The 120,397-nt window shown below is 39.2% G+C and overlaps 3 protein-coding genes across 6 annotated transcripts; all 3 read left to right on the top strand.

Annotated features, from left to right (window-relative positions):
* The first annotated feature begins 2,771 nt into the window (after window positions 1–2,771).
* Window positions 2,772–22,520, top strand: prdm2b (PR domain containing 2, with ZNF domain b). The gene is made up of 9 exons (XM_026306303.1): window positions 2,772–2,913; window positions 3,258–4,252; window positions 10,154–10,271; window positions 11,025–11,128; window positions 11,363–11,515; window positions 13,185–13,311; window positions 15,675–15,779; window positions 15,953–20,508; window positions 20,705–22,520. The coding sequence occupies exons 1-9, from the start codon at window positions 2,844–2,846 to the stop codon at window positions 20,720–20,722; spliced, it is 6,246 nt and encodes a 2,081-aa protein (XP_026162088.1). The 5' UTR covers window positions 2,772–2,843; the 3' UTR covers window positions 20,723–22,520.
* A 3,603-nt stretch (window positions 22,521–26,123) lies between these two features.
* On the top strand, window positions 26,124–115,935 carry kaznb (kazrin, periplakin interacting protein b). 4 transcript variants are annotated; one of them, XM_026306179.2, is made up of 11 exons: window positions 26,124–26,618; window positions 26,749–26,844; window positions 45,897–46,054; window positions 66,386–66,593; window positions 96,323–96,430; window positions 109,123–109,314; window positions 110,581–110,717; window positions 111,377–111,547; window positions 113,103–113,283; window positions 113,448–113,609; window positions 114,365–114,528. In XM_026306179.2, the coding sequence occupies exons 2-11, from the start codon at window positions 26,769–26,771 to the stop codon at window positions 114,394–114,396; spliced, it is 1,425 nt and encodes a 474-aa protein (XP_026161964.1). In that variant the 5' UTR covers window positions 26,124–26,618; window positions 26,749–26,768; the 3' UTR covers window positions 114,397–114,528. The 4 variants fall into 4 exon arrangements, with proteins under 4 accessions (XP_026161964.1, XP_026161965.1, XP_026161963.1 ...); XM_026306178.1 differs by having other exon boundaries at window positions 26,125–26,618; window positions 113,448–113,581; window positions 114,365–115,935; XM_026306180.2 differs by lacking the exon at window positions 113,448–113,609.
* Window positions 115,936–116,314: 379 nt separating this feature from the next.
* On the top strand, window positions 116,315–120,152 carry LOC113130018 (kazrin-A-like). The gene is made up of 8 exons (XM_026306304.1): window positions 116,315–116,345; window positions 116,997–117,187; window positions 117,282–117,400; window positions 117,830–118,061; window positions 118,319–118,420; window positions 118,831–118,997; window positions 119,178–119,274; window positions 119,728–120,152. Exons 1-8 carry the CDS (start codon window positions 116,315–116,317, stop codon window positions 119,887–119,889), a joined length of 1,101 nt encoding a protein of 366 aa, XP_026162089.1. The 3' UTR covers window positions 119,890–120,152.
* Window positions 120,153–120,397: the final 245 nt, after the last annotated feature.

The raw sequence follows: 120,397 nt of genomic DNA on the forward strand, positions 1-120,397 counted from the left end.
GCTGTTCCAGGTGAAGACTGTGAACACACAAGCTACCATTTGAGCACATCAGACCATAGGAAAACAAAAGATTTGATCAAACAGATGTGGCTAAAAGGGAAAAGGTGAAGACAATGACTGGATCGCAATCACAACCTTACATTATGTCTATATGTGTGTGTGTGTGCCTGTGTGTGTGTGTATGCGCGCATGTGCTATGTGTGTGTTGGCTTGTGTGAGTTTAAGTTCTTCAAAAGACATTTTAAGTTTTTAAATACCGCTGGACATGTACCTGCCAGAGAGATTATTATTGGGGAAAAAAGATTAAAAAGCTAAAAAAAGCCTTGTTACAATATGGGAGAGAACTGCCAACAAGTACTGCTGATTGGGGCCTATTTTATTCAGTGCTGGTGTGTTATTGTGCTTGTACATATATGTCTTTTCAAACATCCCTTTTTTCCTCTTGGGGGTGGGGTATTACGGAAGGGGGTGGGTCATGTTCACGAAAGAGAGGAGGGAAAAGAATAGAGTATTTTGTTATTGTCCAATCAGAGGGTGACAGTATGTATATATCTATATTGTATATATGTGACGAAAATGCATTGGCTTTTTGTGTGACACTACCTTTTACCTGTACTATGGTTCTACATTCAGTGTTTCAGTGTTGATAATATATATTTGGTTTGTGTTTTATTTTTGTTTTTTGTTTTTTTTTTTTTTTGAGTTTGTCTTTGTCATTTCTTGTATTTTTCTTTTCTCCTATTTGTTCTTTTTTGTTTATTGCACGGTTTACTCCTTTTGTTGTCCAATGAGGTGACACAGCTACTCTTTGTATTCGTTTAGTGCTGTAAAATAACTCAAGTGTTATTAGAATTGTCAATATCCACCGCCCACCCCACCCCCCTCCTCAATATGCATGAATGGCACTTAAAGTAATAAAATATGGTAACTTCACTGTGGAATAATGCACTGCTTGAGCTTTTTTCCTGAAATTTTTTAGCGGGTGTCCAAAATCATACATTTTTTAAGAATTTCTATGGAAAAGAATGATCATGTAATGACTTTTAAGCGACATGGGTTGAATGCCAAAGATGCTGGCTCCTACATTTGCTCTAATGTAAATCAATAGTCTTTAAGTTGCATGCCACAGGTTTTTTTAAACACACTGTAAAATGAAGCTTTGCCTGCTTGTCATTCTAACGTAGTACATGTCAGCATGACAAAAGATTTCAATTCTTAACAGCACACCCAACTACAGAAAAAAGTGAACTTGAAAATCTATCTTAAGTTACATCTGCAGTGCATGCTAGCTGAGAGGAACCTGGCTACAGAGAAAATGGTGGATTGCGATGGTGGCATCGGCAACATTGACCAGAAGTTGACAACTTTTTCTATTAATAGGGTTAAAGTTAGCATTAATGTTAGCTGTAACCTCTAATCCAAACCGGAACCACAACCAAAACCATAACCTCTAGTCCCAGTCATAGGCCTAACCACAAACCTCTCCAGGTTAACAACTTCCACCTAATGCCAAGGTTGTCAGTTTGCCATCATGTCGCAACGAGCTGCTCTGGACCTCATGTTTGTGTGTCTGGTTTGAGGTGCATTATGGAGGATTGGCGGTAGAGGACAAGCACATGTCTTTCTCTTGATCACCTATTCTCATCTGTTGTATCAGTCCATTTTAAAGGTGAGAAAATTGGTTATAAACATAGTGCAGTTGATTGGTCTATTCAAAGACTCATTCTGTCGATTCCACAGCTCATTTTGATTTGTCGATTAAAAGTCTCATTTTGATTGGTTAAGGCTGGTGACATGCCAGGTTAGTTATGTTGAAGTGTAAGTTTATATTTGAAGGACTATTAAAATCATTTTAATAAATAAACAAATTTTAATCAAAAAACCAAAACCATGGTGTACACAAACTTTTTTAATTTAGCAGAAAAAAATGTAAGTTCAAATAACACAAAAAAATTCAGTTAATTTAAATTTGTTGGAATAAACAAGAACAAGTTTATAGAGCAAACCACATAAAGCTGAACCAGATTTTAAACAACTAGTAGGCTAGTAAGGATAGTTCAATACATTAACAAATACAAATAAACCAAATGAACAGCATTAACACGTGGAAAAATTGAAACAAGATAACGTGCTTGTGTTAGAACAGTTTGTTTTTTCTACTTAAACTATAGATAATGTGTATTATGCAAGATTTCCATTCAGACAAAATGTTTTCATTGACTGTCATAAATGACAGTTTGATTGAAACTTTCATTGAAATGTCATAGATTCCCTCTCTCTCTATATATACATATGAGTGTGTGTGTATATGTATGTATACATTTCCTAACATTTATTCATGAACAATTAATTGATTAAAAATCAATAATACATTTTAATAAATAATAAATAAAAATTGGCATTAGACTTGTACTGGCACAAAACAGTCTGTAGAATACAATGATACAACGTGTAGTTTCAACAACAGTAAAACTACATTTGATCCATTGGGTTTATCTGCTTTTGCAATGTGTCATAGCACCCTTTTTCACCATTTTCAAAAGCTATTTAATGTGGCTGTCGTGAAGGCCACAGAGGACATCTATGATAAAAGAAGGCTGGTTTGTAGTTTTCTGGAAGAAAACCATAGAATCATATTTTGCAGCAGATTTCTATTGTACCCACCCAGCCTTCCAAACACTCTCCAAATATTTCCATAAAATGTGACACTTCACAACACGTGTCCCAACTGACACATTACACTTGTGTGTCGCCCCTGTAGGATACTCATTCACAGCAGGGTCACCCATCTAAACACAGTACCAGCGTTACTGCAAACTGTTTGACTCTGATGAAGCGACATAATGTTCAAAGCTTCCTCTCTGCTGCTGATCCTGGTCCTGAATATTCATCTGTGTTCATCAGCACCGATATGTAAGCCATTCATTTCCTCTGAAGTAATTTGATGGCAAGCTTCAGTTACACTGAAGGATAGATCACACTTAATAGAATGGAGTACCAATTTATTTCTGGATTCACTTATGTTTTGCAAAATTATTTCAAATCTACTTTATTAGATTATTAAAGAATTCACTGTATATGTACAGTATTACATTTAAATACACATATATACATTAGTTTTTTGGCTAGATTTACATACAGTGTGTATAAAATATGCATAGTTCTCAAAATGTTCTGACATTTAGATCAAATTTTATTAATAATTGACTTTCTTAAAAACATTTAAGGCGGTACTAAGTTCCTAATTTCTGTTGCAGCTGCCAGTGTTGTTCCATATTCTGTTGTTGCTGAAGATCCAGGTTCACAAGAAACTGCAAGTACTGTGCAAGAACCAGAAACAGTCGACACTGAGGTATCTCCAGATGACGCTGAAGTAGAAGTTGCCTCAGCAGTTGCTGTGGAAAATGAGTCTCTAGATCAGCATGATGTGGATGATCCAGCTCAAGAAGCACCAAGTCATGTCCAAGTCATCCCTTTAGACAATGGCGCTATAGAGGAAAGTGCACAAGAGGTGGAACCAGATTCCAGAGAACCTCTTAGTAGAACACTAGGAAAGACATCTGCTGTGTCTTCTGAACCAGAGACAGAAGAGGTGGATCAAGATGAATCTACTGCAGAGGAACCAAAATCAAGCCCAGAGGATCCTGTTATTGTCCTGGAAGAAAGCACTGAAGAGGACCCTGCTATCAACGAACAAGCTCCTCCAAGTACAGCAGAAGAAGAAGAGGAATATGTTGTCCTTGTTCCTGCAGAACTTGAGACAGACATGGAAGGTCAAGAGGAAATGCAAAAATCATCCCCAGATAAACCTGTTGTCGTTGTTTTTGTAGAACTGACTAGTGACGAACTCACTCCAGATGACCCAAGCCTTGTAATTCCACCGGATGACCCAGAAGAAGAGCCTCCAGAGGATTTCACAGATGAAGTACAATCGCATACTCTTCCAGAGAAAGCAGCACTTGAAGAGGATGTAGATCCTCAAAAGAATGAACTCCATGACAGTGACCCAGAGATAGTGGATATATTTGTGAGTGAGACTGACCAGTATCTCCGGATCATAAAGACAGTACTGGATCCCACTGAGGAAGTCCCAGAAGCTGCAAGAGAGATCTTAAATGAAGCCTCGGCTGAACCTGTCATAGCTCCTGCACTGGTTATTACTGGTGCAGAGGTAGAAATTGTTCCTGACACCAGCTTAACAACACACAGAGGACACCTTAAAGCTGCAGTTACAGTGGTAGATGATGAACCTGTAGGTAAGAATCTGATGCTGAACTATTTTAAATCATTTATGTTTATTCATATTTTACTACGATGTAAATGTCCCACATTTTAAACATAAACCTCTGTCAGACTTCCTAACCTGAAAAGATTAACTTGAACCTATATTCATTAGACATTCAAGGCTATAATTATCCAATTATGATGAAATCCACTAATGACAGTTTTGGTCTCCCAGCTCTGGTGAACAGGGGGGCTGTACTCGGCGCTGCATTCTTCACACTGATGTCTTTAATCACTATTGGATTTGTTGGGATAACTATATCCAAGGAACTGCGAATACATGTGAGTACAACAGTGTCACTATACATCTAATCAGTTGTTAATCCATTATTAGTTTCTATAGAAATGTATTGCTGCCACCTTTAAAATAAATAAATATCCCTGTTTATTATTATAGATCAGTTCCTATTATGAATCACAATCATTTTTTTTTTCACAGGGGTGGCAAAAATACGCTGAAGCAGTTGTCAGATATTTTAGTTTTTTAGTAAATTTATTTCATTTATTTAAGAGTTGACGACAGCCATTCTACAAGCACAGTGGTAATTTGAGCTAAATGCTAAGTCAGCATGCTAATATGCTGATGATAACCAAATAATTTTTACCAATCTCCTCTTTATTTAGCTTATTAGCATGATAGCCTGTGTTAATCAACACTAAGCAGTTGAGGCTGTTGGGGGAACAATCAGAAAACACAGAAACCTCTTCTGCACTGATGTTCCCAAACAGCAGTGATTAATCTGAACTTCCACTCCTTTCTCCTGCTCTAGGACACAAAGACCATTTGACAAATTATGAAATCTACTGAGTAGGTGAAACACTAAGCTGAGAAGGTTTCATCAGAGCACAGCATGTCACTGGATCTAAAGAGAAGTCCACTGAAGAAGGGTCTAGCATTCAAGTTCAGACAGCCAAAAAGCAACTGTAGCAATGGAGTCCAGCAGTAGAAGAGGTAAACAAACAAAAATAACAGAAATTATGTTCAGTGTGTCTTAACACATTGTGCAAAGCTTTTGTAATTTTTTTTTTTTTTTGTAGATTTGAAAATTCTGTAGTGTTTACGTTTTATTTTCGAACAGGTGCCTTTGCTTTGCATGCATACAGTGTTTGTATTCTTCTTTGTGCATTAGTAATCAGCAGCATACCCTGAAAGTAGCAGCAGTAATATTTATTATATCACCCAGGTCCTGATGCACATGCCTAATACAAACTTAGAAGGGGCCTACTCGTAAAAACATTGCTCCATAGCACTGCTCGTGGTCAAAAACTCAACAGGCCACCTTTAATGCCAATGCATCATGTCGTTACAGGCCGATCATAGGAAATTTGAATTTTTCTAAGTAATTACAGGTGTCAGGTAAATGCAGTGGTGCAAAAACTATAATATTTACCTCTGAGTGGTGGGAACGGGAGGATATCCAAATAAAATACAAGCAGTTACAATTGTACAGTTACCACCCCTGATTTCCATTGGCCTCATGGCCTATACATCCTGTTCAGCACATGCATTAAAAAGCATAAACCTCCTGTATGCTGTTTTAGTGCAGGCAGGCCTATCACTTTTCCTATTCCTGCAGCATGAGACTGAGAGCTCTCCTATCAATCTCACTTTGGCATGTGCAGCACAAGCTATAAGTCTGTGGCTCATCCTGTACACAGAAAATATTTTTAGGATGGTAAGGGGGACATGGTGTTCCAAATGAATGTTTTAAACTCTGTTCTGTACTGAAACTGAACCATCTAGGATAAAGATATCCCACCAAAATTGTTGCTCACTTGTTATTGTACTTCTTTCAAAGAGCCTCAGTGAAATCAGTGCTGATTTTTTGCAAGACTGGGGAATAAAGATTTCTACATGTTTCTTGTTTTATAAAGAAAATTGTACTTTTCACTACATATACTTTTGGAGCTTCTGTAATTCTAATATATATTTTGGTAAAATATTATTTAAATAATATTTTTTCAGGAAGCTTCATTGAGCTGCATTAACAAATGTGATTTCTGAAAACAAATAACAGCCATTCAGATAAAGCAGTCATCCTAGATACAAACATAAACAATTATGAATATCATTTAAACTATCAGAAAGTAAACTTTACATATACTTTGGCCTGGCCTAGCTGATATATCTTCTTATATTAGTCACCGCAGATGTATCAGTGTGTCAGTACCGATAAGAAGAATTTGAAGGTCAGAAATGCCAAACTAGGTTTAAGGTAAATTTAGAAACAGTGTCACCATTACAAAGTTTCTCCGCCACAGGCCACTGGCAAAGGTGCAATTTGCTATGTAAGCATGAAAGGTCAATTTTTTAAAGACTCAAACTTGAGGAATTTGTATCAACATCATTTGTTTATATAATGTGCTTATGTTTTTTTTTTAAAAAAAACATCTGCTTATATTTATTTTAAAATAAATATCAGTATGATCTAGCCCTCATAAATCATATATCGTATCTGTTGGGTTGTTGTATGTGTTGCTGTTTTCAGAATATTGTAGATTTGTTAATATTTATGCAAACTTCAAAGATATCCTCTACTCCTGTTAATGATTTTTGGGAATCTAGCATAAGGACACTAGCAGTTAATCCCGTGGGAGACAGTGAGTTATGGCTGTCCTAAAAACCGGCAGGTCCTGTGACAGCTGTCAGCGGGGTGGAGCATGAGTGGAGGAATTTAGTCTTCCAGTTGTGGTGAAAGGTTGTGAAAAGGTGGAGAGCAATTAACACATAATTGGGATATTTGTGTAATGAATAAACCTGGAGATGCATTTAATATGGAAACCTGAGTGCTCTCAAGCGCAGTAAACCTACCAACTATGCATCTTAAGGTGTCATGAAGTCATGCCTTAAGTAATTGGTAACACCAAACCTTTGATTATCATTAACAGGACAAATGGTGTTATTTCCTGTAGGGTTTATGTAAGAAAACACAACTAAAATAGCCACAGTTTGTTGCCTAATTCCTCCTGTGCACTGGGCATACAGGGTGATAAAACAAACGCTGCACAGATGTGTTATTGTGACAGCATTACATAAATGGACACAAAATTCTGCCTTCAGTCCCAATCTACCTACTCAAAGTTCACAAACCTGCAGACATGACTCATCTGATGAGAACCCGACCTGTTAGTTATGGCACAGCAGCCTCTAGTGGCCGCAGACACTATGATATGTCATCACATTGTTTCGCCTTGAGGGACCAATATGACTTCTGTATGGGGAGGGTTGAGTCAGACCATTGTGGACAATCTTCATGACTTTCCCTACTGGCCTGGATTATTTTTGATTTGGTGTGATGAAGCACTAATTTGTCAGGCAAACAGATATTTCAGTTTAGTTATGTTCCTCATTAACTGACTGATGTTCTACAAGGTGTAGGCATTTTTTAAAACACGGACAGAGTAATTGCCAACTCCTAATACAGGTCTTTTTCCTCTGACACAAAGAAATCTTTTATTTTCTCACTGTTTTTTGCTGACCTTTTGTGACAAAAAAAGGTTTTTGGTACAGAAAAGCACATAATTGCTGATCTGTCCACATCATTTGACCTTTATTTCAAAAATAACAGTTACAATCTTTAAAAAAAAAAAAAAAAAAACTAACTGAAACTCTTCTGTTGAGACTCACCCTGTGAGAACAGCATATTGTGTTGGTTGGCTCCTGAACTTGTAAAAAATGACACTTTTATTGTGAAGTGTACAGAGATTCTGTGCAAAAAAACAAACAGATATTTGTGGTAAAATATATCTTAATTTCAAGCACTTATTCTTGGGACAACAATCTGTTTGTTTTTTTTTAAATTATTTTGAAATCAGGTAGATTGGTAACTTGAAATCATTATCATAATGATCATCCCACTTCATCAGTGTAATGGGATTATGGAAGAGAAAAAAGCACACAAACAGGATGATAAATAGAATAAAGAAGCAACAGATCGCTATGGGCAAACTAGACCCTTTAAGTTTGGGACATTTTACCACCAAATACCACCCTTTTGTCTGCATTTGCCTGCTGTTACTGGGTCTTTCTTAGCAATTCATGCACATACAGATGGCACCAGCCTACAGGCCTATTATGCTCACAGATGAATCTAAGCAAGGTATTTAATTGGCATGGTTTCATGTTAGGCTGCGGTGTGAACAGGACTCGAGCCACTGCCTGCAGCAGAGGAGACCGGGGAGCTTTTTTTTTTTTTTTTCTCGCCGTCTGTACAAGCCTCTTTGCCTACAGCCTGACTTTGAACGTTACTGCCCCATCGGTGCGTGTGCGCGGGTCTGACAGACTGCCTCTCCCAACTACACCACACCACGATCCCAGTTACTGAAGAGGCTTTCGGGCTCAAGCCTCCATCCGCCATTTTCAGCAGATTGAAAGCAGGTAGAGCACAAAAATCACAAGCCCCGGGTCAAACAAAAAAACAAAAAAACAAAAAAAAAACCAGCAGGTAAGTGCGCGCAAGAGTAGCCTAAACCCCAAAACCACTCTACGATAGGCAACATTAGGGGAGGGGGAGAAAAAAAAAACAAAACCAAGAAGCTCCAAGCACCTTACTCCGGCCAGCATCGGGAAGAATAAGGAGAGCTGACGATTTTGCCTACAAGGGTAACGATAAACTACATCCTTCAGTCTGTGCGCCTTACAAATTCGTCTGCTTGATTTGTCTTCGTCAACTTTTTTTTTTTTTGATGAATAGAGGAAAACGCTTTAAAATCTGCTTTACACACACGCATGCACACACACCCACATACAAATGTCCTGCGCCGTTTGTCTCTTGAACTTCAGCTTGAAGGGATTTAAAAATGTCTCTCATCTTCAGTTCCATCGGCTTGTGTTGAAAAATATATATATATATATTTATATATATATATGAGCTGGCTAATAAATGTGCTTTTTTTTTTTAATGTACGTTGAACAGCCTGAGCCTGAGCAGCAGAAACCCAGACAATAAGGTTAGCCTTGGCAAATATCTGCCTCAAGATAGTATAAATATAGTATCATCAGGTTTTTCACGCCAAAATGTGTGATGTTGAACATATTTTTATTATTTTAATTTAAAAAATAGCTGTCAGCTGTGTGAGCTGAGCAGCACAAGGCATGGGTCAGCAGCTCATTGTGCTCACTAACAATTGGCTTTTCTGCCAGCTGGAACAAAAGCAAGTTACTAAAGCCACAGTTAAAGAGCCTGTGGTGGAAACTATTTTGAATACTCCACACTTTCATAAATCCAATAAATCGTTGATAAGTGACTGATAGGAAATGTATTGGCAACCAGGCAAGTATTAACTCCAGCTTCTCAGATTTGCTCCTTTTTTCTGTTTTATATATTTGGAAATTTAAAGTATATTTGGTTTTTGGACTGCTGGTCCAGCAGGCAGACAATTTGAACATGTCGTCTTGGGAAACTGTGATAAAAATGTGAGAACATTTCACTTTTTTCATTTTAAAATGATATTTGGCGGGTTAATTCACAATCAAACCAACCAGCCTCTGAAGCCTAAAAGCTACACTTAACTGTATTTATGAAAGGGGCTCAGAATGAGTAGTAAGAGTGGAAATGGCTACCTATGGCTAAATGGAAATTAACTCAGTTTTTACCTTTCTTCTTTGTAATTAATTCACTTTGAGAGCATCCGTTTAAGTATAGTTCTGCTTTTTAATCACTTTAAATGATATTTACAGTCCATGTAATATCACTGCACTGTGACTTTGTGCCCACTGTCCTGTGGAAACCAACCTAACCAACAGGTGAAATCTGATCCTTAAAACCAAAACTAAATTCATAGATATTTACAGATTTTTCATTTGCTATGTATGCAGGGACTTGGGACTTCTTAATAACATAAGAAATCTGCCCTTCATGTATTAAAGGCCATGGCTATAACTGGAGGGGCTGTGGAAACCCTAGATGAAGTTCCAGCTCATATGTGGAGGGGTTTGCCTGAGTGTTTGAGTCTTGGACCTTCAGCTATAAATCAAAGCCGCATTGGTGAGTAAATAGATGTGTCTGCTCAGTTTAGATAACTGCAACCTACCATGTTTCTTCAGACTTGATTTGTTTTATGATGACTGCACCCAGTGTCCACTTTATTTGGTCAAACTGCACAATCTCAAACAAGCCAAGTTTATAAAGGACATAATATTGAGTTTACTGGGATATTATTGGAAACGTGCAAGTTACCATTATTATTGAAGTCACAATTAAAATTGTGGAGTAATCTTTGAAATACAATGGGCCTTAGATTACTGCTATACTGTCATTTAATTAGGATAAAATATTGTAATGTCTTTGCCATTTCATTGTCCTAACAAAATACAACTAAATGAATACAAGTTCATCTGTGGACAGAGATAGAAACTCAGTCCCAAACAATCAGTATTTATGACATGGTCGCCTGTCCTTAATATCCACATCCTTGTGTCTCAGACAGGGATTATGCTCAAACTAAATTTCTATGTATGAATTTGTATGTTTGTATGAAACTATTAGGTCATCTGTCAAGCAGATCTGTTGAAGCAAATCAGCAGAACTGCCTCCATGATTGAATCATAAATATGATAATCAACATTCATCAGGAATGTTTTAACCCTTTCATTTTGGCTGATATTCGCTGTAGTCAAACTGTTTCTATTTAAAATTAAATGCGGCAGAGGACATTTCTCTTTGGGACCATTTGTACGAAACACATTCAGTGATGATAACATCAGAAGCAGAGATGTTTTTATGTGTTTTTATTTTCAGGTGTCTGGGCCACTCAGGTCATACCTAAAGGCAAGAGGTTTGGTCCATTTGTTGGAGAGAAGAAAAAAAGGTCCCAGGTGACCAGTAATGTTTACATGTGGGAGGTATGTTGCAGGCTGTTCTGTTGGTTCCCTTCACCTAAAACACTCACCTTCACATTCGTGGCAGAGCTAAAACGAACCACGAGTACACCCTCTGTCACACATTGCACCAACAGTTCAAAATAACTTGGGTTCCATTTTGGGTTTGGGTTTCTTCTCAATAGTACTATATACATTTTATATATACTATATATTTTTTTTTCTTTACAGCATTATCTTTGTGTCTATGTCCTGTAGGTTTATTTCCCAACACGGGGCTGGATGTGTGTTGATGCCACAGACCCCATGAAGGGGAACTGGCTGCGATATGTGAACTGGGCACGCTCCAGTGAAGAGCAAAATCTTTTTCCCCTGGAGATCAACAGAGCCATTTACTACAAAGTTTTAAGGGTATGTTAAATGCATATTCATTGCACATAAACAATATGAATAAGTAGATGAATGAAAAGTCTTCTGTGTTGGATTTTGTTGTAAGGGAGGCATGCAGGAACACTTTTATGATTTTAATGATCCAGGTTATGCAGTATGTGAATTACGGTTTAAGTGCAAACATATAACAAAACTATTAGTTAAAAATTATATATTAAAGTTTTGGAAAAGCATTGAAGTTTATTTACAATGATTTTCAATTGAGTGCTGCAGCTACCCTCTGTACCTTTAAAGTTACATTACACAGAAAACAATAACAGTACATAAAAACACTTCATAAACTTTAGTAATTGAGTGTACACTCCATATATTTTGGTATACATCTAAAACGAATGCAGTTTTATATAGCAGCTCTGCAGTAAATCCTCTACCATACAGTTGAATCAACTCCTTTAAAACAGCTTCAACAAAAAACTGAACATTCTGACCTTCATGAAGGGAGACTTTAAACAAACCTCTGGTATTAGATATTTGGTCACTAGGATTAGTTGGTGATAAATGACCAAGAACTGCTCTTTCACCAAAATCATCAATAATAATCAAATGAGTGTGTGTTATATGAATCTGTTTTATTGGTGAATGTTGAGAAGGTTTCTGCCAATTGAATGTCTGTTGGAAAATAAAAATATTGACATATTAATATCAATATCATATCAAAAGTGATGAGGAAACCCCAGTTCTGCACTGCAATGTAATTTACAGCTTCTTTACTTGACTAGTCACATATTTCTACTTCTAGTCATACTTTCTGTAATTTGAGTTATAGTTATTAGTTACTTGAATTTCCCTTCAAAGAAATTAATTATAAAGATTGTCTATCTGTCTGTCTTCTTTGTATGTTATGATTTTAACAGTGTGTCCACCTTAAACTACAATGCAAACACAATGACTGACATGATTGACTGACACTGTCAGCTAATAACCTAACTGTGTTTACTATTGAATCTGTAATTACTGCTAGCGGTTGAGTGGACTGCAAACTACAGTAATAAGCAAAGTAAAGTTATTACCTGTCTGACAGTGTTAATCAAAACTGAACATTGTCTTTGTAAGGAGTGAATTTATGTCTGTGTAGTTGTAGTGGATAGGCAACAGATTTTGCAAGTGTACTTGTATATATATATTGATGATACATTCACCTCTTCAATAATGATATGTTGCTGGTGAAAGAGCAGGCCTTGGTCAATTTTTAACTGTGTGGTCATTTTGGAGGATGCTTACAGATTTATATCAATGAGGATAACAGGATCATATTTTTGTATGATGCAGTATAGTTCAACAGCAGCACGTAGGCGTCTTCAAAAAAAAAACCATGATGCTGAAAAAACATTAACACTGCAGTATGGCTGTGTTTTACAGAGCATACATGTATTTTAAATTACTAACTGTAAAATATCTGAAGATGATGAAAATCTAAGTGACATTAAACTAAAACAAGTAAAAAATGAGCTCGTTTTTCCCAATGCATGCAGTACTTTCAGTATACTACTCAAAATAATGTACTGCAGTAGAGTATGAGGAAAACATAGTAAAAACTGCATACACCCCTAGACAGATTAGATGCACTGTGGCCCAAATATCAGCAAGCCGGGCTGTGATTGGAGGCCGAGCTCATCTCTCTCTGTTGCAGCCTATCGGGCCGGGAGAGGAGCTACTGGTGTGGTACACCGTGGAAGACAACCCGGAGATAACAGCTGCACTGGAGGAAGAAAGAGCCAGCAGTCTGAGCAGGAAAAACTCACCCAGGACGAAGCGAGGTGAGGCCTTACTCTTAACCGTGCTGCCGTTTCTGCTAGGTTTTACCCCCCGGTGTGCCACGTTAGGTTAGCCGAGGATTGGTGTCTGCAGCTCGGGCGAAGTTGTGACTGCTAACTAGCTAGCCAGTGGAAGCTAACGTTAACGGTTGCGATGTGTGGGGCTCCTGTGCACTTTCGTACCCGACCAGAAACTCGTCGTTGCGGACAGATTTAGCTCCAAATAACCACCCGTGAGCCAACCGGGTGCTGTAAAATATCCCTTTTGGCTGACGAACGCGCAGGAGGGGGACTTTTAGCAGCTTTTCCTCCTCCTCCGGGTCTTGACGTTGTCGAGGATGTGACCTTCCTTGAGTTCCCATCCATCGGTGAGCCTCTACTTGATGGTGGCCTAGCTGGTTAGCTAACTAGCTGGCTGCTTATATAAATACAGGCTAACTACAGCGCAGGTATTAGGTACCGACCTGATATATAGATGACTTATCTTGCGGGGAGCGCTGAAAGGTAGATTTTACGTCGATTTGGGTCCAGAATAACCAGTTCATTGAGTTGTCAGACCTGTTAGCATTGAGGCTAAAAGGCTAACACACGGAAATACAAGATCAGATGGCAAACTGGATTGAATTATTATAGATATATTGGAAAGAAATTTATTACAGTGGCGCTAATTTCATCTGGCCGTTAAAACTTAAGTGTTACAGTCTGGTTGGATAGAATTAAAAATTTGAGACGTCAATACAAAACCTAAAAATAACGCCAGACAAAAGTCACTAAGGTAACCTTTAGTACATTTGTTCAATTGGTTTATAAAAACTACAAAACTTAAAACATTACCCCTGTTAAAGTGAAGGATGTACCATCACCTGAGCCCCGAAGTTTGTGTGAAACAGAGCTGGTAGACATTTGTCAGTATGAACTTCGGACATGGTGTTTTTGTAAAAGACAACTGGGTCATGTGGCTTGTTAATGAAGGAGAGGGGGTCTGTAGTTTTTACCAGTTCTGGCTTCACCTATCTGCATTACTTTTGCCATGGGTCATCAGAGGTATTTTGTTGTGTTTTTGTAATGTAATACATTGCAAGGTAATCTAACAGAAACACTACAGAGTAATACCACAAGAATGCAACATCCCTGTGTAATTAATATGGCATTTAGACCATTACAAAGCTCACTTAGAAATTCTAATCCTGTGTTAAGGTATAATTACAGTCACACATAAAGGCAGTATAGAGAATGTCAAATCCATCCCCTGAAATGGCTGTGAAATAAGGTTGAAAACAAAGTTTGAAAGCCTGTAATGTCTAGGACATCATCTCTCTATAATGTAGTGTGCAGCCCTGTACTATACTGCAGTCACACTTGACAGACTTGATGAAGTGGGCATACCAATCCTGTTGGTTTCATTTTAATATCAAACATCCTGCAGGTTACCTAAACAGTGTATGCCAGAGTTGATATGGCTCTACAGTGAGTGCGAGATTAAAACATGAGAGAAAAGGGTGTAGTTAGATTATAAAGATGTTTGGGTAGTTCTGTTGCTCCTTTAGCTGAATGCCTTTGACCATGTTGTCAGGTGACTGACCTACAGCATGTGTTCTCTGGTATGAATTAGGCTTTGTAGGCCAGGTCAGGTGACCTTGTTGACACACTCCTATGATGGGGAGGTGCCAGGGAAGCCTCTTGAGGCTTATAAATTCAAAGTAGTGTCATGTTAGGCTCATGACTCATTTTATTTCATTGATTGTTGTATTAGTGATGCATACAAGGTTGTAATAATTAACAAAATGTAGTAGTTTTTTAAAATTTTCTCCAAAATTAGGATGTACATTTTATTTGAATTTGAAAGCAGTTACTTCTAATGCATATTAATGCCTTTGCAGTTTTCTCGCATGGCAAAAAGAGCAGACAAGTTCAAAAAGTAATATTGGGTTAAAGGTCTTATTTACCTAAGTGTCATGAGTCTTTAAAATGAAAAGGATTTTACAGTTCTGATCTTTTTATAAGACAAAGCCGAACTGGTTTTCAAGATATACTGTCTTGTTTCCAGGCCAAGGGCTGTTTTCTTACTAGAATCAATTTGCAATAAATAACCAAACTGTCGTATTTGGGCAAACATTTATTTGTAGCTGCAGCTCTGTGATTTTGCAGATATAATTGTCAATAAATATCATCATCTACATGTTGAATGGCTGTTTAAATTAAATTCATTATCTGTTCTGTTGGTGTGTTGTGGACATTTCTGCCACCTAAATATTTGTGAGAGACAGCACTGGCAGATAATGTAATACTGATTTCCGAACTTTTTCATTTTTACACCTGTTAGCTCAAGCCTGATACAGAGTACATGTGCATATTTCTGCTTGCAGCCAGAAGAAAGCTGCTGGAGAGGGCCAGACAGGCTGGTTTGGGTGGATTCAAGAAAACAAGTGGAACCAAATCTACTGTCAAGGAGATGTGGGATGGGGAAAAAGGTAAGTTAACTTAATGTCAAGGATAATCACTCACATTTTCATGTACATATATTTTGAAGCTCTGAAAAAACTATTGATATTTAATTTTCAACTATACTACATGTATATGTTGAAATTCCTGCTTGGTGCTATGAAAGAGGCTAACTTTGCTGTTCCTAAAACATTGTTTACAGGTCCGAAGGAGGAGGACACAAGGCCATCAACCTTAGAGACCTCACAGGAGCTCCAGGAAACTCCCATGGCGAGTACTCACCTTAAGGATGTGCAGGACATGTCAGCAGGAATGATGGACAGGGGAAATGGGGGGCAGGAGGATGATGAGGAAGAAGAAGAAGGAGAAGAAGAGGATAATGATGAACATGAGGAGGATGCTGGTGATTTGGTGGATCAAGTTGAAGCACTGCAGCAAAGTGCTCAGCCTTCACCTGTGGCTGAGTCCTTGCAAAATGAGCAGCCTGGCTCATCGTTGACCGATGGTGAAGAAACCCATAAGGATTCACAGGTAAATTTGGAGTCTTCCTCACCTATAGGGCAGGAACCAGACATTGATCCTGATCTTGAGCTTGATCCTGACGGTGACCTTGAAGGTGATCCACATGGAGAGTCATACCCCTGTCAGCACTGTGAACGTTACTTTACCACCAGACAGGGTCTGGAGCGTCACATACACATTCATGCCATCACCAACCAGCAAACACAACTGTTCAAGTGCAGATACTGTAGTAAATCCTTTGGCTCACAGGTGGGCCGGCGGCGGCACGAGAGACGACACGAGAGTGGATCTAAGAAAAGGCCTGGCTCTCTGGCTGGAACTGCTAGTCCCTTCAGTCTGGCTTTGCAGACTGACGGTTCAAGTCCTGACTGCACCAGCCCAACTAGTCACTATATAGCCATAGGGTCCCAGTTTAGTGGAGGATCTGTGCACAACTCTGACATACAGAGAAAGGAGTTGGGGTCCCATGCTGACCGTCCCTATGATGAAAATGGAGAGTCAAAGGAACTCCATCCTTGTAAATACTGCAATAAAGCATTTGGAACACACACCAATATGCGGCGACACCAACGCCGAATACACGAACGACACTTGTTACCAAAGGGAGTTCGTAGGAAAGGCATGCTACTGCAAGAAGTATCAGCACAGCAGCCTGATGAGTCACCTAGCACCAGCCCTCCACCCGTCTATGTGCCTAGTGCAGACACAGAAGATGAGGCAGATGGGGACGATTATGCAGTTGATATATCCAAAAATATCTCTGAGAATTTGACCTTTTACATTGATGGCAAAATTGTGTCCACCAGTGCAGTGAGCAGCTGTGACGTGATAGAGGTGGACTCCAGATCTGCAGCTCTGTTTGGTCTGGACACAGTCATTATTAGTCAGAATCAGATCAGTCAGGCACTAAAGGTGGAGGGAAGAACAACTGCTACAAAGCAAGTCTCCAACCTCGGCCAGCCAGCAGCAAAAAGGAGGACATCTACACCGCCACTTGTTCCCAACCTTAAAGTGGAGACAGACACATCATTCACCACAGCCTCTTCATCATCTTCATCATCATCTACATCTTCATCATCTAACTTGCTAGTGGGGGGACTGTTTCAACAAGCTGCAGATTCATCAGCATTTCAGCGAGAGAAAACAGTTTATCTCTCACCTAAGCTCAAACAGCTCCTTCAGACACATGACATTCAGAAATCAACCACTTCCCTTTTAACAGAAAGCCATAGACTGGTATCCCCACTGTCAGTCATGCCGCTGCAAGTGGCTTCGGGCAGGTTTAAAAGAAGAACAGCTTCTCCCCCATCATCTCCACAGCTCAGCCCTGCATGTAAAACTGAGAGCTGTAAAGCTGACATGGTGAGCACACAGACCCTTAAGGTGCCAAAGGTAGAAAGCCACAGTGTTTCACCTCCTGTGAGCCTATCTGACAAAGATGATGAAGACACCCATAGCCCTTCTGGAAATAATATACACAGCCAAACCTCTTCTGGTAGCGGGGGAAATTCCTGTAATCAGCAGCCTTTGGATTTGTCAAACTCTGTCAGCAGGGGAAGTGACAGCTTGAGCAAGGTGTTGGGGGATTCGGCTCTTGATTTAAGCGTACATCATAAGGGCACCATTGAGCCTGAATTAAAGGGAACTCCAGCACCACACCCATTAATAAAAAAGAAAAAGCCCAACACCAGCATGCTCGAAAAGGTGCTGATGAATGAGTATGTATGTTTAACCTTGCCAGGAGAGGAGGGTCCCTCAGCCTTAGCAAACACTAATTTCCAATCTTGCTCTCCAAATGTTGTATCAGAGTCTGCCCATCCCTCTCCACCCTCTTTGACTCCTGTCACTATGAACCCCTCTTCACCTGGTACCTCTGGTGTGACATCTCCAACACCACCTCCCCCTGTTCTACCTACCATACCATCTCCACCAGCTATGCCTAGCTCTCCTCTGTCTCAACCTTCAGACTCATCTGCACTGCCCCTTCCTGTCCTTTCACCAAAAATGTCTCCAAGATCTGTTGAAATTAAGTCCCTGTCAGACTCAGAGGAAATTTTGTTACCTGAAGAAAACAAAGATGAGGAGAACCACATGTCTGAGTCATTGCACTCCCCAAGCACTCCTCTGGAAGATCCACTTAATCGTTCCGTGACACCAAGCCCTCCTGAGCCTGCATCAGTAGATCTGATCACTGCAAAAGACGTTTCTCTGTCTGTGACTTGCAGCAATCTGGTAAATTGCAAATCAAACCAAGGCCTTGACTTAGTAATGGAAAAATCCTTAAAATCTGACTTGACTACTTTTTCATCCCAGCCAGAATCCTCAGCTTCCTCAGCATCATCTCCTGTATCACATGATCCATCCCCGTCACTAGTTCCACAATCTCTTCCTGAGATTAAAACGGAAGAAGAGCCTCAGCATTGTGTCAACAGTTTGCCGGTGATGAATCGTGCACCTCAGGATAGTGTAGGCTCCTCACCACAGCCAGCTGTCTCTGATGAACCATCTGATAAAATCTGTGAGGCAGAGGAAGTTGACTTGACATACTGCAAGACATTTGTGTGTAATGTCTGTGAGGAGCCTTTTAACTCCATCAAAGAGCTCAGTGGACATATCACTGAACATGCTGAAGACTGGCCCTTCAAGTGTGAATTCTGTGTGCAGCTGTTTGGTGATGCCCCAGCCCTGTTGGCTCACCGGACAGCACTACATGGGGTGGGCAGGATCTTTGTGTGCTCCGTTTGTTCCAAAGAGTTTGCCTTCCTCTGTAACCTCCTGCAGCACCAAAAGGATTTGCATCCAAACGGGACATGTTCACATACCATTGTCGAGAGCGGCAAGCTTAGGCCACAGAACTACACAGATCCAGCCCGAGCCAAAGAAGAAAGCAGTCCCTCAACACCAGCATCAGAGATGACTGATGAACATGCACCACACAGTGACTCTAATTTGGCAAAAGAAGAGGCTGATTTTAATGGTAATCATGCAGAGGATGTTGCAGAGGACCCCACTGAAGAACTGTACACTACAATAAAGATCATGGCCTCAGAAGGAGGGAAGCCTAAAGGCCCAGATGTACGTCTTGGCATAAATCAACACTACCCCAGTTATAAACCACCCCCTTTTCCTTATCATAGCCGTTCCCATGCTGGCTCTGTGGCTTCAGCTACTAACTTCACCACCCACAACATACCACAAACTTTTAGCACTGCCATTCGCTGTACCAAGTGTGGCAACAGCTTTGACAACATGCCTGAACTGCACAAGCACATATTGGCCTGTGCCAATGCTAGTGATAAGAAGCGTTACACTCCCAAGAAAAACCCCATCCCGCTCAAGCAAATAGTGAAGAGCCCAAATGGAGTTATGTCACCCACAGCAGCCCCTGCAGCCCAGAGTGTTTTTCGTAGAAGAGGCCAGCCAAAGAGACTTAACTTTAATCAAGATACAGGTAAAATAAAAATGACTGCTCTTGAGAAGAAGAAAAACCAGCTGGTTCAAAAGGCAATTTCACAGAGAAATAAAGCTGCCACTAATGCAAAGAAAGCTATTGTTAAATCAGAAGAAGGGCAAACGTCTAACATTTGCCCCCACTGCAGTCGAGCGTTTACTTATACTGCAAGTCTCAATAAACATATGTTAGTCAGCTGTCCCATGAAGCCCGTTGTGAAAAGGGGCAAAAGAGCTCTCGCAGAGGTAAAAAAAGAGGCAGTGGGTGTGGTAGATAAAAACATGAATCTTAGAAAGAAAACTTCAGACTGTGAAATACCGCAGACAGAACCAGCACCTAAAGCTCTGGGAAAGACCAGATCTCGTAGCTCTGGTGCGCTAGACCCTGAACCCTCCCAGACAAGCAAAGGAAAAGCTGCTGCTACACTGGGCCAACTAAAGAGGCCTGCTTCATTCCCCACACCCATTTCTCCTAGCAAAAAAACTAAGAAGGGCCAAGTTCAGTCTCTACCTCCCACTCCTACAGCCCCGGACACTCCCAGTGACAATGCACAACAGCGATCAGCCATGAGAATGCAGCGTATGGGCAAGGAAGCAGCACCCAAGAGATTAGCAGAGGCCAAGTCACCACCACTGCAACAACTGAAGAAAGAGGAGCGGTTCTCTCTTCGAACAAGGGAGAGAGTCGGTGGTCCAGTCACCAGGAGCCTACAAATGACCAACATGACTCTGACTGCTGAGGTTAAAACTGAGGAGCCACCAGTTCAAGAGCCAAAAGAGAATCAGGTGAGCATAAACTGTGTTCTTTTGCCTTTATCTGATCTTCATTAACCTAAGATCAATACATCACTCAGGCCAGTAATAGTTTGTGCAGACGTACCGATATTGCTGTGTATGCTGGCTGATAAGAAATTGGAGTACAGCAATAATTAGATACATTTAAGGTCTTCATGACATTTCTCTCCTTATTTATTTCTTACAGGAGGTGCTGATGAAGTGAGCCATGTTGATATCGTTGTGCTCTCCTGGGAGTACAGTGTTCACCTCTCAGGTAACACTCTGGACTAATCACGGCACTGACACCAGTGAAGTTGACCTTTGTCGTGGGATTATTCACTAAAACCAAGTGAACTCTGCTTATCTCAAAAGCCTTTGCTGGATCTGAGGAGGGAACTCTCTTCCATCTGTCTTATGATCTGAACTGAGCCTTGTGTTTAGCCAGCCTTGCAAAAAAGAGAAAAGAAACTGTAAATGACATTGAGTTAATATATACAATTTGTCATTACTTGACCCAAAACATTAATTTTAGGGCTCCGTTATTTTTGGAAAGTTGATATATTGCATATGGCAATCATCTGTCAGCTAGGGTTAGGGAACCTTGTTTATTCTTTCGTTCTGCATCTTCCCCATTTGATTGTCTTTAGGTTTTTGGATGTTTAAGGAGTCTCCTAATGCATGTGCTTAATAGAATATAAAACTAGTTTAAGCCAATTTTCATGTCTCTCCCAATGGGCACCTACTTCAGTTTATACATTATTTGCAAAGTATGTATGTTTGACTTAAATTTCTGTAGTCATTATATTGTAGAATATATCTTATTAGATAGTGTTTTTTTTTGTTTGGGAAACAAAAATGAAAATGGCAGTTGTCTACTGCAATAATTGGTCCTCAGGAACACTGTATATGTGTGTGGTATGTGTATGGTTATGGTTGGATGTGTGGCCTGATAGCTATTCCTTTAGTCTGAATCTCATGTATGTTTTATGTTTTTAATTTGCTTTCATTTTTTTTTTTTTTTTTTTTTTTTTAAATCTGAGTATAGCATAGCCGGTAATTCCACTTGAGAATTGTGTTGTATTCTTAAAATAATCTCCGTCTTGAAAAGATGTCACTCATACAGCCCAGTGTTCTTACAGCACTTTAAAATGCTTTTCAAAATTTTGCAATCTAAAAATTGGTTGTCTGTTCAGCTATTGAACAGGTGAAAATGACACATGAACTAACTTTTATGTGCCAAAATACATTATGAGTCCACCCCTTGAAGAAAAGTTGAATGCAGCATTATTATTTTTTTTGTCCATTGTAATTGGACATGTGAAAAGTTGTTTCATGTGTAGATTTTGTGAGCCATGCCATTAATGTAGCTGAATGATGGGGATAAAGTGATGTTTCAGTGAGTCCATGATGAAAATGTCATTAAGGCCCTACCAAACGCTTCTTACTTTTGGATTATAGCCTCACCCGTACTCAGCCCTTTTTCCCCTCTCGGCCAATTCCAGTTGTAATGCAAAAAAAGCAGACAGGCAGTGCTTAAATGCTTGTAGCATGTTATGGGACAGTAAATTGAAGATCATGATTTGAAGATAATTTAAATTTCCATGATAAAAGGTCATGTTTTTGCGTTTCAGCATCAAGATTAGTCATTGTATTAAAGAACGAACAAAGACAAAATCATCAATGACCTCAAGCAAAACATTGCTGTAATTGACAATAAAAAACTGTTTTTCCAATTTGTGTAAAGCTGTTATTGTTTTTGTTAGTGTTTCCTATTATACCCACATATGCAAGATGCGGTTGTAAACAGGTAGGTTAGATATTTAATGGATGGAAACAGTCTTATAATGATTGTGTGCACTATATAGATCCAGCTCAACATTAGGAGACTGTTTCCATCTTATTAGATTTTGATCCTTCAAACAAATTGTGTTTTCAAGTTCATGATTTAATGTGCAATATATATATTTCTACGTTTTATTGGTTATTAGGTTATGTAAAAATCAAGTATCACTTTGTGGAAGTTGAAGGAATGTGATTAACTGTTCTCATAAGTGGGTCTGACTCCTTGCAGGCTGTTTTACTCTGAGGCCTGTTTTTTCTTTTTCTTTTCTTTTTTTTTTTTGCATAATAGATGTCCCTGCCACTGCAGCTGTAATAAAGTTTTCCAGATTACATTTGCTGATTGCCTTCTCCACTTCCAGCATGTCAGGGACCTGCCTGATTATGAAAAAGAAATGTTTGTTTCCATGTTTGATGGAAGGTCATATTTAACAAAAATCAAATTTTAAGTTGCTGCTTATGCTCCACAGGTCAGGAAGCTGCTACCGGGCAGCCACGGCCATCATCATCTTGCCGTGAGATCTGTATCTATTTTGGGAGCAGTGCACTTGTCAGGTTGCGATGTGAGTCATACAGTAGCTTAAATTTTTTTCTCTGTATTTTATGCAGTTAAACATGGAAAATGTGAACAAACAGCAAGATGGGTTTTTTTTTTTTTTGAGTTGAGAAATTTTTATTATTCATTATTGAATCAGGACTTTGAACAACTTGATGCTAAATGTTGCTGTAGATGCAGTCACATGAGCCTGGCTATTTCCCATCTTTGTATTCGTTGGGTGAGCAAAATGTAGCTAAAATGCCTTACAATTTATATGTTGTTCCTTTATATAACCACTACAATGCACAAGGTTACTCATATATTACCCTCATAAATCACAGCAGGACTGATGTCACAAAGGAAATGAAAACATTAACCTCTTCTGTGTAGTGCACGTAATCATCAATTATTCCTAACAATTCACATGCTACATTTCTACTTTATGGCAGCAACGTATTTAATTCATATTTAATTTGACAGGACATTGGACATGTAAACATACTTGATTTAAGCCAATTATATTTGGAATACAGGAAGTGTATTAGGTGTGTAATAGCTGGACAGAAAGCCAAAGCGTCTTTGTCACTGATGGTACATATGTTGGTTAAAAACAGCTACCTTTTGAGGTCTGATCTCTTTTTTTGTTCAGGCCCCTATCCATCACACTCTCGTATCTTAAAGAACTGTCAGGTCATCTGGGCAGACGGCGTGCAACTGAAACGTGATTCTAGTGTTGGAAGCAAATTCAAACAACAGTTATGTCTCATGATCTAGGTCCTTGCATAGGGCATGGGGTGATGGATGGCATTGGTGAATTAAATCCAATTTGTATGTTGGATTTGATCCACAGGCTGGATTTTTCTTTTTTCAGTGGAATGGGGAGATGTGTTTATTTGCCCCAGTGCCATGATGGCATAGTTTATGGGTGGATATAGTTTATGGGTGTTCAGCTGTGTGTGTGGAAGGGTGGGCACCTGGAAGAGTGCCTCACCATACTCATGCTGTCAGGGTGAAATATCACTGCACTCTCTCTTGATTGCTGTGTATGGCGCTTCAGCCCTATTCATAAAAATGCAATTCCATGCAGCTCTATGCCTGGCAATGTAAACTACTACACCCCAGAGAGGCAGATTTAAGATGTAGAAGAGCACTGAGGCTCTTCTAGGGATTGGTACTCAATTGCACATGCAGAAGGTTCAAGATAAGAACTCAGCTTGATACTCAGATGGTACACACTAACAAAATCATATAAATTCACTATAAACTGAAACTTGTTTTTATTAATGTAATTATATTTTGAGCATGATGGTGCTCTGAGGTAAGCACGTTAATGTGAACAGGTTAAATATGTATCAGTTTTTTCATCTTATTTTAGTGTGATTGCATAGTAATCATTAATAAGTACTAAACACAAGTTGGAGCTAGGGCTGATGGGAATGATAATTATTTTGCAGGTATTGGAATTAAGATATTGGAAAAGTTGTGACCAGATGAGGGCGATAGATGAAAAGTTGATAATCATTCTGGAGAAGCTGCATGCATCATTGTTTTTTATGGAATTTTTGGCTTGAAAATTATTTAAATTATTCAATAATAAAAATGGTTGTCAATAGGTTTTCTATAAATTACTCGTCAGTAATTAATGATATAAACAGTATCGTTTTAATTTGAATATATGACTAGAGGATATTTTGATATTTTCTTACAGCAAAAGACCTTGTTGTATAGTAGGAATCTGGATCAGACTGGATTTCTGGTAATAAACTATAGGATTTTCTGTTATCTGCAGACAGATAGCCGCCAGTGACAGGAAACACAGTGGGAGAGGATGACAGCAGCCTATACATGACAATTTACAGCCTTCTAACAAAGCTTATTATGCCCCTGCTTCCTGTTCAAAGAGAATGGCATTAAAGTTGATGAAGATGGGGAGGAGATTTATTCTGCTGGGCGTTAGTCTGTCAGACTTGAAAGTGTAGTTGGGTCTCGAGTCCTGTCATTGTTTATGAAATGCCAGTGTTCAATTTGACCTTAGCAGTTTGCAGATTTTAGTTGTTTGTTTGCTACCATATGCTGTTTCTTACTGCTTTCAACTATGATTTTGATTGTCTTCCCTTAAGCCGCTGTGCTTAATGTCACAGCTCTTGCTTTCATGCTTTAAATGCTGAGCATAGTTTTGATGGATTGCAATTACCTGCAAGAACCACCTGTGTAAGTCATCCCGCTGGCCAAGCCTTGCTCACAGCTCCGGGTGCAGCCCGTAGTGTCCTGCCATTTCCTTTCAAAACAGGAGGATGTGATGCAAGGATGTGAGCGCTGTGGTCAGGTCCCTGGTGTGCTCACCTTGCAGAGCAGCGCTGTGAGAGATGGCTCCCTGACAATGGGCTCCCTGGCAAACTTTAGTTTTTGCACCGGAGAAAATAGGCTATTTAATGTCAGTTTATAGGCTGTAGAAGGGTTAGATAGTGCAGAGATGCCCTGACTGTGAAAATGTGCTGTTTGAATAATTGTTTAAAAGTCTGGGCTGTGGTGGAGGTCTCCATGCCAACCACTGCACAATGGGCATGATGTAGATAATGGTGCCTCCAAGGCCTGTGAGGGTATTTTAAGACCTTATTATGTGCTGACATGATATCATTGCGTTGTTAATGTTTTATTACAAAACCTTCATGTACCTTTTGCTCCTCTTTTTTGATGAGAAAGATCTTTTCATGAATGTCAGAAACTCATTTTTGCGTCGCTACACTAGAGCTGTTGCACTATATAGCAGGGCAAGTAAGACTTTATAAGAGTTATTTTTCAGTTGAGTATGAGCTAATTTTTATTTTATACTCAGCAGTTTTTTACAAATTCTCTCAAGATGAATCCTCTGGAAACCAGCAGCTGTACCAGCCCTACTTTTCACTTTTTTTACTACCCCTCCACATTCTCATCCTGCTTTTTTTTTTCCTCAGCAGTGAGGGAAAATGAAGCCCTTGAGTTTGCTAGAATCTGTTTCTCAGCAGCGGCACAAGCTTTAAGATGGATCGAGGGGATTTGCATGGGGTGGGGTGGAGAGAGTAAGAGATGCGAGGGAGAACAGGAGAGCATCAGAGGGAGAGAGGCAGAGATATGTTACTGGTAAGGCACAGCAAATGAGGGCTGTAGAGAGAGGAGGAGGGAGAGGGAGGGGAAAAAAACGGGGCATACTGGCTCAGATCAGAAAACAGTCCCGTCCTGTGCCCAGAGGACAGACGCTGCTGTCTATTCACACCCGGGGAGAGGGAAGGAGAAAGGATTGACTTTTACCTGCCACAGACGCCGCACTGCCCCCCTTGCCCTCCCCTCTTCTTTGCTCTTCCTTTCAACCCACCCTGACTGGAGCCGCAGAGGACTGTCAGCCTGTACAAACGAAGCACAAGATCTGTGCTAGCAGAGCAAGTGTGCCTACAGCTCTGCTACCTGCTTTACCATCCTGTATTACTGTCTCTCTCACATGCACACCAAAATGCTCTCACAGGCACACATTCAGAGAACTTTCTTGCACGCACATGCACTTACATCCTGACAAGCAGGCAGGCAGTCAGCTGCACACCCTCCCATTATCTGTGTGGTGAGCAGTGCTCCTCACATTGATGTGAACAGTGAGGGGCTGTATTTCGCTCCTCCTCAGCAGCAGCAACAGCAGCAGCAATAGCAGCAGCAGGACGGGTTCAGAGGAGAGCAGTTATCAGAGATCACACACCAGCTTCTATAACTGAAGGCAAGTCACACTCTCTTCTTTGTCCTCCTTCTTCTTTCTCACTCTTCTCCTCTCTCTTCTTTTCCCCTGCCTTAACGTGTCGCAGTGTTGCTGACCTCCTCTTGTTCCACTCCCCTCTCTTTCTGTTCAGCGTGTGCCAGTGGGACAACCATGGAGGACACCCTCACCTGCAGCCATGCCACCTTCTCCCAGGTATTTGGACGCCAGGGACAGCTCATGCAAGCCAGTGAGTAACCACAATTACACCACCTGCTTTCTGATAAATCAGTAACCAGCTGCATGTTTCCCATGTCAGCGTAACTGAAGGATCTCCTCCCTCAGCATTTCTCCCCGATCCCCTCCTGAATCTTGTTGCTATTTTAATAGACCTGATGTTACGAAGTGAAACAGATCTCTCTTAAAGATACAACAAAAGTATCATAGGTAAGATAATCATGGGCTGTTGCTGTGACAAAGCATGGAGTTTTGGGGGAAACAAGAAAAACTGTATTATTTTTATTCACTAAGTGAAGGATCTCGGGGTTTATGTAAAGAGCACAGAAATAACCATCTTAAGGTTTTCGCTTTTCATCATTTATAGATTGTGTGATTGTGGTTGATGTTTCTGTCAGTGCTGCAAGTTTCTGAGGAGCAGGTTGGAGGCATCAGCTTGTGTACTAAAGAGAGATGAAAAAACATTTTTTCACACAGCATTCTGAATGAACTTGGGGCTGTGGCAAAAAGGATCTTCACAGGGATTTGAATTCATAAAGGAAAATCAGAAGTAGGGTCTTTTGTGGACGTGTCATTTATTAGGAAGGAACCTTTCCATACTGTATGTTTTTGTCATCTAATTGAATTCTAAAGTAGCCGATCTAGATATTTTTTTACTGTCAGGTGTAACACCAATAACAGATTCTAGCTGATATATATTTATAATGCTGGTGCACAGCATCAAGGAGGTTGAGTCTGACAGGCTGAGACACTATCAGAGATGCTCTCAGAGCTCAGACTGATAACTGAATTATTGAAATCTGAATCTATCAAGATTTTCAGGGCTGCAGAAATATTGTACACAACCTTAGAGCACTGCAAATGGAGCATACACCAGTGATATCTCATTATGTAACATACATGGTCAGATTTCATATTTCTCTCCAGAGAAAGAAAAAAGGGGGAGACTGACTTGCCTCCAGAATGAAAGTGTCAGCTGCATCCTCCCTCATCTGGACTGGTATCTCTCCTCATGGATTTGCGCTGCTACAATATAGTCAGTGCCTTTGATGCCTCCACTCAGCCATAAATGCAAAGTGATTCTTCACACTGTTATGATGGATAATGAGGAGAGCCCAGAGCAGATATCAAAATAAAGCAGCCTTTAGAGTTGCATCCCATACACTGACTTTGCTGCATCAGTTTTATGTTCCTGTGTTTCCCTTCATTGCCACCTCGAGAGAGACGTGCCTGAGTGGAGTTTTTAGGCAAGTGCCATTAACAACAAGCCCAGCCAAGACTGCACTTTGTGTGGTTAATAATGGGAACGCATGAATAATTTTCCCAGTCTGTGGAAAATTCATGCTTCTCAATACATGTTTCATAATAAGCTCTGTTTGGAGGATTCCACCTGTTGGGATTTATTTTGTCTGTTTGATTCATGGAGTTAATTGAGGATATAAATATAAAAATACAGCATTCTGGATTGTTGTTGTTTTTGCTGTTGCTCTTCATCCCCTCACTGAACAAGAGCACCCTTTTATAAGTAATGCACTTTGTTTGAATGTGTCTATGGGCATAGCACTGCGTTGATAAGAATATATTACTATTAAAGGGTTGCAGGGCCCTGATTACTATTCTGCTTCAGACCGAGAAATGCTAGAAGGATCTTTACCAAATGAGTGTTTTTGGAAAGATTCTGGTCTGACTTGTGTTTTGCTGGTTTCATGTTTTTGTTGTGAGCAAAAAGGCTTATGTGCAAATAATGTTGAGAAAACACAGGATAACTCAAGGATATATGCAAACTATATTGCAAGTACTGACATGTACGTTGAGGTTTTCACATTAATTCACATTAATCTTTGTTGATGAATTTTTCACAGTGCAGAATGTGCGGCTAAGGCACTTTATCTGGTGGGCAGAGCAGTATAAAGGAACTGTGAAAGAAGAAGAGGGTGTGGCAGTGCTGAGGAGTCATATCACAGTGCATCGATGTTTACCACATCGATGCACTAACCTACAAAATAAAAGCATGAAAGTTTTGGAATAATTAGATTATAGTAGGTATTTAAAAAGCAGCTGTGAAACACTGTGTAGTCTTCATCAGTGGCTTTTTTCCTTATGACACTTTACTTGCCGTTTACTAAAAAACAGTCATGACAGGTTGCAAACGTGTGAACTTGGCACAGGCCAAGCAGAATTTACTTCCTAAGTTTTTTTTATTTTGATATTTTTTTAGAGACCTATTAAGGTAAAAATGTCTAGTATTACACAGCAAGGAAAGAGCAATAAAACACAAAAAATAATTTGTTGAATCAAATTTTTTTATCCTATAATTCTTTCTCATGACCCTGTCAATTGTATCAAACCTCAGGTTGGCTACAGCGTACAGTGTATGGTATGTAATGGTGTAGAAGTACATTCAAGCCAGCTATATTTAATCTACGAGATACACAAATATACAGATGAAGCCCTGCACAGCCTTACTGATTCTTCTGTTCTTCTTAATTCATGTGACTAAGTCATTTGTAAAACTGCAGCATCTGTTTACATTCAGCTCACTGTGTCTGTTTTATCACAGAAAGCCCCATGAAAGTGTGGTGTGATACACTATCTGCCTCATGCAAATTCTGTTTGATTGGGTCACGGTGAATGAGTTAGTTGTCAGAGTGGATGCACAAGCAAAAGGAAATCTAACAAATATGCAAATCACAGTTCCAGTTAGTTCGCTTTTTGTTTTTTGATGCATTGAGTTTAAATAGGGTTCTATGCTTCGTGACTTTGAATATTTTTTTAACAGCTAAAAGGAAAAGAGATAAAACCCCCTCCTTCCTGCATGCAGAGTATAAAGTACTGTCTAATAGTTACATTGACAACATATATTAAGCAAAACTGTGGCAAACATTTTTCCATTGGTGCATCTTGACTACAACTATAAATTTACCCTGAGCAAACGGCAAGTGCTGTTTCTGAGAAGCGCATGCATTATTCACCACATCTTGACTCTTTTGTGTTGCCTCATCATTGCTGGATTTCTCTTCTTTATCTTTGTTTTTAATTTTACCAACATTTTGTCCTTCTTTTTGCCCTCAAACTGCTGGCGGCAACAGACAGTTCACAAGGGTTCAGAGCTGCATGAAAAAAAAAAAAAAAAAAATCTCACCTGCACTATTACTGCGTTTGCACAAATCTTTGCAAGCGCAGCCTCCGTTCCTTCTTTCCCAAATGGCCGTAGAGCAGTTTTAGTCACCTTTCTGCTTCACTGGACCACAGTGATGTGAGGATAGGCACAGTATAAAGTTGTCTGCAGTATAGTCCACAGAGGAAGTCCATAGTGGCCCGTTTGTCTGAATATTTTTATTTTCTGTCTTTTGTAGAACCAGCCTCATGTCTCAGGGAGGTCAATGTGCTGGCTTATGGCCAATGTTCTCATCCCTATTAGAGTCCTGGGCTGCTGGCCATACAACCTAATAGCAATATAATTCAGAGAGAGAAAGGCAAATTTAAGTGCTTCTTTAATTGAGTCATTTTCAATGCAGGTGAACACTGAAATATATCCTCTAATTTTTGACAGATATAAATTTTCCATCTCTTCTTCATGGTAAAGACCCAATCAAATTAATTAAAATCTACAAATCTGTTGTTATGGCTGAATTGGCCTAATATGTCCCTCACACTGGTTTATATTATCTTCCTTACATTATTGATCCTAGTCCCTGGGTACCCCCAGTATCACCGAAAATCACTCCAGTGGAGTTGATAGAGGCTTAATTTAGGTCTCCCTCCCTCTTCTAATACCTATATTGGATTTGAGCACTGTGATGCAGTCAGTACACCCTGATTCCCAGCGACATCCTCAGGTCACTCAGAGCAGCTGTGTAATTCTACATAAGCTGCTGTTCCTAACTGGGGGTTTTATAACACGAAACATCCCCACATGGTGAGGATTGACCAATTAGGTCATTAGGTTATGAAGCTGTAGCTTTTAGTGTTTTTGAATACATACAAATAATATAAAAACAGACAAAAGATGTCACAGGATAGTTCAAGAAACTAGCTGTATATAGTGGTTCTATCCTATAACTATATGGAGAACCTGTACTAATTAAAAAAAAAATACAGATGCACAAAATTAACACAACACTGCTGCACATTTGACAAAGATCTTGGGTCAAGAAACAAGATTAAGAGTCTAAAGGTCTGCTAGCACCTTTGTAATGCTGTAACTAGACACAACATGGTGTTGAGTTAAATATTAACCTCAGTATGTGACAGTGTAATGACTTTAGCAGGTATTATTTTGCCATGTTCATAATCTTAGTTTAATGTGTTAGCATTTAACATCTGCTAATAAAAAAACACAAAGTAGAGTTTATGGCTGATGTGTAATGAGTTTTGCAAGTATTTGGTCATAAACCAAACTATTTGACAACGTACCTGGAGATGAAACAAATTGTATTTTTTCTGGGTTTTTTTTGTGCCCTTGGTAATGCGGCATAGAACCTTAGGGGGAGAGAGGAGAGCAAAGTTATTATAATTCGTCTTGTGAGGGACATGAATGTGTTTACCAAATTTTATGATAATCTATCTAGACTCACTCAAATCCATAAATATGAACCTCATGGTGATCATAGAAGAAAATGTCAGGGGATCAGCGAAGTTATTGGGATTCATCATCTGTACAAATGTGTCTGCTTTTTTTTTTATATCTAAATCATTTTGTAGATGTTAGGATAATTCAGTAGATGTGGAAGTGAAAATGTTCTGTTTGTGCTTGTTAATGGGTTATCTGACAAAGACTCATTAGATTTTCTAAAATAAACATATTGACCATCTCTTTTCAATTTTAACTATAGTGAACTCTTAATAATATGTAAATTGGACTTTCCATGTCTATGCCAAGAACTCTTAGCGAGTTTGTGCTCTTCAGTCCAGGCTTTTGAAATAGTGATGTCAGGGGTGTGCTGCCAAAATCAGCAGTCTCATGTAATCCGACAGATAAAAGACTATCAACAAAGAACAACCAGGACAGCAAAGGCACAAGGTGCCCCGCATGAACTCATCAGCCACCTAGGTGTGGTCACGCAACCTGCATGGAGAACAGAATATTACACTGACAGTTTATTTATATGTGTGCAACACCCATACATCATCGTCTATGAGCTTTAAATTTTTTACATACTCAAGACCAAGTAAAGGACAACATCAAGCTGTTACAGGGAGTGAGGAAAAGGATTAAATATTACGGATTAAGTATTCCATATCTATGCACCATAATACTGCAGGGAGTTTGTGGAAAGTTAGGGATCTACTAAAAAGGATAGATCATATACTTTTTATTTCAGAGTCTTACTAAAAGGTGCATTTAGAAGCTGTTCTGGGACTTTATGTGTGCAATTTTCCTCTGGAGGTGGAACTTGACCAGGTTATTGGAAATTATTTTGTCAACTTCTGCTTCCAAGGTGAAGAATGAAAGCTCAGTCTCTACATACTAAATATGACTTCTGTTGTATATGGTTTATATTTTGGAAGTGGGGGCACAGCACAGTGCTTCATTTTGCAAAACTAATTTCAACCCGATGGTTGCTGCATCTCTCCCTGTAGTTCAGAGGGGAATTTGTTGCTTCAGCACACCACTGAACTCAGTGGATTTTAATGTAACTCCAGGATTTATTGAAGATGAAGTGTCGTTGTGTTGTTTCAAAAGACTCTAGTAATTTCTCGCACTTTCAACTGTGCTTCCTTCTACTCTTTCCCTTAACCTTCTTTTTCTTTCTCACTTCTTTACACACACACACACACACACACACACACACACACACCCTCACACACACACACAGAGTCAGAGTCATAAAAAAATGTGGTTACTGCAAAATTTTAAGTGGATGCACATAAGCTGAATACTGTGCGCTCAGCAAGCACATCTCCCGGATTTAATAGTCACTCATCTCCAGCACTTTAAAACTGTTAAATTCATCACTGCTCAATCTACTGTGTACACAATAAGCTGCCAGGAGAGTGTTTAAGGTATGAACAGCAAATTTGACACTGGGGCTAATCCTGCTCATCTCTATGTGATTATGTTTGTGCTTCTGGGGGTTTTGTGTAATAGTATAAATGTGTGTTGTGTATCCAGCAAGTGTAATGTAAGTTTCCTTTGAGTTCCCAGCAGGAATAAAACACACATTCTTATCTTAATCAGGTGCTGGACCGAAAAACAAAACTCACAAAAAAAATGCCCCGTTGAAAAATACTCTTAATAAATTCATACATCCTGCAGAGAAGCTCCCAGCGTGCCATGCTTTCTGCGTCATTGAACACACTGCTGAGTGTCTGCTGACTCTGCATATCTACCTCATCGTGCCCAGTATTGCTGTCCTCCTTTTCTCTCTCTGTCCTCCATAAACCTGTTAGTTACACTGTTCATCCACAGTCTGCAGACACATGCTGAGCTGCTTTTCAAAACATCAATGTTCATCGCACAACACACGACAGAGCAGACTGGGAGACAGAGGGAGGAGATGAGGGACGCTGGGACAAGAGAACAGTCAACACCTATAGCACAATACAGAAACTGAAAACTTAGAGACAGCTTACATTTCTAAAAAAAAAAAAAAAAAAATTTCAGCGTGTAATCTGCAAAACTGACAACTTACTGCAGTTAACATAAAATATGTGAGCAGTAAAATGTTTGCGCCATGTTATACAGCTCAGTATGACTGTAAATACTCTCCTATTCCATCAGACATCCTACTTTCTCATCAGTCAGTGCACTATAGAACTGTGATGCAGAAAGCAGTCCTAAGGAGAATCTGGCATGCTTTGAGTCTGTAGAAATTTGCATCGAGAGATAGGGCAGGCACTCCTGTGGTGATGAAACCCAGCCTATTCTCTCAGGCGCTTCTCTTTAACATGCAAGGCATGCTGTGAATGGATGGGAATTACAGAGCACAGTGTATGTACGTCAGTGTTACAATGAGAGAGAGCGAGTCTGGGCTGGATGTCACCTCCAGTGTATAGAAACACAGTACGGAAGCATTTTTTTGTTTCAGCAGGAACAGATGTTTCTAATGAAATGTCTGTTTAAATGTATAGATGATGCATATCTGTGTTTCTAAAAAGTTATCTCCCTAAATTGTAAAACTGTACATAAAGTTCAGCCATATTTTGCTTTTAGTGTAAAAGCTAATGACTACAGCTCTCTTTGAAACTATGCGCTGTAAATCACATAAGCTTGAAAAATGAGATGCTTGACTGTACATGTGCATTGGTACCAATTTATCTCACTAAGGAAAGAATATGTTTGATGCCAAGAGTTCTTAAGATTTCTACAGAGAATGGATGTAACAAAGAGACCGGGTTTAATTCATGTCACCAGATCACAAAACTATTGACTAAACCGGAGGTCATGATAAGAACCTTATCTTTAACAAAGATGAGAGTGTCTTTATGTCTGTATGTGTTAACCAAGCAGCCAAGCACCACAGTGATATCAGGCTCATTGCTTGCTTTGTAACTATGCCCGTTGGTAATATGACTTAATAGAGCTACTGGTTTGTCAGATTACATTACATCAGCTGCTACTTATGTTGAAAGATTTTTCAAACTCACAAGAGCCGACGTCAAACCCTTAATGCTCTTAGAAAGGTCTGTGGTGAATTCTACATAAATCTGCTGTGAATCTGCTTCTTTCAACCTGTTGAATTCCTGTTGCTTCCTTCTAAGACTGAAACAGAGCAGCTACAGTACAGCAACAAATAATCACCGGTGCGAATGACAAAATTGTCTGTTTTTATCTGTTGGTACGCATTATAACTGTGATGTACTTCATTCTTTGAAAACAGTGTTTAGACTCCTCTGAGGACAATCCCTGTGTAGCGAACATTAAAATGTTCATAATGTCAGGTGCGCTACACTTGAACAACTTGTTTTCTAAACCCATAAAGTTATAGCATGGGCATGGAATCAAATTGCCAAAAACTCCTCACACACTATATGTCTTCAGCTTTTTTGTTTGTTCCCTCATTGCAGAACTTTTTGGGACATCAATCATGTTCGAACCCCTCTACAGGATACGCAGAATAGATAGATGGATGGATATAAGACAAGGAGCAACTTTCACATTTGGGAAACTGGTACAATCAGATTTGTAACCCAGCAGCCACGAGTTAAAACTAACTGGCCCTTATACACCAAAAAAGTGTAAAACGGGCAGAAAAATAAACGTACGTCAGTTTTCTCTACTGATTTAGTTAATGCAGATCAATTTAGAAATCTAAGACCAGAGACCTTGAACTAAGACTTTAAATCAGACTCAAATGCTTCGTCCTGTTTCCCAACTGCATCAGACCAGCAATTATGTCAACGCGTTTCTGCATCACAACTCTGATGTCAGCTCGGTTGGAGCTGTCCTCCAAAGGCGCGTACTTGGAGAGACATGCTCAGCATCATTAAGCAGCGCTCAGCTCTCTGCTCTCCAGGCTCACGAGTAGCAGCCATGTGAATATGGAGAGTGAGCACAGTTTGAGTGTTTGATGTGAGAAGGGAGTGAAAAAGCCCACAGAATATGCCAGCAACAGTTTTCTCAACACAGGAATGTCTAACTTGGTTGAGCTGATGCGCCTTTGAACTCTTAGAGTTGTTTACCTGCACAGAGACGTGTTAATGAATGATAGTGGTAATACCTGCAGTCTGAACTCAGGGTAGCTTAGGTTATCTATACTATTAAAAACCTGCTCTGAAATTGAATTTTGGGCATCAAAGTGGCCGATAATGATAATGTATTCAGAATCCATCCCTCTATATTACAGCGAATTTTAGCTATTTAATTCCCATCTATCTCACTTCAGTTTTGTCAGATGTGTGCTGCCTGCCATTGCACTCTGGCACAAAGAAACTCTGCGGCTCTGACCCACTTTCATTCGCCCTGGATGACAGGTACAAACACTCAATCGCAAACAGTCCTAATTGGCTGCAGCCTTGTCACCAGTTCCGCCTGTGCCCGGGCTCTCAAAAGGCACTCCAGCATGCAGCCTCTGGATTTTGAAATGTCGTGTTTGAGCTCACAGAGGTCTGCTCTAACAAAACGTGTTTATTCTGACTCTGTGAAAAGACGAGAGGATCCCTGTTCCCCCACCTTATCTCAGGATATGCAGAGAGGCGTCTTCTTTTCTGTCTGCCAGTTGTACCTTCAAAGTTTCTCCTTAAGCTTATTTTCATTGGAGCTGCTGTTGAAAACAGCTATTAGTGATGCACTTTGCTTTTCCGGCTCCATTTTGTGCTTTTTCTTGGTTAAGTAGCCAAATGGAGGCAGTATGTTGAGATATTTGCAGTACAGCAATAACTTAATAGCAGTCATTTTTTCAGGTGGAGAAATGTGTTGTATAATTAGTAGTATGACTTTCTCCAACAATGCACTTGCAGAGTGATGTATTTTAACAGAAGGCTTTTGTCTTTCTTTGCATCTGGTTCTGTCACTAGTGTTATTTTTCTCCGTCTCCACAGGTCGTTGTGGCAGGTTCACGCCTGTTCTTATTAAACCAGTTTTCGGGGAAACATTTAAATTCTAACTGATCGAGTTGATGCGACAGATTGCAATAAAATGTGTTCACCAATAAAATAAATTAAAACTCACTGACTCCTAGAGTGCACCGAACAACAACAAATGATTAATATGTAGGAGGACCAGAGGCTGGATTTTTCACTTGAACTTATATACGGCTGTTAAAAGATTTCACTGCTTTCTGTGCTCCCTGTGCCTTTATTTATAATTGAATTATCCTGAGAGTTACTGTGCACACTAATTTAACATTCATCATTGAACCAGTCCACGTCACCTGGTCCTTGACCTTTTGTACAAGCAGACAGTTACCTCTTGACATCACACACACCATTACACCATTACATTACATGATATCTGCGGGAGCTACCTCTTATCTCGAAATTACCTGTGTGTGAACCTGTGTGTGTTTGTCTTGGTTGAGAGGAAGCATTTTAGTGAGAATCACATTCCTCCAAGTGGTTTCATCAAGTGTTGAAGAGGAGGCCTCAGGCAAATTATTAAAGGGCCATTGGAGGCTTTTATGTTCTGTCGACAGTGCAACACTCCCACCGGGATCTGTTTTTCTAAAGTCTTTGACTCAAAGGAAAAAACGAGAAACCTGGCTTGCCCGCTGTTGATCTCTTGTACAGGTATATTTCACTAGGTGGCACAATGATCAAAGTTATGCAAAATCAGTGGGTATGTTACTCAGGCGTTCCCCAGACTCTTAAGTACCTTATTTTAATTATATATCAATAACAGGACTCAGAGAGATCAGAGATTACCTTTAGCTTGTTATTCTTTGGAGATAATTACATTTTTATTCTAAATGGTGCTACTTGTAGAGTGGTTATGTAGATAAAAAGTTAATATGAATGGCTATTCATTGGCTATAATTGATTATTTGGCACAGTTAGACTTTTAAGTGTGTGTGTGCGCGCGCGTGTGTGTGTGTGTGTGTGTGTGTTTTAATTTCTCTGAGGTAATGTCATGGCTTTACTGTGTGAAGGCAGTAGGAGATATTTTCAGTGGTCAGACACATGTATGCACAAATGTCTTTGCCACCGCTTCACTTCCTAGAAAATGCAGCTGTTCAGGTCACTCTCAGTGATACGTTTTCATTTCATGTGGTTGCACCATGTTTCAAATCTACCAGGTGGTGGCAATGTTGCTGTGGGCAAAATGAAATCCCTCCTGCAGTTTCTGCTTCCACACTGGAGCTAGAAGTCTCTATAGGCTGTAATGCAGAGCCAGTTATCACAGTGAGATGCTGCTCGCTCCATTCCAAAGTGTCTAAAAGGGTTTTACTTTAGCAGAATATTTATGATTTTATTTGAAAAGGTTAAAGGGAAACACTTTATTTTTGTATAGTAGAAACTGCAAAAAATTCATGTGGTAGATTCTTGATGGTTAAATCTTCAGGATTATTTGAGAAGTGTTTGATCTGTTAGCCAGTAGCTGCTGTTTTCAGATATGCACAATGCATCGTAATCTACATTAAACTAAATTAGATAATACTTTATTGAGCCCATGGGAGGGAAACTGAGGTGTTAGTAAGCAAAAGTAGAAATGTAAAAATGGTAAAGATTAAGAGTATGGAAAAACACAACATAATAATAGCACTAGGGTGTCATGTAGGGGGTGGGAGGTGTTGCTCATGATGCTCATCACAGTTTGATCCTGGTTTTCTTATCCCCAACCTCTGCCACTGGGTTGAGATTGCACAGAGGTAGCCTTTATCAGTTTATTTAGTTTCTTTCTGTTCTGCTGCTGCATTGGTATATGCTGTAATACAAAAACTAATAATTACATAATCTAATGATTCATGGGAGACACAGTTTGTGCTGCATATGTGGATAGCCCTCTGTGCACGCTTACATACTTTTTATCTGGAGCTTTTATAAAAGGTTTGAAGTAAACTGCTAGTTTCAAAATAGGTGACACTCTTTTACACATGTAGGTGTGTTTGCTTGTATGATGACCTCTGTGATCTGGAGGAAGTGTTCAGTATATCCAGCGTAATGTCATCAGGGTTATATTAGCTTGACTCTAAGGCTATGATGTTTTTTTTAGTAGGTAGTAGTAGAAGGTATTGTTAAAAACTATAGTTTTAACAATGTTAAATAGTTTTAACAGAAATGATTTTTTGATTTATGTCTCAACCTCAAGCCCATTCAACACCTTTGGGATGAAATGAAATGAGCCAGCTCCTATCGCCTAATATCAGTACCCCACCTCACTAATGCTCCTATTACTGAATGGGAACATATCCTTGCAGCCAGGTTCCAAAATCTTATGAAAAGCCAAGAATGCTACAGCAGCACATTAACAACATATCCAAAAATCACATATGGGTGTAATTTGGAGTGTCTACATACTTTTGGCCTGATATAACAACATTTTAAAAATTTTAAAAAGATTTATCATCTGTCATCTTTTTGTTTTAATATCCAATGAGCTACTGCCAGCAAGCTTAAGAAACTACATTTTGCACAATGTGAGCTCCCAGAAGTCATTTTCATTTTTCATTTACATTCTTTTTTAAAGAGACTCTGCTGGGAGAGCCAAAAACATTGTGAAGATGTTTTCTTTCAGGCTGCCCTCAAGGTCTTCACTGTCTTAACTTCCACTTTTTTACACCAACTGAATATCAGATTAGAAAATTAAGAACCAGTTTGAGGGGAAATCAGTTTATTTCATTGGCAGCTGTAACCTATAAAGAACTAAATTCACACATTACTCAAAACACCCCAGTCAGACAATTTCATGGCCTGAAACTGTTTTGCAAACATTTTCAGAGATTAATAACACATGGCTTCAAGTTTGAATTGCAGTGTTTTTATTTTTAATTCAATTTGATTTACCATCCTCAGGAGAACATAGTGAGGGCGCATGTACTATATATATATTAAAATATATGAAAAATAAATGAAAATCCACAGTGTCTGTGGTAACCACAATATGAAAACATCATATTGTAGTTTAATTTTTTTCATGGTATTTTCTAACATCTATCCATGGAAAACATAAAAATCAAGAAATCGTCATTATTTTTTTATTTAATGTTCACTGTCACTGACACATAATGTGGGAAAAACATCATGCAACATATTTTTTAGGTTTTTTATTATTTAGAAAGCACTTATGTCATATGGACTGACAACTAAGCTCATGTTTACAATATATTCAGACAGAGGATTTTGATTATATAATTCTTCTATACAACATCTGGATGTGGGTATCATAGTGTAGGCTATGTATATGGGCAAACAACATATGTGGAGTTGTTGATATATTTGTACATTACTTAAACTTCTATGTCAATAATGATATATCATGTAACCTCATGCAGAGAAAGGTCAAACTGCATGTTTTCCAACTATCCCTGCTCCACCCACTGCTAATTACCTGGATCAGGTGTGTTCATCCAATCAGAAATAGAAAATACCAATTTACCTTGTCTTCTCCCACTCCACCCTCATCTGGCATTGTATTTCAGGTAATTAGCATGAACATGGGTTGGACACCCCTGGTTTAGAACAATTTAACCACTAACCCATTATAAACTGTATTTCAAATATCACGAGAACTTGACAAATATGGTGTTGATACTTCAGGATCAATTATTGTCATTTTGTAGATCCATGAACCTTTCATCTAGTGCCACTATCAGGTAATATATTTTTGAAATTTGTCCAGTGTTTTATTTTCTATCTGTTCTGCCCCAGTCTTACATTGTGTTTAGTCCACATTAAAGAAAGCATGCTCGTATCCTTACAAAAGATGTTCAACATTCCTACAAACAATATACAACCTGCTGCAATCAAATACACATACGTCCGCCGACATCAAGTCAATATTGGCCAATCACCTGTCAATCAAATGATTTACGCTGGGGTGAAGTTTTGGCATGCAGGGATGTTTGTGGTTCTTTTGGAAAAAGAAATGTGATCATTTTTTGTTTTTATGAGACAATATAAAAGAAAGATTTACAATAAACAAAAAGTGGGTTGCCATGGATTCAGTGAGTTATCCTGTGGCTTTGCATTAGGAAGCTGTTTTAAGGTATTTTTGTTTACATTTCAGCAAATTGAAGCAAGCTTAATGTTGTTTCAAATTGGTTACCATCCCTTCCTGTCAGCGTTAGCTCTGTGTCATAGGATGTGACGAGCCTCTATCAATGAATCACTGATATGAAGGAAACTTAAATCACGTTGAGCCTTTAGAAAATGATATAAGGAGCCTCATCTTTCTGCTACGTCTGTGCAGTTCATGGACGTTTTCTGGTGCCTAGTGAACATCTGGGATAATGAAATGTGAGTAAATCTAAAATGTGCATCATGTTTGTTATGACACAAATTGTGCCAATTGGATTTAAATGTGCCTCCTTTAATTGACTGAAAGCAGTAAAACTACAACTTCTGTTTTTTTTTTTTTTTTAATTTGCAGGAATTACATATATATGAAAATGATGAGGTTGTTATTTGTAAATGGAGGTACACTATGTGAGCCTTTAAGATGTCTTCAGTAGCCTGAACCATGTGAGTTTTGGATATTAGTACATGGTAAGTGGGTACACAGCAATTATCTTATTCAGATGGTTTTTGTTTGGCTTTCAGTTTGACTGATTTGATGTGATGCGTGCATACAGGTGTTTAGTAATATAAGACATGAGTAGCTCTGAGCCAGTCTCATTTTGTCAAATTGAGGACGAAAGGCTGGAGACACCTGGTCTGATGCACGGTTGAAGTACGGTCTCATAAAGGTGCAGGCAAACTGTAGAGGAATGTTCCGTTTATTTCATTATAATCCAGCTGAATGTTTGAATCAGTTTATCTGATGATGTTCTTCATAGACCTGCTTGTGCACAAATGCAATCAAATCTCCACAGTATGTAAATCAACATATATCCACAAGTTGCTCACTGGTCACTGTTTGGACGATGCCTGCTTACGAGCAGTGAAGTGGGATGCAAAATACCAACAGTGGACATGTGTGATGTTCTTGATCACATCCGATATGGTTTGATATCTAAACAAGACAAAACATGCCTGTTGCATTGTGGGAACTGTGGAAATGAGAATGAAATGCATCCTCTCTTAGAGGCCGTGGACAGAGAAGAGATGCTTGGCAGTCAGCCTCACTTCCTGTCTGCTTGATTGTTTTGGGCAGATTCTGTGACTTCTCAGCATTTCAGTTCTGGGGGAACGCGATGACACAAAGAAATAGTGAACCCATGCAGTTTGTTTTCCACAGAGGTCAATCTTCTAAATCCAATGTCACAATTATACTCTCCATGTTGACATATTCCCAGCTTTGCCCATAAAGGCAGACAAAGCTCTGTGCACACAAAGGCCTCCATCTGCTCTGCATCAGAAATTAGTGGACACCAGCCAAAAGGGGAAGGATCGAATACTTTCTGGGGAAGTGTGGAAACATGACAGCAGAAATTTAAAGCATTTGCCATTGATCGAGTGTGTGTGTCTGCCAGACATAGAGAAAACACTCATGGACCATGCTTGTAATGCACAGTGTGCTTATGGTTTGGCAAATTCATTAATACTCAAAAAACATGAATGCTATTCTGGTTTGTTCAACATTTCAGAGACACAGGATCCTGACATCCTGCCACATTTTTCAGATATTCCTTTGGGGAAAATCATGTATCCCCATTCTCAGGGGAATTGCAATACCCAGATTATCAGCGGGTGAATTAAGCCCTCTTGCAGATAGTGATGCAGAACAATGAGGTAAACAACAAAATTATAGGCTTGTGTTGATGTTGTCAGATACAGTAGGATTCAGTGATTTCTATCCAGAGCAAACTTTGCTTAGCTATAATTGATCTGTCCAAATCTCTGCAAACTTGCAGTTAGATTTACAGTGGCATGTTCACTACTTTCCATTCTATGCAATGTGGGATATGGTATTACGCCATTGGTTTAGGTACAATACAGGCTTTTGTCCCCGAGCAAAATTGTGTTGTGTGCTTATCTGGGATAGGTGTAATTGAAATGTTGCCAAGCTCTCCCCTCTTGGGATTGCCTCAGATTCTTATATGCTCCCTTGTTTTTTTTTGTTTTTTTTTTAAATCCAGCTCTGGGCCTTTTGGGCTCCAAGTGTGAAGTTGTTGGAGCTTCCTGAAATTGACTTGGCAGAGGATGGCTGGCTACTGTGACTCTCGGACTATAACTGTCAGTGCCTAAAGTGAGCAGAAGCAAAAAAAAAACTTAGTATTTTTCTTGTCACATTTTCTGGTGGGACAAGCTGACTGAACTGATTTGGAAACATCTCACTGCAATCCCACACATGCATTAAAAATCAAACCAAAAAAAAAAAAAAAACAGAAAAGAAAAAACTCTCTTGGTCATATTATGTGATTTCACAAATTAACATCAATCTCCTTTATAGAAAATGGAATGGATTATTATTGCCATTTCTTCTTTTCTGGAAGAGGGATTGCGTTTTATGAGTAATCATACAGACATTATATTCTTCTTTCACAAGGACTGCAAAGGCTGACACCAACATGCCTCATTAGAGTTCATTGTTGATGTTGTTCTGCTCCTGTGGGTGGCTACAAAGATTGTAATGAGCTGTCCACATCTCACAGTCACCAGCAGCACTTGGCCACCTGTGTGTGGGAGTGCACTTCATGCAAAAATTCAATATCTCTCTGATTTAAATGATCATACCTATTAAAAATTATACATAGATGTGAAAACATGGAGGGTGGGGCGTCTTGTATAAGTTGTTAATAGTTATTGAAAAATATTCCAGGATAAAGGACATACCTATGAGATGTGGGGAATCAATGGAAGCCTCGGTGATGACAAGTTTTATACAATTATTAATTCATCTAGATTTCCTTTTTGAAATCTACAATAACATACTGTAGCTATATGTATTTATAATATCACATAGAGACACACTGAGTAAGCCAGTTGCAGATGCAAGGATTTCAGACATTTATTGTATACCTGTTGGCCATAATAATACTTCCAAAAGAAACCGTGAATAACTATTTAAAATTGCATACCTAGGCCTACAGTGAAAAACGTACAAAAATAAAAATTTGTAAATATGCTGTAATTTAATTTTGCATTTCTGCAGAGCTTCTGTGTAGCAATAGTAAAATAATAATTATGACAACCTTGAACATTTCCATAATAATAATTTGAGCAGTGATCATTGAAGCTTTGGACATTTGCATATGCACCAGGCATTTTTCGTGCATTTTAGTTTTCTATCAAGTTAATGCTTTGTTAAAGTCCTCAGCCTTGTGATGAGTTTGTGCTGAAAAAAAAAAGAATACAATACAAAGAACCAATTTGAACAAAACAATGCACAGAAATTGCCAAAAATTTCCCAAAAGGAACCAGGATTCTAGAGGGTCTTTCCTGAAATATCAAGATTCTCCTCTCCTGACGTCTTCTTCATCATTTTAATGCTTGAGTTCTCAGCCAATGTGCTTTACCTGCTCATTTTTTATCTGACCATGCATGTGAAGACATGGTTTGACGTTTCCTCTCTTAAATATTCTCAGCAGAGGACGGGGAAGTGTGCTGCTGCCTCGTCTGGTTTGCTCTAACCAGAGCACCGTTGAAGGTGCAGGCAGCAATGAATAATTGTAGATTTATACCTTAAGCTCAACTGAGCTGAACTGCTGTCAAAGGTTGATCAAGGATGTCAGCAGCCTGGAGATGAGTTTCAGAAATTTTTTTGTAAATTCATGAGTGAGGAGGAATCACTTATTGCAGATGGCTCAACAAATTCAAATTTGTGTATATGTGTGCGCGTGTGTGTTCAACATGCATCAACATGTGCATCATATCTGTCTGGTGCTTTATGACTTTGGCCATGAGCTGTGACATTTTGATTGTGATAAGGTATGCTGACATATTCAGGGTAGTCAAAGTAACATTGCTTTTGCAGAAAGCCACCTGTCTCCTCCATCATGTATCACAGTGTGTGACAGAATGCATTGAATAAAAATTGAAAGTGGAGCAGAGAGAAGAGAATGTGTCTTCTCTCTGACTTTGACAGCATGTCATTTTCAGCAGCACAGTGCCTTTACTCAACGTGTTTGACCATCTTTGGGGTAGAGAGACAGACTTTGTAAATGTTGATCGTGAAATTAGAATCCAATTGTCAGCTGCTGTTGTAAACATTTTATTTTCCCAATCCACACGACCACCCACCCACCAGCCCTGTGTGGATTTGATGTATGTGGCGTTCTCTACAGGGCTGCTGTGTGCTCGTAAACATGCCTCAGTTTGTCATGCTGCTGTAGTTCAAAAGAAGACTGGAAAGTGTGGCCATAAATCTTTGATTGTTTTGCTGAAAAGTCGACCTTGGCTGTCATTAGTGTGAGTTGCACGTTGCCTCGTGCTCGCCGGAATTGACCTCCTCAAATATTCTCTCTCTGTAGTAATTAGTCCTGTATCAAGTAGTCAATTAGTCATTTGACAAAATTAATTGACAATGACTTTTATAATTGACAAACATTTGCTGCTTCTTCCTTTTTAATTGTGACAACCTGTTTTAAATCAAAAGGTAAATTAAATACATTTGGTTTGGGTGTATTTGTCAGACTAAGCAATTTCAAAGTGTCACATTCATTGTGGAATATTGTGACAGGTTCAAATTTTACATATACCGATTAATGCCATTAACGTTGAATTTAACCCCTTTTATTTTCTCCTAATCAACTTTAAATTTAGAAAAAAAAAATTTTATTCCTGTCTGACAGAACGAGTATATAATTTTTATCAGTTTGGTCAGACCATTTACTGAAACGATTTTATGCCGAGAGTAATATTCAAACGCCAGACAGGTTTTTGAGACTGCACCCTTTATCGTTTGGAAATATTCTAGATGTTTTGTCCATCATTTAAACCTTATTGCCTCAAAATTCTTTCTGACGTATTTGTTTCTTTTAAAAATCTGGCCCTCATTTGCTGCCCACCCTGCTGGCTTGCTTTTAACCTTGTATACTGTTGTCAGTATTGATCAGACATTTCTATCTTACCACCCACTGGCTCTGACCAAAGAGCTTAATGGAGACCTCTGAACAAAGTAGCAAAGACATTTCTGAACTCCATATTTTGTTGATACAGCCTCTAACTAAACAAACAACCAACAGAATAGACATTATTACTAGGACTATCTCTATGAGGAAAAAGGATTAGATAATGTTTGAATTTGAGTTTTTGTGTCTTGGTAATAAATGTAGCCTAATGATGGCCCTCTTTTCCAAAAGAGGGATTATTCTGAACAGTTGGAAAAGACTGAGCGGAGAATGTGGTGAAGCAACTGTCTCACATTGCACAAGTCTGATATAGAAAAATCCCACTAGGAATCCCACTAGCGAGGAAACAAACTTTGGACTCTTTCAGTTACATGGCAGTAGAAGAAGGTAGCACAGATTGGCTGTCATGAATGCTTGTGTATGTATCTATGTATGTGTGTGTGTGTGTGTGTGTGTGTGTGTTTTATGTCGTGTTCATTTTTCCTAACCCAGTTCTCTTTTGCCTCCTTTGCAGCGGTCCAGTCTCTCAACAGCCTGAACGACCAGATTGCTCAGTTTATGGTGACCAGACCTTGTAGCCTGGCTGATGAGGAGGAGACATTCATGCCAGGAGAGAGGGACACCTTGAGAAAGTCCATGACCCTGATGAGACACCTGCTCATGGATGCTCAGGTCAGTCTCCACCTCCTCAGCAAAGTCCAAAGTTATTCAGTGTCTGCAAGATTATTTCTGAAAAGGCACCTATAAACAAATGCTCAGTGCTGAGGAAAGATATTCATGTAATGAAAGTAGGATAGAAACATCAGAAGGTTTCTAGGTGCACACAGTGGGACAAGTCCTTAAGTATTAAAGTACATGAGGACATTTCCAGAATTAATATGTATCTTAGTTTTGTGCAGTTTTAACTTTTTTTTTTTTGTTATAAGCATGTTTTCTAAAACAAACAGAATAAATTCAATTTATTTGTATAGTGCCAAATCACATTAAAATCATCTTTACATAGAAAGCCAGCACTTGGAGAAAGTAGAGAGGAAAAACTCCCTTTAATGGAAGAATCCTCCAGCTCAGTTCGAGCAGCCATCTGCCCCAACCAGTTGGGGTGAAAATACAATCTGCTACTATAATACTGCATTTCTTGTCCCAGTGGCAGTGTTCATCCTGTAAGTGGAATCACACCTTTGCCCTTGTTTAAAGTACAACCAATCCATCTATCTGTTATCTGTCCTTTATCCCTCCACGGACATGGGAGGGAGGGCAGGGGGACTGTGGGAGGAAACTGAAGTACCTGGAGAAAACTGAGAGAACATGCAAACTCCACACAGAAAAGCCCCAGGTTAAAATGGGACAGTGTAAACCACAGTACAGCAGTGGAAAACTTCTTTTTTTTGTAATAATTCATAGAGGAGAATGTATGTTTCTGTGAAATGATGTTGGACACATTTTCTTTAAATTTACTTTTGCGCTCTCTTAAGTCTTTAGGGTAAATCAAAAATCTTTCTTTAAGCATTTTTTGCTTTATGCAGGCTTGTGAAAACAATTTAATCACTTTTTTCCTCCTCTCAGTGACAATTCATTCTGTTACTGTTGCAGCATTTATGCCTTTATATACATATATTCCTTTTACATTCTGATGAATGTTAGATGAATCTTGACGCGTTGATGCATTTGGGTCTTCCATTTACCTCCACTGTAGACATGCATGATGGATATGGAGTCCCCTGCCGTTCTCCTGGAGATATTTTCTCCAACGCAGTGTCATTGATTAAAGGGAAGGTAATTCAGCAAAAGGCCATTGCTTTCACCTCAGCTCACTGGTATGCAAGCTGGAGTGAACGATTGTTAGCCTGCAGTCAGTTTTTTCTGTTACTCAAGAATATAGCATTGGGGGGTGATGGATGAGTGGGAACCTCCGGCGTGGATGGAGTGCCGATTATCTCCCCAAGAAGTTTTACTGGGTGGGGGGGGGGTTTGCCAGTAGTTCAATGTTAAGTGAAGCGTTCAGACACCAGGCAGCATGACTGATTTCTCTGCCTGATGGCCTTGTTGTGTCAGATGCTACACCTACATGCTTTACATGTTTTCCACATTTTTTTTTCTTCGAAGGAGTGTCAAATGGATGCCTGTGTCAGCTGGGAGCTTGCTGCTGTATTCTGTCAGAGGACAAAACAGTTCACCAGGGGATACTGACATGTGACTGACAATTGTATGTTGATACGTTTGTTTACTCCAAGGCTACAACCGGTTTCAAAAGAGAGTCTTTGTATCTCAAATGTCGGCATGTGCCAAATACTACATAATAATTCAAAGCAGGTTTTGAATTTCTAGTGTAATCACACTGGCATGGGGACAAAATGAGCCGAACACTTAAAGCGTGTTTGACACAGTCTTCCAAAATACAGTACACAAAGAAAATGAAGGATGCCTGGAGCTGAAGGAATTGTGAAAGGTGGTGACACAGCTTCAGTAAACAACAACAGAACCAGCAAATCTTAAGAAAAAAATGCTTTATTGTCTATTTCTGAAGTTTAATTTTCAGTGACGTTCAAACAAAAAAGGGAAAAGAACTGTCTCGCTTACACTTCTTAGCTAATTGGCTTGAACTAATTGACTACTCAGCTAATTATTTGCAAGAGAAAAGGAATATTTTTCTGTAACACTGCTCTACAACCACAAATAAACTGGTTGTTTTTGTAGTTCAAGAAATTCATCAGTGTGGTGTCTCCTTGCTAGAGATGATCTGGCTATTGAAAAAACAGTCACTAGACTTTCATGCAGATCAAATCAATATTTAGAGTGGAACACTTTATCACTGCTGAATCAGGACCTCCTGTATTGCCACTTCTACCTAACTACTCCTAAATTGTGGAAAAATATGGCATGCACTTGAGACTGAAAAAAAAGTTAGCAGTTTTAGTAAATGCCCCAAGACAACTTGTCAAAGCATCAGACTTTGACCAGACATTGCTATTTGTTTCCTGTTCCCAACTGCTGTGACCACAATAATTCTATAACATTAAGCAAATGCTTATTATTGTAAGCCAAACCACACTGTTGCCTTAACTTTAGCTAAGTATTTATTAGAAATAAAAGTATGATAGTTTCCTAAGCCAAATCCAATCTTAACCATAGAATTGTCCCATCATAAGGCAACTTATTTCTCAAATGTGATTTGCAAAAAACAAAATGACATAGAACACGGAACACGGAAATTGCAGAACTTGTTTCTGCTGTCTATGCTGATTATGCTGATTAGAGATCTTTTGAGTTTTTGAGTTTTATTTGCATTCAATAACCAGATATGATGTTAGATATGGATTTGGTACTGGAACTCCGTATCCAGCAAGTCTATTTATTTAATTCACCTTATCAAAGCATAAGGATTGAGCTTTCACACAGTCTGTCACTGCTCAGGCAATAAACATACAAATTATCAATCTGATTATTTTTGTTCTCTGAGTCTCAGGGGTCAGAGTCAGGCGTGATCCCATCATGGATAGCAGTGCTTCCACTGTCAGAAGGAATATGAAATTAGTCCTGCCCTCCTTCTCTTGTACACGCAATGTTTGATGTCCTATTTCAAAGTGATTGCTATTCTTTCTGTGCTTCAGGCCAGGCAAGTTACCGAGATGCTCTCACGTTCAGGTTTGCTGCTGAATTAGAATAAAGAAATCTCCAAGACATCCTGTCAGTTAAGGAACCTGTGTGTGTGTTTTTTTTTTAAAAAATGATACTATTTACATCTTTTGAAAACATTTCCTGACACCAAATGATTTAGTTTTTCAGTGGAATAGTAAAAGAGTAAAAACATCATCTGATGAATTCAGCATTAAAATTTTGAGTCCTTGGCCAGTAAAAGGCAGAAAATTAATTTAGAAGGGATTTGAATAGTTTCCTTTTGAATGCTGTCCCAGAATTGATTGCCTCATTTGTCATTTGCACAGATGAATTATTTATGTCCCTGTTGCTGTGCTGGGGGGACTAATCAAATGCATTTCAGTGGGTGTGGAGGCTGTGAATTGATGTAGTGGAACGTTGCACTGCATTAGCTACTTTGGTCGAGGAGTCAGCGGGGCTACAATAGTGACCTGATGATGGCGTGACGGAGGAAACGTTGCTCACCATAACGCTTTAAAAATGAAGTCTATTCATTTAAAGTTGGGTCCATTCAGAGCAAATCCTCAGCTGTATTGGTCAGTAATGACAAACAGAGCATTTAGGAGCACAGCTGATCTGTGTAAATTAGAAGTACCTTTACCAGAGGCCCATTATAGATTTTTTTACAGCCAAATTGGATAACTGATCCATTTTTTGGACAGGATGTTATTTCAGATCAGATAATCTGAAGATATTATAGTCAGCAAGGCTATAATTATTAAAGTTTAACCTTGATCCACTTAAGGTGATAATTTAAAAGCCCTTAATAGATTTGGACTACTACATAAAAAATACACACCAACTTGTATCAGCACATTTGTCTCATTATAATATTGATTGGAAGTTTGGGAATGGGAAACTCTGCATACTCTGTAAACCTCTTTCAAATTTGTTTTTGGCCATGCTAGTAGAATGATAAAAGCTCTCTCAGCTCTTAAGCATTTTGCGAATATAAAACCGCTAGGGCTTAAAAATTCATGATACAAAGAGCACCAAATTGGCTGCTGAGTGGCTGTATCCTCGCTGACATGCTAATGTTTACTGTGGTCATAGTATATCCTCTAAACAGCATGCTAATATTATCACTGTGAGGCTCTGAGCATTAACATTTAGTTCAAAGCACCAAGGTGCCTAAGAAGAGCCTCAGAGGCACTAGCATGCTTGTTGTAGACTCTTGGAGACTTCCATTTTCACAGTTTAAGTGAAGTGTAAACCTACTTTGTTAATTTATATGAATATTTTTTAATTTAAATGTCACACTTTATACTCAGCATTACAGTGTGCATTTCATCTGACGGTTTATTTATTTTTTATTTTCCTTTTTGTTTACAGCTCTTCAGTCTCAGAGAGTCATTATCTTTTCCCTAAGTTTAAAATAGAGCCTAGGATAAATGAAACTGAAAAGTTTCATGTGAGCCAGAAATCACAGCTGATTGTGGCAGAGCAGTAAGCTGCCACTTTAGTCATTTTAATTACAATGTTGGCAGATCTACCTTAATTCATTATTGACTAGATAAGACTTAGACGGATGATATGAGCCAAAAGTAAAATAGATTGGGAGGCTAGATTAATGATGCAGTGAGGGCTGTGTCGTCCTGCAGTTGTTATTGAGAAAATGGATCAGTTCTGATCTAGTACATAATGAGCTAATAAACTGTTTGACACATACAGACGAAGAGATATAGTCAGGGAAAAAGAAGAAAAAAAGTGCACCAGGGATTGCAGCAAAAGTTTATCCGCATCCTAAAATCGATCCATGATTTCTATTATTTCTATTCAACCATTTTGAGTCTCAGTGCTTGAAGGAAATGTAGGTTATCATTTGAGATCCTCTCTATGCCAGTATGTCTTTGTTCTGTAAGTATCTTTGGGTGTTTGAACAATGTTATTACATGAATCTGTCAGAGGAAGCCAGAGCTTTCATCTCCTGTCTCATTTTGAGTCCCCCCCCCCTTTATCCTATTGTTGAAATCAGTCCACCCATAATCCTTTGCATCTATTTCTATGTGAAATCCTTTGTGTTCCATTGCAGGGTGAAATGGGCTGGACTTTAAAGAGCCGGGGTTGCTGTTTTTTAACAACTGCAGTTTCAGCCAAGATTCGCCTCTCACCCGTTTCCACATTTCCACCCCACTCAGAAACACCACGGGAGCAAAAAAGATTAATGAGTACACATCAGAATGACCATGTTGGAGCTGACTGCAGAGCATGCTTTAAAACATGCCTGTCACCTCTGATGATTAGGCATACCTGAGTGCAGGCATAAAGTGACAGCGTAGATTTATGTATATTTCCCGATAGGGCATGAGAGATTACATATCTTTCTAAATCCCATGAGGCAAATACATTCATTTTTGTGTCACATTATTTTACATACATGGTAATCTCTCAACCAATCAAACAAATGCTGTATTTGTATATTAAGTATCGTTCAGTGGATCAAACTTCCACTGTGGCTATTACAGGATGACAATATGGCCTCCATCAGTTGAAATGATGCATGCCAGATTGTGAGACTTCATCTTCTTTCAGCCTCTCCAGAAGCCATCTGTTGATGTGCTTCAGGATGTTTAAGTGTGGCATGTTTGGAACGCACATGTTTCTATGGAAACCCGGAGCACTGTCACAAAGCTGATCCGGATCAGTACATGCATCTTTCTGCAGATCAAAGGTGCTCACCTCAATTTCAGAGGGAGTGTGGGTGTTATGAAAGGGCTCCTTTCCCTGTCAGTCACCTCTTGAGTGACAGAAAATGTTTTTACTCTTTTCTTCCCTTTGTTGTGTGGTTGCTGTGTCTGCCTGATGTGAGTACGTGTCCAGGATCGGCTCGCTTAGGCAGGAGTCTGAGAGATGCGTAGAGGCGGCTACATATCCATCTATGACTGTCCCTGCTAACCACAGGAAACTTAAGGTCCCTGGAAAGATTTTCAGTGCCAGTATGTGAGCCCACTTCCTATTGTGTTTTGACTCATTCAGAGAAAAGAAAGAAACTGAGCTATCACTTCATTATTTGGCATTCAGCCTTAGGTGAGGTTCCTTATGGTGTTGCTGCTGGAGTTGCCTCCACAGCGTCGAAAACCTGAATAATTCATGACAAAACATCATCTTGCACATCATCTTCTGTATTTGGCACACACGAGTGGGAACATTAATGTGACGTGGAGCAACATTGGTATGCCTCCAGTTTCCCTCATCTTAACTTTTTCCATGTCAGCTCAGCCTAAATACAGTTATTTGTCCCTCTCATCTTGTTTACTTTAAACCTTCTTGCACAACGTCTCATCAAAGGCAGAATGTCTGCAGAGGCGAGAAGAGCGTGGAATCAAAGATAGGATAGTTATTATCAAAGCCACTGGGTTCCCTGTTGACCTTAGACGAGATTTAAATGCTCCCTGCCTCCACAGCTTGTGGGGTGGTGCAGGAAATATAAATGACTCTCCTTTCTATCTGATTCTATGCCAAAAGCAATCGCTCCTAGGAGTTGGGCCAGGTGGGCATATGGCCCCGAGCTGCTTCACACACCTCAGATTTTTTTTCAACCAACACACACATGGAAGTTTTTTTTTTTTTTTTGACTACTGCATCTTCAGTTTGGCCACTGACAATCTAACTAGTTTAGTGCTCTGTTAGTTTCTGTTCAAATCAATCAATATTTTTTTAGGTGATAATTCTGTATTAAATCTTCTTTTAGATTGTATCTTGCCAGATTATTTTTTTCATATAAATATAATTATTTATAATTTCCTTCTTTTAGTTTTTCCATTTCACATGAAATCATGTTGTTCTATTGAATGTTTACATTTGTCTTCACTATCTAAACTGCATTTTACTGTATGTTATAGCAAGAGCACAACACATCATAAACCCAGTAATTCAACATATAGCAGAGCATAATATTCCACAAAAATCTATAAGATCATGCTGCATGAAACATCATATAAAGCTTATTCCCTTTGATGATCATATAAATCATAAATTGTTTCTGGTCATCTGCCTCACAAGCTTGTAATCTGGTTTGTCAAACATAGAAGTTATCCGGCTGCAATCCCACCAGGCTCCGGCGGTGCCGGTTGTTGTAGACCACCAATCTTTGGTACCGGAGGTCAGGATTAGTCCTTTTACTTGTCCATTACACCTGTTTCACCAGACAGCGATTCACTGTTCTGCTCCTCTGTGGAGAGTATGCCACCAGGTGGTCATCCCACAATCAGCTCAGTTCTCCTTAAGAATAAGTCAAATTGCTGAAATCAGATTATATAATACTTTAATAATGATTAGTTAATGCTTTTTATTGATTTATTTTGATCTGGAAATTTTGTGAATTTTAATGCTCTCTGAGTAGTCATTTCTATATGGCTGCTAAATCCCAAAAATGATTTTCTATCTTGAGAGTTTTGCTCATTATTTTAGTACCTTTTGACATTTTTCTATATGATATGCTAGAGTGGCACACAAAGAAAGACCAAATCGTTCAACAAATTGAAGCTTTAAAAAAAAAAAAAATTAAGAAGAACATGATGAAAAAGTAATTTTTCCTTTTACTGTGACTTCAACAAGTTCACTGATCCAATATAGCTGAGTTATGAGAACACCCATGGACGAATGGATGGTTTATGAGACAATGGGTCTCTGGGCACAGACAGGTAAAAGGCTCCCTACCCCTCCTACTTGCAGTAGCAGACCTCTATACTGTGGTTGGTTCATGTCTCTGGTTGTTTTCTGCGACTTTGCTGCCATTTCACATATCTTCATAGCCTCCCATTTTGGGGAATTTTTGTTGAATCTTTGTTTTTTTTTTTCTTGTTTTTTGAATCTTCCTAGTAACTTCATTGACTTTCTGAAAAGAAATATAAGTTACTTTAAATGGAGGTGCTGGACGAAGGGCCACTGACCTGAGGGCCACCACATCTGTGCCCAGTAGGCCCATCTAGTAATCCAATCATACTTACACTAGTATATGTGCTAGTAGCCTGATCCGATTCTTTGTCAAAGTTATTGTTGTTTTTGGCACCGAAAATCCTTCAGAATAATAAATTGAATTACCTAGAGTTTTCGAACGGTAAATAATTTGTCATAGTTGTGGAGAGTCTTCTGCAGACCTGAAATAGTGTCCCACAGGGGAAGGGGGTCTGCTGTATTTTAACAGGTTAATGCTTAAATCTCATGCTCTGGATGCATGTTACTGTATATATCACGGTTCACTCAGCCCATGAATCTCAGTCATCCTGGGGGACTGGACCCACAACATGATAGATTCATAAAGAGGCCTTCAAACATTATAATGAAAAGCTTTTCTGAGGAAGCATGGTGATATGGAAATGCAGGAAAAAGGATTAGAAATGTCACAAACAAACCCCATTTTCAGTGTGACTTTATTGGCCTGTTTTTAAAATAGAGGCCGTTAGTTTGATTGTGCTGTGTACACCTTTTTGCGTAATGAATCATGTTCTTAATGTGCTATTTTGTTCTTTCCCAGACTTATTAGTATTCATGAGTATGATTACGACTGCTCTCCTCGGTTCCTGCTCTGAATCCTCTTATGCTGTCCTATGTTTCTTCATGTATAAATTTTGTTAGTGTGTGGCTCTGGCTGGTTGCTGTGCTCAGCTCTGCCTGAATGCTCCACTTATTGCAGTATGGCTGCTTCAGTAAGAATGTGTTTCCAGGGATCTCAGCTGAAAGCCTATCAGCATGCATAATCATGCATCGTCTAATGCTGCTGCTGCCAGATTACTGAATCTTAAATTTTTTTTTTTTTTTACAATTCCCCAGAGAGCCATTCTGCTCTGTCATGAATCCTTGTGATTTTTTTTTTTTTTGGTGAACAGATGGTATTTTAATGAACTCCACAGAAGATACTTTAATGTGATGCTTGTCCTCTTGCAACCCTGATGTAAACTGCCAGACAGGTGCTTTTGAAATAGCTATAATTGTTATTCTTCAGAGGCAAGGTGAGGCTCAATATTTCTGTTATGAATTGTAAATCACAGTCATGTTTGAAGTCTAAAGTCACTTAATTTTAACAATTAAAGATGAATTAAAAGTGTTATAAACAATGTTAGGTTTATTACAAAAATATGTCCTTATCGTGTTGACAGCAAACAATGATAGTCATAAAAATTGTATGCAAATGACTATATTTCTGAGCTCCCAGGATGCAACCAAATGTACTGTATAATTCGTCACTATTTCTATTTTATGTTATAAATTTAAAGGATGATGCCAGTGAGCCTCTGTTTTATTATTTTCCATAACCTCTATACAATCATTAAAACCAACAATGGATTTTGCGTACACACTCAGACTGTGAATCCAGATCCTGGTTTAGCGTATTTGTCTGTGCCGTAGATCTCTGTTGTTGTCCAAGAGCTCTTAAAAACACACCCATAAGCCATACTGCTGCACTGGGGGACAGTGTTTTTTGTATTTATATTTATCCCTCACAAAAAACAGGAGTTGTGTCTTAATAGTGAAGATAACACATGTGAGTTGGCATTATAAGTGAATACCCATTTAAATAGCATTAAAATTTGTGCTTTACTTTATAGGTCATAATGTAGAAAATGCTTGAGCAGGTTAATATGCTGATATTACCAGCGGGCATAGCTGCAAGCTCATCGTTTTATCATTTTGCTTTTGTTTTCCTGCAAAATCTGATTTTTGTAACCTGATTAAGTTTTAGGCATTTTTCATGGCATCATTTTGACTGCAGATTACAGGTGATTGCAACCCCCCCCCCCCCCCCCCCCCACAAAAAAAACAAAAAAAACAAAAAACAAACCTAAAACCTTGCTGTACACTACCTACTCAGCACCAGGCAGCAGAGAGAGTAGAGCATTTAGCAACTAAAGAACCAGATATTCCTTCAGTAAGCTAGCTGGTACAGACCAAAAACAGAACCAAAAGAGATTTAGTATTGGATTTGGCAAATAGGACTCCAAATGAATGCTGATTATGCTGTTTGTAACTGCTAAATGTGTAAAGAGGCAGCTGTACACCTACCATTACTACAGTCTCCACTGCATGGGAAGGTAATGCTTGATCTGAAAAAAACATTGCTAGTAACAGTGCCGATTATGTAAAGGATATAAAAAAATATATACACTATAGTATAAGTTTAAAGGATATTTATAATGAAGCAGAGAAAGGTTAGATTTTTATGGAAGTAACAGGAAGCAACAATAAGATGACAGAACCTCAACAACCGTTAGAATTCTCAGAATAATGTTTAACATGTAATAAGCGATTTTGAACAACATAGTGCACTGTAGGCGAATGCATGTTCCATCACCTTATTTAGATCTAGTTAGGAGTTAAGGGACTTAGGGTTAAAGGGTGGTGAACATTTTGTATATTTCTCCAAAGTGATGCGGAGGGTGCGCTAACTGTGTAGATATGTATTTAAGTGTAAGAGCTCTTCACTGTTCTCTCAAGCCTTCCTGCCTCATCTGTGGTTTATGTTTAGATGTCTCTTCAGGGAGTAGCAGAATGACCATTATGCTTTCAAAGGCTTCTGTAATGAAAGATGTTTTAGGTCTTGAAGAATTGCTTTCCAATGTAATTATTATACTCAGTAAACAAACTACCTTTGAGTATGGCTTTAGGCTCCGGTGATCAACAAATACACTTTGTCATCCTCTTTCTTGCTTCAATCCTTCTTTACTTCATCTGGCTATTTTTTGCATTTGTCTCCATTTTCTTCTCCTTTTCTTGATAGAATGACATGCTAATAGCAGGGCAGCAGAAATATTTCTTTGAAATGTGGACACATAGAGCACTCAGAATTAGGTTCAGATATATATTGTGGCTAGAAACATTTACATTTAGGATCACACTGTGTCATGTTTTGCAAGGAAACTGCTTGGGTACATATTCTGCAGCACACTCATTTGTTTGGCAATCCTGTAAAATGATACAATGGTAATTAGTTTGCCCACATGCAAAATTTCTAGAAACCAAATGGAACATTACATTGTTTTGCTTTCCATGGATCTTAGTATTAATGCCCTGTTATAATCCCTTACAAGAGCTCAACTCCCTGAGCCAGACGAGTTTTGGATTCAGACAAACTAATTTAGCATGCAGATTAATGCAATTCCCAGCTCCTGCAGGAGCCAGCTTATTAAAACACATTTAAATCACATACATTTACAATTAGAATAAGTTGGAGCCATTAAATAAAAGACATATTACAAAAGTAGCTCATCAGCACAGTTTATCTCTCTAAACAAATTTGCATATGTGCTTCACCCTTTTGCATAGAAGAAATATATTTGAAGTAGTCACACCCTCTGACTGTAGTATAAACCTTTTAGATATTTAGTCCTTTCCTTCAGTTATATTCATGGATGAGTCAGCCATATTGCCCCAATTAAAATAATCAAACTCCTGCTGTCAGGTTGGCAGTTCTTTGGCAGTGTTGTGGCTTACATGTAATTGCTTTTGCATTTTAATGTTTGCGCTATCTGTGTGTGTGCATTTGTCTGAGTGCAGATGTGTGTGTTGCATATATGTTCATGAAAAAGCTTTCCATGCAGAACAGTTTGCTAAGCTTGGAATGCTGAGAGAACTTGTGCTGGTCATCAGTGTTCCTTTTACTGACTTTCTACTGCACGCTTGAATGTCTTTCAATTTAGTCTTTCTGATAACATGGCTCTCTTGCAGAGATAAATGTTGAAATATAATAAATGACTTTGCAACTTCACATGTTTTGGCTCTAACCTCGTCTCTCTCAGGCTTCCTTCGTGCTCGTCCATTTCTCTGCCTTATTTATCTTTCTCTCTGCTTCCCTCGTTACTCATTTTTCAACACGTTTTTACAAGTTTCAGATCTTGTAGTATTAGCTTTAGCAAATAAAGTAACTCCCAGTACATAGTGACTTATAGTTCTTAGGAACACTCGAATTCTCTTAATGTCACTATAATGTTATTTTATGTAAACAATGAAACCAGAATTTTACTGTTTTTAAAATATGTTTTTGTTTTGTGCAAAATAATAGACCTTAAAGAACGAGTAATTAGAAATAGTTGCTTGGAATATGTGTTTTTTGATAAGATGATGACTGGGTATGTCATTTGGATGTGAATTAGTAGAAACAGGCTGTAGTGTATTGACGTGCATACAAAGTAGCTGTGTGAGGACAGCGATAAAGCTGTGATGGAGTGATCATCCTTTCTAGTGCTGCTATTCAGTGGAACTGTCCTCTAGAGTGGAAACAGATGATAGTGAGATGAGTCTCTTAATCAATAGGCTCTGCAGATGTGCCTTTACACACACCAACAAGGCGGATAAGCGCCTTATCAATATACTGTACCGAAACAGCTCTCCGTCAGATATGGATTAATCTGTCCACAGTACTGCACAGCTCTTTTTTCTTACTAAACCTGTCAGTTGTTTTCCTGCAGTGCTCCAGTAAACCTGACTGTGGTCTTATTTAGTGCAGAATTCCTGTTTGGTCTCAGCTAAAATGCAAAGTGTTTTCACTGCAGACTACAGTGGCATCTGTTACTATAGGCTGGTCATTAGCTCTGCCAAGAAGCAAGTAAGTGTATTTCCCAAAATGTTGATCTCCTAAAAGCTCCCAAAGTCTCTGCTGTTCCCCAAAAAAACAGTTGTCCAACTCCTTCATCTTTCTAGCCAAGCCTTGCTTGGTTGTCTTCTAGAGGTGTACTGTGACCTGTGCTCAGCGGCCTGCTATGATTAGCCAATAAATAACTAAACGTATATCATAAATCAACAGAGAGAGTTCTGTCAGGGTAATTTCCACCGTAGTTGCCCTCTGAAGATCACTCTGCTGCTCAGATTGAAGAACAGGAGAGAGATGGATAAAGGAAGGGTTGGCAAAAAGTGATCTTCTCCATGTGTTGTAGGAAATGTTTTACTCTCGTAGCATTACTCAGAGATATTTAACAGTCTTTTAAGTCTTTTTTTCTAAGATCAAGACACTCTCATTATGTTGATGGTTATAAACCTCAGCTGTTTTTTTTTTCCATCTCCCCACAAAATATAGACACATCTCTTTCTCTCAACATCACTGGGTGGGTGTACTTTCTACAGAAGGGAGCAGAGAACAATGACAGGGGTGAGGAACTCAATTAGGCAGTCGCGAAGTAGCCGAGTGTGTAATGCTACATGAAAAACATGCACCTTTTGTATTCATGCTGGCACCGTTTGTGATCTCACCTTGATCTGTAAGCTATTAGAGATGACTGCTGCACTCAGCTCTGCATGTATGTTTAAGTCTGAAGACAAAAATATTAGCGGGGCAGAGTGGGATTATAAAGTCAGAATGTGCTGAGGCCTAGCATGGATTCTGGGTACCACTGGGAGAAGAAGCAATGAAAGAAAACAGCCAGCAGGGAGCAGAACTGAGATCGAGGGGAAATGAGGCAGGAAGCAAAATAGGTCTCAGTGGAGAGGAAAAATGTGTAAAAGTGTAGGAATGAAATTATTTTCAGTGTGACTCTCCATCATCAGACATATTTCCCATCCCCTAGGTCTTAAAGTTCATCATAGCAAACCCTAACTCCCTCATCTCTGCATCCCCTCACCTTTCGATTCCCACAGAGTCCTGCAGACAAGACTTTATCTTGATAATCGCCAAGGCCTCTGGCACCGCATTTCATCCACAACCCTGTCAGCTGCTATCTCTAAGTGGAGAGGCTGTCCAACTGTTTATTATTACCAGACTATCAGAGATGGGAGGAGGACATGTCTGCAAGGTGTTGGAGTGGAACTTGGGAAGGATTTTGAGTGAGTTTGACAGCAGATAATAGGTGCTTCTCTCCAGGTCTTATCTTGGCCTTATAGACCAGCTTCAAGGATCAGACCCCTCTGCTGAGTTTAAGCCACAGAGGAGTAAAGACGCTGCTGGCTTTTACTGTTCAGCGACCTGTTGATAGCATCCTGCTGATGGTTTGAATGAGCGAGCAAAGTCAGCGATTACAGACCACAGTGCGTAGAGCGATATCAGAAGCCAACTGCACTAGAGACAGGTGTATTTGATAGCTCAGCTTGAAAAGATTTCCTGTGATAAAGTACCTGTTTCAGATCCAACTGAATACTTTTTTATTTCACTTTCTTTGACTACATTATAGAATTATATAGGAGCACAAAATACCACTATAGCACATTTGTATCTAAGAATGAGATTTGTGCTACATCCATTACTAATGGCAAAATGCCATTAGGAAAATGGCAAAATGCCATTAGTAATGGATGTAGCTTCCTATTCCCCTTACTCGAAACTTTTGAATTATCCCATTCTGTCTGTCCTTTTTATTAAACTTGCACTAAAAAAAGGTGACTGGTCATCCACTGAACTCAATATTGACATAATATTAGTTCATGAAACTGTTATGGGGACTTTATTATTAGCAAACTGTTATGTATGTACACAACCAGCCAATATAAAGAAACAATAGCATTCATTTAGTGTCCTCTTTCTGGCCATCTGGCAAATGTGAGTCCAATATTCACACTCTTTAGTGCTGCTTGTGGTCTTTTTCAACGCCTGGGGTTTTTTAGCTGTTAAATGCTCCATTAGCTAGTTGCTAACTTTGTTTGTGCACTATTTGCTGCAGAGCAGGTAGCGCACAATGGGTTGATCAGCACTTTTTTTTTTTTTTTGCTCAAAACTGACGACCCCCGTGGATCAAAGCGACACAAATGAAAACAGCATGGGTGGACCCAAACAACCAGTTGTTCGCAGTAAAACCAGAGCAGTCACACTTGGTAGAGCTGAGAAGAAACTGCTGAGTCGATAACAAATCTCGGTGGGTTCATTACTAGGTGCGCTGCTCTTGACATTGCTCATATTCATGTGGTCATATGGAAATTCTGATTATACAGTAGCTGATTTAACTTATGTTGTGTGGTGAAAAGCAAAGATATCACATCATAGAAAAAAAGGCACTAATTAACTTCGACGCTTATGGGGGTGAGAGAGTAAAGAGAAAGTGACAGAGGAGGAGTGAGAACAAAACAATATCCAAAAAGAAAGTGCTTAGTTTCCGCTTCCTGCTGTTCATACCATCAGTGCCCCTAAGTCTCCGTGTGTCGACACTCGGGCAAAGACTTTCTCTGTCTGACATTATTACCCTCTTTTGTTTCCAGTTGTGACTTTGTCATTCGATAAATCTGTGTGGACCTACATTGCAGTGAACTATATGTGACAGAACCTCAGTCTTCTAAAGTTTTTGGTATTTATATATATATATATATATATATACCTTTTTTTCCTTTTACTTATTGACAAGTAGAGAGTACTTATGATTTTTATCTTATGTAACTTTAAACAAGTTGCTTTTTAATTTCACAGAAATTCATTCCTATAATAATTAGTAGAATCACTCACCTTGGAACATGTTCAGATGTGTCAGTGCTGCCTGCTGTTGTATTTGAACAAAGTGTCTTGTTTGTCACGTGCAGTACGCTGGCAAAAGCAAGCAAGAGGTAGTGACACAAAATAACAGCTTTAATTCGTAACTTTGATTAGAACACACTTATTCAAACTATTCCTCTCATCCTTTTCAGGCAACACTTGTTTCCCCTGTTTCTTACACACAAACAAACACTGCACTGTTGGTGAATACACAAAGTCTACCTACAAGTAAAAGTTTAAAACTCTTGTACTGTTTTTGATGTTAGCAGGCAGCGTGCTGTGTACTGAGACACCGTTTATATTCGAGATAAAATTTCCTGAAACCTGCGTTTTTTTGGTTTTGTTTTTTGTTTCAGTTTGTCCATTTTAACATACTGGGATTTAGACATTGAGAACTGCAAATGTTTATGTTAAAAGCAGCTTTACATGCAATCTGAGGTACACTTAGTAAAGTGTCTGCCTGGAATATATAAATAAACATGGTAGCAGCATGCTGTAATGAAGCCATGCAGAGATGACTCAAGTCTACAGGGGACAAATTTCGTGCAAAACGAATAACATCTCCTAATAATGGTTTAGATGATCTAATTTTCTACAGCTGCTGATGTAATAACAAAATGTAAATGTTTATTGAGCTAATGCAGAAAATTACTCAAACGATACCTCTGGGAAAGTTTAATGGACAGCCATGAGTTATCTCTACTGTATACATTGACGTTCAGATTATTTTTCTTTAAGTCCACCTATTGCTACATGTCTTGATCTCAACTAACACTCCTCATCAAATGGAATTTTCAATCCACCATGTGTGCTACCAAGCTCCTCTGTAGGAAAGGTCCTTGACCAAAATATTGCTGAGGTGTGAGAAATCAATTGTTCCTTCACACCCTGATGTATCTTCCTGCTCTCACATCATCACCCAGATGGAAATTATTCTGTGAAACATGGTTACTGATTTTTCATAGCTCAAGCGTACATATACAATACCCAGGCACAGATGAATAAACAAATCATTTGGATGACATATTCCACTTACATATTACATTTCTTAGCACACTCTTTTGAAAATATTTTCCTTCTAGTTTTCAATTTTGCACTTTCCCCAGCTCTATTATATGAAACTAAAACACACACACGCACACACACGCACACACACACACACACACACACACACACACACCCTGACAAGCACTATATCTTTCTTGTTCTCATATTATTTGATAGACATTAGTATGTCTGGTCATGAGGAGCGGATACTATCCCAAGGTCCTCGATAAGACCAGTATAAATAGTTGAGTAGGGCATTATATCACTTTGCTATTGGGGAAAAATGGGGAGCATTCTAGTGTTCAGAGGATTAGTCGATATTCAATTAACCCAGGCAGACAGTCACGGTGACTGTTTATCAATACCTCTTTTTAACTCCACACTCTCACCCTCCACACTCCACACTTAATTAAACTTCCCATTAATAGCATCAAAAAAGTGAACAAACTAACGCGAACACTTGGCTAAGTTTGGAAAAGTGAGTCAAATATATAGATGCACTAGTCGAATAATTCAATTCAATTCAATTCAATTCAATTTTATTTGTATAGCGCCAAATCACAATACAAATCATCTCAAGGCACTTTACAAAAACTAAAACTAAAAACCCAACAATTCCCTTATGAGCAAGCACTTGGCGACAGTGGAGAGGAAAAAACTCCCTTTAACGGAAGAAAAAAACCTCCAGCAGAACCGGGCTCAGTTTGGGCGGCCATCTGCCTCGACCGGTTGGGGTGAGTGGATAGAGCAGAGAGAAAAGAACAGCAACAATAAACAACAAATAGACACTGCAAGTTGGTGGGGCCAGTAACTGCACATCAGCGATAAACAGCTCCAGGACCAGGGACACCTGCAGAAGGTGAGAGAGAGAGAGAGGGAGGGAGAGAGCACAAACTAGGGGAGAGAGAGAGCACAAGGTTAGTAACATTCAATGGTGGAATATACATGAGGTGGGAGAGAAGGGGGTTAGGGTAGGGGAGCTCAGTGCACCAATGGTCCTCGGGCAGTCTAGGCCTATAGCAGCATAACTAACTAAGGGATGGTTCAGGGTTGCCTGAAGCCAGCCCTAACTATATGCTTTGTCAAAGAGGAAGGTTTTAAGTCTAGCCTTAAAAGTACAGAGAGTGTCTGCCTCCTGAACCCAGGCTGAGAGCTGGTTCCACAGGAGAGGAGCTTGATAGCTAAAGGCTCTGCCTCCCATTCTGCTTTTGAGAACTCTGGGAACCACAAGTAGGCCTGCACTCTGAGAGCGAAGTGGTCTATTGGGATAATATGGTACTATGAGGTCTTTAAGGTATGAAGGAGCTTGATTATGAAGGGATTTGTATGTGAGAAGAAGGATTTTAAATTCTATTCTATATTTTACAGGGAGCCAATGAAGAGAAGCCAATATAGGAGAAATATGATCTCTCTTGCTAGTTCCTGTCAGGACTCTGGCTGCGGCATTCTGGATTAATTGGAGGCTTAGTTGGTTACTTAAGGGAGTCAACCAAGCTCCTGCACTGGTCTAAGGTCTCTATCATGGCCTAACATGATTTCAGTCCAGTTGTGGAGACTTTGTGTGTTTTATGTATGTCACAATCATGCGTCATCAAAGTATTTGTCTGGTTATGGATGTGTATCTGGGACACATCCTGACCCTTGACCCTAAAATCATTTTATGTCCGATTCCACAATTGAGCCTACGAAAGCCTGGCCTCACATAGCACAAAGCAGCTTTAGTTCGACGTGTAAGATGTAAGATGACTTAGCTGCCACATTGTGTAAGGAAACCACACTTTGGAGTCACAAGCCTATTTTGTCTAAATCCAGAAGTGAAGACGAGCCTTGTTCCTGTCTTGTGTCACAGACCGTGCAGCATTTGTCCTTTGCTAATCAGCTGCAAATCACGAACAGTGCACGGATGAAGAGACAGTGATGTGACTGTCTAGACGGTGGTAATGATCTGATAATATGTGATGTGATCAAACATGCCAGTGCTGGTGGAGATCTTCTCATGTAACTGTAGTGACTGTTCTCTCTTCTAGATGTAGTTGTTAGCTGAACAGCAGAGATGTTATAGAAAGATAAACACTCCATGCAGTAAAAAGAGACTGGAGAGTGCGAGGACAGATGAATTAATCAAGAGAAAATTTTTCTCAGCTTTTACTATGTGTTAACACTGACAACTAACATTAACATGTTAGCATGGCAATGTGCTGTTAATTGTTTTTTGATAATCACTTGTTCTATAATGTCAGCAAATGCTGAGAAATCCTTGTCTCAAGTCAAAGTTGAAACATATTTGATTTACAATTATAGAAAAAGTGCAAATGAGCAAATCTTTATATTGTAAAAGTTGACAGCAGGAAGTTTTTTGGCAGTTTTACTTAATGACTTAAAAGATTAATTATTAAACAAATATTAGATTTGTTGTGGAGTTTTCTGTTGACAGACTAATCCATTGACTGACTAGTTATTTCAGTATATCTGAATGCTGCATGGTCCGTAACACCACCACAGTATGAACAAACTAGTGTAACTACTAAATTGTGTGTGTCACATCCAGTTGCCATTGTGTGAATACCAATGAGCTTTGAGTTGTTATCACCCGCTCCTCAGTTGACAGAGTCTGGGTGATGTATCACTCATATACCTCAGCTTCTTTCCAGAGACAGGATGTTTTTTTTTTTTTTCACTTGGAAAATTAAATGTCAAATGCAGATTCAAAGTTGTGATGGCTCAGCAATATCTGGGATAGTTTTAAGCTGAGATGAACAATCTACCTACGTCTCTAACCTTTTGTATGTGTGATAGAATATTTACAGCTGCTGTTTGTTTGCAGGGCTGAAAAATAATCCTTCCAACTGTTTTTGATTAAAGAAGTAAAGCTCCACTATGTTTTCAGCAGAGCTCGATTGTAATTCTCCTCTCCTGTTTGCGCTCAGCCCATTAAAGGCTGTGCCTCTGTCCTCGGCTAAGTTTGCTCTTAGAGATGAAATGTTTTTCTGTTGGGCGCTTTGAGCCAGCCCCCTTCCACCAATGTGGGGGTGAGCTTTCCCAGGACAAAGAAATGAATATATAATGGAATGAAAAAAGAGGGGGTGGGAGAGACAAAAGGCAGCGGGAGTGTGAGTGTGAGTGAGAGGGAGGAAGGGAAAGTGGGAGCTGGAGTGAAAAGATATAGAGGTTTGATAAGTGCTTGTCAAAGGGTTCAAAATTGCAGCTAAACTCCTAGTGCAGGAACATGGGGAAGGAAGAACTACTGTAGAGAGAAAATCTGTGCCTTTCCCCTATTACAGACCCAATTGCCAACTCATTACACTCCATAGGGTGTGGGATACATAACACACGCTGTAGTTATAGAGTTGCTGGATAGCAGCTCAGTCCAACTGAGTTCCCCCCCCCTTCTCCCCTGGTCCTCCAGCACATGGTACAGTCCATTTAAAAGGCTGCATGTCATCTCAGTGTATGCTGGGTCCTCTCTGAGAGCAGCTGCTCACAGCACATTCTCCTCAGCGGGAGCACTCACTTTCCCCTCCGCCTACTGGGCTGCATCTCTTTTTCCTCCTGTCTTTTTTTTCCCCTTCTCTGCTCTCTTTGCGTTCCCTCTTTCTCCTGCACTCACTCCTTTTCTGCTTTGTCCTGCAAACACACACGTGCTTTTTTTTTTTCTTGTGTGATGCTTGGTCACTGTTATTCTTTATGCAGTAACAGGTAGAAATCACCTCTGTCCAGCTCACTGCCAAACAGAAGAAGGGCCGGCATTTTGGCTTTTTTTTTTTTTTTTTTTTATGTGCAAACTAAACTGTGAGAGAAGAAGCACAGGTGGAGGAGGAAGAGGAGAAGAGGGGGATAAGAGGAGGAGGAAAGAGTGTTAGCTTCACCCCCTCTAATGCTCTACTTGACACCATGCTGCTCTGTGTGGATTTGGTCCTCAGGGGAAAATCCTTAAAATGATGGAAGACAACAAACAGCTGGCACAGAGGATTGATGGGGCCATCCAGTCTGCCAGTCAGGAAGTGACCAACCTCCGCTCAGAGCTCTCTGCCACCAGCCGCAGACTGGCAGAGCTGGGTGCCAGCAGCCCCCCTGCCTTGGAGATCCACCACCAGCACAACCATCACGATGATGGCCTCCACTACCGGGGTGAGTGTCACAGCATGTGCAAATGATTTTTTTTTTTTTTTTTTTTGTGAATGTGTACTCACACCTAATCTCTTGCCTCTCTGTGTGAGAGTGAGAACATGTGTGCTGTGTTGAAATCAACAGTGGGAAGTATTTGGGGAATGTGCAGCTGATTGACCAATATCATTCCACCGATCCTCCACTGACTTATTTCTCCCCAAACTGCTTACCAGCATGACAGCGGAGGGGAGCTAGAAGGAAAGAGAACAAGAGACAGACTGAGTGTTGTTATTATACGGGAGGGGTTGGGGTTAGAGAGCGTGGGCCAGACCTGGTCCGGGTTTGGTTTCCCAGGCAGCAGCTGGGCTCCTCTGGGGCTGCACTCTCTCTATCTCTGGCTCCTTCTCGGCTCCCTCTCTGAGTCTGGCAAGGAGTCTTAAGCTACGCTTTAGGCCCAAAAACCCTATGCCAACATCTCTGCCGGGGTCTGGCGACACCATGGCACTGTCATTTGGCTGGGAAAAAATGTGATGAATAAGGAATGAGCTTTAAACTGAAGTTCTGAAGAGACTGCTCATTGTGTCTTCTTTGGCTCAAAATAAGTTGGTCTGGCTTCATGTCATGTGGTTTAATATCTCTCTTGTTGCTACACGTACAATGGACCATGAAAAAGCATTGTTTTATATTTAGTTGTTACATGCTTCCAGTTTTTATCTTTATGCCTATTTTATGTTTGCTTTATCTTGTGTAAGACAATGGCCTGGGTCTAATTACACAGTATCATGACTGATTCTATTAAGCTACTTTTATATAGCTGACATCTTGGATTCATTAATACTGAGTTTTGATTTGTTTAATTGGAACAGCAGTGAAGTCTTGTTTGCTTGTTGTTCTGACATGTAAACTGGGCAGCACATACTGCTGTTTGTGATTACATCAATTTACTTAGTAACTATTTAGTCATGACAAAGACAAAGCTTTCCACAGAATAGCGGATGACGGGACAGATAAAACTTTACATTGCCTGCATGTGGAGAAGGTTTGGCTTGCTGAAATAGTGAAAAGTGCCACAGAAGAACAGCCCTCAGTTGTAGATCTTTTGCCTCAGGGTGACAATGTTCTCCATTTGACTTGGATACATTTAGAAGCCTGTGGGTTATTGAGATCATACCCTACCAAGCATCTTGCTATCAGTGTCTGGTAAATGGCTCCCTGTGTTGTGCATATGGAGTTCAAAAGCAGGTGATTCCTCTTATCTGGTACTTTCAGGGCTGAGGGTGGATCTGTGTGAAATGTGGCTTTACAGCACTGATGTACTGGGTTTTAACTATGCGTTTGTGTGACTATTGCAGATATTGTACATATTCTGTGGTGTTTTAGTTTATTGGTCAGTGGGTTGCATTATGGAAAGTGTAAGCTCCAGTAACTGTGGAAGTGAATTACTTAATTGCTGTGGTATTCCTTTAAGCGTATTTAATCATAGCAAATTTACAAAGGCTGAAAGTATTTAGAGAGAAATCGGAATTTTAAACACAATAAAGTAACCTTCTCAAGTGTTACTATTTTTAATTATATATACATTGTGCAACTTAGAAGTTCTGATGGCTGATACTCAAGTATCAGCCTATCCTATTAAAGAATTGTCTGCTGGGAATTATTATTAGTCCTCTAAGTGCATACACAGGCAAGTATGTGGAGAACAGAGTTTGCATTATGATGTCTTGTCTATGCTTCTGCCCCGAAAGTACATAATAGCACTTAAGCTACAGGTGGGTAGCTTTTCTTGGACTGTGAGGTTGGAAATAGAACCATAGCATAAAAACATATACGGTGTGTTTCAGGTTCTTCACTCTTCATGGGTGTTCAGAATGAAGACAGCCCTGTTTTGAGAATTATACTGTGAGATGGGGGTGTGATGTTTCAGCTACTGGGGGACAATGCAATATGATCCAAGAAGTATAGTCTGAGTAACAGATTTATGTGTTTAAAGACTTAACACAAGCCCTTGAGGCTAAATAGTGGTTTATATTATTATGAGGGGGGATTTTAAACTCTGGAAAGTTACTACAACAGCAATTCAATCTTTTTGTTGTGGTAAACAATATAAATGCAGTGTTCACATTACAAAGTAATGTGCTTGCAAGTATTTGGGAAGTGCATTGCGCTGCAAGAAAATGTGAGCCAGGTTCAAGCTACTTACTGGACCACAGCATGTCAACAAAGCGGACTGGTAGTTGATCTGAACAAGGCCCTTGGTCTTCAGAGATGGAATGACCCGGCTGCAGAGAGTTATCCATCCTACAGTGCTAACAGGCAGCCTGACGTTCCCACATTCCTGGATGTCAGGGCAGTGATGTCATACTTCCTGTTCCCAGAGCCAGGCCAGCACAGTCCCCCACCTCCCTAAACCATCTCAGCCGAGCCCTCACTGCGCCTGCATCAAGAGAGATGAGGCAATGGGAACCACTTAACTTAAGAATGTTTTTTTTTTTTTTTTTTTGAACATTTTAAATTTAGGATGACTTGTCTGAGATCGCTTGGGTTAGAGAGTGTGTATGTGTGATGAGCCAGCAACAGCGGCCAGTGGAGAGAGTTCTTTAGGTGTGTTTTCCCTCTAATGGCAGGCCTGTTTTTTTTTTTTTTTTATAGATCATTTCTTGGGTTTTTAATATGCATGACCTGACTCTCTGTAAATATATCATACTGTGCCAAAATGTCAGAATTTCTTGAAGTGTTTCACCTTCATGTAGAGCTTCAATAACATCTCTGACAGATGTCCAATAACGCCATAAACACGGTTCTTCAGCTTGCTGTTGCTGTTGGCCTTCGAACCTGTCCTTCTTACTGAACCAATTGCAAGGAACAAGAGACCCAAAACGTTCATTCTCGACACCCTGCATCAGGATTAATCGTTTTTATTCAAGCCAATGACAGTAATGTATTCATTGCTTGGGTGATGACACCCCTATATTATTGGCCCTTCCTCTTAATCCATCACACTGATGTCAAGGCCTTGTTTAACATTCCTAAACGACACTGATGTTTCACCACTGAGCCACTGCATTGCTGCCACATGCAATGTCCATCTAACCTGTGAGATGGGAAAACACATATATAACTTGCACTCAAGGAATAGAAGCTGTATGAAAATATTTTGCCCTCTAAAATCAATGTGCGCTAACCCAATGGGATTTTCATTATTTATACTCTCAGAAGATCAGTGCCCTGCAGTCAGCTTGGTGAGAAAGTCCTTATCACAAAACCCATGGGAATATACCAACCCTAATCCATAAACCTTTAAAAAACTCAAACATAGTACAGTCATCAGAAAATCCTTGCTGCTTTAAATAAAAAAGGACCAATTTAAAGAGAGAAATTAATCATGTATGTGAACATTTTCACTTGTGCAAGAATATTGTAGTCAATCGTAGTTAAATCATAATAAGGGTTTCAAGAAGAACAACAATGCAAAGTAGGATTGGATTTCAAATGGCAAGGGTGAGGGAAGTAGAAAGGGAAGTAGAAATCAGTGCTTGGTGACTGGCAGTTTGAGCACTTTCACCCAGTTCAATCATAAGCACAAAATGAGAAAATGTGTTTGAAAACATCTACTTCACTCATAGAGAAAGCCAAAAGTACAAGAAATAAAACTGGTAAGGGGTCAATTCAGCAATAGCTGGGGTTTTTGCTTTCAAATTGCACTGACAAATTGTTCTCAATTTGCCACAGCTCCTTTTTCTACTAGTATTAACAACCAGAGCACAGAAAAACATGATTTCTGAGAGCTACATTTAAATGGCCATACTACTGTATTGTCAAACAATTTAGCAGTGTCTGCAGTATCAAGCATTGGCATAGCCCATGAAATATTAAAGCGTTTTTATTGTACTCAGGACGCAAATTACCTTCTTCTCCCCCCTCCCCATTTTTTATGTTTGTCTGCTATATTGAGGAAAATTGAAGATAGGCCTATCATTAAAACTTTAAAATGGGAATCTAAAAAATAAAACATCAAGAACCAACACCTCTTCCAACTTTGCAACTCTTTTATAGCTGCTGTTTAGATATGATAGTATGCTGGTATGCTATATTTGTGGATAGAGGAAGATAACACAGCTAAAACCTTTAAAGATATCCTCCATACTGTACTGTGTGCTGTAAAACAGTGTTGATTAAGTATTCTCCTAAAACACCCAGTGATTATCTTTTCTCTGTAGAGAAGAAGCTGCACTGGCTCTAGTGCTCTCTGCTGCAAAGTAATTGTGAGGAAGAATCCTCTCCCCATCTGGCCTGAGTTTGTCAGAGGCCCCGGGTCTCTCATTACTTCATCTTGCACACAAGCAGGGCTGGGAATGGAGCGGCAGTTTATATGGGGCAAAATCCCACCCACTCCAGCTTTTTCTCTTTCTGTCTTTGTAACACTCTCTGGGGACCACCCGCCTTCCTGTTCACTGTCCACATGCAGAGAAAGTATGCAGTGCGCTCTAACCTTCCCCCCTGTTTCCACCACCACCCGAGTACATCACCCCCACCTTCTAATATTCCCTGCCTGGCCTCCTTCAGCCACACCCTGTCTGTGGTCAATGTAGCATGAGGAGAACTGTGTCCAAACAATGGGCAGAAAGAGGCAGCCTCTTACTCCTCTAACATTTCTCTATTTCTGTTCTTCCTCACCAGACTTCCTACAGTAAAAAAACTAATCATGGTATACTGGGGACTCCTGGAGTTCCAATAAAAGATGAAAATACTGGCACTGGTGGGTGGGATGATTGTCTCTTACATCTTTAGGAGATGCAGACAGCAGTGATGTTACAAAGACAGACATGGTAATCTGGTAGTTAAATACAAAGTATAAAGAAATGATGGCAAACTAATAACTTACAATCCTCACTTTTATTTTCTTATGGATTAACACAGATAATGTAATTATTAATATGTCGATGATAGCTGAAAAATGACATTTAATAATCCTAACAAAATGCTGCAACAAAAAGAAAAAGCAAGTTGAAACCAACCAAAAAATGAATACGACAAATATGTACAATATAAGTAATGAACAAGTACTGCTAATATGTTGGCACACAATTGTTAGTAATATGACCTGTCTTTATTGGTGTGTTTACAGTCTATTTACCTCAGAGCAAAGCTAATTTTCCAAAGTGTTTAATTGTCTCCTCCATATTTTTTCAATTTTAGCTGAGTGCATAGCTGAGCAGAGCTTAGAAGTACTTATTGGCACATTGGCAACCTTTTTTTTCCAGTGGTTAATAATGGCCTTAAATAAATAATGACTCTGTGGGTATTTGTTTTGCTTTGTAATGGAATGCAAGCCCTATTAATGAACTGATAGAGTTGCACAAGCTCTCACTGGGACCAAAAACCCAGTGGATTTGGTAAAGCGTTTTCCTCCTGAATTTAATGTAGGGACAAGAGCTGGGTGGGACATATCCACTTTCATGTCCGTACAGGGGCAAGGGAAGCTGACCTGTTTTGTTTCAAGTGCTCTGAGAGCTTTCCAAGATTGTGGTTCACTGAGAGAGCATTGTGGGGTGCTACCAAATTCAGGTTGCAACCCTTGTAAAGGTCCAGAATTGACTGGTGACAACTGACCCAAGTGTTTCTCAGGTCTGTTGGCAGAGGTGACAGAAGTGCTTCCCTGGACACCAGCTGGTGATACCATTCCTTTAGTTTGGGTGGCAGATGGCTGCAGTGCCATCACCATGCACCCCTCGTGTAAAATGCCACCTTGAAGAAAATGAGCCTGCAAAAAATGCAGGCAGGCAAGTAGACAAGCAGACAGGCAGTGGAGCAGAGCCAGAAAAAGGAGCTGCAAGAAAGATGCCAAGTCTGAGACAGCGGCACATCTCAAATAGGCATTCCTGTGCACTTAAATTTTCCATTCAAGCTTTATCTGAATGAAACTTCACAGAGCAAGTCAGTGAAAACCAATTCAAGGAGAACTGAGGAGTAGTTTAACCATGACACTCACCAATGAATTGCTTTCCGGTATGACACTCTGGCCTCTGCTGTGATATTATTCCTACCAGTAACCGATATGTCTTCATATGCTAATTAGATTCACAAAAGTCAAAGCACTCGTTTAACTATTTCCTTCTCACTGGCTTGGGACAGTCTTTGTTTCCCAGGTGATTTTTGATGAGGATGACATTTAATATGGATTCCCTGTGTATAGGTCACAGCTCAGGTTAAGAGCACATTATGAGACTGGCATTTATTGTCTCAGGAGCAGAGAGACAAATTGGCTAATGAGGACATTCATCTTCGTTATCACTCCCTTTTCTCCCTCATTTCCTTCACATGTGCTCATCATGTTTTTGCATACAGCGTATAGCACAGTTTGTAGTTTTTTCATTGAAAAGGAAATGGACTGTAGAAAAAGACTGCTTATCTCTGGTGGGTATCATGTTTTTGTCTTGATCCTATATCAGGGTAGAGAATTGCTGTTATGGACTGGGTCAAGTACTGCCTTTGTTTCATGGACCTGCTGGATGTTACATCTGCATCATGCACATCTGGAGAGGATCACCGTGGTGTATGATGGAGAGGCAGCTTAGTTAAGATGATTTCCTTTACCTTACATGAGATAGTACAAGACATGGTAAGCTGGGATGGAGCTACTGTATGTTGAGGTCTGATGACAGTACAGGTGTCTGAGTACAGACTGACACAACAGACTCTCGTGGTGGAGGATATACGTTTCTACTAATGAAGCAAACTGGACTCATGAATCAAAAAGATTCACTATGCATCTGTGATGAGAAAAAAAAAAAAGAGCTCTGACAGAGAGTTTTGTGTAATCCTCCCAAGTGTGGTGTATCAAGGCCACTGTCTGGGTGTTGTGCCTGCTTCGCAACAGGAGGCGCAGATAATGATCTGACTTTAAGAACCTAACTCCCCAGTCTCCCCCATGCCTCCACTCTACACATCTAACCATTCATTTTCACCCTAAATCATCCAAATCCCTGTTGAGTCCAAACTTCAAACAACTGCGACTCTCAGAAAGAGAGGAAGAGGCAGACAGCAAGGGACAGGAAGCCTGGTTGCCTTCACAACAGTCTCAGCTCATCCTATTAAAATGCCTCATTGCTTTAGCAGCAGAGACTTTTTATTGCTGCTGGTACATATTGTTGCCTTGACTGCAGTTTAAATTCATTCCCAGAAGAGAATGGACTAGACATGCAGGAAAATGAGTTTTGAGGAAGTGCAGAACAACTCCCCCTGTATCCAGAGGATGTGATGTGTGACATTTCAGCAGGGCAGAGGATAAACAGAACACCTTACTGCTTCTCCAAATCATCTGGTTCCACTCTACAAGACTGATGGGCTGAAGACATCCTGAATATCAGGATAGTACAGTGTGTTTTTAAACATGCTCACAATCCAAGAGAGGCAAATAACAGTATATATCATTTTATGTATGTCGTACTTTGAAATATACAGGATGTTTTAAGACCAAACTTTCACATAAATCCTCTGCCAACATTTATTTAACAAAAAAAAAAAAGAGTTATACAGTCATATACCATATCCAGACATGTCATCATTTAACAAGTAGCAAATAAATCATTTAAATGGTTAAAGTTTTTAAAGCAAATTTTATTTGCAAATTGTACATATTTACTGGCATTCTTGCTCTCTGACAGGTGATCTCTGGGTTTTGGACTGGTTATTCAACAAAACAAGCAAACAATTTAAATAAATCACCTTGAGCTCCAAAAATTGTGAAATAATCAGCAGATTATCTCATCATGAAAATTATTGTTAAATGCGGCATTAGTTCACTGACAAAAAAAATGTACAACTTTTTTAGTGATCAGATATTTGGTTTGTTAAATTGAAATGCTAAACCATAGTTTGCAGAAAAACAACAATTTTAAGATGTCATTTTGGATTTTGGGATATTGTGATAGACATATTTCATTACTTTATCACAATTTGTTGAGTGGATGGTTGCAGATTTCTACAACAGACCTAGATTAATCAATAATCAATCATTTTTTGCTATCCTAGTCAAAATATACAGTATGTCCACAGGTCGTAAGTGTGGTTGCTTTTCCATCTTTAATTTCCACACTGCTTATCCCAGACAACAGCAGATGGCTCACATAGTAATACACTATGCTGTTTACTTTATATGACATTATGTGTTTTGCAGTGGTGTGCTATTCTGATTGGACTTATTCGGATTGAGAATCCACACTATTGTTGTCAGCGTTACCTGTAGTGATCACACTATGCAGGTAAAAGACTGTAGGATGAGCTGATATGATTTTTTTTTTTTAAATTAAGAATTTCAAGACATTTTTTTAAAGGTCAGATTCCCTTGTTTTGATTTCTTAGCCTAAATGAGTATGATTTATGATTTTTGCCATGTTTGCCTTTAGGTTAAAATAAATAAACAAACAAACAAATAAATAGGCTTAGTAGGTCATTACAAAACAGCGCATTACATTTTAGGTTTTTGTTCATATATCATCATCATCAGCTCCCCAGGCCCCCCTGAGATGCTGGTATCATGCACGTATGATGCATGTAAGTGGTTTCCATGCCAGAATTATTTTTGGCCTCAGCCTGAAGGTATTAGTGTTGAAAGCTTTCTGTTTCCTCCTGCTGAGGAGGTTCTGCACAAATATTTATCAGGTTGCCAATTACTGTAGCCTATTGCTCAGATATAAACACACACAAACACTCTGTGCCTCTGTTGCCGAGGTTGTATATACATTCCTGTAAATGTGTTTATAAGTAATAACTGTAAATTTTACCTTAAACCAGATGTCCCTTTCCAATATCCCAGCAGTCAGGCCAATGTGTTCCAAAGCTTGTGTATTGCATGTTTGCAGATTCCTAATTGAAAAGAGCCTATTAAAAGATGCAACTTTATCACCAAGCCTACACGTAGCAGCAGTGGGATCAATGCACATCGAGATTGCTTCTTTATAAAAAGAGGCTGTTTTCAACCTTGGCTTTCTGCAAAAAGACATCTGCTTATCTACAATGTTTATCCAAAATGAACAGATTAATTAGACTCATTCTTCTTTTTTGAAATTGGAATATATCTGTATTCTCAATGAAAAGCAGAGACCCCAAAAATAAACCTTCTCTTTTTCATAGTGACTGTATCTGTGAATTGGCCACGGGCCATTTGATCCAGAATTATGCAAACTCCAATAAAAATAGAAATTAAACAATCAGCAGTTTTTGCTCTATTCAGCATTTCTTCCAAGCTTTACTGTATCTGCTTCCTATTATCACTAATAGGGTAAATCATGAATATAGAGAGCTGTGTTGATATTCCCAGCAGGTTATTGCTGAGTTCAACTCATCATTTGTATCAACATTTTTTCAGTTTTCATGCATAGCAATAAGATAAATTAAACTATGGCTCCACACTGAAGCAATTCATACATTCAGTTATTGATTCAGTAGTATGTCACTTTCTCTTCTGATTGGTTTGAGTTAACAACTCTCAAATTTCATGTTATGAATAAAGTGTGTATATATTATAATATTATATATTACTATATTTATTTGTTTGTTACTTAAAAGTGATATGCTGTTTCTCACCAATGTCAGTTGGCCTTGTACATTTATTATTATTGTCTCTCCAGGCTTTCACTACTTAATAGCTCTGAGTTGCTGCTGTTCATCAATCACAGTTTCACCTCACGTTTTACATGATCTGTGATCAAATATCCCTGCAATCTGTGATCAAATAAGATCAGTATCCTGGTTTAAAATGGCTTTATATATTTTTATGCTTTGAAAAAATCAATGTGGGTGTCCACATTGATAGTTTCAAAAAATTATTTAGTTATACATGATGTTGTAGAGGACCCTGATATATCTTGACTTTTAGTTGCTAGAGTTACAGGTAACTCTAGGTCATAGAGGCTTGCAAAAGACACCAATCAGTAAAGGTCCATGACTCATTCTTACCTTTTCCTTCCTTGTCTTTTGAGGCTTTTAGCAAATACAGTATCTTCAATCCTGCTCCCATGTCTAACAAGCTTCATGGTCCCAGCTGGTGTAATACAGGCTGTATGTTAAAATTTGTCTTCAAGGGCAAGCTGAGAAAACCCAAGATATGTCACATGCTTGTTTTCTCAGGCTTGACAAAGCTCATCCAAAGCCAAAGAGGACATTGTACATCAATCTAAGTAGTCCATCTTGTGACTACTAAACTCACTTTGACATGTAAAATTAGTGTATTGCCACTTTAACTGCTGCTGTCCATCCACTATTCCCTCCCATAGCTACAGCCACTGTCTGGTATTGGCCTTCTCATAGATGGGATGACAGCTCCAAACACTGGAAGTAAGCAAAGGAATCTTCTGTTCTGGCTGCCGAACAATGAGTTCTTTTCAATATGGCAGCCTTTCGTTGAAGTGGTGTGGGTTTTTTTTGGAAGGGGGTTTCAGATTCAGGGGTTTCCCACAGACTCCCCTAATTAACCACAGCAAGAGACTCAGCTACTCTCTCTGTCCAGGAATGTTCTCCCAAACCCCAAGTATGCCTCTGTTCCATCACTGCTGCAAAACCTCCTTATTTCCAAATTATGTTCACCAGAAACATTAAGGAGAACAAAACTAAAGCATTTTATTTTATAGTATTACACAGTTGGAACATCAAATTTATCTGCTGCGGAGGGATAGAAGTGGCCTGCCGTAGCAACATGTTTTACTAAGTCGACTTTACCCGTGAGTCTAGTCTAAGGGACGTAACAATGCCGTGATACATTTTTTCATGGCTATTGTATGTCAGCTGAGATGGGCTCTATTACTTTCCCTTTATGAGGTTAATGTGTGCCACAGGGCTGCAGAACGCCCGCTGCTTTGTCAGAGGACTTGTCTGAATGAGAGGAGCTTGGTGTGTGTAATTTACTGTCCACAGTGAGGTTGTGAAGAAAGAGGTGAGCTGAGGTAAGGGGATAAATATTAGAGGTTATGAGAAAAGCTGTTATAAGGAGAAGAGAAGAGAGGAGGAGTTTCAGCCCTGGCTCCATTAATAGACCCTGTGTGCCGCTGAATTGATTTTGAGGTCAGTCCATAAAGCACACCGCCTCAGCACTGTACTAACAGTGGCGTCATTATGGTGTTATTAGTGTAGAGGGGGAGGCAGGCAGAAAGGTAAGGTTGAAGGAGTAATTTACAGGTGTGTTAAACGGGTCTACTGTTCTAGAAAGAAAGAAAAAACCCCAGATGCCGGTCAGACCACTTCTGTCACACTGCTCTCAGCTAATTTCCATCAGTTTCAGTTTAGTGCCTTTGTTTTAATCTTTCTCATATATTAATTTTCTGCATGCTTATGCTCTATTTACATTTACATATCAGTGGTGCATGTTAAAATGTTGAAAGGACCCAGTATGCACATGGTTTCTGTCAAGTGTTATATTATTACCATTATTAATGGATCCCTTTTTTCCCCTTTACTTTAAAAGGATTTGAATATTGTAGTTAGCTTATATCATGATCATATGGTTTGTGTGTAAAATCACACACATCGAAGAATCTGTAGCTGTGTGGAGCTAATTGTGGTCTAGAAAAAGCACAATATTTCACTTTAAAGAGATAAAGATGCAACAAGTTAGAATGCAGTGAAATCAAACAACCCATATAAACACAAAATGCACATGTAAACATCCCTAGCGGAAGCTACAGGTTTCCTTTCTTGTTGAAAGAACTCATTAGTTCTTCCATCTGGACTCAGTTAAAGGTTCTTTTATTCACAGTTGAGCTCAAGTGAACATTAATTCCAGTTAATCAATTGTGATTTTTCCTTATTAGTTGTGTTTTGACCTTTCAACGACTTAACACTAGCCCAGCAGAGGTTCCCGTGTGCTCACACTGCGCTGCCTTTATGAATAAATGAAAAGGTATGTGAGTACCTGGAGTAAGAGAGCTGTACAGTAATTAATAAGTCTGATTTCACTTTAATAGACCTACAGCAGTATGAAATGCAGATTTTGAGAAATGATCACAAGGTGCTCTAAAAGTGAAGGTCTTTTTATGCACTCTCTTATTCCCTTAAACTGATTCCTTTAAACAGCATCACTACAGTGATGGGGCAGATTCCACCCACCTCAGTGCTCAGTAAAAATGCACTCTGAAATTACAACTCATCTGAGAGGTCTATGGTTACATGGTTTGCAGTATGTTTTGCTAAAGGGAATGCAGGTTGTTCCAGATATGTCATACATCTGACACAGATAAACTGTTTGGACAGCTTAACCAAGACCATACACACACGCACATTGCCTGTGACATGAGTTCAGCCCTTTGTTCTCCAGCATCTGAGTGTTTTTGTTTTATTGTTCTGTATACCAGCAGAACTGAGAGATGTTAAGACGCCTTTTTTGGTGTCTGTGCATTTGTGCATGTTTTGATGTGTCTGCCTTGTTTTCATTTGGCACTGTGGGGCATTTCCACATTTCTACCTCTCCTGAGGTCATGAACATGCTCCTCTTTAATATTCCCTGTTTTTTAAATTGTTTCTTAAATTGTAACATATGTACAAGCTGATTTAGTCATTCACAGGCACAGATGCTATTCTCTGTCTCTCTGCTGCGGATGGGTGAATGTTTTTGGCTGCTGCCCTTATTTCCTTCCCTAACTGAGACAAACAAAGAAAGACAAATAGATAAAGGAAGGTACAGAGCACAAGTATGATCACTAGAAAGTCGGACAATATGACACAGACAAGATGATATGAAAGGGTAAAACTCAGAGACTTTCAACAGACCAATGAGCTGTGATGTGAAGAGCAGCAGGCCACTGTGAGAGACAGGTAATGAGTGTGTGGTAATACACCTCCAGACCTTAATTGGTTCGAATGAGCAGGCTGGAGAGGCTCTTCCATCAGGCTGTGGATGAGCAGACTGTCAGGTGACAAGCCGTGGAGAGAGAACTAATTGGTTCTCTCCCCCAGACACAGCTCCTGTCTGTCCTCATGTAGCTGACAGAAACACTGGCTTTGTGGTTGGCTGAGTGGGTTGGTGCAAACCGAAAGGCTCATTGTTTAGCTCTATACCTGCTTGTTTAGAAAATGTGCTTACATCCAGAATCCAGGCTTCAGCAAGATCCATGGGTGCTGAAAAGTCACTTATTTATTTACTTTTTAATATAAACATAATACAGACAATGCAGACTCTATATTAATTGGAAATGTCTAATTTTTCTGCAGAATGTTCTGTATGCTTGCTGCTAACAATTTACAGCTGAGAACAAAGAAATTGTTAGATGCACTAAAAGGAGTGCATAAAAATAAAAGAAAATGGCTAAATGAAGATGAAGCGTGACTTTAAGTGTGGGCGTTTAGCAGAAGTTACTAATTAAACAACAAAATCAGTTGCTTGTTCTTTCTTTAAGGACGACGTGTAGAAACATTTTCTGACCTGAATCAACACGACAACAGTTTTCTAGGAATTCCAAAATTAATTCATTTTATGATATGGCGACTCTCTAGTTGAGTTTTGGTTAAGTTTCTAGAATGGTGATGGTTTGGATTAACTTCAGTAAGGTTAAGGAGCATCACTAGCATTCCTATAGTAATAAACTTTATAAAAAAAAACATGGTTGACTGCTGAAAAGCAAACAGGTGTCTCATGTTAAGGTCCAAAAATTTGCTGACAAATCAATTTTGGGACACTTGCTCACGAGTGATACAGTTGTACTTCCTTGGACGAAAGTCTTAAAGTATGATTTAATTAAACTTAGTTGTATAGTGAAGCAGCATGGTGAATGAGTGGTTAACACTGTTGCCTCACAGCAAGAAGGTTGTGGGTTTGCAACTCAGCCTTTCTGTGTGGAGTTTGCATGTTCTCCCCGTGCTTGCGTGGGTTTATTCCGGTTTCCTCCCACAGTCCAAAAGCATGCATATTAGGTTGATTGGTGACTCTAAATTGCCCATAGGAGTGAGTGTGTGAAGCTGAAGGACTTGGAGCATGGGTGGACTGTAGATGTTTTTTGTTTTTTTGTTGTTTGTTCATAGGTTAAGATCTGGAAGTGTCACTTGAAGTTTAAGTACTGGAAAAACAGTTAAAGGAAAAAAATGAATATAGCTGAAATGCTAGTTGACATGAAAGTGATAAAAGCAGTTGATTTGTCATGTTAAAAAGAGTATAAGGAAGTTGTAGCATGTCCAGAGAAGCTGTATAGAAGAATAATAATATCAGAGAAATTAAATATAGTAATACATCAAGATTATTAGTGCAGCAATCCATCATTAGTGGGATAAAACTAATCTGTTTTACTATAGTCTAAACCAAGTCATGTCAGTCAGTCAGTAGGAGGAGCCAGCATTGAAAGATCATAACCTGCAGTGTGCCTGTTCTGTAAACACAAATGAATGCAGTACCTTTCACAGTGTTTACAGTATTTCAGCACACACCATGTTGATTTATCTGATTTCTGTGCTTGTATAGTGCCGGTTAGGTAGGCACTCTCAGGGGAGACAGCATATTGACGTCATTTGATTTCTCCAATGGGTGTGAGATACTGAAGTGGTTGTTAAAATGCAGACTGTGACTATCAGAGTGTCTCATTTTCATGCTGAAATGTGCAGTTGGTATTAGAAGAAGAGGAGACATTGTTGTCACCGTGCTATATAGGAGTGGATGCAACACTCTAATACTGCTGGATATCAAAGGATTACACCAAGATTGTCTCAGGCCTTACATATGTCTCTGTGTCACAATCAGGCATCAGCTTTCTAATACAGTCTACTTTAGCTGTCTGATTACACAGCTGGAGGGTGAAGGTACCAGCTTAGAAATGAGTGTAGGCCTGCAGTGCATCAGTGTTTTTGCCTTGTACTGGGATGTCCCATCTGCCATATTGGGATTGCTGGTTGAGTGGGTTATGTTGTGTGTGTGTGTGTGTGTGTGTGTGTGTGCGTGTGTGTGTGTGTGTGTGTGTATGTTGTGTGTGTGTGGGGACACACCAGCGGGGGTGGGCAATACCATCTCAGGGGGGTACAGGTTAAGCTTTAAAGCTGATGAGGTTGGTAGGAGGGGCATGGAAATGATGGGAGGGCGTGGACTGATCCCTCTGGTAATCTTTGTCCCATCCCTGATCCAGGATCCTCAGGGTAGTAAGCTGATACTATACAACAGTGACAGGGTTCGGAGTGAAAGAGAAAACCTAAAGGAGGAAGGACAGATATGGCTTTTTCCTTCATGCTGAGGGCTGAGAAGATGCTGCGGCCCAGTTGTATACCATGGGAACTCCATGGAGCTGAGATGAATGGAGGTACAGCAGCAATTCATTATGCTTCAGGTCAAGGTCAGAAATGCACCAATGCTCATCATGCACCAGCTGCTATCACATCTTGTCACCTTCTGACCTCTGTGAGTGTCATACAGCTGCAGTGCAGGAATATTTGATTTATGAGGTTGTGTTTCTACAGCCTTGTAATGAGATATGCATGGATATCCACACAGCATGCTGTCAATTAACCTTGTGATCTGCAATATGTGGACAAACGTATACATTATATTAGATTTTTTTAATATTCTAAGGCTCAGTGTGTGTTTTCTGCATGGGCAAATGCACATGACTGGATGATACATTTCAAATTAATTAAGTTTGTGTCACAGGGGGCACAGACGCATGAAGAAACAGGAGGTGGATGAGTGTGAATCATTATGTGGTGCTGCTCAGCGTACAACCTGACAAAATAAATGAGGAGTCTTCGAGCCTGTTTCCTTTTTTTTTTTACCTTTTTATTTCTATGGATTGATAATACAATCCAGCAATTAAATGAACTTACACTATCAATTATTTTGATTCCCTCACCTCTATTGCCCTGTTATGATGAGCTTACTAAAACTGTTTAAATTTTAGATTTGCCATGCATTTGGCATCTTTGCCATTTAATGACATTTGAAACACTAAATTAGCCTGTTTAGCTTGAGTCCTGTTGATTCAGCAGTAGACAGCTGCTGTGACATTTCTAGGCCAGGACAGGATCAGGTATGGAGATGAAAGATGGTTAATTTAAGAATAAGGCCACCACCTACCGACATCGTCATTTCACAGCACTTAAGTGTTAGAGAGATGAACTTGAAAGCTTAAGTAAAATCTTTTTTATCTTGCAGAAGTTAGCTATACAAGTAGAGGTGGTCATAAATGAATATGTTTTCTTTTTTAGTGTTATCAGAGGGTTTTTTATTTCGGCAAGATGAACTGCCTCCACTATTAAACAATGTATGAAAGCCCGTGGCTATCAATTACATATAAGTATTCTGTAACCTTTTCTTCACAGTAATACAAAAATGTGCATGTTGTTATAAAGCCATTCTTTGTTAAAATGGGTTACAACAGTGGAGGTACTGCTGTATAGAAGCAATTAGCAAATGTAACAAAAGCACTAGTACTTTTTTAGATAGTTGGGAATTGTGTGTGGTGATGGTGAGGTTTCTGAAGAGGACTGATAGAGTTTTCACTTTCAACACCTGACATCAATCATTTGGTTGCTTCACTTCCACCCTCTGTTCCTGCTGTATTATTCATAGACTCTACTTTTCTTAAGAGAGGGTTACATTTTAAATCCAAAGGTTGCCGGCAACAACAGTCCCTTTGCAGCCCTAGCAGCAAGCAAGCAGCGGCAGCTCTAAAAGTTGCAAGTTGATTTCAGTCATTCAAATTTCTATTTGAGTAAAAGTACAAAAGCAGGTGGCCAGGCAGAGCAGTGGTTAGTGTCACCTGACAGCAAGGTTCTGGGCTTGAGCTCTGGTCAACCTATGGCACTTCTGTGTAAAGTTTGCATATCACTAGTTGTCTTTCTGTGAGAGACTGGTGGTCGGTCCATGGCACTTCTTGCCTCTTGCTTAATGTTGGCTTCAGACATTTGCAGACGTCCCTTTGCATTGTGCTGTCAGTTGGATATTTCATAGACTAAAGACATGGATCAAGCAGTGTAATAATCCATCCATCCATCCATCCATCCTCAGCTGACTCCTCTCAATGTGGAGGAGCAGCGGCTCTACTCCGAGCTCCTCCCGGGTGACCGAGCTCCTCACCCTATCTCTAAGGGAGCGCCCGGCCACCCTGCGGGGGAAGCTCATTTCAGCCGCTTGTATCTGAGATCTTGTCCTTTCAGTCATGACCCACCTCACCTATGGTCATGATCAGTGTAATAATCAAAAGATTAAATGTACCACTGCAGTATTTTTAAATGTGCACTGGCCTTCTATCATTTGAAAACAGCATTAGTTTCTCTTATTTACTGATAAAGTTCTGGAGCTTATTAAACTTCTGCAGACTGGCTTCAGTGACAGGTTTCAACAGTAAATACTGGAGTTTGCTTTCAGAGATGCTGTCACACTGTTATTGCTGTCATAATTTGCAACCAGGGCAGTAGCTATTATTGAGGACACCAGGGACATGTCCTGAGTATTGTCTCTGGTAATTTGTTAGATTATACAGAGTGTGAGTTTTCTAGGCAGATTCTGGTGTTTTCATTATTCAGTATTTCAGTATTCAGTATACATCAGTATTTTAGCAAACATATGTTTAAATAATATTGAAATACATCCAATACATGGAAACAGGGTTTTGATCAATTCCCTTCTTGTGCCTTGATAAACGCGATCATACAGTACTGTGTAGATGTTTTAGGTATTTTAGATGAACTATGATTCCTGCAGCAGATGGTCTGACCCCCACAGACCACTGATCTTGGCAGTGTGGAGTCAGCCTAGGATCACATGAATGGTCAGAACACATTGTCTGAATCTACAGAACTGCAGCAGCTTCTCCAAGGTGCTGCAAAGTACCATTAAGAAACTGTGTGCAGGTCAAAGCAAAGAGAACTGCTGATGGTTCATGGCCATTAGATTTAGGTCTTGTTCTCTTTACTACACTTTGTATGAAGTTCATTGATAAATGAAAAACCATTTATGTAATTTGTAATAAAAGCATCCACTGTGTATTTTTAATTCCTAAAACCTTTGCACAGTATTCTTTGATCTTCCTCTTTGGTGTGTGTGAATGTGAGTTGTTCTTTTTTGAATAGTTTTGATGTTGCCACAAGGGCTCTGTTTAACATTGTTTCTTTGTAGCATAAATAATAGCTAAATTGGATTGAATTGTATTTGGAAATATGAAGTTGGTGAGAAAAATGCTGCCATAACCAACAAAATTAATGGCCAAGACTCCAAAGTACAACCCACATTGTGACAAAACCTAAATTATACTTTTCGAGAAATACATTTAACTTTCAGAGAAAGAAGCTGCACTGACCTTTTGAATTACATTTCATATTTGTCAGTGATATATAAGTAACACTGTTTACTTTAGGCAGTTCAAACATATTTTCCTGTCTGTGCATTCTAAAGTAATCTTCAGCTCCACACAGGGGTAAGCATACTTTTGCAGAGGCAAATCTCACACTGTAACTTCATGGTAAATTGATCTCTGGTGTTGAAATATAAGCTTTTTTTGGGGGGCTCAGATTGAAAAAATAGGTTTTGTATGAGGTTGGGAGTGGTTTGGGACATCTGCCTACAGAAATAATGGCACATATAGGAAACAAAGTAGCGCCTCAAGAATCTGAGTGTGTGTTAATTAAACAGACAGTACTGTGGAGGAAGAGGGAACTTCAAGTCAATCCAGTCCTGTCTCCTGAGTGTACGCTGCCTCAGGGAGACAGAGGAACAGAAAAACAGTTTTTTCAGTGTTTCTGATTTGATAACGATGACTCTGCTATGCTGCTACATCACAGAGGTCTCATTCAGCTTTCAAATTATGGGGGAACCAAGGGGATTTAGCTCCCCCAAAAGAGATCTGAGCTCCCCTATAAGCAACACAATCTCAAGTTTTTGAGGGGCAAGGAACAGAAATTAACATTTATACCATTGCTGTTTCTCATATAGCTTCTTATTTTCTTTCTGCTCTTCTTGTTTTACTATGTTTATGCCTCTCTGTCACTGCCCTGCAGGGTGCCAACACTATGCGTCTCAGAGCCCCCCAACTCTTATTACTGCAGTTACTCTCCTGGGAAGAAGGATTGAACGGATGGTGATCAGTGACGCAGAACCAGCTTGGGAAGGGAGGGGGGGGCATAAAGGCCGAGGGACAAACAAAAAGAGGGAGAGAATCTCTCTCACTGCAGGAGTTACAGGGAGAGGAGAGGAATCTTAATAATCATGAGAAAAAACTCCTAAGAGAGAAAGAACTAGATGAGTTGAGGGATTTGGGGGTTTTAAAACTAGGAGAAGAGGTTGGTTGATTGATGGAGGAGGATGCAGGAAGAGAGGGCAGTGAGTGAGAGGAGAAGCTTTTGGACTCTGCGAGCAATTACAGTGTTTGTGGCAACATGCGAAAAGTCAGCCTGCAGCAGCAGTGCAGTGAAAAGACCACTGGCTGGAAACTAGTCTACCACTGTGAGTACCACTGTGAATGGCAAAAGTGTGATAATAAAACGGCACGTTTTACAAATGTTGAATAATGAAATTCTATAGAGGACTTTAAACCATCCCCTCCAAAAATGGATTTATCTGGTTCAACACTGGCTTGCATCAGACCGTTGTCCTAACAGCTGCCAAGGAGGTTGTGCTGTCTTCCATTGAGACATAGTTTCATCACAAAGGAATACTTTCAACTTGGACATAAGAGTTTAACATTTGATTTATTAAATTTTTTTTCATATTTTCAATTCTCAGTAATGACCTATTCTGGTGTTCTTAAATTGCTCTCCTCTTTGTATTCCACTGCTGTTGTTGAAAGTTGGCCTTTCTCCTTAATGAGATTTCTGTACAGTGTTATTGGCTAAATTATATTAGCTAACATGAAATTGGTATTTCCTTCCATTTAATCCCTCTGATGATTTGGTGATATTTACAACAAGACAGGCATTTCCGAATATTTACTAAGGAATATATAATGGAGAATGGTCTTTTAGATTACTCTCACTTAGGGACTGTGTATGTAATGATAATGCACTTGAGTAAAAGACCACAAGTATGATAGAGAAACTGCTTCAGTATTTGAAGATTGCCAATACATCTGTATACTAACCAGTTGCATTGAGTGGGAAAATGTGTGGAAATTAAGTGCATTCCAGTTGGTATTGCTCTAGCAATGTTCAACCTATTCAGATAGTACAGGCTGGCCTTGTACCATTACATTACAATAGATAACACAATGACATTTAGACAACAGATTTAAATGCCTTGCACACCCCACAGATGTTTTCAGTAATTCTGGCTGATTAAACTTCGGTCAGTATTGAATGTGGGCGTAAGTCATCCCACCCTCCTGTCTGAGACAAAGCTGACAGGAGACTGAGAAAGATGTCAGTCAATAGTATGTACATGGCCACACAGCCCAGAGAAAAAGGTCAAAATAAGTGACGTCACCTGTTGGGGTTGTGCATAGATATTAACATAAAAAGAAATACAAATATCATATAGACATGACTCAATCATGATTCTTATTGTTCTTTTTAATTAAAAAAAATAAAATGCAATACATGAATAAAAAATATCTGTCAACAGTATTGCAAAACATATAAGTTTGTATTATACACTGCATTCATAGATGAGGGATAAAAAATATTGACTTGAAAAAAGAAACTGTATTTGCCTCAATGTTCATCACTTAATGCGGTCAAGGTTTTAAATAACTAGATGGAAGTAAAGTGTGGAAGTCTTTGGTAATTGGTAGATGTGTGAAGTTTACTGTGTTAAGAAGAGCATTATGATGTGCACGAAGAACTGTGGTTAGGTTTATAAAACTTAGATGAGATTTTAATTAGCACTTCCACTGTCATCCCATTAATTACAGTCTCATGTAGTCTGACGCACTTACAGAATAAGGAGAGGGTTTTTGTGGATGCTCTTGCTAAAGAAGGACTCGTCTCTTTGCTGGAGAGGAGTAAGCGGTCAAGTTCCTTCTCAACATGGGGAGACATTATTCATTTTGAGTGGTGAATACTGCTGAGCAAAAAGCTGATTCAGGATCCTATAGAACTGTAAAGCAAGAGGAAGGCAATGACCTTAAAGACTTTAGCATCTATTGTAACACCAGCTGCGAATATAAGCCATGGCATGGCTAGCTCACTGGGTCATTTTTCATTTACTGCATTTTTCACTATTACTGTAAAACTTGCAACCTCAGAGGGTAATTCATCACTTCACCAGAGGGATGTAATTCTGTATGATGTATTTCTTTCTCCAAGGATAACAGAATGACTTTAGTGTTTGTATTTCTCACACTTACACATCCCTTCTCTATCACAACTTATTATGTAATTCAAGTGCAGTAATATGAGTAACGACCGGGGGGATTGCGCTGGGTGGGAAGGATTCCTGTCTTAATCTCAGTGTTTTTTAAGCCTCCTTCTCTGATCAGGTCCAAATCATGTCCTAAGTTGACTGAGCAAGCTTTCCATTCCAAAGGCATTATGACACATTAGTTAACAGTTTCTCCAGGTATTGATTATCATGGATATACTATTCAGTATGTTGACACTGATTGTTGTCTTGCTCCAAAGTGTGACCTTGATATATGAAGTGGGGGACTTAACCTGTGGCAGCGTGGACCATCTCAGCTGTTTTTTTTTTAGATCAAATGCACCTATACCAGGAGTTATCATACCCAGATGGCAAAACCACCTCGATTGACTCCTTTTGATGTGAAACCAAAATCCTCAGATACTTGAACTACTTAAATCACTCCCAAACCACAGATATCTGGTAGAAAACTGTGGCCTCAGATTTGGAGGTGCTGCTCTTCACATTTGACTGCAAACCAGCCTGCCTCATGCTGAACATCACAGCATTTGAATTTAAATAATCACAATAGACAATAGTTATACACTAAACATTTTCTAACCTGATATCTTCATCTTCTCTAATACTCTTTTACTAAGCCCTTGCAGGATTTGTGCTTAGAGTTTAGTGCTTAGAGTTTAGTTCCACTAGTGGAATTCAGACATAGATTTGATTTATTCTTCCTTATGGTAAAATAGTTTGTGTACTTTTGGCACACAACCTAAAGGTAAACATGATGTTGACTGCAGGGTTTGTGCATGGGAATGCATCAGTGCTTGGGATGAGTTGATTGCTTTGTTTTTTGGGTGTGATCATGCACGTGTGTTGTTTTTATAATTTCTTTGTTTTGTGTATTTATTTATTTAGGTTTATAATAATTGGAGATACTGAATAATAAAGCCCAAGACAAGTTGCGGAAAGTCAAGAATATCTGAATCAGAAATGTATGTATTAATCACAGCTGATGATGCAAAAATACAGTATATTGTGTGTCGGAAAAATGTAAGATCTTCTTGTTAATTTATTTATTCTAAACGCAGTTTTTCACTTCATCATCATCATAAACCCTACGAGTCATTGTGCACTTGCCAGTTTGAGGATCATTACAGCAGAAGAGTAATAGCTCTCGACTTTGTTGTCGGTTCCATGATAGCAGAAGAGTACTTGTATGTTTTTTTTTCATATTATGTCTGATGCCAAGAGCACAGCATGCCTTTTGTGTGTTTTGCTCTTTTGCTGCAATTAGCAACTATAATAGACTGTAGTGGCAACAGTAGCAGGCAAGCACTATTTATAACAAGAGCAAGATATGTCACACAATAGCTAATTTTTCAAATCAATATAACACATTGCCATCAGATTTGATTCTTTTTTCTCCAACACAGACATAGATGCTCAGTTTGAGTTAAGCTTTGCTGTATTTAGTTGTACAATGCAGATGATATTTAATTCTGTTTGAAGACAGTATGTTGACTGGTAGAGCTGACAGTGTGGGTTCCTGCGTGGGTGATTCCTAATGCTTTCATCAGTGGCTGACTTGTCTTGGCCGAGTGCACATGGTAGTCTTAGTTCTATTATTTAACCAGCTTCATTCTTGGTCAGCACTTCAAACTTTGCTTAACATGCTACTTCACTGTTATACTATAGCAGTCTCTAAAGAAAATCTGTGTTGTGTGTGTGTGTGTGTGTTACGCCCACCACTGACTCCAGGGGCTGCATTATTGTGTTGTATTATTCAATGTGATGAGTAGTGACAGTTTCCCCTGGAGAAGGGACTCTGCTGTCCCACTGGAGCCCTTAAATCGTCTGCTGTTGTGATGTATTTATAGCTGTTTTTCTCATTTTCTTGCAAACAGTTTTTTACTACACAAACTATCAATTCACCCGTTGGATGTGAAAACTGGTGTGGAAAAAGATGTGCCAGTTTGGAAGAGTGTATTTAGTCTGATGATTCCCAGTCTGCCCATTGTCCCAGTCCTGCTGTCCTGAGAGAAGCTGGTCCCTCTTGGATCCTGCAGAGGCAGCTGGGATGGGCATGGCAGGTCTGGCATGTGTGAAAAGGCCTGTAAGGGCATTGAGGTCAGCACAACATCTCACATTTTCCAAATGTCCTTGTGCGCTTGGACCATATTAAAGAGCTGAGCCAGGCTTGCTACTGCCATCTTTGCAGCTTTTATCAAAGGCACCAGAGACGCTGGCACAAGGAGAGCTGCAGGAATTTTTTTTGTTGTGTCAGTGCTGGATTTCTTCCAGATAGATTTTCCTGCTTAATCTTCACTTTAAATCCGCTCTCATCTAGCTTTCCTGGTCTGGTAAAGCCTTTGGGTTATGCCATGACCAGCTGTACCCCACAGAATCAAGCACATGAGCCACAAAATCTGTGTGTGTACAAGCTTATATGCGTATCTGACTATGTGCATGAATAAGGGAAGGGTTGTGTGTATATATTTGTGTCTGTTGGGCATTTATGTACAGTAATTGTGGAGCTGTTTCAGTGTTTATGAGACTTTAAAGATAGCACAGAACTAATTTCATCTTCTCCTTTAATTTTTTTCTTTTATTTAATTCAGTACTAATGTAATTCTCCCACAGCCACAGCTGTAGTGCAGCGCTCTTTGCGTTTGCATTTGAAAAGTAGTGCTATATTAGGTCTGGTATTCACTGTAACAGCTTTTCACTCTGGTGACCCTGTTGGACTGTGGCAAAACCAAAACTAATCTGTGAGTGAAAGAAGAAAGAAAAAAAGAAAAAACCTGACGGTATTAATTTATTATTCACCACTGTGGCAGAGAACAGGCCCATCAGACAGGCCCAGCTCACTATGGAGCTCTTCAAGGAGGCTGTGTTGGATTAACTAGTGTAAAAATAACAGTGGCTAATCCTCCATGGTTACAGAAACATTTTTTATCTAATGGATTCCACATTTTTTGGTGCCACAATAATAATCGCAAATGCTCAATTATCTCCTCTACAACTGTCTATGTCCATAAGTTAACTAGCATTAAGACTAATGTGATTTTGTGATTTCACTCTACAATAAATTCTTATTTTAATTTCTGTTTTCTTACAATTTTAGTTCAACAGCTCAACACAGATGAGCATGTTAGTCAGTAAGGGATGATGAATAAATACATGATTCCAAGGTTAGGCATCATGCCATTACCGTGTTTTCCTGATGGGGTTTTTATGAATAATCAGTTGGGGTAGTTTCTGCTCTCTTGAGCTCTTCATCTGCTTTGGTTTCAGCATAATGACATAGCTCAGTTTAATCATAGAGTAGAGCACTACGATGATACCATTTTGAGCAGGTGTGGAGTGAGGCTGAATTAGTGATATTGACAGAAAACTTACTCAAAAATGCCCCTATCTACTTTTGATGACATGTCAGAGTGCAGGTTTTATCTTGCAGTATGGTCCTTTCACTTTATTTCTGACACAAAATTGAATTAGTAATCTAATTGCGGAGATCAATTATTGTGTGTGTAATTTCATGTCAGTGCATGTTATGTTTTCTGAAAAAATCAGTTGAGAAACTAAGGAGGATTAGCAATTTATTAGCAATTGAACAACGTTAAATTGTTTTGACACATTGTGGTGAGGGGTTTTTCAGTTGATTTAAGTTAGGACAAGGCTTAGAAGAATATTAATCACCCTGGGCAGCCTTAATGTTTTATAAAGTTAGATGTGGATTGTATCTCAGTCGTTGGATTGTCTCTCTGTACATCTCTGAAAAGGCGCCTGCAAAATGAAGAAACGATGTCGAAATTAAATTAGATATGAACTTTTGATATGGAATAATGTATATAATCTCACGGAATATGTCACTGAATCACTCTGTGCTGAAAATTTTGCAGTTACAGTTTAGCATTTCCTGATAAAGACTACTTGAGATTTGCGAGTGCCTCTCAGCATTCTCCACTTTTCTACAGTACATGTTGCTCTTTAAAATCCTTGGCCTAGCGAGAGAAATGCAACAAAACCAGAGGCTGCTGAGCTGAACAACGCCAGCCATAACACTGGTAACCCTGGCCACTCATCTTCTTCAACCAATTTCTCCTCATTGATGTAATGGATGTGTCCCTGAAGGGGCTTTTTTTGTTCCTCAGGGCTGGCTGCTGTTGTGCTCTTAACGGCAGCGCACAGAGAGCATCCAGAGGCTATGGATCACAGGAGCCTTGGAGCATTCTTACAGGTCTAATGTTCTGTGAGTGTGCTGGGAGTATTGATGCACTGTGGCACATATGATTAGAAGCACAGATTAATAGACAGTAAGTTTACAGCTCCAGGCAAAATACAATCTTAGAGGAATGTCATTTTTGCTGCAGTGTTTTCGCTGCATGTTTGGGTTGTATAATAGAGCTGTGACAGCTCGACCTTCGATGTATAGCATTTAGCTTCACTTTCAATCTGTCCCTAAGGAGAAATCTATCTGTTGCATTTCTTATGGTGTAAAGGGTGTGTTGAATACAAATTAACTTTTCGGCAGTCTTTCACTGCTGTTGTTAAATAATTATTTGACACATTTACATCTAGTGTTTATAGACACGTCAATGAGGAATTTTCTGGTTTTACACTGTATTTTTGGTATAATTTCCAGGTTTCATATTAAACTGAATCATAAAGGAGATTTATTTTCAGGTCAACATTACCATCTGTGTCAAAGGCTGTTACTGATACCAACAAGTGGAAATGCATAGTGCTGTGTGGGAGTGCCTTTTCAGTGTCCCCGTATACTGAGATTTGGGCAAGCTCCATGTGTCTGTGCCTGATAATATTAGAAAGGACCTGTGAGTACTGGGGTCAGGGATGAGGAGTCTCCCTTCTGGAATATTTAGACACTATATTTCTCAACCAGACTCTGTGCTGTTGTCTTATGTAACCAAGCAAGGTTTACTAACTTGGCCTTTTGCCAAAGGTTAGAAACTCAAATGGCTTCACATCATTTAATTTTGTTAATTTATTCAGTGTTGGCACTGCTGTGAAATTTCATTTAGATAGTGTTTCAAATTCTTCTCACATTATGTCGTGCCAATTTAAATGCATGAGAGGAAATAATAGAAAATTTAACACTATGGCTATCGCCAAGCCAATGGGTGATAATTACTGTGCACCACAGAAAAAGTATTTAGAGCTTTACATTTTAGGATTATGACAGTCATTTTACCCTTTACTCATTTTGTTATCCCAGTGTCATTTTAAAAAAACCTGTACTGCTTTTGTTCTGATAGTTTATTGTTTATTACCGCTCTCTCTCTGTCTAGCAATTAGCAGGAGAAATTCTTCTTAGTATCTGTTGAATCACTGTATTACTGTATAATCTGCATCACAAACCCCAGTCAACACTATAGCTCTTTACACTTAACAAAGAACAAAAACCAGAGAATATGTGAATAACTAAACATTGCAGTGATCCTTTGCTCTCTGAGAACCACTCTGAATCAACATAAAAAGCTGGCCTACACTTTTATACACAGTGGTACATGCAGCCTATGCAGCCAAGTCATTGGGGCTTCGCATTACTGTTTTTCAGGGGCTGTGTCTCCACAGTAGCATGGTGATCTTCTTCTCCTTTCCAGTGCGATGACTGATATGGGAATGAACGCGTCTGCTGCATGACAGACTGAATGGCAATATAATTAAAGGTTGGCTGAGGATGGGCAAAGACCGGTTTATTGTTGCCTCATATTTGTACTTGAATATCCACTCCCTACTCCCATTGTTTGGCTCCTCTTTCCATCATGTCCCATACATGTCTACTGCACCCTTCAGCTCAGAACTAGCTAGAAGGGAAGTTCTCTAACTTTCTACCCCACCTTGGGTAATGTTTCTACAATCACACACTGTCAGCATACTCTCATTTACAATTAGTGGTTGTCTTCCCTGGTGATACTGTTGAAGCAGTTTTTCCCTTGTCGTGTGCATGGAGGTCTTCACTTTACTGTGTACTGACAGGTGTCCCCTGTCTCTGCATCTATATTGTACCAATAGGTGTGTAACTGGGAATCATTCTCTGTACATGGGGAAATTAATTGTGGAGAACCAATAAGAATGTTTTTTTTAAATCACATTTGATAATGTCATCCTTTGTTTACACTGGCTGCTCTCAAGAGAGTTTTGTTAAACATGCATTTCCATTTTAACAGGCCACAGTAGGAAAGCCACAGGTGTAAATAACAAAACTAATGATGGTTGAATCCTGCTTACCTGCTTTAGTGTCAGGTTCTTGGTATTGTGCATGCTGGTTCCCTGTCACAATGCAGTGGCTTGGGACAGCTCGATAGAGCAGTTATTAATGATATTAGGAACACCTGTGCTTTTCCTACTATGACAAGTCAAGATGCTGACGTGTGGTTTACTCTTGCTGGTTTGTGCCATTTGGTGACCACATGTAGTGCCAACTTCAACTGAGATTAAATCAGCCTAAGAAAAATAAACATCTCAGTGTACAAAATCCAACAATAAAAGCTGCTCTTTTCTTTGAATGGAGTTACACATAAGATCACAAATGAATGTACTGCCATACTATAGTATGAAATACAGTACAACAGTACCTGCTCTGTTTCTAATTCCATCTTATTACAGCAGTAGCTTATGTTTAGAGAGCAGCTCAAATTGTCACACCAGTTGAATGAATTTTAAATGCAAAAACTATTTGTTTTCTTGTTTCAACTGATTTTAATTGCATACCAATAAAAGGCATAGTGCAAATTTACCATTATAGTGGATGATAGTTAAGTGGATATATCTATAGACATTGCTCTGCATTGCTTGAGATCATGGTCATTAGCCAGTTGTTTGGGCTTCTGTGCTGCCTGGCCTGGTCAGTTTAGTTACAAATAACTCAGCACAGCTCTGCCTTATCATTTTCATAACCTTTAACCTCTCGCATCATTGGTTCAGCCAGGTGGAAATGAGGTGGTAGATATACTGTTTACTGCTCAGGATATACCCAAACTCTCCAGTGCACACATACAGTCGAAATACAGTCGAAGGTGGCTAATCAAAACACCCCTTGGGAATGAGAAGTCACTGAACCACTGAAAATGCACATATAACCGAAATAAACATCAAGGTGAAACATGTTTATTATATGAAACACACGCATTAAGCATATAGCATATACAAAATACCATGTGATAATAAAATAGTTTTAAATACTAGCTTTAAATAGTTTTAATTAGACTTTTAAATACTAGCTTGTCAAAGTAAAGTTGGCTGTTATTACCATCATTAATGTTTTGACATCTTTATTTTTAATTCAGACAAGGAGCTGTCTGAATTTTCCCAGTGACGCTTACAGCTTCAGCCTTTTCGTCTCCCTCTTTTGCATTATTGTTTGCTTGTTTGTTAAAGCAGCAGTAAAGTGACTGAGCATGAGCCTGTCTGCCATCCAATCTCCATATTAAAGCTTGAGGAAAAGGTCAGCTTAACAACATCTTAACAGGATGGAGAAGGGGGTATGGGAGGGGAATGTCAGTGGTCTAGATAAAGACCATACGGTTGTGAAATTGAAACTGTCAAAATATGGAGGCTAGGAGGCAAGAATAAAATTATTGTTGAGGAAGAGTGGTTCTGCAGATGGCACATCTCAGACAAAACCTCAGGGTAGATGCTTATTGTTGTACTCATGGAGAAGTTTCATGGTTACTCTGGAAAACATGTTTAATAGAAAAGCTGCACGTAGATATTGAAGAGGTGCTGTCACGCCTTTATCTAGCATGAAATCTGACATCTACTGCATGGCTTGAAAAGAATAAGATCAGCAGAATTACATATAGTTTGAAGTTTTCCTCTTCCGGGGGAAATCTGTTGGAATGTTCTGTTCTGTTGTAATGTCATGTTGTCTGCTCTACAAAACCACATATAGGGTGGTGAAGCATTTTGCCAAGGGAACTGAAGAGAGGCAGTGGGCAGGGAGAACCTAAATGATATAAAAAGTGAACTTAATAAGGAATTTACTAAGAGAAATGATGAATAGACAAAGCTCAGTTGCTGCAGCTCAAAGAAATATTTGATCAGTGACATTATCTGAATACATAGAGTGCAAAAATGGTTCAGTGGAACATTGTGGGATCAATGGATGGATTTTATTTGAGGATAAAAGAGATCTAAAACAATAAATAAATTTTAAACGTTAGCCATGCATTGTACAATAATAAAATAAGCATGTATCATCAATTGCTTTGTAATGCTGCTAACAATTACAGTCGTTTGTTGGAGAGATGTGTCTGAAAGCTCAGGAGGGTGTGCTGAACTGACAAGTCAGAATATAAATTATCTGATTTACCCAGTTGGCTTTAACTACACAATTACACACACGCCACTTATGCACTCACACACTATTATTAAGAATGCAACCAATTTGATCAACCTGACTGTGTGACTATGAATAGGATGTTTTGATGATAGTATAAACATTTGATTCATGTGAAATGATCTTCATTTTTTAATCCTGCAGATACATCAGTGCATCACAGACAGAAAACAGTGGTGACAGACATGTGCTACCCGACAGAGATATCCAGCCTCATGGACTTTGGCACTCCAGACTGCTCGCTGGGCAAAGGTACGGTGTTGCTCTTAAATACAAGGTGTTGCCTTGGTGACAGTAGGAAGTGTGCATGGCGATTTATCCTGGCAGCTAAAAGACACAGAGCTGTCAGCTTGAGGTTAACACTGGAGCAAAGGCCTGTACAGGCTAAAAATGTGAGAAGAATCTGATAACAGCTCTTGATACCTGACCACAAGGGTCTTACCATTTCACTGCAGCATTTGATTTATTGTAGCTAAATAACATGTTTGTCACTCAGTACATAGTGCTTGGACACTAGCACAAGACTGTGAGATTTAATTGACTTGTTGCTAGAGAAAAGCATTTTATTTTAATCTGAATAGAGCTTTATTGAACTCTGTTGTAGTAGAGTTATGTTGTAATGTGCAATTATTGCACTGCAGCAAGGCTGCTTATTTTCTGCAATCACTGTCATCAGTCTGAGAAATAAAATGTTTTATAGGGAGCCTTGTGAAGCTCAGAATAATAGTCTCTCAATCTTTAGTGTGTGGTAATCAAGGTGACCAATCACAATAGTATGCACCACAAAAGGTATTGATCATAAAGTCTAGTGACTGCAAGTGTATTGTTGCTTAATCTATAAGGCTTGTGTCCATTTCTTTTTCCCATGAAAATGACTGCTGTTATTCTTTGTTGTTCTCACACTGATACCAAACCAGAAAGTCTGCAGCATAATTGCAATTCTTTTCATCTAATCTATCCCCCTGAAGCTGGCAGAGCACGTTCAGTGGCTATTAGACAAGCCTCATGTAATTTCCATCAACAATGGGCAGTGACAGTGGTGACCTCAGTCACTCATTCTCCCGCTTCTCCTTGTGCCCATCATTGCTTTCAGCCTCCCTCCTTCTCTCTCTTTCTCTCTCTCTCTCTCTCTCTTACTCTCTCTCTCTCTCACTCTCTTTTTTTTGTTCACCTCCTATTCTCTCTCAAGGCTAGCTAATATTTTAATGCTGCTCTGTCCCAGCTCTCTATCAACACACCCCAGCACTGATAATGTAGACTGACAGGTCAACTGTGTGCAGCTGAGAGAAGGGAGAGCAATACAGTGGTGGAGAGCTAAGGGTAGAAAAAAGCAGGCTTTTAGGATTACTTCTGGCTTTAATGTGAGCAAAGCAAATGAATGGCATAGTGATACAGAGAGTTAAGCTTAAGAATAAGGACACTGAGGAGTGGAAAGTTTCAGATAAAAGCAATACTTTGAATATAATTCAGTACAGTTGAGAGTCAGGCTACAGCATGACCTTGGAATTATTAAAAAAGTGCTGTACTGTAGTACTGTGTTTATACAGACATGTAAAAAGAAGCTAGATTCAGACAAAATTTTAATTAAGACTTCTTACTATAATTACAATACTTCTATAAGGTTTGATAAGATACTATAGCAATGGACAGTGCAGAAAAACATCCCTATCCAATATACCTTCTAATGAGGTGTTGATTGCATCCTTTATCAAAAAGTTATTGTTGTAATCTTTTGTTTTGGTGCTAATCAATCAAGGAGAATGAGCCTGGCAGTAATCCTTGAAGTGTCACTCCATGATTGACAGATCCATTGCCTCATGTGACAAGTATCTGGTTAGAGCACATTTGATCTTTGGACAGAGCTAAAGTGCTGAATGTCAACCTCTGACAGACAGGACAAATGGCATGCCTGCTTTGAACTACTGTCACGTCTATGAATGCAAGAGGTTTAACTCAGGCTCTTTTGCGCACAGATGCACTCACATTATGTGCTTTAGTATGCTAGCTATGTTACGCAGGTGCTCAAAAACCAAAAAATGCCATTATAGGTTTACATGCAGGCAAGCCTGCAGGCTGAATTAATTCTGCTGCAACCATATCTGTTTTTCTCAAACCACCTGTCTGTATCTGCCTTAGGGTTTCAGGCCTAAAGAGCCCTGAGAGGCAAGGTGGACCAGCCTTAACCTTATTTACTCTGTATACACAAATGCAAGTTCTCATCTAACATGAGATATACTGCCCTTATTCAGCACTGGCAGTCGATGGAAAAATCCCTGCAGGGTTAATGATAACATGTGAGAGCTGAGAGTAATAATCCAATCTTATTGTGTAGCACTAAGGCGGTTTGGATGGAAGCATGGGCTTCATATCACTTCACCGCTGTTGTGATCTATTTTTTGAGGAGTTTATATTGAAGTTTACACTCACATATTTTTTTCAGAGTTTACCATGCTACCTCCTCTGACCAGAATACACATTGACTATCAGGAAGATGAGCAATGTAAACTCATGTATGCTACAAAGGCATTTCTGTGCTCAGAGGGAGTGTATTGCCTCCATACAGAGCGGTGTATTGTTCTCTGTTTAGCTGGTGAATTCAATTGCACATGCTGTCCTCTGCCAGCTCTCAGCCATCAGGTGGAGTGAGAGCTCCACTGAGTCACCTGGTTCATTACCTGAGGCCTGAGGTGCCGTTTGAATTCCCCTCCCCCTCCTCCTTGATTGTACACTATGGGGAAAGAAAAATGAAAAGCAGGAGTGGGTGTGGGGTGAAAGTTGTCCTATCTGCCTCTGGGTGTGTCACAACAGGTACACTGAAAGTGGGAGAGAAAAAGAGGTGCTTTCATAGGAAAGAAAGAGAAATGGAGCAGGAAATGTAGCCGAGTTTCTCTCAGGGGACGACTTCCTAGTAACCTGCCTGGGTGGAACCTTAGCGAGCAGGGCTGGGAGTGGCTGCCTGTGGTTGCGCATTGTGTGTTGCATAGTGTGTGCACTAGCCTGTACGTGCGTTCTCTTTTTTTTTTTTTCACCTGCTATGAGAGCTCAGACCACAGTTGACAGTGGAGCCAAGTGGAGCCTGTGCCGGTAAGGACATGAGGTCCGAGAAGGAAGAGGGGAAGGCCGGTGAGTGATAGATAGACTGGGGAGGAATGGTGTTGTTTGTGTGTGATATAGGGATAATATGGGCTATAAAACTGACTGGGACTTGTGTGTGAGAGTGGTTAAAGTTTGTGTGTGTTTGTGTGTGATTATTCACATTGATTGTATGAGAGGACTTTGAAATGTCACAACCAAACCGCTTCATTACTGAGACTCCCCATGTTTGGAAACAATTTGTGACACATATGGTAGAGTATGCCGTGGTGGAAAGTACAGAACATTTCCCTGAGGTACTGTGCTCACTGCACAGTCTTGTACTTAAATGTTATGCTGAGTTAGTTGCTCCTTAGGTAAATCTTTCTTTAGTACACTATTACATTTCTATGACTGCTACAGATATAGGTTAAGATTTTTTTTTATTCAAAACATACAATCAGTTTATAAGAATAACTCACTGTTTGTTAATTGAACCACCCAACATTATGCAAAATAGCCAATAAATAAAAAATATCTAAGGCATTTTCTGGTTTTTTTGGATATCATGTATTTCATAGTCACTACATTTATAATTACAAGTTATTTTGCATGTTAAGATTTTTTATTCAAGATATTTAATCAGTTTGTGAAACGTAGTGCATACATCTTCAGCCACAGTGAATACAGTAGCAACATTATTTCAGATGTTTTACATTATTTATTTTTGTACATCTATTCTTTGGCACACCCTTCTTCTCTAAATGCTGATTTATTCAAATCTGTTCCATATACCATTTGTATTTATTTTTTTACTTGAGAAGAACATGGTGACCTAGATATGACATGTTCATGTGGAATACATGGCAGTCTGATAATCTTATTGTATTGTACATGAAGTGGTATTTGACCATATTTTGTTCAGCATTAAAGAGTGTAGTTCTGCGGACATACTAAAGCCTGCATAATCTGAGTAAAAAATACTGAGGGACTATAATATTCACATTAGTGTTTGTAGTAATGTAGGACACAGACATATTATTCAGTAAGTGAAGATGCATTACGTTTAATTGAAGATAAGAGATGCTATAGTAATTTGAATTAATTAGAAGCCCAAGAGGTTCTGAATTGGAGAAAGTATCTTTGTTCTTTGCTCCGGCATCAAAAAGGTTTTTTGATGTTTTAGATGTATGTGTGTGTACCTGCTTATTTGTATAGATTTGTGTGGCCTATGAATGGAAATGAGTTTGATCCCACTTGTGTCATTTGTGGTTCATGTGCTATACTTTGAATCATGTAGTTAGCGCATTAAAATTGCAGAAGTCAATGATATGACTGATTGCACTGCAGCAGACAGGTGGTACAGTACCACCACTGTCAACATCACATTCCACACAGTCCTTGATTAAGAGATAATGTGGCACAGCTTCATATAGAGCATAATTGTTTTTGTTTTGTTATTTTAGCATCATTTCTCTTTAGACTCAGTGTGAGATGTACTTCTTTTATTATTGTTTCAATTGTCTCACTGAATAATAATGAGTTCAGAGCAATTTTTTTTTTCCATATTTTATATTTTTTAAACTCCACAGTCAGGTTTTTAAAGTTTAATGCACATAGGCTTCAGCAGCAGTTGCAAAGCAGATGCTACATGCGATTTGTGGAATTGTTTTGCCATTCCCCAGGACATGAGGGAGGTTGTGTTTTAAATTGGGTACATTTCTCCACAGATCACATCCTGTGGTTCTTGATAGATGTTTGGGGCTCGCTAAAGATTCAAAATAAGTGTCATCTTGTTCTTTTGTGACTTATAAAAGGTGGTTGACATTATAGGTTGACTTGACATTATTGCTCATCATTCTGGTCAGTCAGTATTATGTTGATACTAAGGGCTAATTTCAGTGTTTTTATACAGGGATTTAACATCAAACACATTGCATATCATTAATGCAATAGTTCAACTTTCAACTGTGAGAAAGCTCACAGTCAGCTAGCCTTAAATCTTGAAAGAAGAGAAATCAGTAGCCTGGCTTTGTCCAAGGATGACAAATTCTCCCTAGTAACACCTTCAAAGATCAGTATTTCATTTCATTTGTAATTTATTACTTCTAATATTTGTAATAATAATTATAACAACAGCAATAATAATAATAACATTTATTCAAGCTTTATGCTAAGCTAAGCTAACATCAGCTACATATTTACCACATGGACCTAAAAGTGGTATATTGCTTTTTATCTAATTTGGCAAGAAAGTGAATAAGTGCATTTCCTAAAATGTTTTAATTGTTCCTTTTAACTAAATACAGACTTACACCTTGCTGTCAAGAGAAACATCTGTAGTACGATTTCACAAAGTACCACATAAATAAATGTGTCACCGTCCTGCACTCAGACACATATTACACAGTGACCAATTCAGCCAGGTTAATTTTCTTAATTACTGACTGACTCACTTAATGTAAATGAAATCCATACACAGTGAATCACACAGATGTCAAGTGACATTGAGGCTATGTTTTCTAAAATGCAGCTCTTGACAGCAGTATTAGGAATAGAGTGCTCAGTGGTCTTCCGGTGGCACATCACTGGCAGTGTGCCTAATCTGCACATAATAAACGTGTGAATCAATTACAGCTATCTGCACTTGGCATCCTCGCACTGACCTCAGTTGTAATGTAAACTCACAAGCAATAAATTAGTGGACGCTGTTCCCAGTGGATGCTGTATACTGTGTACACAGATCCACTGTCCACGGGTACACTTTAACACATGCAGATATATACAATCGTCAACAAAAATCTAAATGCATACAAACAATATGCAGAACTCCATGTTTGCTGTTTTCTTTTCTGAGCTGCTCCAGAGACCCAGGCACACACACTTCGACCACATAAACATCTGTTTTCTAGTATAGTATATGAAGTATCATTTGGATTAAAATGATCAGATATGTTTCAGTTTCATAAAGGTCCTGAAACAGACCTTTATGCTTGTCATTAGTTGGTGAATACTGTGGTCAGGTAGCTGTAAGAGCAAGGAACATGCATATTTTATGCCCATATCTATTATGGAGAGGAAGTGTAATACTGTGAGTGGGAAATGGACCTGACCCTTATGTGCAGGGCCTTTTCAGGATGCAGAGGGCACAGTGCTTGGAGTCTTAGTGTGTCAAGGCATCAGGAATTAGGTGTTTGCTCCTGGTCCTTGTCGATCTCCCTGTAGAGGAAATAGAGCCTTGTCACTGCTTTTACCAATATTTGTAGCTTAATCATGTCAAATTCGCCTCTAGATAACCTCTGATCCATTACTGCTTAAGTTCCTCCTGTGCCTATAGTACAAATTAACAATGAAGATGCTAAAAATAGTCCTTGCAATGATTTAAAACAGACTAATAATTGCAGCCTACCTCTGCCACCCACTCAGCGTCCCTGTGATTTGAGACTCAGCAGGGATCTTTTGACAGAATTAGTGTGTTTATTTGTGAAGCCTCTTAGTCCTGGTCTTCTTTTCTAATTTCTGCCCTCCTCTCTGTCTTTTTGTCAGATTTGGATTGATGCTATTCTTTTCTAAATCTTTAAAAGCTGCTAGGGCTGTCCTTTTGTCTTATGTTGCAAACAGTGTTGAGAGATCGTAGGATGTCTTTTTTCAGGACAGCTCAACACAGACATTTTTCCAATATGAGCTCTTGTACACATTTTCACAAAATTTGGACTAGTTGTACAAACATCATGTCTGTTTTCGTGCCAGCTTTGCTTTCTGATTTTGTAACAAGACAAGACTCCACAGCTATGCTCGCAGCTCAGTGAGGCTGTACTTACTATATGCACAGCACTGGTTTAAGCTAAATGCTAAAGCTAGGATGAAAAATGAGTCACAGTGGTAATACTAACATACTTTTAGGCAGCTATATACTGCATCCATTCTATGTTAATTGTGTCAGCATGAAAGTGTTTGCTAATTAGCAATAAATACAAACATCAAGTGAGGCTGAGATAAATGTCATTTGCTATTTACTTTACTTATATTTATTTATTATTTTGATTTTTATAAGCTGTCATACACTAAAATAGTACGCAAACAGAAAATTCTTCATGGCATGCCATTCATTGACAGGCCATATCTAGAGTCATGCAGCTCACAGGATCGAAAACAAAAACAAGATGTGAGTTATAAGGGCATACCTTAAAATAGATGGTTTGCACTGAAAAATGCTATTTGTATTATATGAAACACATTCTCTCCTGAGAAAAATAATTGTCTTGTGACGGTGTCATGTAAGGAAGCTCTCTACAGCAGTGAAAATTAGTTATAAGATGAGGCTTATCACACACTCAGTACTTGCAAGGTTTATTTAAGTCCCTCCAAAGTTTATTTTTCCTGCCTGTCAGGACTGCTGTGTTACAGTACCTGCATGATGATGTTAATCAAGAGCTGAGGCAGACAGCTGTCTTCTCCTAGGGCAATCTCACAAGATCTTTATACTGTAATTAGTGTAGCCAGAGCTCAGCAGACATATGCTCCTCTCATAACACAGTGCAAAAATAGCCAGCTGTGAGCACACACACACACACACACACACACACACACAAACATACAAAAACACATGCACACAAATCAAGTAATCCAGTAGCAACAACTTCCCTGCATAGACTATTATAATGATGAGTGTGTGTGTGTGCGTGTGTTCGCGTTCATAACTAAATAATATAACATATATGCCAAAGCGTCTGTTTGCCTTCTGGTGTCCATTTTGGAACTGTGCAGTAGCAAACACAGGACTTTGGAGTGAAATTAATTGGCTTTTCATTTCTGCAATCTCCTCTCAGTTTCTTAATTGTTTGCACTTGACTAATTAAATTAAACTTTTAACTTTAACCCTGATTAGCTTTAGCACTTATTTGTTTGATTCATTTATTGGTGATGATGATACCAATTCTGGCAAAGGTGTGACAGTCCAACAGATTACACAGCATTACACAGCAGTGTCAAATAATCAATGTGTCCTTGTATTTATGCTTTGAGTTTGTATTATTTTGCAGAGCAGTATGTTCCAGTGGAAATTATTCACCAAGGTACAAAACCCAGAAGGATGAGACATTGTGTCATAGGAATAAAAATATTATTTAGCACACAAGGAGTTACAGAGACACAGCGCTAGCTCACTACCCCTCAGGGAGGCTAACAGTCACCTGCATTGCAGGTACACACTTACGTAATGTTTCCCATTTTGCAGGAGGCCTCTGAGCAGGACACTGTCCTGGGAAATAGGTGTTCATTCTATGTAAACCTTATCAATAAGAGGAGCTTATGAAAAATTGCTTATTAGGAGGCTTTGATGAAACATTTTAAAGACTTTCCTGGTTGTTTGAAACAGCTCTGCTCATATCAGCAATTTACAGGGGACCTTTTGTTGTGTTGGTCTTTTGTTGCTGCATCCCATGTGAACATTTGTCATGTTGCTTACAGTTTTGTTTAAAGAAACTTTGATATAGGTGTCCTTATGTTTACCGATTAAATTTTGCCCTGCATAGTAATTTGTGTTAGAAATGTGCCATTAAATGAAGCTGCTTTGATGTTCTGCTGTGTTAGCTGCGCCTCCTGCAATGTACCAGGAGAAAATCTCTCAGCACTTTCTGTAGAAAGCCATTACTATTTTCCTCCTTTAGCTCCCCACCACCACCTTATCAATAGCATATTATAGCTGTTGGTTCCAATACCTTAGGAACCAGAAGGGTAGAAAAAAACAGTGCAAAGTTTGCAAAAACAAAAACTTCTGGCTTTATTTCAAATCAAAGCCTGGCTTTTGAAACTGTCAAAGATTAATTTAAATACTGCATAACTAAACATGTTGATGGAGTATTGTTCAGTACCAGTCTTCTGGAAGAAAATCTCTGCAGTTTGCAGTTTATATGGTGTGCAACAATTGTTATATGGTTTAATGGAGATTGTAGAAGCTTTAACGATATTGTCTTCTGTGCACAACAGTACTTTAAATGCAGTTAGTACAGTCATAGCTTCAGATGTGTCTTTTCAGCATACCGTTAGATGGAAGCTAAAGCTGTTAAAACAGCTTGAAAAGCCCTGCTCTCTGACCTTGAACTGTCATTCACAGGATCAGTTGTGCTGCAAGAAAAATGTGACCTTTAAAGAAATTGTAATGTAAGCAAAGAGGTGAATTATGTTTCCAAAAGGCTGTGTTTTGATCAAGTTAAGATATTTACCATTATTAGTCCCACAATGGGGAAATTGCATTACCCAACTAAAGGGAGGATAGTTGTTTATTTTTGATGCTCCTGACTCCCCCATTGTCCACCAAAACAGCATTAAGATGATTTGGTTTTTCACAGTTTTCCTTCAGGAATATTTCTTCGAAGGGATCATTATGTGTGACAGTGCTCTTTGTCTACATGCTGTAGCAAAGTCATGTAATAATGTATGGCCTTGTTATCCAACCATCATTCTGTACCTGAGAGATTAGAGGAGAGGAAAAGGCAGTATCATCGCCTCTGGCCTTGTCTTGGACAGGAATGGCTGAGCGAACCACTGTACTAACTAAAATTACATAGATCTGAACTGTCAGGGAGACTGAGGTGAAAAAGTGACATCCATGCATGTCATAAATCCGCAGGGCAGAACGGTTGGCTGCTGTCACTGCAGAGATTTTTGACACCTTTCTCAAATGTCCCATCCTATTTTCATTGTTTTGCTTTCATGTAGCCTATTATGAACATTATTTTAAAATAAAACACTTTTGTACTCACATACCAATAGAATAACCCAGAGAGCTCACTGTCCAGTGTTGTCTCTGCTTATTTTCTAATAAATAGTCCTTGAAAAAAATGTTCACAGTAAGGTCATTGGATGACATTGTTCTACAAAAGAAAGAAATATGCTCCTTCTGCTGAAGGAATTTAATTAAACTATTTAAAGCTGAAAACATTATCAGTTAGTTGATAAACAGAAAAATAGTCAAAAGTTTAAATTATTGAACTGATATTTAGAAAAGCAATACATGTGAAAAGACATCACCTTGGACTTGGGGATGGGGATGAATATATTTTCACTACTAATATTTAATAATAAATACCAAGGGTATATGCTGAATTAATACTAAAAAAGTCAAAACACTTGGAAGTAGTATTAGGCAGCTCTGCTGTATGTGCAGCTTTGCAGGAGTTTGTCAGCTCACTTGCTGTAAAATTGCCTGATTTGAAAGTAATTGTTTAATGATGGGAGCCAATCAAGACAGGGTTTGAATGTGGAAGCACTCAGAATAGTCAGTTTGCAAATGCATTGCAAATAGAATGGATTTCTGCAACAAGTGCCATGACTTTAAATAAGCTACTCATTCAAACTCTGTATTCTAACAAAACTCACATTAAGCATCTTAGATCATTCATGTAGAGCTGTTTAATCCTGCATACGGTTCATAGGAGACTAGTTCAGGTCTTTGACCACCAATCCACACATTTTCAGCCCTCAATTCACCTTTCCAAGCAGAGAATGGTGCCTTTCTCTCAAGCCTAATTACTACGATCTTTCTCCTCAACTACGTGTGCTAGCTTGTAACAGCTCTGCTCTGCAAGAGAAAAGGCGAGGAATGATGCCCTGGTCCTGCCTGGCTTTGATGGACACTCTAATGTGAAGTTTGAATGAGAAGTTAATTGAATGGGCCACTGCTCTGTAGAAGAAGAGTGGGCTTCTTTTCGTCTGTTGGAGGACTCTAATAGCTTGGCCAAGCTTAGTGCACAACCACTCACAAGTCAGAGCTGAGACTAAAAGAGCCCAAATGATAACAGAATATAGACTGTGTATGGTATATGACTCCTGTCACTTTAAATTGCTTTTTAGATCGCAATGTAACACTGTATGTGAAGGTAAATTGCCTGCCTACCTGTTTGTCAGTGCCCTTGAAGCTGCTTCAGCTCAAACAGTGAAGCAGCTTTGCTGTCTGTGTCCCGTCACCCATTTTCTAGATGTGAAATGGCCAAATATTCAGGGAAGACTGGAAGTTTTTGAAACATTTTCTTTGCCGTGATTTCACCTCAAGTGTGAGGGAGTAAACCTAAAAGAGGAAAACTTGTGAGTGGGATTGTGCATGCTTTTGCCTGCAACTGTGTGTATTATTCGTAAAGGGGCAGAAATAATGAAAAATTGGATTTGTGACTTTCTCTTGAAGTTACACACATTTCTCACTAAATCCATCATAAATATTCATGAACACACAATTTTAGCATAGCTTTTTACTTGATTTGATTAACTTAAACTAGACTAAATATAGCAGCCAATGTTGAATTTGTGATGATATCAAACACTCTGCTACTAAAATATTTAAAGAGTAAGAAGTGGAAAAGGTGCAAACTGACTCATTTGAGAATTACTCAACTGCAAAACAATTACTGTGCTCACTGTGTTGACAGCTAGCCAGAAAAGCAAATCACAGCAAAGACAGATGATAATTTAAACAGTCTGTTCTGAGCTGAGGAAGTCGGGCGAAACAAGGCACCTCAAAAAAAAAAAAAAAGCTCATTTCTATTCAGTGGCATCAAAAGCAGCAGCTGGAGTCGCCGCATCAAATATAGGAGAGCCTGTAGGTAAACAGATGAATAAGTGGATTTAGGTTGCAAGGCAGCCGTGCTCTTCCAGGGAAACAAACTCTTTTTGTCACATGCAGCACTGAGCTGCCCGTTATGTTTCATAGTCCCAAGTCGACAGAGACTGATGGACTCTCCCTTCCTCCCTTATCAGAGTTGCTGCAGCCTCACACTGTCTGGCTGCAGGCCTGCAGAGACCTTCTCTCTTTTTCCCACTTAGTCTCACACGGACACACACATACAGTACATATTTCTCCATATGCATATACACTGATCATGAATAATTCCATAGTTTTACTGCACATAGAGACGTATAGGGATCTGCATAAAATGAAAGACACACTCTGCTTCTGTTGTGCTAGCAGCAGTGTTCTAGGGACAACAGGTCCACCACTTTGGACCTATTGGATTGATTCACATGCTAACAATAAATGGTATTTAGACATATGTGTGCGTTTTAACAAAATTACAATATCCCAAATTTCAAGTTGTTAGCTCCAAATCACTGGTTTTGTCAGAATTTTAATCAATTTAAATTATTTTATAATTAAATGTTTTTGCTACTTGTATGTATCATTTTTACTTGTGCAAAGTGTGCATTCTTCTGTAACAGCCATTCTACTGTTAATTGTGAAGTGTAACTCTTTTTGATTTAGCGTTCCTCTGTTGCTAGTATGGTTTTACCTTGCTGAGCTGAATTGTGAACTCTTCACATCTTTTTTTTAATACTCCACCAGCTCCTACTCCCTAATTCTCCAGTTCACAGTGTCTTCTCCGTAGTTTCCTGCTTCTGTTTGCTTGCTTGTTTTCCCCAAGGGTTGGGAGGCATTTCACAGCGGATGGAAGACACAGCACTGTGGAACACGTCTCAAGCGTGTGTTGCTGATATTTTATTAAGCCTTATCAGACTCCTGTCTCTCACTTACCCACTACCTTCACCAGTTCCAGTCCTAAGTCTGTCACTCAGCCTTTATCTGAATTTTTTAAAACACCTGCAGCTCTAGCTGAGGGAGAGCTGTGAGTCTTGTGGGGGTTTGATGTGTTGATTTAAGCCTGTATTTTATCATAAGCAGCATAGTCACATAATCTCTTTAATTCCAACTATTTATTATTACTTCCTTCATATCCTGCTGCTCTACACCTCCATATTCTATACATTCCATTGTTTTTTACTTTCTGATTTTTTTCTCTCACCTACTTATGTCTTTCTTCTGATTTCATAATCTAACACTCAGTCCTGTGCTAAATCCCATCTTCGGTCTGATCTCCCTTCAGTGTTGCTGCATGAGGAGGTAGCCCAGCTGCAAGAGGAGTACCACCTGCTGAGGCAAATGAAGGACATGTTGAGTAAGGACCTAGAGGAGACACAGGGAGGCTGCTCTGCCAATGTTCTCTCAGCCACCGAGCTTCGTGTGCAGCTGGGTGACAAGGAGCAGGAGCTGGACCGTGCCAAGGAAGCCTTACAAGGTCAGGAGCCACTATAGGCATATTGTCAGCCAACATGATCCACCAGCATCAAATACAGCTGTGCAAGCCTTTAGTTGGAAGATTTAGTCTTTTAAAATTACACGAAACAACAAAGAAATGCAACAAACAATGTTCATCCTGAGAAAAGCTTTTTCCCCTCATCTCCCAGTAATTAGCTCAATTAAATGTTTCATGACAGTCCATACACTCACATTAATGTATTTTTATTTTTTACCCTTTGTATGAAGGATGCAAATCCTTTAGATAAAAAAAATAAATATTCTTGCATTTGTCTATTCGGTCTCTGTTAAACAACTTTTCAATTCTCAGAATTGGGTGTTGCCCCTGATGAGCAGCCAAGTCGACTCCACATTCACCTCATTTTAATTATCATACCTCAGTCATGCAATAGCCGCTCTACAGGAAAAAAATGAATGGTATCAATGGAGACTGGAATGCAATGCAGATTATGTTGCATTAAATTGTTTGTTTGTTTTTTCTATGAAAGCAAATCCCACTGTTATGCAACTCAACAACACCCATCTCAGGGAGAGGAGTAAAAAACATTACGCAATACTGAAAAGGCAATTGTAGTTTGTTTAGTTAAGCACACTACTGATTTGCATAGTTCTGTCTTCAAAGAGTTGAAGGTGGTAAACTGCAAGCTTGTAAACTGTGTTTGTAACTACTGCAAAACAGGTTTGGATGTTGAGGATAAAATATGAAACGGCTGAATTTTGACAGCAGGAATGCTTCCTGAGTGACGCATGTGCAGTTATGAAAAGTACAGTCTTGCTTTTCTGTTGTGCACAGACTCTCAGGAGAGCATTGTTATTATTTTCGCCCACAATGATCTCAACCAGTTGCATCACTGTTGAGTTGCCTCTGTGAGCAGTTGAAAGAAATAACATTCACTCGGTCTTCTCGGGAATGAGCCAACGGAGTCTCCGCATGCCAGCTGAAACTGTTTCATGTATGAATGAATAAGTGCCACTGTTGCTGCTTTTCTTTTGAGATGATTACATCATTTTCTCTGGGCCATTTCTGTCTGAAGAATAATACAAAAAAAAAAAAAAAAAAAAAAAACAGCTGCAGCTCCGCATTAAAAAAAAAGGCACAGTGTCACCTGGTGCTTCCCTGCTGCAACTGCAATGCTTTCTTTCTGTCTTAGAGGCTGAAAATATTTAGTTCTGTCTGATAGCAAACAGTTTTCCTTGATATGCACATGTATGTGGTTCACAGTGTGTAAAAGTGTCTGTGTTGCAGCTATGAAAGCTGACCGTAAACGTCTTAAAGTGGAGAAGGCGGACTTGGTGAGCCAGATGCAGCAGCTGTACGCAACCCTGGAGAGCAGAGAAGAGCAGCTGCGAGAATTTATACGCAACTACGACCAGCACCGAAAGGTAACACCGCTCCAGCTGATTTATGAGTATTACTTTACTGCAGATATACTGCGTGTGACTAATAAATAATAATGCCAAAAACAGGTTTGAAGTAATTCAGAGTTTGTTTGGAAGCAGGTGTATAAACAGATTATGAATGACAATATAGTAACACACCTTTTGTAGTTATGTAAAATGTGTCTTCATTGTAGGAGTTGTAACTGTTAACATGTACTGTCTATTAAGGCATAATATGTCCCAACAGTCATGTACAGCTGCATTGCGGTAGCTTATAAATCCTTTGCTCAATGTCTACATACTGTATATCAGTGCAGAATAATTATGGTATTGATATCTGCGATGTGGACAAAAGACTAGCAGCCAATACATTGTAATCAGATCATTTAAATTGACATTAATGTCTGCCTCAAAACTCCAATATCAGTCAGGCTATACCTTGAAATTTGGAACCAGTCCTCCTGCAACGGTCTGTTACTTCTGTCACTAAAATAAATTGTCTCATTCTGTCATTGCATCCCCATCCTTTGAAATAGAATATGACACTGAATGTAACAGTGATATGCTTCTTGACTCAAAAATGCAGCTCCACTGATCTTTTAAAGTGAGGTTGGCTGGGATTAACCACATGTTTGTGTGTGTGTGTGTTTTTTTTTTTTCAGGAGAGTGAAGATGCGGTGAAGGTCCTGGCAAAAGAGAAGGACATGTTAGAGAGGGAGAAGTGGGATCTGAGGAGGCAGACCAAAGAAGCCACGGAGCAGGCCAACATCCTGCGCTCTCAGATGGACATGAAGGAGAACAGGATCAAAGAACTGGAGGCTGAGCTCACCATGGTGAGTCAGCCTGCACACAGATACAGTCACAACTTTACTAAATGAACTCAAGCACAGTTCTGTAAACAAAAAATCATTATCTGGTATGTTTGGCATTAATGCAAACAAGGTGTGGGTTTGCAATCCTGTTGGTGTATTTGTATCAATTCAAACACATGTGGTAAGCCGCTCTGGTATATATCCTCATCCGTTCCCTCCATCAAAGCATTAACTCTTTCGCGGGGCTGAGAAAGAAGAATTTCTTGCCTTTTTTCTGTGTTGCTGTGTTGGTCCCCTGGAGGTACTGTTGTCAGTCTGTGTGTCATTAATCCACCTCCCTCAGCAGGTCACAGCCACCTACAGATCCTCACATCAAGCTGCATCACAGATCAGAATTGTCGGCACATCGGTGCCAAAGCTGCATCACTGTCTAGCCACAAATATATAATTTGGCTGTCTTCCCATCTCCGCTTTTAATCTTATTGTTTACATCTGTTTCATCTACTACTAAATGAATGCAGTAACGAATTTAAAAATCCTGTGGAAAACACTGAGTTTTGTAGTTCTGGCACAGAAATGGACAATTTGTAAGATATTGAAGTACAATATTTGTTGTTGACTAACTTCAGTGGGTAAAGCTCCTGTTATTCAATATTTTTCTTGTTGACAACATATCCCTTGAAAAGACCAAAACCAATATTAGTGCACTTTCTGACATCCTAACCCAGTTCATTCCTGCTGAAGATACAACTCTTAAAAAAAACAGAAATATAGTGTTTTTTTGTTTTGTTTTGGTTTGTTTTTTTGCAAACATTACTCAAATTGTTTATTGAGAATATGTTGTTAGCACCAGAAATTAGTACAAGTGCTCAGTCGGTACTCTAGTGATAATTTAGAGCAGCAGGACAGGACAGTGTATGTGGGATTAAATTAAACCACAGTGCAGTGTCCATGTTCACTATAATGAAAGGACAATTTACAACGCAATAATATGTCTCACTGATATGTTTTCAATAGTTTGTGAACAGATACAGTGCTCTGTGGACTTGATGAATAGGAAATATAATGACTTGGCTACTCAGGCAATATTTGTTCATAAGAGCACTTCATTGTTGATTTTGTTTTTTTATGGGATTTGCAGAATATAAGGAAATAAAAATAATGCCAGCCTTTTCCTCTTACTTAGTTGAAGTATGCACATTTGTGTGTTAATTCACACGTTCACGCATGTATTCAGTGCTTATGTGGGATTAGATGGGAAACCTTAAATGACCTGGATCAAATACAGTCAAAAATAAATCACCTTCACTGAATTAGTACCTCAGTTTTTGCCAAGCCTAGTGACCATATATCCATACTAGGCAATGTCTGACATTAAGGTGATCCATGCCTTTATTTGTAGAGCATTATTTTTTCAGTGGCATAAAAATAATTTTTACAGCCTTAATTGTGCCCACCACTAACGAGTATATTCATAAATTCTTTTCTCTTGCGACACAGAAAAAGTATAGTCAAAATAAATCTAAAACTTGATGTATTTTACTCTCTGTTCTTTTCTGTTTGTCACATTTCCCAGGCAAAGCAGTCTCTGGCAACCCTGACGAAAGACGTACCAAAGCGCCATTCACTGGCCATGCCAACAGAGCCAGTGGTAAATGGCAGTCAAGAATGGGTGATGCAGGCTGACCTGCCACTCACAGCCGCAATCCGTCAGAGCCAACAAACCCTCTACCATGGACACACCACAGACAGACAAGGTAGGCTGTCTTATCTGCATTAGCTCCCAGTGTCCATGCTGCTTGGTGTTGCTTCAACAGACTAACGCTGGTTTCCTAGAGGTCTCTCATACTAACTGTGGGAATTTTTCAATGTGTATGGTTATATGTGTGTGTGTGTAAATATGTGTGCGTGGCACCTTCAGCTGTGGTCAGGATTAGCCCCTGCCATTCTCGCCAACCCTCTGTCATCTCTGATGCCTCGGCGGCTGATGGGGACCGCTCGTCCACACCCAGTGATATCAACTCACCTCGTCACCGGACCCACTCCCTCTGCAATGTAAGAGCTGCCTGGCCCCCTCGACCAAGTAATCACACCTCCACACTTTTCTATAAGTACCTCCTTTCTCTTTGTCTTCTTTGTGTGTCTGTTCCTCTGTCCTGCCTGTCAGCCTGCCTGCTTGGTGGTGGTGATGGTATTGCATAGCATTTGACTCCCTTCAAAGCAGTAGTTTGACATTGTGTATTTGCTGTCTTGCTGAATTGGAGGATGATACATCTGTAGTTGTATGACGCTATGGCCAGCAGCTGATCAGTTTAGTGTAAAAACTTGAAACAGGGGAAACGGCTTTTCTGGTTCTGTTGAAAAGTGTCAAAATCTATGGGGTCTAAAGTATCTCTAAAGTATATCTTAAGCTCCTAAATTTACCTGTTATATATTATTTGCTTAATCTGTCTATAAACTAAAGTGTAAAAATGACATGGTATGGTGTGGGTTGGCAACCAGCAGAGACCCAGTCACTGCGCAAGCCATGAAAACCCCCTTAAACCACACATGTATTTTTTTACACCATGGTTTTTGTAGGAATGAAAAGAAGCTATACCATGTTTGTTAGCTTTAGAAGTGCTAGTAGGCGTATTTTGGCACCTCAGCCTGGATGGAGCTTGCTGTTTCCCCCTATTTCTGCAGTTTTAGTTTTTGCTGTAGACATGAGAGTGGTGGAAATATAACTATCAGCAAGAACGCAAACAAGCGTAATTCCAAAAATGTCAAACTCTTGTTTTCTCTCAAAAATATATGCAAGGACTAACTTAAGCTTCCTGTCTCATGTGCCTGGTTCAGTCCATGGAGGACTTGGAGGACCAGAAGCGTAAGAAGAAGAAGGAGAAGATGACTCTGGGATCCCTGTCACGGGTGTTTGCTCGAGGCAAGCAGCGCAAGTCACTGGACCCTGGCCTGTTTGATGGTACAGCCACCCCTGATTATTACATAGAGGAGGATGCCGACTGGTGATGCTGAGTGTGTGTGTGTGTTGAGCGTGCCTGTGTGTTAATGTTTGAAAATGTGTGAGTATCCAGCTGGCTTTAAATGTGTGTGTCTGTGTGTTTGGGGATGCTCAATTTTAAAAGAAAAGCCCTAAAAGAGACTGCTATAGCCCATAACTGTACAGTATATTACTCTCAAATTGTATGTTTGTAAATTAGATATATATTTATAGATGTACATGTATGCATATGTATATATGTTTACATGCATATAAATATATACAGTACATGGGGTTATTATTATGTGTAGACATGTTTATGCTGTATTATCTTCCAGATGTCTTAATGTTTTTGTTTTTTATAACTGGAGACTTGAAGGACTGCTGTTTATTTGTAAATAGGAGTTATTGTGAAACTAGTGTTTATACTGTAAATGTCATTTGGCTTTTATTACTTTAAAGTTGCTTTTTTTTCATGCTTTGCAACATCAATTTCTAATTTTCTTCTTATTCCCAAACTTTCGTGTCCCATTTCTTTTTTACAAAAGAAGGGAAATTAGGTGATTGACTTTAAAGAAATTGAACTTTCCGTGTTTAATTGGCCAAATTCTGTTGTTTCAGATTGCTTGATATAAAAACTAGTTTTTTGTTTGAGAGGCAGTTTTTTTGTGAAAGCCTCCTCATACATTTTATTCTAAAAATGATATTCTCAGTTAACATAATTCATTGACTGACCAGTGAGGATTTTAGATAAGTTTTTAGCAAAAATTCTAAGTGCATAGTCTTCACTACACAAACAAAAGATATGATAAAATGAACAGTAATGCATACTCAGTCACACCTCTTCTCTGCTGTTGCAACCATGTGCAAGTGCCAAAGGTTAAACACTCCTTTTAGAAAAATCTGTGAACCATTCTGTCACTGTTAGCACTAGTCTTGTAACATTGTTTACGTCTGACTCATTTCTTACTAAGTGCTATCTAACGTGCCAACATGAGACGAAGGAATGTGCATTAAACACCTGCATGATCCCTCTGTGTTGCTTTGATAAAATGTCCATTCATTGCCAATCAAATTAATAATCTCCACAATCATGTGTTGCTCCTGTGTTGCCTTTTACCAAGTTATCTTTCCTTGCATTATAAATGCACGGCCCCTTTCTTTAAGTTTTTTTTTTGTTTGTTTGTTTGTTTTTTTTGTTTTTTTGTTTTGCTTTGTCTGGAATCCCTCCTCATTTCTTGCAAATGTGGCTCTAATAATTCTCTGTTAAATGCTTTGTAATTTAGAAGATGTTGCATAAAAGATTAAATCTATTGAAGTATTTTATTTAAAAAAGAAACAAGAGGTTACTTCAAATATTTATCTGCTGCAGCTGTTGCAGCCAGATGTTGAGGAGGTTTTAGCATTTTCAAAATGAACTATAATTGAAATGAAGTCTTATTTTAAAAATAAAACTAGTAACTGAACACATCCTATGCGGCAGTTTTCTGTTCCATGAGTAATCCTGTTCTTGTGTCTCAGTCTAACATGTCTCTCCCTCTCCTCCTGCCATTTCTAATGGCAAATCTCTCCTGCCAGTGAGTAACTCCTCATCTGTGATTACCAGCTGTCTGTTTCTACACTGTGGGGATTATTCATATCATTTAGGTCCATTGGAAAAAATCAGGTTTCTTTCTTTTTTTTCTCTTTTTTTTTTTTTTGTGGAAACTCTTTTCAAAGATAATGGACTTTGCATGCAGCATTTTTGACAGCATGTGGGGATGAATAAGGTAAACACACAGAGTTCATCCTGGACTTGTTGGTTCAGTATGAATCAGTGTTTTCCTGTCGTTGAAATAGGTGGGTAATGGGCAGGAGCATGATGTTTTATGAATAATCCCTGTGTCTCTTATACATTATCCTAATGGTCCTAAGTCAACTCATAATCATCATATAGTTATTGACGTGTTTTAACGCCTCTACTAAACATTGTTACTGTAATTTAAAAACTGACCAAAACCCAAAATTTACTGTTTGTAGGTTTCAGATTAATATGCACCTAGTTGTATAGCATTGTTTACTTTGTTAGCAGTTATATGATATACAGTACAGTTCATTCAGAGACACAGCGGTGTAGTTCCTTTGAAACATTCTAGCTCCATCTAGTGGTTATATAGTGCAATATTAAATCGTTTTATATCAAAAATGGTCAAAGCTCATCTTCATCCAAATGACTGATACCACCGGCTTTATTAATTTTAGTAAACAGGACAGAGTGCTGTGGCTGATACATATGATACATCCAAATATTATAGTGTAGCATTCAAATTGTTGCTGTTACACACACAAAATATTAGGCTTATAGTTGAAGGTACAAAAAAAAAAAAAAAAAAACTTTTAATGTGATTTGTCAAATTGTCTACAGATGAGAATTTTCTTTTAAATTTTCATATCCCTCTGACCCTGAACCCCTCCTGTATGCCACACCATAACTTCTCCTGAACAATCCAGACTCTGACAGCCTCACACAGCAAAGCCTGTCTGATGGAGAGGAGCAGCTGGACCGCCTCCAGCAGGCAGAGCTCACACGAAACACATGCATGTCGCTGTGGAGAGCAGGTGCAGTCCAAGCCTGGCTGGAGGTTGTCATGGGAATGCCCATGTACATCCGAGCCTGCTCTGAAAACGTCAAGAGTGGTAAGGTACGGCTTCGGTACAAGTGGTTATTTAGCTGAGTGGGTTAGTTTTGAGCAGTTGGATTCAGGTTTGATAAATGTTTGTATTTCTGATCCTTAGGTGCTGTTAGGCCTGACGGATGAGGATTTAGAGCTGGGTCTGGGCATCAGTAACCCCATTCATCGCAGGAAACTAAGACTGGCCATTGAGGATTACAGAAGAGCTGAAGGAGATCACGGGTGAGCATCAGTTTACAACACATTAAAAAATGTAACTAAATACACTTACTCAAGTAAAATTAATAATTCAAATTTTAAGGTACATGTTCTTGAGTATTGACCGTTTTGATGATATTTTAAAATATGATTTATTGTAGTAAACTATCCAACATTATATAAAATGGTTAAAATTAGATCCACCTTGTCCAACTGGAATTCCAAAGTCCCTCTTACACATGAATGCATCAGTAAATCAACAAACCATACGGTATATATGGTAGTATAGCACTCACACGTGGCATGTTTCTGCATTATGAATACATTGGTTGAGGTTTATTTGAAATATATAATTTTAAGTATATTTTTTAATTTGTAATATTGCTACCTTTATCTGTCTTTGTGGGTCTGCATACTTCTACCACTGCTGATTGTTGGCATCTTATCATCTAGACTATCAAAAGCATCTGAAATGGACCATCACTGGGTTGCCACATCATGGCTCAGTGACGTGGGACTGCCTCAGTACTCCCAAAGTTTCCAGACTCACCTAGTGGACGGACGTGTGCTGAACTCTCTGAGCCGCAGAGACCTGGAAAGATTCCTCAATATCAGTGACTCGTTCCACCAGACCAGCATACTTCTGGCAATCCAGCTGCTACAGATGCTCAGCTTTGATAAAGAGGTGAGGCTTTAGAGTGTATTACATGTAGACTAATGTGCTTTTTTTCAGCAGTTGTTCCTTACTGCTTTGCATAAAGCTTTACTCAGATTGACTGTCAGAACTGCATGTGATTTGCGTTATCTACCATTGCTTGTGGCACACAGAAGCTCTTAGTGCTGCATTGTCTCAACAGACACTCATCCCTCCCTGACCTCTCTCTGTGTTTTCCATGGCTCCTGCCACGTTAGTGCAGCTATCTGTCTGTTGTGTTTTCACAGGCCCTGCAGGCACGGCGATTAAAATGTGAGCACCAAGACCGGGACCCCATTGTTTGGACATGTCACAGAGTAATGAAGTGGATCAGAGACATAGACCTCAAGGTGAGTGGGAGGTCAGTGATGGCATTTCCCTTTGCTGAAGCGTTTTCTAGGGAAGATTGAAACCAGGTACCAGACTGTGTGAGTCTATAGGGTTCCCTCAAAAATAATAATAGTTTTGTTGGTGCTAGACAATGAAATGTAATAGGATATTTTCTGGATGCACAATCAGAAATATATTACTATTCATTTAGTTTTCAGTATATAAATAAAATCTATTACTGCATCCAGGGTCAAATGTTTTAGTTTTTAAAGGCTTAATTAAGACTGTTGTGCCTTTAAATGTGGCTTTAAATTTTGTTAAAAAATTAACATTTGTATCAATATGATTTTGGCAGGAATAAAATCACTTTTCCAAGCTATACTGTACACATAAGTACAGTGTGTGCTGTCTTCTGTGCCTTGCTCTGTAGGAGTTCACTGACAATCTTCAGGGTAAAGGGATTCATGGAGCTGTGATGGCTCTGGACCTGTCCTTCGACACAGACGCCATGGCCAAAGCCCTGGGCATCCCCAGCAACAAACACATGCTGCACCGGCACCTGTATGAAGAGATGAAATCACTCGCTGTCCCTCACAGGTAGATTAAAAACACCTCTTTAAAAGTTATATACATAGCCTTAATTACACTCACATAATTATGTATTACCCTATTAACATATATATTAACATCAGAGGTTAGCACAGGACCATAGGGTTAAGAAATATGAGAATAAACATGTGACTAACCAAGAAATTAATAAACATTGTGTGTTTACAGCAACGCAGAGCAGGGCAGTGAGGTTATTGGTTCTTCTTCACCTGTGGCTGTTAATCGATGTGCTGAAGAGAGGGTGTCTATGAGAAGAGCGGGCAAGGTATTGTGTCATTTTACAATATTATGTAATGTATCACACTTATTTGCAGAAAGTCGTTGTACACCTTGCAAAATACATTTGCACCAATTTTTACCAACAAATGGCCTCTCAGGTAGGTCCCTATGAGAAGTAGTTGAACAGTTACAGACAGTAATTTGTAAGTATTTTTCTGCCAGTTTTGCCTGTATTAGATAGAGATGGCAGGGAATGAGGGAAGGGAGATGGGGGTTGACATGCACCAAATGCCTCCAGCTGGACTTACACCAAGGACACTGATAGTACATGGTCAGCATATTAAACCCTTCAGGATGACAATGTTTGACAGTTATTAGTGGATGACTTCATTTACTAATGTGAGAAAATCATATTGAAAGGTAAATGTCACTTTTTCAACATCACATTCACCAGAAATATGAGAACATATATATTGATCATGCCTTTTCATTTTCCCAGAGCCCACTGAGGTTGCGTGCAAACAGCCAGTCTGTGGAGCGAAGCCTGGGCTTTCATGGCAGCTGCAGCTCTCTGCCCAGAGAGGCAAGAGTGCAGGCTGTTCCCCGAACCAAAGGCAGCCCAATGCACACCTACAAGAGTGTTGAAATCACCAATGTCTGAACTGAACTCAGCCATTGAAATCTTTATCATTGTTTACATTGTTATTGTATCATAGTTGTTTACTACTGAGAGAGACCTACACTCAGCATCACTGGACTTTTAAATTGTCTTAAAGGGATTTAATAATGTGATACTATTTTGCCCAACATATTGGGAGAAAACTCTCTGCCAAAAGCATATTTTGAAAGTATTTGATCTTATAGAGCATGTGTAAAAATAAAGAAGGGGGAAAATATTGTGATATTAAATATTGTTTTTTTAATTAAATTTATGAATGAGTTTATATTATAGGTTTAATGGAAATCATTGTGATAACATAAATGAGAAGAACAGAAGAATAACAGAATTACAATAGTACAATTGTTCTCCTTTGATGCCTTACATAAAAAATGGCTCATATTTATATTATCTTTAACAGAACTGTTATGTGTCAATAGGTCAGTTTATTCTCATACGTAAGTGGGAATCATGCATGAGGTATGAAAAAAATCATTATAAAAAGCTTTCA

This window comes from Mastacembelus armatus, chromosome 5 (assembly GCF_900324485.2).
Source record: "Mastacembelus armatus chromosome 5, fMasArm1.2, whole genome shotgun sequence".
Taxonomy (NCBI): domain Eukaryota; kingdom Metazoa; phylum Chordata; class Actinopteri; order Synbranchiformes; family Mastacembelidae; genus Mastacembelus; species Mastacembelus armatus.

Coding starts and splice junctions, on each gene's coding strand:
- kaznb (XM_026306178.1), top strand. CDS start 26,769: ATGGAGGACACCCTCACCTGCAGCCATGCCACCTTCTCCCAGGTATTT. Junction 111,548..113,102: donor TGGAGGCTGAGCTCACCATG/GTGAGTCAGCCT, acceptor CACATTTCCCAG/GCAAAGCAGTCTCTGGCAAC. Junction 113,284..113,447: donor ACACACCACAGACAGACAAG/GTAGGCTGTCTT, acceptor TGGCACCTTCAG/CTGTGGTCAGGATTAGCCCC.
- LOC113130018 (XM_026306304.1), top strand. CDS start 116,315: ATGAATCAGTGTTTTCCTGTCGTTGAAATAG. Junction 116,346..116,996: donor TTTTCCTGTCGTTGAAATAG/GTGGGTAATGGG, acceptor TGAACAATCCAG/ACTCTGACAGCCTCACACAG. Junction 118,421..118,830: donor TCAGAGACATAGACCTCAAG/GTGAGTGGGAGG, acceptor CTTGCTCTGTAG/GAGTTCACTGACAATCTTCA.
- prdm2b (XM_026306303.1), top strand. CDS start 2,844: ATGTTCAAAGCTTCCTCTCTGCTGCTGATCCTGGTCCTGAATATTCAT. Junction 2,914..3,257: donor GTGTTCATCAGCACCGATAT/GTAAGCCATTCA, acceptor TTTCTGTTGCAG/CTGCCAGTGTTGTTCCATAT. Junction 11,516..13,184: donor TTTACTACAAAGTTTTAAGG/GTATGTTAAATG, acceptor TCTCTGTTGCAG/CCTATCGGGCCGGGAGAGGA.